Source organism: Emydura macquarii, unplaced genomic scaffold (genome assembly GCF_026122565.2).
Source record: "Emydura macquarii macquarii isolate MOO-44397 ecotype Brisbane River unplaced genomic scaffold, CSIRO-AGI_Emac_v2 contig_1043, whole genome shotgun sequence".
Taxonomy (NCBI): Eukaryota; Metazoa; Chordata; order Testudines; family Chelidae; genus Emydura; species Emydura macquarii.
Genome location: NW_027131180.1, coordinates 14,059,472 through 14,203,650, shown reverse-complemented (window position 1 = coordinate 14,203,650; position 144,179 = coordinate 14,059,472). Strand labels below are relative to the sequence as shown.

The window sequence follows — 144,179 nt, the reverse complement described above, 5'->3', positions numbered from 1 at the left end:
CTAGCCTTACATTGATCAAGCTTCAGGGCTTGTCTTCATAAAACAGAAAGGTACAACAGCCATGTCCAGTTTTGAGAATTTGCATCCTGCTGTAAGGCCAGTTAATATCCCAGAATACTGGTGCTTATAACTTTATTTGAGTAAAATAAAGTTGCTTTTTGGTGGTGGTGTTGCAGCTCAAAATTATGATTTTTGGAAAAAAGTTAAACTTTCCCTCTTTTGAATGAAGTAAAAATCATTTTGGAGCTGGTGTTGAATCTCTGTGTTTGTAATCTTGAGTTTCTTGCCACATCTGGGTAACTGGTGATGGTGCAAACATCATCTACATTCTACAAGGCTTTACTGTCCCCTGTGCAGAGTGCAGAGACTCTCTAATTGCTGGTGAAGTACTGTACTAAAAGTAATTAACCCTAACTGTTTTCAAATTGACTTAAAATGAAGAATGTGTTTGCTTATGTACAAGTCATGGGAACTATGCTTTAGATCAGCGGTTCTCAACCTTTTTTTCCCCGAGTACCACTCCGGTCAGGTAGAGTCAGGTCGAGTACCGCTTCACCTGACTGTACCTGGCCAGAGTACTACTCGGAAAATAAGCGCATTAAGCACTTTCAATCAATGCCCTCCGCTGCAACCCTACAGCCATTTGCCCATTTTCGGCGGCAGCAAGGGGGCATGATTCGGCGGGAGTAGGGAAGAACGGCTGCGGCAGCTTTTCTCAGTGGGCGGGGGAGCAACGGTGGGAGGTTTTCTCGGGGGGGGGGGGGGGGAATCGGCAGCGGGCGGGTTTCTCGGCCGTGGGGGGGGGGAATCAGCAGCGGCGTTTGTCGGCGGGGGAAGGGGGGGATCGGCGGCAGCGTTTGGCGGCGGCGGCAGGTGGGCAGGTTTCTCGGCCCTGGGGGGAGGAGGGGGAATCAGCAGCAGCGTTTCTCGGCGGCTGCGGGGGAGAATCGGCGGCAGCAGGGTTTCTCGGCGGCGGGGAGGGGGGGATTCGGCGGCGGAATCGGCGGCGCGATTTGCCTCACGTACCACCGAGCCGGCTTCCGCGTACCACTAGTGGTACGCGTACCACCGGTTGAGAACCCCTGCTTTAGATAGCATGTAATTGTCCACCTCATTCTTCGAACCAAAATAGAGACTGTCCCTCTCCAAAATGTATCTGTGCTGTGCATAGTGTTGATGTACTAAGGAGGAACTACCAGCACTCTTCTAGTATAGCTGAGGCCCATTTAGTTTTAGGAATAGTTTCTCGTTTGAGAAATTCCCTTTACCAACAGAATATTAGAAAAAATTAGTCTTTTCTGACAGGAGATGTATGGGCTGTTTTTTGCACACTTGAAACCTCATACCATGTATCTAATTTTCTGACTCTTTATCTTAAAGTCTGACTTGTGTTGTGGTGCAGAGTATCATAGCAGTGTCCACGCTGGTGCCTCTGTAGTTAAAGATCTTGGCGTCTCCAGCATAACCTATATGGAATTATACCTAGGTTACCAAATTGTTTTTATAATTTTAATTCTAGTTTGAAACTTGGTAAACAGCTGTCCAAATCAAATGCAGCTTAATCAATCTTCTTTGACAGGGTGAGGGAAGGGCCAGGGAGGAATGAAATCATGTTCCAAATGGCTTTGATTTTAAAATTGTGGACTACTGCACTATCTGAAATATCTAACGTCATTGATTTACAGAATGCCTCTATTACATCATAGTAAAGATGTAAATCACATTTATTTTGTGTACCTGGCATAACACATAGATTTTGTGTTGCTATTTATATCCAAGCATCTGTTGATATAATATGATGCTTTCCTATGGTATATGATTTACAGGATTAAAGGTTACAAAAGTGTGGATCACAAAGAAGTGACCTTGAGAGTATAATTAATTCCCTTTGTCTGAAATGAGTTTAGTGGCCTTACCCTATCGCTTACATTTTTACAATAGAAATGCACAGTGCAGCAGTTTCTGCACAAGAAAAGGCCAGTATTGGCATAAGAGCATTGCTACAAGTCAAGAATGAGGTGCATTGTTAAAGTTTGCAGAGTCCGCCTGCACTATATCTGACTCCGGCATGTGCTATGTCTGCTAAAGTAACCTGTTTTGAAAAATTAAGTCTATTAAAAATAGTAAACACCTATCTTCTCTGGTTAATCATGATAAAAATACTAAATGGCCCAGTAGATGTAATGGTTTTACACAGATCACTAAAAACTATTTTCTTTTTCAGTCAACAGAATTTATCAAACAGAATATAGTAGTATCCAGTGGATTTGTTGGAGGCTTTTTGTTAGGACTTGCATCTTAAGGACCTGTATTTTGTCTTCCTGATGGCATCAACCACAACAAAGAACAGTAGTAGTGATGCACTGTCTTAAAGCAAAGCAATGTGGGTCACTGATCGCTCCAGAGCAAGGAGAATGGACTAGCCAGACCAATTGGAAGCTTTTCATTTTAGGCTTTTGCCTTCTGACGCTTGGCAAAACTAAGATTTGCTGAAAAACTGCAGTGTGCGCATCATTGCATATCTGGACAAAACTGGTTAATTTTCATCATGACTTTTTTTTTATTCTGTGACCATTCAGAAAACAGCATTTTTAAAATGTTCTTTTTGGGAAATAGCTATGTTACAGTAATATAAGAAGGAAAGCTCCATTTTATGTCTGAATGTTTTCCAATTAAATGTTGCTTTATTATTATTTAAAAGGTATTGTCCTTCATGCTGTAGTAAATAGTGCCAATGACTAAATAATGTATACAGTATGTAGCTTCAGCCTCAGGGCTGATGATATTCCTTAGAAATCACTGCAATAATCTATAAATCTGTAACGACTTTTTACAGAAGTATTAAGTAACAAAGAATCATGAGCATATTAAAGGTGAAAATCAAACCTCGATGCTGGTCTCCTTTTTTTTGTACTTTATTCTATAAACTTCACATCCTTTAGCAGTCAGGGATAAGGCACAGGTATTTGCATACAAATTAGTGTATCATATAAACAAGTACACACATTATTTAATCAAATGCATGTCATACATAAACTTGCAGATAGTTACAATTGAAATACCCATGTATTTATTATGTAAATATGTACTCTTTAAATCTTTGACCCTTAAAATTACATTTTTATATTTTGTAATCCAGGGAGAACTGCTCATTTAATCCACCCCGTTGGAAGTCTCAAGTGCTGAGGTTTCCGATTAACATTGAAAATGCTTAATTGAACTTTAAAGCATGTCAGTACAGTGTAATTTGAGTAATCCAAAAGCTCTTCCGCAGTCAGCTTCAGTAGGTGATAGTTGTTCAGTTCACTTCCATGTTAACCCCTGGAACTAAACAAAACTTACATTGCTGGTGTGTTCTAGCTGTGGTTTTTATTAGTAGATGAGTCACTTACTTTGATTTGTAGAAATGTACTCATCCAATATGTAAGTCATCAAAAACTATACACTGGTAACAAAACGGCTTTTCCTCCATCAGCCTATTGAGAGGAAATTCCCACTCACTCTCATCTCAAAAGTCTGGGAAAGCAAATGAGTCTTACAGCATGCTCCACAAGTCAGCACACTTGGGGCTGTGTCAGACCAAGGCAGGAAGCAAGTTCTAAAAAGGGATGGAGGTCTGTCTTTGACAGTAAATTTGCAGCCTTCCACCCAAGCAGAGATTTAAAAAAAGTATTCCTTTCTCATGTTACCTCTTTATCCTTAATGGATCCCCCAACTTCAAGACATGCCCTAGTCCCCAAACTTGTGAATGTGTGTCACAAATAGGCAGATCCCTTCAATCAAAGGAGATGTTATCTTTACCAATTCTCTTAATTACTCTCTGCTTCCTACCATGCTGTTAAGGATTTCCTCACTTATGTCTGGACTGAAGTCTGTCTCATCCAAGTTCAGCTAGAGTGGCAATCAACCCTGATTTTTCCTTTACTAATATGTTAAATGGCCCAATATATTTGTAGAATACACAGTGGGGAGCCCCACATATGAGACAGCATATGTGGTATGTGAATTATGCATGAATACTTCTGAACACAAAGGGACAAGGAAGGTAGGAAGTAAACTATGATTAAATGTCAAGCTTAGAGAGGCTATCTGAGCCAAAGATACTTCAAAATGTGAGAATTTAACCATAGAGAAACCATGAAACTAGAAGCATAAATTAAAGCCAGTAATATAAAAGAGGATCAAAATAGATTTTGAAGAGCAAAGACGTGGAGAAGACCATGCAGGAATACTGTTGGTAACCTGAACTAGAAGAGGGCAGGGGTGAGGCCCCAGAGGGGGGAAAGGAGCATGTTAAAAGAAGAGGATTTTTTTGCTCTCTTGCTCTCTCTCTTGCAATCCAGCTACAGACAATATCAAGCAGCTGAAGCATTGACCACCAGAGAGAACCCAAATGGAGGCCAACCAACCAGCCTGTGGTGAGACCGTGAGGTTACTGAAAGCATTAAACTTAGTTTAGAATGCGATTTGCTTTTATTTCATCCTGATCAAATTTGATTTATATTTCTCTGATTTATAATCACTTTAGATCTTTCTCTACTTAATAAATCTATTCTTTTTATCTAAAGCAGTGCATGTAGTTTGGATGTGTGTAGAGACTTCATTTAAAGTGACAGAGCTGGTGTATATCAATTTATTTGATAAATTCACGAACATATGAATTTGCAGAGTCCAGTGGGTAGCACTGAACTCTGTAAAATGGCATTTCCTTTGGTTGCATTCGGGACTGGGCGTGTTTACTGGATCATTCTATTGCATAATCCCATGAGTGGGTGGCAGGAAGCACTCACTAAATTAAGGACTACTTGCTTGCTATACATGGGCTGACCCAGGAATGGGGGGTTCATACAGCGGGAGACAAGTGCAAGACGGGCCCCAAGAGATTGGGGTGACACAGATATACACTGGTCCAGATTGCAGAAGGGAACATCACATCTAGTATCACTAGAGGTTAAAGAGAACAATTAAGGAAGATAAGGATGTTATTGAGACCCTAAATGATGTATTTGTTTCAATCTCCATGCCAGAGGATGTTAGGAAGATTCCTGTCCTGGAACTCCTCTTTTCTGGTAATAAAGAAGATGTGCTATCTGAGTCTGAGGTGTCAGAAGACAAGATGTCGGAACAAACTGATAATTTTAAAAACCAATAAGTCAGAAGGCCCAGATGGTATACATACGAGAGTACTGTAAGAGCTTAAGAACAAAGTGGTTGAGCTACTATCACAAACATAGTCCTTTTTTTTTTAAGCGCTACATTGCAGAAAGATTTTGAGGGTAGCAAATGTATGTATATCTTTAAAAGGCTGTCGGGGTGATGCATGAAATTGCATACCAGCCAGCTTTACATTTTGTATCTGATAAGGTGGTTGAAATGATAATTAAAAATAGGACTCCTGGCAGACTGTGATATGATAGTGTCTAACCAGCACAGTTTCAATATCTGACTAGTCTATTAAAATTATTTTAACATGTCAGTAAAGCAATGTCAAAAGGAGAGATGATTGACATAAATTATTTGGGCTTCCAAATTGACTTTGACAAGGTTCCTTGCAAGAGGCTACTGCAGAAACTAATTAGCAATGGGATGAGAGGCAACATATTGTTATGGATCCAAAGTGGGATCCTACAGGGAACTGAGTAAGAATAATTTTTTTTCATAGGAAGAGGTGAACAGTGGGCTGCCTCTAGGATTTGTACTAGGAATCAGTGAGTTAGCAAAATTTGCAAATGACATAAAGTTAGAGAGAAAACTGAGGAATTTCAGAGAGACCTAACAAGTTAGGTGACTGGGCAACACGAGATCAGATTAAGTTCAGTGTTGATAAATACAAAGTAATGCACACTGAAGGGATAAAATTTAACTATTCATACATCACACAGGATTTTAAATTAACAGTAGCAGCTAAGGAAAGTACATTACTGTAGACAGCTCAATGAAGACCTCTCAATGTGCAGTTGTGGTCAGAAAAAGCAAACAAGATGTTAGGATGTTGAAGGAACAGGATGGAGAATACACTGGTATGCCCTCATTCAGAATACAATGTGCATTAATGTCACCCCATCTCAAAAAGGATATTGCAGAATTAGAGGGGCTTCCGAGAAAGGCGACCATGATTAAGGGATAGAAAAACTCATATAAAGAGAGATTGAAAAGATTTAGGATTGTTCACCTTAGAAAGGAGGCAATAATGGGACACAATAAAAATATATAAAATAACGTATGGTCTACAAAAGGTAGATCAGGAGTTTCTGTTTTTCCTATCAATAACATAACAATGAAGGGATATTCAAAGAAATTGAAAGGTAAAAAATTCACAATCAGTAAAGGGAAATACATTTTCATTAAGTGCATATTTGGGTTATGTAACTCATTGCTATAGGAAGACATTGAAGGCAAGAATTCAGTGATAATCAAGGAGGGACTGGACATTTATTTGAATAATAAATTCCCGAGTTATAATAGTTAATTTTAACACATTTTTGGGGGAAAAGTTAAAATTTCATGTTTCAAGACAAACTAATCTGTCTATTAAGAATTAGGATGACATCACAATGAAGAGCAGATTCCTCCACATTTGCCTCCTGCTGGGTTTTGTGCACATTTCTTGTAGCATCTGGTGCTGGCCACGGTTGGAAACTGGATACTGACCAAATAGACGATAGGTCTGATCCAGTATGGCAATTCCTATATGCCTGTGTTAGGTAACAAACATAATGAAGTGCTCTGCATATGGGTTTTGAGAGAGCTCTTTAATAAGTTTTCTATTTAATTTGTATATTTATTACTTGATATTCAGCACTTTAACAGTTATTTCTAGGTAGTTAAACCAACATCAAGCAATTGTTTGTTCATAATGAGCCTAGTTCTGTTCCCATAGAAGTCAATGGGAATTTTGCTATTGAATTTTAAGGGAACAGAATATGGCTCATTGTCTATGGAGGCCATTTTCATGCAAAATGGCAATGAAATTAAACATATAGCAGCTATTCAGCAGTGCAGCAGTTTTCAAGTGTATTTGTCGTAAGAATAATGGCATAAGCATGCATAGTCTTTAAAAATGGAAAAACTATCCAAATAAAACACAAGAAGAAAATATTGGTTTTTAAACAGTAGTACTTCAACATGTTTCATAAAGTCAGTAATTTCCAGTGCTGAGAAGGCAGCTTCACAAAATATATCCTAGAGATCTTTGTTCACATCTAAAGATGGGGGAAATTAAACAGAAAAGTGTTTTCACAGTTGTGTTGTTTTGTTATTTGTAGTTCTCATGTATATTTCAATGGAAGTATCTGCAGCTGTCTGATTGTGATCCAAATGTTGTGATGATAGAGGTACATTAACACTCCTTTCTCCTCAACAGAAATGAGCAGAATGCTCTTTTATACATGTGCAAGCATTTCTGCATACATGCAGTGTACATTTTTCAAATCCTTAATAGAAAATAGTATCAAGAAATCAATAAGTATTGAACCATAGATCCCATTTACAATAGATGCTTTGAGAACTTCCATTTCAAGCAGAAGTTATCTACATATGCTTGTCAATATTGAGTCACAAGACCAACAGAAGACAGAACCAGTGTGTCTTGTAATGACTGTTAACAAAATTTCATACTTTCCTAACTATAAATACATTGAAATGGGAAGGTTACTCAATTTTCTCATATAGTTAAGGAACAACAAACTTTCAACATAGTCAAAAAAGTGAAGATGGTTTTATTTTAAGATTTCAAATCCTCTGCAGTGAGTCAGTCCAAATGTCTTAGTGGTTAGACACCGAGTATTGAAGATGCTACACTTCATCTAACCAAATTTTTAAATACAAGAAAAACCTACAGCTGATAAAGCTTGTGCAGCTCAAATATTACCAGACATTTTTTCAGTTTCCTTTTGAAATAAAAATAAGAATGAATCTTAAATATTTATAATGTACTCCAACTTGTGTTCCCATAGTTGTGTGTGATTGTGAAGGATAACAAATTTCTCCAGAAATTACAACATTTTAAATTTAGGCTGTTGTCATATATATATATAGCATCAAATGTGATTATTGGTTTATAGACATACAGGTTCCCTGCCCCATAGAAGGTACTATCTAAGGTTCTGATCCTACAGATACTTATGCATGTGCTTAATTTTGAGCTCCCTGACTTCAATTTGACTGCTTAGATGAATAAAGTTAAGTACATGCTAAAGAGTCTGCATGATTGGGGTGTAAATGCATAACATAAATGAAGGATAGCAACAGTAAAACTTTTAAGTTGCTCGCTGGCTACACTTTTTTTTCTCTTTCAACAGTGAAGCTCATTGCTGCACAAACTATGATCTGTGGCCTACAAGTGGTCTGTAGAGCTTTTTCATGTAGATCACAAAACCAACAGAAATGGTACCAGGTATTGAGGAACATAGAGGAATTAAGAGGTTTGGAGTAATGAATGATCCACACTCTTACAAAGTAAAGTGTATCTGACTTTATTATTGACTAGCTGGTCTTCTATGTTTATCAAGCTGTTAAGTATTTAACATTTTCAATTGAAGTCAATATTACTAGTATATATTATCAAGTTGCAGGTGGCGGCGTTCTGGTTTTTCCCCCCACCCCCCAGTTCACTACCTCCAGTGATTTTTTAAATTAATTAACTCATCTTTCAATAGTGGGAAAGGCTGATAACATTGCAGTAATACTGTAGAAGGCTGAGGTGCATTTTGCAGTTGCCAGCATACAAAAATCTGAAAAAGTCCATATTGTTCCTTTTTATTTTACCTTACATCCTTGTGTGTTCCTTCAGAAAAAGCAGTCAAGACCATGGCTTTGTTCTCCCCACATGAAACATTCTGTACAGGTTGATGTAGTTACGTTTATTTTATGTATGTGTTTTTGGGAGCTTACCTACTCCCATGTATTTTCAGACAAAGTCTTTCCATTAACTTCAGTGAGTATAAGATCAGGCGTTAAGTGACTATATTTCTGATTATATAGAATAAAGGATCTTATGGTTAGTGTCCTCATACTCATGAGTCTCATATTGACCAAAATAAATAGGTACCGAGGGCATATCATGATGTTATGTCTAGTTTTAGGTCTTCATTTAAAAACCGGAGTTTATAGTATAAGAATTGAGAGTGTAAGAGATCTACCAAACCCTTCTGTGATATTGGTGTATTTTTGTCACTAGAAAATTAAGTTCCTTTGCTAGAGGGCATGTAGGAATATTTGCTGTGGTTTGCTTAGACTTAATGTTTAGACTTAATTTGTCAAATACCATTTCTGTAGAAGATGAAGAGCGCTAAAGAAGGAAGAGTAAAACCAGATGACTTTTTCTGTCTCCACAAAGCAGTTGCAGTTCCTGTTAAATACTGAGCAAAGAAAGGTAATCTATGTCTACAGACTTATTAAAAAAAATAGGCACAAAAAGTTGACTTAAGATTTTCATTTCTAGGTAAGATACATGTTTATAATGTGGGGCAGCAAAGCCACTTGTCTATAGTTCCAGTTTGTTTGTTTCTTAACACAGTTCCGTAAGTAGGCATTTTAGTGCCGCATACCTTTCTTTTTCTGCTCCCACAGCTTTGTGCCCTGGGCAGCTGTCCCACTCGGGTTATGGCCCTGGATTCCTAAACTAAATTTAAAAATAGTAAATTGAAGTGAGATATACGTCACAAAACCCATTATGAGGAAAGTAAGCCTATGGAAAGTACATAGATAAATTAAAAGGGTAGTATACTGACAAAGAAGATTAAAATTGCAAATAAAAAAAGAAAAAATGACATTAAATAACCAAATATACAAAGTTGCTAGGGGCCATCGGGAGACAGGAATAGAAAGTTAGTGATGGATGAGGCTGATAACGTGGAGGGCCTAAAGGAATTCTTTGCCCCAGTAATCACAGAAGCAACAGAAGGTAATATCCCAGGGACTGAGATACATTTTCCTGGGGGGAAGGAAGTGAAATATCAAAAGGTTTTGCTGTTGCACTGGAGTGGATAATAAGGCAATAAGTACTATTAAAAGTTGATGAAGCACTGGGCCCAGAATGATAAATCACATCCTAGAAGTCTAAAGAAAGCAGAAGAAATTGGAAAGCTTTTATGGAACATTTTTGATAGCTTACTAAAAACAGGGTTATTAAGTGCTGGTGAGTAGCTAATGTAGTTCATACTCAGAAATGAGCAAGGGAGGATACAAATCCAGAAATGTATATACTTGTAAGCTTGCCTTTGGTTCTACAGAAGAAGCTGGAAATGTTGATGAGTCGTGACTGTATAATTTAGTAAGTGATAGCATGGATACATAAACAGAATATATTATTCAAACATAAGTGTCACTGGAAATATAAATGATGCAAATAGGGTATAGTCTATCATTGCGTAACGAATACACACACAAAACTCCCATTAACATACATGGGAGTTATCTATGCAAATCCCTTCCTACTGATGCAAGAACAGATCTCAGTGACATTAAACTTTATCGCTACTCTTCCAATAATGTCTACAGTTTACTTGATTTCAAATGATTCTCTCTGTTTATAAATTTTATAGAAAAGTTTGAAGTAACTCTTCTTTAGTCCTTTCTAAAATTATAAGTGCACTCTGCCACAAATAATCTGTTTCAGTATAGTATCCCAGTTGTCGTTTACCAGCAACATTTTTAATTACAATTTTTGGACAAAAATATGCAATGTTCTGGAGATTATAACTCCATTCAGCTCTCTAGGCCTGGTCTACATACAGGGTTTTTGTTTTGTTTTTTATAGCTATTTCAGATAGGGGTGTGATTTTTTTTTTTTTTTTTATGAAATAATTAAATTGGTATAAATTCAAGTGTGGCTGCAGTTATACTAGTATAAAAGTGCATTATACTGGTGTAATTTATTCCTCTTCACATATGGGAATAAGCTAAACCAGTATAAGCAACTTTATATCATATAATTGCATCCAAACTAGGGGACCTGTAGCACTTTAACTACACTGGTACAGTTAAAGGAGTATAACTTTTGTGTGTAGACATGGCCAAAGCAAAAGTTCTTAACCTGGGACTCATGAATATCCTCCCTTTGCTCTAACTCATTCGTTCTAGAATATGCTTTTTTTTTTTTTTTTTTTTTTCATTTGTTTCTCTTAACTCTTCATATTTTCATCCCAACCCAATGTGTTCTCAGGTGCTTGAGCTACTTGAATAAAAGTCTGTAAGCTGCTTCCATGACACATCTGTGCATGGTCTCTCTTTACCAGATGTACTTCTGCAACAGCACTTTAATTTTTTTGCTCAGATCTAAATAGAGGAGATTTGTGTTTTGCTTGTATGGCTTAAAAAAAAATTGTAAGCAAAGCGGATTCTCCTAAGGGAGCCAGAGGGTTGATCAGAGCCAACATAGCTTAAATAGGAGATGTCCAACAGTCCCCACCCATTTCTGCCAATGCACTATAGTTCTAATCTGTGGTTAGAATAACCCAGCTCCTAATTTGTGCCTCTGCTGTGTAGAAAACACCCAGCATCTTCCAAAAGTAGATGGTGGTGTGATTTGATGAGGTAGGTCCTCATTTAAGTGAATCTGAGATGATTTCTCTGGTGAGCTAAATCAGAATTTTTATCCATTTGGAAATTAACTGCGCTAGCATTTTCTTTATCTTGTTACTCAACTTCCCAATTTCCCTGCTCATGTTGCCAGCTAATGAAGAGAAAGAAGACCTGGCTTCATGGATATGGAACCACTCCTTAGTCAGCTGTTCCACATGGAATCAGAGTGGCAAAATGAGTATCGATGCCATTCAATGTGCCATATTTCTAACCATATGGGTTTTGGTTTGTCTTGCTGCAATACGTACCAAGGACTTCTTCAGAACAACATAAGATAGTCTGCTCTGGCATAGTTTATGCATTTCTATCTGTAAGCATAATTTTTTGTAATAGTAATAGTGCTCTTACAGAGCACTTTTACTGGGTACATCTCAAACCGCTTTACAAAAGATGTACGTATTATTAGCTAGAAAGGAATTTATGAAAAGATACTGAGTAGGAAGAAAGCCAGAAACCATGGACAGCATTCTGTTTACCTTTGATACCTTTGCAAACAAAACCTAGATGGAATTGTATAGGTTACTAGGGAATCAGGGAAACAAAGGGAGGGGCTAAAAGAGTAGGTAGCTCCTCTAGCCAACGATCTCAGCATGTTATAGCTGAAGAGTCAATCCCTGGTGTGGACAGCAGGAATAAATTTATGCAAGAAGATGTGGCAATATAAAACACATGCCCATAGAATACAGTGTCCAGTACAATGGTTGTACGGCACAGAGCACAGTGGAGACCTGATCCATGACTGGGGCTCAGAGGCATTACCTTACTAAAAATGAATAAAGACAAGTTAGGGAAAGCTGGGAACTTGAGCATACAATGCATGCTCCACACATCCCACTCTTTTTTATTATGGGTAAGCACCTTTTCACTGATGTCTCGGTTATGCTGGAGGTGGCTATGTGGGTGTGACAATGCTAAGTGATCCTTGGTAGAACTTCGGTGTTCAGCAACAACAACTGGGGCAACACAAGTGTGCAATGTTTGCACTATCCAGATGAGTTCCATAAAATGTGTGGCAGATGGTATGGGCCCAGTGAACTATGTGCATGTCCAGGCTAAGACCATGTTCCCACATTTCATATGCCTGTGCTGGAAGAATGCCTATCTATACAAGTTGCCTTTCTTCCTGGTACCATAGCTAACACCCACATGTCCATACTCCCCTTCTCACACATGTCCATACTCCCCTTCTCACAACATCACCCTTCCACTGTTGTACATTACCTTCTGTGTACTGGGAATGGTTGGAATCTTAAGCATGCCTATCATTCCTGTACAGGAGGATGGTTCATGGCTGTCAGTAGGTGGTCTTGCTGACATCCTCAATCAGTGTTAACTGATGAGATCACCATGCTGCCAGGGCCGTGTCCTTGAGTAGTGTCAATTGCGCATGTAAACAATTATACATCCTGGTACACTGCCTGGGAGATAGCAAGCCATATGCACCATTGCTACTTGAGGGGAGTGAAGACTATGCATTTGTGAGGACACGTTAGTTCTGAAGTATGTTGGTAATGGATAATAGTCTCAATTCTTATTTGCTAAGATGACCTGCAAAGGACATACCAATGCCTGCTATACTCTCTTGCACCCCAAACTGCCTGTGTCACGTTGCTGAGGAATTACATACATTCATAGAGTGTAATGCCAGAGGGGACCATTAGCTCATCTAGTCTGATCTCCTGGCTATCACAGGCCATTAAATTTCAAAACAGATACCCCTGTATTGAGTGCAATAATCAAGCATAACTTGTGTTAAGCTAAAGCATAGTTTCCAGAAAGGCACCCAGTTGGATCGGAAGACAACAAAAATAGAGAATCCACCACTCCTCCTTTGGCAGCTTTCTCCAATGGTTAATCACCCTCACTGTTAAAAGCATGTGCCTTATTTTCAATTTGAGTTTGTCAGATTTCAGCTTCCAGCCATTTGATTAAAAAGCCCTTTGGTACCCTGTATCTCCTTCCCACGATGGTACATATTCACTGTAATCAAGTCATCTTTCAGTCTTCTTTTTGATAACCTAATCGTATTGAGCACTTTAAGTCTTTCACCATAAGGCATTTTCTCCAGCCTTTGAATCATTTGTGTGGCGCTTTTCACCATCTTTTTTAAAATGGACACCAGAACTGTATGCAGTATTCTAGTATCACACTTACCAGTACTGTATACAGAGGTAAAATCACCGTCTGACTTTCTACTCCTCTGTTCAGACAGTCAAGGATTGCATTAGCCCTTTTTGCCACAGCATCCCACTGGGAGCTCACTTTCAGTTGTTTGTCTATCATGACGCCTAACTCCTTTTCAGAGTTACTGCTTTTCTGGGATACAGGCCCCCTTCTGTAGGTTTGGCCTTCATTCCTTGTTCCTAGATATATAATTTTGCATAAAATGCCTTATGTTTGAATGGGCCCAGCTCAGAAGCGGCAGTACCAGTGGAACAGTGGGAGCTAACATCACCATAATGTTTCCTTTGTAGCTGGGGAGGATGTGAGATGGAGCGGCCCAAACACCACTCTTCCTCAAGCCCAGACCCCGCAGTGCCAGGGAAAGGGGGTGCCTAGAGGTGGGGGCTGTCGTCGGGCTGGGCAGGGAAGGAACGGCTGGTTGGAGCCACATCATTTGGGAACAGGGGAGGGCTGTTTCCCCTCCAGAGCGGAACCCACTGCTATTTGCATAAAAGCACCAGCCAAGGTAAGGAGCCGGGTTGCTCTGGAGGCCTGGGATAAGGAACCGGGGACACCATTTGCTGCAGACACCATGACCACTTCCTCTGCCTGCCATGTGTCTCTGAGGCCAAGATGAGTGCCTGCCTACCACTGCCGGAACCCCGGCAGTGCCTGAACTCCCTTTCCTCCTGGGCTCCTTGGCACACAAACCCAGCCCCAAACCTCAGGCCTCCCATTGCCTTTGACCCAGTTTACTAAGTGATCCAGATTTTTCTGTATGATTGAGCTGTCCTCATCATTATTTATCATTCATTATCAATCTTTCTGTCATATCTGCAAATTTCATCCACAGTGATTTTATAATTACTTCCAGATTACCGATGAAAATGTTGGGAACAGTGTTGAGCCTAGTACTGATCCCTGCAGAACCCCACTAGAACCAACCCTCTCATCATAATGATGATCAGCCATTGACATCTACTTTTTGAGATCCATCAGTTAGCCAGTTCTTAATCCATTTAATGTGTGCTCCATTGCTATTATAGAGTACTAATAAATGTCAATGCAATATATAAATTTCAAAACTGGGGGTTTTCTGAGTGAAACTTGCTCATGCACATTTCCACAAAGGGATTCGCCAAAGGCCCTGATGTGCAGTCTCTGTTATTCTAGCTCTTCACCTGGAAGATCTTGCAGGGCCCACCAGACGTGCTCCACTATGCCCTTTGCAGATACAGCATGTGCAGCGGCAGTGCCGGGGATTGGATATGTTGCATCCAATCTGGCTACTTCATTTCTTGCTCTGGAATGCCTACCTACCATTACCCTGAAGCTATGAACACAGATCCTCAGCCATGTTGTGAATGTCGGCCAACTCGATGCCATGAAATGGAGTGAAAGATAAATGGAAAATCTGAATTTTTTGTTCAGACTCAGGAGACATGCAGTCACCTTTGCTTCATATTTCTTTGCCAAACTGGTCCCTTTAAAGGTACCAGCAATGGTGTGAAGTGATCTCCCTTGTTGAATAAACAAAACACTAAAATGATAGAACTAAAAGGCTGCAGTTTTTTTGCTTCTTTTCTAAAGGTGACAAGTATCTCTCACAAATCAATGGAAATAGTGCAGACTTAATTCTGGGCTTTAGCAAATAAGACAGGTTTCAATTTCTGTGATAAATGTCTTATTTTTCAAAATAGGAAAACACACCTAAGTTTTTTGCAGACATGTTTTTGAAAAGAAGAGACAATCTGAGGCACAAAAGTGAGCATCATGATCTACAAGAATAAGAAGAGCCCAAAAAGGTATGGCAAAAGCAACAACATTGGTTCCAGGTGGGGGAGGTAATGCTGATTAATGGAGTGCCTGCTCAAGATTATATCTCAGTGTGTTTTGATCTCCCTGATCATCCATATTGCTTCTCTTAATCTCTAATTAACCTTATTGAATATGGAAAATCTATTGCCTTAATATCCAGGATTAGCTAATGTAGCCTTCTTTGATTCAGCAAGAAATCACATAGGCCGCTGCACGTTCAATAAGGAATCAGAGGCAAAAGTCAATTAAGTACTCCCAATATTTTTATTGGAGCCACACTGCAGACCTTTATCTCATTAAAAGGATTTACAGATTATACATGGCACTAATAAATGAAGTATCAATTTAACGTCTAACATGTCTCCTGTCGGGATTAAATGCTGCATTTGCAGAGGGATGGAGATGATAATCAAATAGGTCTTTCTATCTCTTCCTTTTATGAAAATAATCAAAATGATCTTGTGGCCAACTAAAACAAAAGGGAAACAATTTGGAAGAATTACCCTGAGATTAGAAAGACTGAGCAAGTGCTCTCAGAAGATCTTTATTGATACAAATCCATTAATGCATACATTTTCATTGACTACCATGTTATATTTTAAAACAAACAAAAATCTCACATTGCTTATCCAAAATCTACATAACTGTCCCAAACCGAATAATTATTTTAAATAAAATTTGTTTCAAAAAGCCCAGTGCTGTACTACAAAGCCTCCCTTTCATCCCCCTAAGAAATCACAGAAATGTAACATTAATATTTAAAATTAAAAAGAAAAATTCGTAGGTTAAACATACTTACAGAATCTATCTTTCATCACCCTCTTGAGCTGGGCCTTGCAAGGTTGTTTTTATTAAGATATGAAATTTGTGATCTGAGTCAGGTATAGTCCGTGTGTAATCTTGTTTATTTACAACAAAAATGTACACCGACACCTATTTCCCTGAATGCAGTAGAAATAAACTACAGCAGGCAGTCTTCTTGCTCAGCAGTCCCCAAGTCTGCTACTTCAATGAGGTCTGTGCTCAAGAAGCCCTGTCCCTCTGTTTCCTCTCAACGTCACCCTCACAAATCCTTCTTATGGCTTTTTTCTGTCTCCAACACACACAAACCTACCACTGTATGGTAGCCCAAGCATTTGCAACCAGGGAAACCTGTCAATCCACATAGCTTAGCTCTGTCCTGCCATGCAGCCTCTTGCCTTTGAACACAAGTGACACAATCCTGACCATGATTGACCAGGCAATGGCAAATTGTGTTGAGAAGTGGCTTTCAGTGAACTGTGCTCAGCATTACACTGTTTTTTCAGAACCAGTTGATACAATGTTAAACATGACTTATCCCTATGTTAAGACTGCAAAGTTTTTTTTAATATTATGTTAGTTAACTCCTCAAGGTCATGTTCTAACACAACCTCATTTTCTAGCAGAGATAATCTTTCACAATGCAACAAAAGAGAAACAACCTTAAAAATAAATAGGAAAATATGACTGTAGTACTACAAAAATTGGCAGAGGGCTCCGGGCCAGGGTTGGTACCTGAAATTACTTTAAATTGAAATGTTTAAACTGTCTTCATTTCAATTGACAGGGTCCCTTTAAAAACTAAGCAGGTCATGTAGCTAAACTAAGCAAGAGCTGGTCTTCTGTATGAATTGCTATGAGTCATGTTTGTACTCACAGGGAATAGTGTAATGCGTTAATTGAGTCTCTCTCACTGATTTAATTTTCAATTGACAAGTGAATAGGTTTGGTTTTTTAAAAAATTAACATAACAAAAAAAAAAAGAAGCTGTCAGTAATACTTTGATGGCAAATTTCTCTGCTGCACATTTTTCTCCTCTTTCTCAGATCAACGAAAATTGCAAGTGCTTAGAATTTGCAACATTCTCTTTTCAATGACTGTTACCACGTTTCATTGCATTAATTTGATGGCTCAGTGTTTTGGCACTTATTTCCAGAGAGATTTTCTTCACATCTTTATATAAAGCTGAGTGTTTCCAGGAAATGTTAACACTTAATAGACCTACTAATCATTTTCACACCACAAGAGGGTTAACCCTGACCCAAACCCCAATACAGAACGTACAAGTAACACAAAGCAGATAGATAAGAAGTCCAGTTTGAGAGCACCATGACTACGTCTTAGAGATGAAATGCTCCCTTCCCCCTTAACAGGAGCAGAAGGAAACCGAAACCTCTTGATCTCTATCCAGGGGCATGGAAGTGGAGTGCATGTTCTTCTAGTTCCTCAGACTACACAGGAACTCCTCTCTTCCTTCAAGGGGTTTGGGTTCCTCTGCTAAGGTGCAGGAACACCAAAGGTAAGAAGGGGTTGTGACTGTGAGCCTGCTGTACAATGACATTATTCTTCCACCCCAGTTGCATAGGGCAAACCAGCAGAAGCTCTCATTGACTGAATCAGCATTAACATGGTCAGATTCCCATTCCACATTGGAAAACCTATTGTGAGTGGGAATTCCAGCAAACAGGGATAATCTGGGGAGCCATTGGAAGCAGAGTTTCTTAAAAGCCCAACAGCCAAGGAGCCTTGGGGAGCAGGAGTCAGTACAAGCTTCTGGTGGCATCTTTGAAGTCTGCAGACTCTGTGGACTGAAACTACTGCCACTTCAAGCCTTTCCTACTCCTTGCAATAGAAGAATTATGAGGAAACGCTGCACATATCAGCTCATGGCATTGCCAGTGCTCTCCCTGAATTATTCCCAGGCAAGGAAGCATGGTGTCCAATCTGATTTTGTTTCCAACACATTATTTTATTTCAGTGGGACACTGAATCTAAAAAACCTCCCTTATTTAATCATAATCTCATTTGTATCTCTAATGTCCCTTTAGACATTTGAGCTGGAGGTCCCTGAGTCACTACTGTAGTTGAAATGCACATGGATATAGTGGTGAGTGGTGGCCACAGGGAGCCAATTGCTGCTCCTTGATCCTTTCCTGCCCAATTCTAGTGGAAATTAGAGCAGGAGGGGGCCTATTTTAACACCTGCTGCCAGTAATAGAATTACAACAGGGAAGGATCAGGCTTAACGGAGCTTCGCTCCACCACACCTTCTTCTGTCTGTGCCCCGCCCATGACCCATCCATGGAATATGCCTGACATATCACATGACTCCCCTTATAGTAGAGGGGAGGGTGTGAGGGGGGACAGAGACAGCTGACGTCAGAGTTGGCAGAGAGATCTCTGTTTTCTGTTGACAGAGAGTTCCCCTACGCAAGGGGAATTCTCCACTGACTATCTATAGCCATTTTAAAGCAGCTCTGTGCCATGTAACACTGGTTTGTTGTAGCAGGGTTGGACTAGTAGTAAGACTTTATTTTATTTTAGAAAAAAGCATAGTCAGTCATCGTCTTAGGAAAAAACACAAACGGAAAGAATGACATGGGCTTTGTAAGCTGATAAGCTGACATGGGCTTTACAAGGGGGAAAACTGGCACTACAGGCCAAATTTGGGGCCTTCCAACCTGGACAGCCTCTCTTTAACCTTCTATAATACAATGTATAACGACAATTCTGTTATAACACTATTACTGCCCCTTCTCAGATTCTGGATGCCATTGTGGATGATGCTCTCATGACTTTAATGGGGTTAAGAACATAAGAATGGCCATACCGGGTCAGACCAATGGTCCATCTAGCCCAGTAGCCTGTCTTCCGATAGTGGCCAATGCCAGGTGCGTCAGAGGGAATTAACAGAAGAGGTAATCATCAAGTGATCCATCCCCTGTTGCCCATTCCCAGCTTCTGGCAAAGGACACTTCAGAGCATGATTTTGCATCCCTGCCAATCCTGGCTAATTGCCATTGATGGACTTATTCTCCATTCATTTATAGAGTTCTTTTTTTAACCCTGTTATAGTTTTAGTCTTCACAATATCCTCTACCAAGGAGTTCCACAGACTGACTGTGCCTTGTGTGAAGAAAACTTCCTTTTGTAAGTTTTAAACTTGCTGCCTATTAATTTCATTTGGTGACCCCTAGTTCTTGTGTCATGAAAAGGAGTAAATAACACTTCTTTATGTACTTTCTCCACACCAGGCATGATTTTATAGACCTCTATCATATCCCCTCTTATTTGTCTCTTTTCTGCACCTTTTCCAATTCCAATATATCTTTTTTGAGATGGGGCGACCAGATCTGCACGCAGTATTCAAGATGTGGGTGTACCATGGATTTATAAAGAGACAATACAATATTTTCCATCTTATTATCTATCCCTTTCCTAATGATTCCTAACATTCTGTTAGCTTTTTTGACTGCTGCTACACACTGAGTGGATGTTTTCAGAGAGCTATTCACAATGACTCCAAGATCTCTTTCTTGAGTGGTAATAGCTAATTTAGACCCCATAATTTTATATGTACAGTTGGGATTATGTTTTCCACTATGCATTATTTTGCATTTATCAACACTGAATTTCATCTGTCATTTTGTTGTCCAGGCACCCACTTTTGTAAGATCCCTTTATAACTCTTCACAGTTTGCTTTGGACTTAACTATCCTGAGTAGTTTTGTATCATCTGCAAATTTTGCTACCTCACTGGTTACCACTTTTTCCAGATAATTTATCTAGAGATGACTTTCCTGGGTGTATGTAACCAAATTTCTGTCTTGTCTGATTATTTAAAAAATCCCTTTAATTAGAAACATTAATAATTTACTTCATAATAGCAATGAATGGCTTCTGTGCTGTGTTTCTCTTTATGTGGACACATAACATTAATCTCTGGAATTAGTTGTGACTGCACATCTCATTGTTTTCCTTTGAATAGTAGACTTTCAAAACAAAAAATTCATAAATGGATGATGTAATAGTTACACAATATTTTACTACACGCAGTTGATATTTTAATTTTTACTAATCTGTATACATTATGTTATTGTAAATTATACAAGACAGACAAATATAATGGTTGATTGTAATAGCTTAGCTGCTATCGTTACTAGGCACTATACATCTCTACATTTCCTAATGTATTCCTAGAACCAGGCATACACAGAGCTAAAATCACTTAAGGATGGCAGCTTCACTACTTATTTAAGGAAGAACCAGAGCAAAGGACTTATCTTGATGGCCTTTTTCCCATCCCACTTGCACAGACACAAAACTAAAGTAATCTCTTCCACAGAAAGCAGATTGGTACAAAGTACACGCTTTCATCATGTATAGAGAGGAAGGGCTAAACTGGAGTACACCTCAGGCACTCTAGGGCTGTATTCCCAAGAGAGCTTGAGCATGCATTTATTTGCAGGCACCATATGGCTTTATCAGTTATTAATAGGCATTCATATAAATAGCTTTGTATTGTTATCAAAAGAAGATAATCCCCAGATGAATGGAATGCACAAATGTCAACAATCATTGCAGCGGTTAATCATAAGCAACAGACTCGGCTGGATAAATGCACAAACGTGTCCTCTTAGATGATGACATCGAAAGGAGGTTTATTGGCTTCTAGATGCTAAACTGAGGCTCACTGAAGAGCCAATATCAAACTGTTTCTGAAAAGTGTAATTGAACAGTTGCAGTTAGATGGAATCAGCATTAACTAGTGAGGTTCCTCCTCCATACTCTGAAAATTGCCCTAGGGTGAGTTTTTGGGATACCTAGGAACATGGCTTTGTGTGCAAAGTTTAGTTCTGGATCTAAACTTCCCCAAAGATTGGTGGTATTTAGATCTGGTGTTTCAGTATGGCCCATTATAAAGATGGGTCCATAAGTAAAGTCAGACTCTGTATGTGAACTTCCGCAAAATTTAGATGGTATTTGGACCTGGAGCTTTGGCTTGAGCCCTTCATTTGTGGCAATTTTTGTTGAATTAAGAATACCTCATTGCAAATTTTACCATTATTTCAATTCAGCTCTTACGGGATGTTATCTATCACAAAGAATTTAACTTAATATGAATAAAATAGATGCAGAGGCTATGCCAGAGGAAACATCCAACAAATATTGCTTAGTTACTCTGCCTCAGTTTAGTAAGCTGTCATTGTTAAATGAAAGACTAATTGCAGAAGTCACTGTAATTTTTTCCTGTATAATGTTTTTTGTCTGATCATCACACTCATTTACAATAGGAAGAAAAAAAGGGAAAAATGTAAAGCCTTCCATTTAAAAAAAAAATTGAATTGTGACACGTGTATAGATTAAATCCTTGATGTGCCTCACCTTTAAAATCCATGCAAATTATTTAAATTCCACCACTCATTTCCTCTGTGAAGCCCAGAGACAATAACCCAATTCAATACAATTACTGTCATCTATCCATAAGACTAAATAGACATGAAATCAAAACAAATATAATGCTAAGGCAAAACTTTCTTCTAGGTCTCCCAATGCAGTTTATGTTGGCCATCTAGTTAAATAATAAGCACCTTTGGCCATGGCACGTTTCATGGATCAGAAATATCTATTCAGTGAGCACCATCTATCCAGTGCACTGTATGAGACAGGAGTCCTGTGGGAAAATAGTATGTGACCATGTAATTGAAGATTATTCATGATGCATACACACAAGAAGACACAGGTAGCCTTAATTCTGGAATTTCCTAACTTTTGAGGGTTTGACTTTGCAACCTTAACATTCTTTTAATGTTATTTTTTGGTATGTAATATGAAAATTACAATGCCATGGAGTATCATACTAGGACCGATGTTGTTTAAAATATTTATTAATTATCTGGAAAAAGAAGGGAGTGGTGAGATGGCAAAATTTGTAGATGACACAAAATCATTTAGGTTACTCAAACCCAGAGAAGACTGAGGAATTCCAGAATGTTCTAACCAACTTAGGTGAGTAGACAACACAATGGCTGAAATATGTCAGTGTTGATAAATGCAAAGTAATGCACAGTGGAGGAAATAATGAGAACTATCATAAACTTTGCTAGTTTTTAAATTACTAGAACAACTCCGGAAAATGACCTGAATATCACTATGGACAGCTCAGTGAAAACCAGTGGTCAAAAAAACCAAACAAGATGATAGGATGTATAAAACATGTGATGGAAAATAACACTGAAAACACTAGAATGCCATTGTAATTTCATGTGTGCAGTGTTGTCATAGCTGTGCTGGTCCTAGGATATTAGTGAGACAAGGTGGGTGGGGTAACATCTTTTATTGGATCAACTTCTGTTGGTGAGCGAGACAAGCTTTCAAGCTTACAGAGAGCTCTTCTTCAGGTGCAGGCCAGGTCCAGAAGTTGGTCCAATAAAATAAGTCTCACCCACTTTATAATTTCATGGAATGCATGGAACTGTGTTCAGTTCTGGTCACCCTACCTTTAAAGGGATATATTATATGAGATATAGAGGAGGTTCAGAGGAAGGTAATGAAAATGATCATAGGTATGTAAAAACATCAAGAGATGGAACAAACTGGAACTGTTTAATTAAGAGATGAATATGAGGAGTATACAAAATAATTAATGGTCTACAGAAAGTAGATCAGTCACTTATATTTATTTTTTCTCATAAAGCAAGAACACAGGGACATTAAATGAAACTGAAAGGCAACAAATTTCAAACTGACAGAAGGAAATGCTTTCCCACACAACACACAATTAGCCTGTGGAGCTCACTGCCACAAAATATCAGTGAGGCTAAGAACTCAGCATGGATTCAAAAAAGGATTGGACGTTTATATGGATGATGAGAATATCCAGATTTACATTTGTAAAGATTAAAATTTAAAAAATCCAAAAGTTTGGAAGAGCTATAAACCCTCATGTTTCAGAACATAAAGGAGTGGGTTAGGAAGAAATTTTATCTACGAGCAGTTTCCTCAGTGATTTCCCACTTCTGGTTTTCTTGCACCTGTCTTTGAAGCATCTGGTAGTGGACGCTTTTGGATACAAAATACTGGACTAGATGAACCAATTGTCTGATCTAATATGCAGTTCTTACTGTTATTTTACAAACTCATGGGGCTGAGGAATTAATAAAATCTAAAAGTTCATAAAATTGATCTCAAAATTACTGGAGGTACAGCACACAAGTTGCAGTATGGTGCACTGCATTGTTTTCTTCTTGTCCTTCACACTACTTGAAAGCAATTTCCAAAGCACTGAAGGCATCATAATATGGAGGGATGTCAAATTGTTCTTTATCAACATTACTTTTGTTATGTGATTTTTTTTCCTATCTGGAAAAATGGTTTGTGTAACTGGTTGTTTTTAAGATAGGTGTTTGTAAAATAGAGATGCTTTTGTATATGGTTGCTCTCTGTGTATGAGACAAATATAACGGAGGAAGAAAACTTAAATCACAGGCATTTCAAAGCTAACAATGAATCAAGTCCATCCCTGGTGAATCTTCACTGATTCCATTACCTTTTTAGTGACGCTCCTGCTGGGTACCAGGGGGGCTGATATACATGTCCCTCCAGCCTGCCTTCTTGCAACTCCTCCCCATGCACAGAGCCTCAGACATGGAGAATGCTTCAGAAGTTTAGTATGAGCGGAGAGAACAATGTTGTGGAAGTGATTGAACCTTCTTCACTTGGGAGACGTGACAGACATACAAGGCGGGGCCCATTTGTTTGGAAAATCTATGAAGAAGATTCCACTCCACTATCTCAAAAAAAAAAAAAAAAAACCCCAAACAGTAGTAAGTTAGCACTTTGCCTATCCCATCACCTATAATATCAATAATAGTGACCTTATTTTTTTCACTTCCTTCCCTCACATCCAAACAGTTTTAAATTCTGTATCAAGCATATCCAGCCTCCCTAAGGTTAATCTGATTTGATCTTGTTTTCAGATATATATTCAGATATCTTTATCAGGCACTACAACTTGAAACAGAGATATCCCAGATACCTTATATAACAACAAAATTACATGTCAATGTAAAAATTAACTTGTTGTAACTTGACTTATTGCTTGGGCTTGAGGATCTGCATGATCCTGGCCTCCTCATCCACATAAAAATTATTCAGCCGCAAAAGGCCCTTGAGCATAACATGACATTTACAGCATCTATGTGTATTTCTTGTTTATTTCTCATAAATTTCTTTTGGTAATAACTTGGTAACTGAGAAACATTCTACAGCATCCAAATACAGTACGTGATTATCCCATATTTTATACAACACATGTTAAAGTAATTAATTTTCCCAGGCAAATGTCATACCATTTAGTTCATAGTTATGAGCCAAATATTTGTGCAGTCATTTGTTAGAAAGATATGCATAACCACAGAACACTTTAGTTCCATTGTACTGAACAAGCGCAATTTAAAGGGACACTGTCATGGTTGTTAAATTCTAAACTTTCACATTAGTTGTTGTTCCAGTTAATTGCAATTCCCTTAAGGATTCTGCCCAGTTTTTTTTTTTTTTTTTTTTTAAATATCCTTGCTACAGTATTTAACATGAAAAAGAAAAACAGTCTGGACTTACTGTGTTGTGGAGTGCACAGCAGGCAACCTGGTATTTGTGTCCTATGGTGCCAGGAGGTCGTGTTTTATTTTAACCCTCTTTATCCTTTTTATTGACATGATTTTGAGCTTGTCCCATTTTTAGGTTTGGAATTATAGTAATTAAGAGCCTGTAGGTGACTTAAAAAAACCTGCATTTAATAAGAAGTTGAACTGAACTGCAAGTTGGAGAAAGAAACTTATTTAAACTTCCACTCCGCAACCCCCAAAACACAACAACTCTGGGGCAGTAATTCACAAGACAATACTCTCCACCAATGAAATACAAGTTAGCAGCATTACATCATCAGAACTATCTTGCATTGGTGAATCATGCTCTGAGGTCATGAAACCATTTCTGGCTGTTTCTGTTTATTTCCAAATTAATCCTTTTGCATATACTGCACCCTATGATACAAAAGACCCGCACAGCACCATTTTTAAATTGGAGCTGAGCAAACCAGTTCAGTGAACTGAAGAGTAAAAATACAGCTGAGCAACTACAAATTCTCTTCACACTTGGCAAGTTTGAATTTCCATTGAAGCTTCCAGTTCAATAACTCTAACCTACACAGCCTCTTCTACTTCCTGCATGGCTACTTGTTCTTCAGCATCCTCAATCAACAGCTTTGGAAACAGGGGGCCTGATTCTCTTTTCACTTACATTTGTTTTACACCAGTGTAAGTCTACTGAGTTCAGTGAAGTTAAGTTAGAGGAGAGTTAGGCCCAGAACCTCTTGTCTGTCACTAAAAGTCAGACAGTGCTGCTTCTGGAAGGCCTGATTCATAAATGGGAATGGATGGCTTGGCAAAAAGTACAAGGATTATCAGACATACAAGCAAAGCATGAAGTTGATGAGAAGATATGGACGGTCAATGGGAAGAAATAAAAAAGAGGCCATAACAGCAAGGAGGGTCAAGAAGAGAAAGACGTAGACAGGAAAGGGAGGATGTGGGGAAAGAAGAAGGGAACCTAACAAAACCCCGGCAGAAATACAATACAAAGTGGAAAAAGGAAAAAAAAAGACAGGAAGAAGTGCAAAAAAAAGAAAAAACAAAAAGATGAGAAAATGAAAGGCAGAGTGAAAAGAGATGGAGTTATGAAATGTCTGATTTTATTCAGATCTCTGGGGAGTTCATAGATTTTGAACCCTTTGAGGTTCTCCCAGCTCTGCTTCTAACACCAAAATGTACCAGCTGTTTTAATATCTTACACTGCACTAATGTTCTGTGTGGACAATATGCTATCCTATTCTAGGTAAAACAGATGATTCCTCAAAGCAGCTTTGATCAATACCAGATCCTCAAAGCAGTCTGCAAGAGTAGCTTGAAAGCTTTTTATTTAAAAAATAAATGGCATTTCCTCCCCATTTTCTTAATTGAAGTAGATGCTGAATCTAGGACACAGTGTACCGGTAGCATGAGGGTAGAGTACAAGTACATCCTTAGAAAAGCCTTGATCAATATTAGATTCTCAAGATTGACTGGAAAAAGGAAGCTTAAACATAGGCTTGGAAAATTTTTAAACTGTTTATGTTTTTATCCATCAGACTAAAGATTAAGCTGGGAAATGCAGAATTTGGAGGAGAGAAGGGAACTGGTAATTCCTTTATGCAGCACCAATTGATATCAAAGCTTCAAGGCAGCCTTCAAGGGGGAACTTGGAGAAATGCCTGGGGAACTTTCAAAGGCAGTAGGCAGTAGGTTAACAACCCTTGATGAGCAAAGACAGCAACTCACTGTATTTCAATTATTATATTTGATAGTGTTTACAATACAGTATTCAGGCTGCAGACATTGTGGAAACAAGAACAAATTCCTCTAGGCACTTCCTCTGGGCCAAATCTGTAATTTTGTTACCTGGGCACAGCATACTCACAAAGTAGAGATTCACAAGATGTATGTGCTGTGTGTAGTTTTGTACTATGAAATGTACTTTGAAGGGAAATGTTGCTCAGTGATTAAAGTAAAAGGCAGTGTATGTAAGTACAGCTCCCCCTCCTTCTCGGCTGGTGTAATGAAAGTTCCTTCTCCTCTTTCATTCTACTTTAAACTCTGATGTTGCCATTCTGTTTTTTAGATACTGCACTTTTAAAAATAGAGGCATCTCCCTGGCAGCTGCAGGGTTGGCTCGGGAACAGATGCCATTTTGCATTTCAGTTCAGTTGCAGAATGTCACAGAAGGAGTCACAGGGTTCTCCTCCTCCTCTTCCCCACCTCCCCTCCCCATGGTGACTTTATATTAGTTCTTTCTGTACAGTTTCTAAATCTGAAATAAATGTCACCTAGATTGAGAAATACATGTTTTCTGTATGAGAAAACATAACAGGGAGGCCTCAGTAAATGTTGAAAAATGGTTATTGCTGCTGAGAAGTGTATTCATACTTTCCTTCGTTTCTTGTGTATGTCATGTCACATGGGGCTAGAGCTCTCCTACTCTTCCCAGCAGTTCCTGTGACTTTTAGTGAAAGTGTATCTACAGTTTTACTGCAAAATCTGCATTTCCGCCCTAAGTTTAATCAGATGCTTTACTTTCACATGCGTACTGTTGCACATGCTTTCCTTTCAGATGCATCTCTAGTTGGCCCATAATATGGTGGCAAGTAGGAGTTGCACAGCTACAGTGTATCCCAGATCACACTATACAGTGGTTGCACTTTGAAAGTTTCTATCAGTTGGAAAGTTTTTGCTGCTTTTATTGGTGTTCCCCAGTATGGGTATGATTTTCAAAAGTGCTCAGTGTAGGCCTAACTCTATTTCTTTTCAAGTCATTGATGAAATTCCCACTGATTTCAATGGTAGCCATACTGACTTCTTCTGATCACCTCTTCCTGTATGTACAAGATATGTATATCAAACTGGTAAGAACTTCAAAACCTTCAGAGACACTTTAAAAGTGCCACTGTACCGGATGAACTTTACATCCCAGTCTATTTTATATTCATACTCATTATTATGAAATGGTAAATGCAATGGGGCATTTGCCCCATACTGGCCGATACAGGGTTAATAGAGCTCTAGGGAGGTTGTGCAAGAGGCAGCCAATTAGAGAGGGGCTGAGAGGAGCAGCCAATCAAGGCCAGGCAGGCCCATATAAGAAGAGCTGCAGGGCAGAGCAAGGTTAGTTACTTGCTAGAGCTCAAGAAGGAGGAGCGGGTGCCTGGCAGGCAGGAGGAAGCACCAACACCCTGCAGAGCAGTGCTTCTTGGGGGAACCCCGGGGGAGCTAGAGCAAGGTTCTAGTTGGCTGCTGGGATTGGCAGGCTGAAGCCATGGAAGTGACCCAGGGAAATGTACTGAGGTTGGAGAGGATGCAGCATGTGGCTGCCATCTACAGGGTCCCTGGACTAGGACTCAGAGTAGTGGATAGGCCTCGCTTTTGCTGACTCCCCTCCCCCAGTTGCCACTGGGGAAGTGGTGGGACAGTTGGACTGCAGCACTAGCCCCTGGAAAGGGGGGAGTACAGATCATGACATGGCCGGAGGGCTGTGTCAGGAAGAGGATGCCGCAGTCCTTGGAGTGATGTGAGTCTGGGAGTAGAAGTGACAGTGGGCGAGGCACCATCGGGAAAGGGCGTACTGACTTGCGGAGCAAATCCCCAAGACGACTAGCAGGTGACGGCAGTCCGGTGATGAGAGGTGTGCACCATCATAGTAAGCTTACTATGAAGTTTTCCACATAAGATCTCAGATTCTCCCCTGCGTTAGGGCATTTTAGCAGAGTAGAAGGTCACTTCAGTGTAGGGGGATCTTCCAGTAGTGTATGGCTGGCGTAGACAGTATGGCTGGGAGAAGGGATTCTGGTCGGTGTACCCTGGCTCTTTCTGGCTGTCATCGTGGACACTCCAACTACTTGAAGATTTTACAAACACGGATATATAGATTAAATGCATTCTTTGGATCTATTTCTCCACTCGTGTACACTGGTGTGAATCAAGTGTAGCTTCATTGAAAGGCATGGAGTTACTTCATTGTAAACCAATATAAATGAGATGAAAATCAGGCCCTTTGTTACAAAATGCCGAGTGGTGAGTAGTTTTTGTTCAAAGCAGATCAGGAGATCATAGTTTGAATATTGTTACTGATTTTAAAGTTGCTTGAAAAACACAATCCCAATACAGACTTGAATAATTGTTTCTCTTTCCATCATGGTAATAACATATTGTAATTTTTTTTACCCCTTTAGCTTCCTTTCTGCCTCATTTCTCCTTGTACTGGACAACTAATGCGATGTCTGATGTACATTTGCCATTGTAACTGTCTGTTACTGTCAGGATGTACAATTAATTTAATACTTCTATCCTTTGTAGTCATTAAAATCTTCATTTAATACAAAGATTTTATACAAAAAATTGTTTTCTTGTAACACTTTTTCAGTAATGGGACTAATGAACTTGCTGTTGTTTTATCTGTATTTCCAAATGAATATAAAAAGTGAGGAACAAAGATAGCCATGATAAATCAACCTCAAAGAAAACCTGATGGGGTAACAGGAACAATTGTTCTAGATCGGCTATGTTGCTCTTTCACTCCTGAAAACAAAATGTGACTGAAGAGTGATTGAAAAATGTTTGCAACGGTTTGCTTTTTTTTTCTTACCGAGCAATTGTCTAGAGAAACAAAGCCATATGTTCCCTTCACCTGTTACATGTCTGACAAGAGAAAAGTCCTAATTGTGCAGAGGGAGGGATGATATGGAGGGAAAACACTTCTGTATGTGTTCCCCTATACAGTTGCCTCTGGCCTCTCCAAGGCCACTATGCAGGAGCTAATTTCCATGCAGCTCAGAAAAACTTGGCCAAATTGTGGGGAAGAAGTCATGGGACTTGCTGTTCTCTGTGGATATTCTCTTGTTAGTGAACTGGACTTTACAATGATGTCATCTGATACAATATCATCCTAAGTTACTGCTGCTCTGGGGAGCTGTTGACTCCCCTCCATGTTTTTCACACAAGTAAGCTTTGCCAGTATTGTGAAATGTTGATATCATTGATAACAACAGGAGAAGTTGTAGTGTAGTAAGGGCTCAGGCATTTTTATAACCATGTTGTCTAACCTTGCTCTGTGTTGTGTTAGATGACATTACAGCAAAAAAGTCTGAGTCCTGTCTACACTACGACTTGCACTCTTACTACCTCTGATGGAGCTACACCAACGGTGAATTATGGCTCCCAGTTTTCCTAGTTAGATTCAGGAAAGAAGAAGGAAGAAGTGAGTGCCTTTTGGGATATACCTCTGTGAGTCAGACTACCACTGCTGGCTGGAAGGCAAGAGCAATACAGAGCTTGTCCTCACTTAAAATGTAGGTCAAGTTAAACCCAGCCTTGTGGATTCATGTTAACTAATGGGATGTTAAACACAATTTTACATCCCGTGTAGACTCGTACAAGTTGTTATAACACGTCAGCTGGTTGTAGTTAAACGTATCAGATGGTCATGGAACTATACAATATTAAACACAGCAGTTCCTGTCTACATTGGTTGCAAAGTCTGTTTCATATCATGTTAGCTAATATGTCACCTCCCAAGTCCTGTTCTAATATGACCTAATTTTCCAGTGAAGACAAGCCCACAAAAGCAACAAGGAAATCCATATATTGCCTGAGATCTTCCCTGCATCTCCCCATAGGTCAGTGGATGAATGAAAAAATCCTAGCTACACACATATCCTGCTCGCTCCAGAAGTCAGAGTGGTTGCAGTTTTTTGAAAGTCCTGCAACTTTGGGGGCTGTGTTCCCCTTCTGTGCATTTTTACACAGGAAGAGAAGCATATGGCCCATAGTGAATAACATGTTTTTGCAGAGTGTTAATTGTGCTAAGTATGGCTTTCAAAACCTCACTTGGAATTTATTAAAGATTTTTAACATAATGTTGATAATAGTATAAAACCATCTCTTGTTGCTCATGACAGATGAAAGAACACATTCCTCCAGTTACAGAGAGGATTTTTGTACAGTTTCAAAATATTTTTATAATCTGGTGCTTTGAGATGATCAAATTAAGGACATTACTGCAAAAATAAAGTATATGGGAGGAAAGTTTACATTTCTGCTTATTTGTCTTGGACCTGATAGGGCTTTAATAATGGCAGGAGTCCATGCTGATGGAAAAAGCCATTTTCACTTCTGTATTTTCACACCTTTCTATAATTTTCTCTAGCTAATTTAGGATAAACTCTGCAGTATTTTCTCAGTTCTTTCTGAGTTGAAAACTATGGTATTAAAGGTATTTTGATAATGTAGTAGTATCATTTCACCACCCTATTGGTCAATACAAGTGTCCACGAGCAGTTAAATGGACTAGTGCAATTTCATAATAAGATTTCCCTGTGTTTAGCTAGTGTAGTATGGGACTGAGGCCATAACTGCAAAAGAGACTAAACAGGAAACTATTTTGCATAGAAATTAAAAAAGTAGAAATAATTTCTCACCATGAATGAATAGTGAAATGTATGTGAAAGTAGAACTTTGAATTGGTATCTCTGAGCCTACTTTTGATAGTGGCCTTCTGGCTTCCAAACCAACAACAGGATTTATGATGCTGGATCCATGGAAGTGTAAAGAAGCTTCCATGCTAATTCAATAATCACAAAAAGAATATTAGCATATTGGCATGTAAGCATTCCAAGATGCTTTGTGTCAATGTCCTCCAGACCCTTTCTTTCAAATGAAAGTTACCAAAATTGAAATATTCGATGCCAGAATATGCCCAGTGTTTCCTGAAGAATATACAGATCAGTAAAAGGTAAAGACATACTGAAAGGGATAGAGAAGGTACATGCATCTCAGAGATGTTCTTAGAACTTCAATCAGTAAAGGAATGGGTTAGTTTATTTGAGTGCAATAGGTGCTACATAAACACAAAATTTGCACAGCTCTCTGCAAAACATCATTGAAATTAGAGCTGAAGTGAAAACAGGTTTTTTCCCCCCAGGGAAAATGTTGACTTTTCAGCAAAAAATCAAACACCGAAATATTTCTACCAAAAACCAAAATAATCTGATTAGAAAAGGCTGCTGTGGGCCTTGTTCGAGTTGTGGTTTGGGTGCCTCACCTTCCCATTTTTTTTTCTATAGGCAGGGCTCCCGGATCAGAGAACATCCCCTGTGATACACCAAGGTCTTCTTCCATCATGTTGAAAGAAGGCAATGCATTATAAGAGTCTCAGGGTTGTGGTGCACTATGGGAACTGAAGTCTGGCAGGGGAGCGGAGCCCATAGAGGAGAATAGGGATATGAAGCAACTGAACTACAGTGCCCATAGGGCACTGTTTTGGCACATCAGAATCAAAATATTTGTTTTTTTGGCTAAAAATTCAGTTGTTGGCCAAAAATCACAATCTTTTTCATTTTAGGCTGCCCAGTTTTTTATTAAAAATTGAAATCTGCTCTGGAAAGCAGACTTTCTGCAAATAATAAAAAAAAAAATTGTTTAGTCAAAAATCCCCTTTTCTGTAGCCTAACAGTTTTGATGAAAAAGTTATTAACCAGCCATGTAGAACTCAAGGACAGAGAGCTGCTGCTTTTCTGGACTATGTTTTGAAAGTGCACTGAGCTTCCACAATACCCCAAAGAGGGTGTCTTGTTTACAAGGAAAAATTAAACTCCATGGACAGTAAGAGCTTTGTTTGTGCTCAGAGCCCTATTGCTACTACTTCGTGTGAGCTCTTGACTAAAACTTCATTTTTTTCTTTTTAATGTCAGTGAAAACTGTTGAATTATTAAAAGTGTTTACAAATTGCCCTGTAATTTTGGAAATGCAAAGAGCTGCGCGGGGGACCAGTGCATAGGCAGCAGAAAGTGAAAGCCACCCAGCTACATGTTATGATTCGAACTGTGCAACCTGCCAGATTGAACAAAGACGTAGGACTCTAACCCCTGATGGATGGTGCATGTGTGTGGTGGGGGGTCACATTGCCAAGCTTTTCTCCAGCGCTGGACGCTGAGCTCCCTGCAGAGAAGACAGGCTGAACTGCCGCCCTGATCCGGGGAACTGGAGCTTTAAGGGCAGCCCCCACTGGGGCGCGACCTGCTACAAGCCCAAGGGAGCCCAGCTCGCGGGGCTGCGGCGGAGGCTGGGCCGCCAGATCCAGACACACGAGGCAGCAAGCCCGCCCCAGAGTCGCAGGTGCAGTGAGCGCCCCGAGCCTGCAGGGGACAGCAGAGAGCAGGGACTCCCCAAGCCAGGCCCTGCTCTGGCGTCATGACGCCTCCCCCTGTGATGTCAGACGCAGGTCTCTAGGCAACAGAATCCCAAACAGCGCGTTCACGTTCCCTCGCCGGCTGGCAGCGCGTGGTGGGGGCGCGAGCGGCTGGGGTCCGGGCAGCAACACCAGCCCCGGGGCGGCGCCGGGCTCGCGACCGGCACGAACATGGCGCTACCGCTCCTGCCCGGGAACTCCTTCAACCGCAGCGTGAGTGGCAGCGGCGCCGCCGCCCCCCTCGCCCGTAGCCCGCCTGCACCCACCGCTCCTCATCGCCCCGCCCATGCCACCGCTCCCCTTGCACAGCCCCTGCCCCTGGCCACCCCGCACAGCCCCTCTGCGCCCCTTGCACAGCCCTTCCCTCGCACCTAGCCCTTTGCAACCCCACACAGTCCCTCCCCTGCGCATACCGCTCTGCGCATACCACCCTGCACCTAGCAGCGCCTGCACCAGAGCCCCTCGTATTTATAGCAGCCCTGCAAAGCCCCTTCACCTGCACCTAGCAACCCCCTTACAGCTCCTTCTCTTGTGCCTTCTATCTCCCACAGAGTTCCTACCTCCCCCGCCAGCCCCTGGCACCTAGCAACTGCACAAGCTCCTCCATCTGCACCACTGCTCCCACCCCCCAGTTCAGCCCTTCTGCACCACACAGCCCCTTTCCTGGCACCTGCCAGTCCCCCCCAGATATCCTCTCTAATCACCCCTCACCTTCCCAAAGACTCCTAGCTCCCTCCTGCTATTCCCTTTGCAACCCCTAGGTTCCCCTCTGTATGCTCCTCCAGGTATCTTCCCAACATACTGTCTAATCTACCAGGCAAGTCTGGTGCCTTCATTTTCACATGTGTGGGGAAAATAAGGATAGTGATACTTGGCTCCTTTTGTAAAGGCTTTTGAGACCTATAGATGAAAAGTGCCATGAAAGAGCAAGTGTTGCTCCCCTTCAACATATGTCCCAACCGTTCACTAACAGACCCCAAGTTCCCCCTGATATTCCTCCACAATATACCCCTCTTCAGCATATCTGCCATTATCACTTCCCGTATGCTCTCTCAATATATACAAGTATAGCTCTTGATTGAACTCAAGATGTGATTGCTTCAGGGCTATTTTTTATCTTATATTTATCATGTTCATAGAATCCATACATTTGAAATGATTGTGCTTATCCCAGGGGAGAAGGGAGGGTAGGTCCAATTTTCAGAGGATTGTTCAAAAATGTCGATTGCTGACATCAGGCGTTGACAATAGTTGATGAACTGTTGCTATGACCATGGTCTAGCAGCAGTGTAGATGAGGACAAACACAACTTGTCTTTGTCTATACTTGCAGCTCAACCATGTTCTGTACTGTTTCAGCTGTATCTGTTGCTGACAACCATTGTCAGCAATAGGTATTTTTCTCTCGTGTATATGAGACTTTGCTTCCAATACACTTATTCTCTCTCGCCTTGTCTGCACTGGGGAATTATATAGTGTGTAATTAAAATATTACTCTTTGCCCGCATGTAAGTGGTATTTTACATTGTCCACACTATCAATATTTCACTTGCACTTATCTGTGCATCCACACAGAGCTGTAAAGTAGCACGTTGCCGTCTTGGGTCAGTGATGGGAGGACTAATTGTCTTGTGCAAACTCTTTTGTTAGTGCTTCTCGTGTTCATGCACACTGTAATATTGCAAACTAGCATTGACTAAGAACAATTTAAGACTTGCTTTCAGTAGGGCAAACAGAAAAGATATAAAGCATGCCTTTAAAGCATTTGTAGCAAATCTAAGTAGATTTTTGGAGGGGCAACTGACCTCTAGTGCACCAGAAAATCTCCAATATAGAATCATAGGACTGGAAGGGACCTCGAGAGGTCATCTAGTCCAGTCCCCTGCACTTATGGCTCACTTATAGGTAAGTCGTGAACTCGTGGGTGCTGTCTTCTGCCTCCATGGAAATAAATGGCAAGCCCCCATTGAATTATTTGGCAGCAGGATTGGGCTCTACAGTAGTTGTCACAAGCAGGCTTAACTTAAATTCTGGAGTTTGCCACCTTCTCATTACACATTTATTGAAATAAGCAAATGTAAAATATTGTTACATATATAAAATTCCTTCTTTTTGAGGGCTTAAGTTAGAAATTGACATACTTAGCAAGAAAGGAGGAAGTAAGTAATTAAACAGTAGGTTTTAGGACAGTTTGAACTCCCCTTATTTATGTATCAAAGAAAAATACACTGTTTCTAAAAAACAACAAACAAACCCCAAATCAAAACCAGGACATTTCAGGGATAAACAAAATTAAGAATAATAATACATCATTCATAGCTGACAACAGCATTATTTATATAATGTCATAAGTATTCATGGCTGTTTGTAAATGTGTAAAAGGATGAGGTTCTTACCACGAGTTGTAAAATCAAAGAAAATAGAGTTTAGGTAGCCACCATTTTTTCAAATTTGTCCATACAGGATGGAGAATTTTAAATAATAAATTTGCTGAATAGCACAAATATTATCAAATATTTTTGAATATCAGTACATAGATACTCTAAAGTGAGTGTGCCAAAATGAAGTTAAGGATCAGAGGGTAAAAGGAGAGTTAAATCCTCATGAGAATATTCCACTCAGTCATGTGGCCTCATTCACCTATTCTGTAATCATTCTTCAGATATTTTGGATGCTGGTTGTTATTGCTCAAGCTTGTGCTGTTCTCAGTGCCCTTTCCTTGGAGAAGACTAGGGGAAGTGGCCGGTTGGTGGTGGGCAGGGAGAAATCTCACTCTAAAATGTTTAAGAGCCACTTTATCTCAGCTGCTACAGTTGTGAGCCTACTGTGTTTAATTTTGTAATGATCTGGTTGGTGTATATGTGATTCCTCAGATACTCTGGTGATGGGTGCATTAGAAATACCTACATAGATGTGTATCATTGCTATCCACTGGATTGAAGCAGAACTGCTCAATTATATGCTATAAGACCTACTTTCTAATAGTAGAGCTCCTTTTGGCTTAATTGGTAGAGGTCTATGTTTTTGGGGAGAAATGTGAGGAGTTCTCTCTATTGCTGTAGTGAAGTTCTGAACAGATTTTGCGAACCATGAAGGTTCTACTTGATCACAGATTTGATACAGTATTTGGCTGTACGTACTAGAGGTCTAGATAACTGCATATATATGGGGAGTGTATGTGTGTGTATAATATATGCATATAGTTAGTAATCATATGTGTGTTTGGGTGTGTATGTACATCTATATAGTCCAGGGAGATCTAATTATATGTGTTACTTTCAAAAATCAAGTCAAAGTTAGTACAAAGTACAGGGAAACACAGCAGAGCTGGATTGTACTGTGTCACAGTGCTGAGGTGGTCTTCCATTGCTGTGCGTGCTGTAGTGTAGTAGCGACGCTCAATCTTTGTTGAGAGGCAGTTCTATGCACTGCTTCAGATGTTGGCTGTCAAGCTTAATTTTGAATTCACATCGTTTCACAAATCAGGGGTCCAGAGAGACCATATTCAGAGTAACAGAATGGTTTACCTTCTCTATCTTCACCATGAAAGCAACCGATGCAGAGCAGCAGCGCAGATGTTCTGGATGTTTGTGGAGGTTGCTGCTTTCATAAAGCATGCTGGAAAAAACACACACAAACCCAGTGTCTGTTACTACTCTACAAGCACTACCACCAGTGCCTCATCTTTTTCAAGGAAATCTAGTTGCAGCATTAGCACCTCCAAAGCAAGAAGTATTAGTGATCTGGTTATTGCTGCTCCTCTTAGCTCTTGGCTTATTTTTTTTCTGCAGTTAATTCCACCATTGCTCTTCCTGTTGCTGTTATATCACCACTAAATACAATCACCATTCTCTTCTGTTGCCACTGCTACTAATATGCCAATTACTGTGCCTATGTGAAGGGCAAGAAGAAGGGTAGATGGAGAGGTGAAGGTACCCGTTTTATTTGATATGTACATGCCTAATCAGGATATTTGCCTAACTGGGATTTCTCTCTGGGTCCTGGTTGAGCTTTGTGATAGTTTATGGCAATGGCTCTAGCTCAGTGGGGATGATGATTTAAATTGGGGCTTATAAAGTGATTTCATGATGCTGAGGCCTTTGTATATGTTTCAGTCTCATTCTAGTTCTGAATGTGTCAAAATTTATCTACCAGCAGCACTGTCTTTCCTTAGCCATGATACATGCAGAAAGGTTTCATCTCCGCTTGATATCAGCTATACACCATAGACTGCTAAGATGGACATCTCACAGCTGGCACAGGGTAGGCAGCAGGCTCTGTCCCTATCCTACTGCCAACTCGGCAGCTTCCCAGAAAACAGTATTACTTTTGAAATGGCTTATTCTGTTAGATGGCCATTCTACTTAATTGGGACCAAAGTCTAACTGCTTGGGCATCCCAATTAACTAGACTCAAGAATTCTATATCAAGATATTTGGCACCTTATAAGTACCTAAAAGGGATTTTACTGTATTCTGCCCTCATGCCCCCTTTTCACTGGATGAAACAGTAGAAATAACAGAAACAGTGCCAGTTTTGATATTCCATTTGCTGCAGAGGTGAGGATGATTTCTGGTGGAAATGCCTTCTGATCCATCAGAAGTTTGGAAAATTCACTACTTGCAAAGGGAAAAGGAAGGAACTCTTCCCTCCCCCACCCCCGCCTTTTTTTTTTCTTTTAAGGCGTTTATCATGCTCCCTTGAAAAACAGGGGAGAATATATTGTTCAGTTCCGTTTTCCTGATCCTGCCCCTGTAGCCAGGATTAAAGCACCAATGGTGTTCGTAGTAGTAGTTACAGCTACAGGACAAGCAAGCACAGCTTCAGGAGCAGTCTCAAAGGCCAACTAGCATTGCTATTGTTAGTGTGGTGGTTGATTTTTAATCCATGTAGAATGGCAGCATTTTCAGCTTCATATCATCAGTGCCCCACAAGCTGTGGGCATTCATTTTAGGGATGTTATTTGTTGGGACAAAAAATTGTGAAGCCTGACAACTATGATCCATCTGTTGAATCATCTCTGTAATGGATGTCCCAGTTTCGTGCATGAGAGCTATGCCCAAGTACAGCAAAAAGAATGCACGAGCTGTTTTGAGTCCAGAATGGGTAAGGAAAGTGGTGCGGTGGCATGCCTGGCACTGTCTCTCTCTTCCTCCCCTGCCATCCCGCTCTCCTGCTGTTAGTACTGTCTCATGTGCCTCCACTCGTAAAAGGTAACAATACCATCACTCCTATTCTCTGTTCTCTTCTTCACCGGAACTAAGGGCAAAGAAACCCCAACCTAAATCAGTGGTAGCAGCATGAGTAACTATTACTGTTCAGTCATGCAGTGCTTTAATACCATGTCCAAGCACAGTTCCTCTCGCCCCACCGTGCAGCAGATCACAAGCTGAGATGATGACCGTGGGCATGCAGCCTTTTTAAATTAATGGGTGGAGGGGAAGAATGCTGGCTTTTTGCTGACCAATGGAGTTTTGTTCCAAAAGTTTGAGAGCCCTTTGAGATGCACCTTTTTTCAAGCAGTTCTGTCTGGTACTTCTCAGAAGATCTGAAAGTGAGTTTACAGACCTTTGAAGAAGGTGGCTGTGGGGGGCAGGTCTCATCTTCTGTGCCACTAATATTTGGAACAGGTCAAATTCCATGCATGCCTTTCTGACTTCAACAGCTTATTGGAATTGCCCTCAACTATTGTTACCACAACAATTGCTGCCTCATGCATTCTCTGCTATTTCTCCCAGTATTGCCAACCTCAAGAGATCAAAAATCATGAGTCAGCCCCCGGAAAATCAGGAGATTTTAAAAAAATTACATTGTGTAGGGAGTATTTTGGGCTGTATTTTGATTTTTGAGCTCCCCCTGCCCATCCTCAGTGTTTGTGTGATAGCTAGGGTTGCCACTCTCCCAAATGTTTTGGGTAAGGTGATTTTGGCCCCTGCTGCAGGAGCTTTCACGCCCACATCTGCATGTCCCCTACCCACCAATTGATTCTGTCCCCCAGCCACCTCACCCTCCACCATTCAAGCCCCCTCCCCCCCAGCCTCACCTCTGACCCTTCTCTTCATTCCTCTTTTCCAGGCCTGCTGGGGGACTGTAGTGGGGTCTCCTCTCTCTCTTCCAGGCTGTGGGGGCAGCTCCAGAGTCTCTTCCCATCCCTCTGCCCCTTCCCAGGCCAGGTGCTGCAGGGAAAGGGGGAGGCATGGTCCTGTCCGTGTTTCTCACAAGAGGGAGGAGGGAGCAGAGCTGCACTGAGCTGCTGGACACTTTGTTCCCTCCTTCCTTTGACCCACCTTTGAGGACAAGGAGTGGAGGGGTGAGACTCTGCTGGCTTCCTGCAGGGCTGCACTTCACCACAAGGGAACTCGGGCATCTCATGTATCCCAAGACGAGCTCCAAAACCCACTGAATGAAATCCAGTCACTTGCAAAAAAAACCAAAAAAACCAAAAAAACCAACCCCAAAAACAAACTATGAGCGTTGGCAACACCCTTCTCCAGTCAGTGCCTCCAGAACTAGTGCATCATTGTTCCTTAATGTGATTCTCCTCAACAAATACCACACATCCCTAAACATATTGGATAGTCTGCAGGAAGTCTTGGCTGGTACGTGGCTAGAAAACGGTCAACTTAAATTTGGCTTCTTTGTTATAGCCATAAGCTCTAACGTGGCGAGAAAAATTACGAATAGATATTGTGGCAACTTCTGTGGCTTTGCTCACCTTTCAGTTTCCTGGTTATCCATTATTTCCAGAAAGAACCTGAAGGTCAGAGTGATGTCACTGCCAAAGTGTACAACAAAGGTATTCATTTCCAGTGTTTGGTCAAAGCAACCAAACAAACTATATGTGTATAGAGACCCTTTCTTTCTTTCTTTCTTTCTTTCTTTCTTTCTTTCTTTCTTTCTTTTAATAATTAATTAATTAATTAATTAAAGGGACTTACCTTTAACATACACACTGTTTGAAAAGTTTATTGGATGCAGAACCTTTTTAGGGTTGTTTGCTTCTAATAGTGATTCTGTGTATAATCATTTTAAGCGTTCTTCATATACAACCCTATAAGGTCTTGCAGCAGATAGTGGAAGTTTCTTGATGGAATTTAATTATTGGGCCATTTGGTTTTCATATAAAAAGTTACATTTCCAGAAGAATTCCTATGGGTGCAAGTCTTAATCACTTAAATTAACAATTTAAGACATGACTAACCAAAATAAAAAACAGAACAACAGGAAGATTGTCTCAGGACAGGCTTGAGATATACAACACCTCACTCTGGGAGTTGTTTTCCTTTACCTAGATAAAATGCTTCCCTTAATTGTTGGCCAGGCTTTTGACAATGCCCTTTTCTCCCCAGCTATTGCCTCAGTAACAGAAGGAGAAAAAATAAGAAATATTAGATATGCCAAAAATGGTGCTGCTCTGTAGAGCTTTTTGGTATAAATCAGCCATTTCTGCCTGCAAATTTCCCTTTTTAAATTAATCTTTATTGTATTTATTTCCCATTTGAACTCAAATGTAGAAAGCTTTCTCCTGCTCTGCCTCTTCCCCACCACCTTTTCCAGTTTGGCGAGGTGCTAAGGTAATAAAATGAGGAAACAGAACAAGAGAGCAGTTGATCAGTGTCAGAAAAAGATGGAGAACAAAAATAGGAACCCCCTCTCACCCCAAATCTTTTACACAGAAATTGCCGTACTGGATCAGACCTGTGGTCCACCTAGTCTAGTGTCCCTTCTCTGAAGGTAGCTGGCATCAGATGCTTCAGAAGAAGGTGCATTGTGCTATAAAGTAGTACTCCTTTAGTTGTTTTCATTATGCATCCTTGACACGCTCCTCATACTCCTAAATAACACTTCACTTCTCCCAAAACACATGGGTGTAAATTTCTATTGCCAGAGGCAGGGAAAGAACAGCAAGGAGAGCTCTATTCACCCTTCTACAGGCATAGGTACAGCTGCATGCAAAAAGATGAGGGAGAACCAGTGAAGTAATTTTTGTCCAAAAGTTGGAGGGAACCAGGATGTGGTTCCACAGATGAGCTCAATGCCCCCTCTTCCCAAATCCCCTCACTAGTACTATGTCCTACATTTACAGTATAAAAGTGCATGTGTGCGTGCTTGTGAGATCAAATGTATCAAGGATGCAAATATAACACAAACATCCTTATCTGTAAGACAGACATTGAAAATTGGCCATCTGGATTGATTCACTTGACTGGCAGCATTCTGGTTATTATATAATATATTTTTAGAATCACCATTTATGTTAAAATTAATTTGAAAGAAGTTTTTAAGCTGTTGATTTAAATGCATTGGTTTATGGTTATTTAGTAATCACTTATTCTCTTTCTTCCAATCTGTGTACAGCTAGGGAAAGAAAAGTTCCATAAGTCTCAGCACTGGGGTTACTGCAATAAAATTGCTATGTTGGTGGGAGAAGATAAACCTGGAATAGGAGGTGAACCTCTGCGTGGACAAAAGCTGAAACCTACATATAGTGTGTTTCCTAGAGGTGTGGGAAGTGATGCTCCTTCATGGGTAGCATTTGATAAACAGGTATGTAGAAGTCTGTCTCTGTTAGGAAAGTGTTTTTACAAATGGATAATTTGTGCCAAAAAAGGTATAAGACCTAGTTAAACAAAAAACCTTTCTAAACAAAAAGAAAATATTTTCTCTGCAGCAATGGGTAACATTTATTTTTCAATAGTATTAAGTATAGCTGAATTGATCAATATGTTAACTACAATTTTCTAAATAGTCCACCACAAAGCTCCTAACTGGAGGATGAGAGGGTATATTGTGATTTCTGCGGGACATAAAGTACAAGGATGGACAATGTTATATTTCTTTTTGGTGAAATATATTGGGACCAAGAAATTATCTGGTAACCTAAAAAAATATCAGTGGAGCTCATATATGAAGAGTTACAAGATGTAATTGATAACATATCCCTGTTCCGCAGTGAGCTGTGCATGGGCTCGGGCTCACTGGCACAGGATTGGGGTTCTGAGCTCTGATTCTACCAAGTAATCCACCTATCCAGACCTTTATGCCTGTGCAAGCCCCATTGATTTCCCTAGGACTCCAGATGGGTGTAAGGGTCTAGCTGGATTGATCCCTTTGTAGGATTTGGGATTTAAACTATTATTGTTTTTGTTTGGTAATGGAGTAGTGACATCCTTCAAATTAGCAAGTTATCAAAGAACTGTAATATTTGACCATGTTACAAAAATCAAGCTATCACTATATTTGATGTTTAAAGTTGTTTTAGGTTCTAGTGACAAAGGTCATTTTGCAGCATTTTGCCTCTTTTTAAAACAAACTGCACAGAAATATTGTGTGATACAATTCTTGTGGCGGTTAAGTATTAGGAGGAATTTCTAATCTCTCAATTTCTGCTTTAAAATAAGTCATACAAGTAACTGCAGTTCAAACACACATTCATCTTTTTGGTTAGCCAGCATCAGTTATAAATGCATGCTGGGCCTGATCCTGCAACCAGTACAAAAGCAACTTTACTCACATTAGCTGTTCCTTTGAAGTCAGTAGCACTGCTCACAAGTAAATGCACTAATGTGTGTAAGCACTTATTGATCCTTTGATTTGTGAAAGTACTAAGGCCTCAATCAATCCTGCAAACACTTATGCACATGCTTAACTTTGTACATGTGAGTAGTCCAAATGGTTTCACTGGTACTACAAATGTATGTACATGCATGCAGGATTGAGACCCACGTTTATGAAATAAGATTGTAAATCATATTATTGCACTGTAGCTCACATGCACGGTTAACACTACACCATTTTCAGGTTTGTGGTTCAACAAACTAGATAAACTATTTAAATTTTTACTTTTACTTTTTTGTTTTAAAATGTATTCTGCTTTTACCCATTTCTTCTCCTTTTGTAGCTTTCCTCAAGATCTAATAATAGAATTAAAATTGGAAGAAGGGAATGTATAGTACCTCATTTAACCAATTAATAGTGAAGAAATAAGTTTTTACAGTTTTGAATATTCAGGAGGAAGTATGTGAACATTTAATCTCTTAAATAGGTTAAGAGTTCACAAACGAGACATTTTGTGCTTGAAACATGACTCATAATTTGTCCATCTAACTACACTATTAGGTAGGCCAAACTAAATGCTGTTTCCAGATGCCCCACAGAGTTGGTTTAATCTCTGTTCTTGTTTGTTCTTCTTATTTTTGATTTAAAACTTGTATTAGTTTTAATTAAAGAAAGAGGACAGATATTCACATCCAAATATAGTAAACAGGAGTCAGCTGTTAGATTGCTATCAGGAATATAAAGTTCCCCAAAGTTGAGGGATTTGGAGAGACCTCAGAAGGTTTGGATTGTTATCCACAGTGTTCTCTTCCTTGCTAATTTAAAATACCTCTTGTAGATGTTTATGATCCTCCCATTTCCGTTGGTACTGTCACAGCATGGTACTGTCATGGGCAGACAGGCCTAGTAGTCGGAGCCAGACTCCACAGTCATGAGATAGGAGTCAAGAGTTAGCTGGGTCAGGATACTGGGAGGTCAGCGATAGGAGACAAACCAGAGGTCAGAATCACGACGCAGGAATTAGAGTCAGGCCAGTCCAGGATACCTCACACTGAGGCTGGGCTTCGTGGGTCTCAGGTAAGCTGTTGCCAGCAGGATGCCAAGTGGAGGGTTAGAGCATGGCCATAAACCTTGCAGGCCTGGGCTCAAGACTTGTGGGTCATGACAGATATCAGCTGTATATTTCCATCTCTCAGTTATTTGCAAAATGCTTTGCTTAAGCACAATACATTAAGTATAAACTGAAACTGCATGCCAGTTAATGGGTAGAATAGCATATGTGTCACTGAGTATGAATTTCACACTGCAACTGAAGATCTGTAGTTCACTTTTATAGCTATTGTATGTATCATTGTGATAGATTGACTACCAAAATATTTTAAGACCTTTAATATCCAATAGAAGAAATGTTATTTGATTTGTCACCCTAAATTGTGTTTATTCTTAGAGCGCTTATGCCTTATGTGATATATTTTTTTATTAAAAAATTACTTGTCATCTTTCAGTTTAAGGCAATCTTGTTCTTTTCCCCTCTGCCCCATCCTTTCTAAATGACTTTGCATTATTGAAATGAATGACTTAGCAATTGCATATATTTCAGTCTTACAAAGCATTAACATATTCATAAACAAGGGTGTGAAGAGGAACAATGTTTGTGGAGCAATAAGCTTAATTGAGCAAACTAGTCTAACAAAGTAAAGCAAGTCATGGGTATATGAGTACTCAGTAAGATAATGAATTATTATTTAGGACCTGATCTTGAACAGGGGTCCTTGCATGTGAGCTCCTCCATTTAGATGGATTCCCAAGGGAGTCAGTGAGATTCCATTTGGGCACAAGGGACCAACTGTATGGATTAGTGTGAGGGGATCAGGGCATTAATGTGTAGAGATGTGTCAGCACGTAATGCATTGCATTGTTATGGGCCCATGATCGTGCCCCAGTGGTAGGTTTGCAAATAATCTTCTCATTATAAATGCTGTACTTAGCCTACTCACATCTGTTTAATCAAGAAGCTGAAAACTTGGCATGCTTACTTTATGGCAAGAGGAGTTTATTTTGCCAAGTTTGAAGGGTATAGATAAAATTGGTTTTCAATAAGAAGCAAGTAAATATTCACCCTCCTGTCATAATATAACAAAAATATCTGGAGTGCTTATAACTGAAATATTGGCTTAATTTTAAATTCTCACTGAGGCACTGCTGCTATTTCATGCTTCTCCCTGGCACATTGATGTTCCTGAGGGATAGTGGTGGAATGTCTCCTTTGGGTACTCACAAGCTCTGAGAAGAAGGGTGCTCTGTGGAAATGTGCTGTCCAGACAGGAGGGTGATGAAATCGCTCTTCTGTTCTCCACGCTGATGTGTCTGAGGCACCAAGTCTCCTCCTTGCAGAAGCAACTTTGTCTTAACAGGATCCTTCCTCAAAAGGCAGATGATTCTTTATGTACACCAGTCCTGCAGGGTTGGGCAAGTAAAGGCAGTATCTTCCTTTGCAGTTACCAACCTTTCCCTCTTTAGTCTTAATTATGGAACATTGTATGGCTTACAGGAAAAAATAGAAAATGATGGAACCACGACTTCAAAGAGTCCCATGGCAGAAGTATTTTTCTACTAAATGTACAAGACAAGAGATTTTCTGGCACCCAGAACACACTACTGTGTAAAGAACTGAATGGAGTGGGAGGACATACCAGCCACTGGCAAGCCTCATGGTCCAGGTGCCCTGCACAATCAGCTTGTTTCCAGATTTATTTAAGTGGGAGAACAAGCACTCGTTGTCTGTGGAAATTTGGGTGGAGGTGTGAATAACTGAGGTGCAGAGGCTTGAAGGCTTGGAAAGGGAGAGGTTCCAGAGGGTGGTAGGAAATGTCAGGAATGAAGCTAGGGATGATACTTCCCCCAGGGAGAGGAAAGAGAGTGTGGGGGAATAGTATCAGCCAAAACCATTCTCTGGGTTTTACCTCCTTGGAGGAATTAATCATTTAACATGACTTCTTTGAGATGCTATCTATATGTAAGTCAAGCTGCCCAGTCACCTCCCATGGTTATCCTTGCTGCCAGATGTAAGATTTAAGCTTCTACAGAATTAAAAATAAGTCATAATCAAATGACTTTTATATAGCAGTTGCATCAAAGCTCTTTACAATGGTGGGTGAGCATTAGTGTCCCCACATGGGAAAACTGAGGCATAGAGTTTAAGAAAGTTGCCAGGCAGCCACACAGTCAGTCAGCAGCAGAGCCAGGAATGGAACATGTCTCCTTGTCCACTGAATCACAATACATCCAGTTTTTTAAAGACCTAAGTAACATCATCTGACATGGTTGATTGTTGAGGGGTGTTTGGCAAAGTTAAAATTATTTATGTTGACTTCACTGGCCACTAAAAATTTAGCCAATATTTTCATATCTGGGTGCCTAATGTCAGGCACTTAAATCCATGTTTAGAAAACTGTATTAGTGCCCAACTTAGACACCAACTGTAAAAATTTTGGCCTTATTTTTTAACTATATCAACTCTAAGTTGATCAGAAACTATATAGTACTGTTTAGATAACCTTAACTGATAACTTACAGATTTGTTGTGTTTTTTAACTGCTAATGTTGTATTGAAGTTCAAGTGTTAACTCACTTGTTAACTGATAATCAAGGTTACTAAAGTGCTTAAGGGTTTTTTGGGGCAGGAGTAGGATTGAAGTCAGATGGACATTGTCATGTACTGTTCAAGTGCTGAAAGCTGCCCAAGACGCAAAGGTTTGTTCCTTCAGGGTAAATTTTAACCCCTTTTCTGTAAAGAGAGATTCTCCACTCTTGCATTTACATCCTTCTTCAACAGAGCAGGAAGGATAGCCCGATTAAGGAACAAGACTGAGAACCAGGAGATCTGCCCCAGAATTTCCTGTGTGATATTAGACAAAGCATTGGCCCTTCTCTGTCTTAATTTCCCCATGCGTAGAAATGGAGATTTATACCTGCCCAGAGATGTGCTGAAGTCTACTTAATTAATATTTGTAAAAGTACTTTGAGAGTCTCTGATGGAAACACTAAAGAAAGGCAAAGGATTAACAACTATGTATTATGTTATGTAGATAATTTTGACAGCTATCTAGAAGTTTTAGAAATATCCAAGCCCACTTCTGTCAGACACGTCTGCTTGTCGTCCCACTTAAATAAAGTACCTATATGGCATGAAGAATGGATAACTAGACCATTAGACAATTTTATCTATGGAATTCAGATTAAAAATACATTATTTCATTAAGTAAATCTTTAAAATATAATGCTTATGAAAGACATACTAATTAGCACTGGTTTGAGCCACACATAAGGAATACTATGCAAGTTTCCTTAGTGCTTTCATGCCTGTCTCTGCTGTGCCTAGCTTCTTCTTGGTGCTATATACAAATATTTTTTTACAATTTTCCCCAAGCTTGACCTCATGAATAAAGACAATAAATAGTGCCAAATTGTTTAGTAGTTTTGCTATGTGCACAAATGAGTATTAATAGCCAAGAGCAAAATTCATCAGTACATGTAACAATATGGAAGATGTCAGTTAGGGTCTCCAGTGGTGAAATCTGCTGTCGTGAACCACTAAGCATTGCACACACAAAATGTTTTCTAGGATTACTACTCCTGTAAGTTAAAGGAAGGGAAGTTCCTAGATTTGTGTTTGGGGAGGCCTGCCCGCCTTCCCTGAGATTTGCACACTGACTGAAACACAAAACCAGGTAAGTTTTGAAGTGATTGTTTTGTACAGCCCTAGATGGCACCCAGTTTTAGGAAGCTGAAATGGGCCTTTTCTGTGACAATAGTCTGCTGAAAGCTTTATATTTGATTTATATTTTTTACTGGACTCTCCCTTCTCTACTCAGATGTAATGGTGATAAAAATGCCATCCAAAAGAATATTAAAAATGTCATTTAATGTACTTTATATTTCTTTATTTATGTTTTTTTATATAGGTATTATCTTTTGATGCCTATTTTGATGAAGAAGTTCCTGAAAAAAATCAAGAGTTATATAGAATAAGACATTGTAAAATATACTTCTATCTTGAAGATGACACAATTCAAGTGGTTGAACCCCAAGTCAAAAATAGTGGAATACCACAAGGTACCTATATTTATGGTAGACTTTCCTTTGTTTCTTCACCTCTAAGCTTTTCCTCATGTGGTTTTTGTCCATCTAAAAGGATACATAAAGCAGCTGCTTACATAGGCCTGTTCTACACTACAGAGTTTTGCCAGCATAGTTATGTCCACTAGGAGTGTGAAAAAAAATCACATCCTGTAGCTGATATAGCTCTCCTGACAAAACCCTCACTGTTGTGCTGACGGACGAGTGCTTCTGTTATCATAGTTAATGTTTGTGGAGATAGTGCAACTATGTTGGCAGAGCTTGTGCTGGCTTACGCCACATCTACACTAGGGGGCTCTGCTGGCATAGCTATGCTGGCCAAGTCTTTGTAATGTAGAAAAGTCCATAGTGTAGCGAATATTGACTACAAGTCTATGATAAAGAGTACAGATAGAATTCCTTTTCTTGCCATGGACATTAATGAGAAGTTCCTTGAGTTTAGAGGCTCCAGGCCTAGTAGATGAACCTCCTGTTTTTGATAGAACATTCTGTGACCAAGCTGCTGGACAGAGTCCTTATTTTTACAGAGCTATGATTGAAATAACATGATTATGAGCCTGTCAGCACAGTCTTGTAAATTCTTATTTTTCCAAAGGCAAGGTGTATATTATAGACTTCCACTCTTATCTCTCAGCTGCTACCTTGGAACTCATAGTAATTTCTCTATAGAATTCTAAAGTTGTTTATTGCCACTTGGATAGCATGCATCTACCTCTGGTGAGGAGGTACAGCAGCTTTTAGAGCCTCCAGCCTTCAGTTCCTTTATTACTAAAGCTGGTCTTAACATTTTATGAAGGGACCTGCTAAATAATTTGTCACTGACACCCACTGATTCTTGTGCACTGTGTTCACACCAGCATGCACAGGGCCAGCCTTTTGGGGGAGGACAAGTGAATTGTGTTTTTTTGGATAAACTTTAAATCTAATGGACTGGTTTTACATAAAAACTGTGTGATCTGCAGATCATGGCCCAGCAGCAGAAGTGTAATGCAGCTGCAATTCCTTGGTGTTTATGGGACTAGCTATATACTTACCAGCATTTGAAATGTTTGTAAAAGATAATAGTACAAATAAGCAAGAGGGCTGGGGACCACCATGTTTCCCTAATCACTGGAGCCTTTTGTGTACATTCTCATTAATTTTAGTACATACATCAATGTGCACACATTAACTACTCAATCAACACAGTCCCCATTGAGGTAGATAAGTATTATTAATTTCCCTTTCTGTTAAACAGAGATAAAGCAGAAACGTTACCTAATTGATCAGTGTTAGAAGTGGATTAAAATCCAGGAGTCCTTTTTACTTAAGACAGTGCTTTGTGTACTGGATGACACTGCCTCTCCTGGTGTTAAGTGGCCCCTCCTTGTGGTCCGAGGTCACGCTGACTGTTCAGCAGAGGAGCTGGCTCTGGTTCCAATAGGTGCTCCTAGTCCTACATGGGCAAATGCTCTTTCAGGCTTTGGATGAAGGCTTGTCAAATCTCTGATTCTCTGAACCTGGGAAAATATGAAGAATATAAAATCCCCACCTGTGAGCGTTTGGAGATGGCAGCAGGAAAAGCCGCTCTTTGGTTCATGTGGTACAGAAATGAGAGAAGCTACTTTTGGGTTAGATGTTCACAGTTATTCCTGGGTGCTAGAATGATCTTCAAAAGCTGGTGCATCTGAAGCTTGAGAGCCTGCCATAAGACATAGGATACCCCTCTGGAGAGAAGTTGGAGGCTAGTTTCAGTAAAGCAAGATAGAGCAAGACCACTCTCCATTCCTTTGGATTTGAGTGTTGGAGCAAATATTTATCACTATTGCCTGTGTGGTGGTAGGGGTTGGAGAGACGAGGCTGCTGGGCTTAGTGTCCTAGGCAGCTTGCTCAGGTTCCAGTGAGGACTGGAAGGCTCTGACTTATCTCTTACGTACTTGGTTGAAGCTAGTGCTAACTGCTATTGGAGTTTTCTCTCTCTCTCTCTCTCTCTCTCTCTTTTTTTCTTTTTTTTTTTGGTCCTAGTTACTGAAACTTACCTTGAATATTATTGTAGAGAAGCAAAAATACTTTAAATGCATTATACAAGTCTATCTGGAAGACCTTTGTGGCCTCTACAACTCTTTACTACAGAATTCTGTGATTCTTTACTACAGAATTAGCAACTGTTCTTGAGAGACAAGGTGGGTGAGGTAATATCTTTTATTGGACTAAATTCTGTTGGTGAGAGAGAGAAGCTTTCGAAAACTTCTATCTCTCACCAACAGAACTTATCCACTTTGTCTTTCTAATATTCTGGGAGTGACACGGCTACAACAACACTGCATAAAACTATTCTTGAAGCATTAATACTAACTCAAAAGAACTATTCCCAAATTTAAAAAAAACCTGTTTAACACCCTATTGCCAGTTGGGCTGGTAAAAAGACTATAATTCCAGTGTGGGTCTACAGGGAGATGATATGGATAGAAAACCTTTCAGCCAAGCCATTTGAATAAAATGATTCATAGAGACAAAATGAAGATTTTAAGTGTTCTAAATTTCATGGCAGCTGGTGAGCTTTCAGTTGCCTGATGTAGGTAAGATGTAAAATACAATGTTTCAGTAAGGAATTTATATTTTATGTTGTAATACCCAGGAAACATAAGAAGTATGTATTAACTTGGCTTTTAAAAATGGTGGGAAAGTATATTTTAAAGAAGATTTTTAACTGTCTCTCACAGTTTGGCTGAACACAGTAATTGACAGTAAACTTCTATTACTGGCATATGTGAAAACTTCTGTAACTGGTGTATTATGTATCCTGAGCACATTAAAAGTAGTCAGGCAAAGAGAACATTTAAAAGCATTGTTTTTTAAAAAAGAAATCCAAAATCACTAGTTGTTAAGAACATTCAGTTATAGATTCAACTGTCTAGTGTTATTATTTATATTGTAGTAATCCTCAGAAGCTCCATTCAGGAGTAGGGCCACATTGTATTAGGTACTGTACAGATATAGGATACAGATATACAGTTCTTACCTAGAAGAGCTTACTTTTGAAAAGGAGGAAGGTGAGAGAACAGACAAAGGGTGTGGGGGGAAAAAAACTGCAGCATATAAGCAAAGAGATAAGAATAACAACGGCATATATCATGTTAGTTTCATATCGTTATTTTTATACATTTATCTATGTTTATACCTACGTATTCTCCTTCAAGTGATTGTGCATGTATACGTTATTCTGCAGCTGTATGTGCACCCAATGTACTTGAGTCAGAGATTTTTGCCAGCAATACCACTAGGTGGTGCATGTGCCCCATCTTTCCTCATGCCTCTAGCCAAGGGCATAAAAAAGGGCAGGTCCGCTGCTGCCCTCTCAGTTCTTTCTCACAACTCATGGTGAGAGTTGGAGCTCCCCATAGCTTTAGCTTAGGTTTGCCAGCTTTCTAAATAATTTTATATAGTTATGTATAGTTAGTTCTAGTGTATAAGTTAGTGTAGTTACTTAGTTCTAGTTTAGGAAAAAACTGGTCATTTGGAATGAAGAAAAATCATCAGGATTCAAGCACATGCAGGGCCATTTAACCTGTGTCACATAGGCATAAAAGCTTCTTGATTTGGCTTTCTGAGGGACAAATGTGGTACTTGTACCCCCTTCCCTACTAGGACAAAAAGTATGAGGGATTTCCACCACATAGTGCAGCTGATGAAGTAGGTGATGTGTCCCTCTTCCTAACTGGACCACAATCACAAAACAATGAAATCAGGTCAACAAGAAGTGCTCCTCCTGCTACCTGGGATTCCCAAACACAAGTCTGTGGGAAAACATCACTCTTCACCCTCCCCCACTGCCTCCTCAAAATGCTCCCAGCATTCTGACCCTTCACCTCATAAGAAGACTTCCAGTAAGCACTCCGGTACTGGTTTGCGCATCACAAGCATCAGCACTCACTGGCGCCATTTGAGGTGACACTGTCAACTTCAGCTCCTTTAGGGTCATTGAGACCAGTGTCTTCATCCTTACTTGGTACATCATTGGTACCGCTGATTCAGACCCTGGCTCTCCAACTATCCTTGTTGAAGACTTACCTGTCTCAGTCCCATTGCCTCCGCAGGCATTCCTGTCTACAAGGGAATTTCTCTGCCTCCCTTTACCAGGCTTTCCATTATTATACTCAGTTCCAGTTGGGTCAACTCAGTGTCTTTGGCATTGTTGACATTATCAGCACCTTTGGCACAATCAGCACTGCCATCAGGGTCAGCACTGCCAGCACCTTTCATGTAGTCTGCACAGAGAGCACTGCCTGTTCATACTATTACGACATCACCGATCGCCTTGTTGGTGCTCCAGCCACCTTGTCCCTTGGTTTCTTTGGACCTGCTGGTGTCTTCTATACCCTGACCAGTGCAAACTCCAGTGGGGACTACCCCTTCCTTTTTTGAAGAAACCCTACATTTCTTCTTCAGGCTTTGAAAGGGAAGAACTTGTGTCACCTTCAAGGTCTTTTAGATCACCTTATATACCTCATAGCAGGGTTACGAGTCCTAAGGATCAGGATTAGTTTTCTTATAAAGAGGCTCCAGAATGGCATCCCCCACCATGGGCTACTCAGACATTGCAGTATCCCTCATGGCTTTACTAATCTTGGGCTGCTCTGAGGGATGCTAGACCTTCATCTCAAGTACAATCTAAGAGGAGGTTTCCTCCCACTCCAGTACAGGAAATCTCTGGTTAGGCTCCTGCTGCCACCTGTCCACTTACTGTATTCAACACAACAGAGAACGGAGAAATAATGGAAGAACCCCTAGGTATTACCTCACCCCCATTTCTCATCCTCTTCTCCTGATGAAGTTTTCACTCCAGATTCAATGTCTTCCCCCGAGGACTTCAAGGTTATAACATTAACATTTGTGAGGTGCTCAGATACTACCATGATGGGGGTGAAGTGGATTATCCCTTACATTGCTGAACACCTGCTTGTCTGACGTGATGTATTTCCAAGCACTGTGAAAGAGAGAGAGGTGTCTTCTGGTTGAGAAGATATGGTCAGTGTGCTGTCCTTGATCAAGAAGTCAAAATGAATGCTTGGAAGTTGAAGATGTCTGGTGAGAAGGGCCAGCTGTAGACAAAGCCAACTGGCCACATTTAGAGATCTTAGACCTTCTCTTCATGGAATTCTGTAACCTTCATGAATCTTATAAGTAGTGTGTGGTCAATAAATTGTTTCCTCTGTCACTGGGGTGTTAAACTCTTAGTGAAGGAAGTGCTACACGGGAGTCTTTTAGAGTGTGCATAGCACTCTCTGATTTTTGCTGGGAAATAGCTTAGACCCTACGATGGGAAACTCCTTGATTGTATTTTACAGCTCCTTTGGAATGCCAGAAGCCTGCAGCCAGGAAAAGTACCTCATGGAAATGGCAGTGGCAATAGAACACAAGGCCCCATCAGCATCATCAGCCTAGATGGATGTTGTGAGATGTCTTTCTAAAACTATAGCCAGGAACTGTTCCTTATATTCTTCTGGCAAACTGTCAGCAAATTTAGAGATTTCAGAAAAATGAATATAAGTATGTTTAGACAAGAGAGCTTGACAGTTGGCTACTCTCATTTATAGAGTAGTGGTAGAATAAGCCTTCCAGCCATATAAATCCAGTCTCTTTATTGCTTGTCTTTGGGAGTGGCTTTAGGATAGGAAGAGCAGCCATGACCACCAAATAATTGGGAACTGGTTGGGTAAAAAAGTAATTGAAGTCCTGCTGAGGGACTTGACAACATTTGTCCACCTATTTGGCTGTAGTTAGTATAGAGGTGAGGTTCTGCCAGGGGGGTTTTGCCTGCTCCAGCAAGTCTTCATTAATGGGAAAGACAACTGTTTCTGGGACAGGGGTTTGTGAAATACCAAGAAGTGCACAAGCTCAGCATGGACTCCTAGGCTAGGGAAATGGCTACTCTCCTCATCAGGTTCTCTCCCCAGAGCACTTCAAATGTTAATAGTTATAATCTCTCAATACCTCTGTTAAGGAGGGAAGTAAAATTATCCTTATTATACAGTTGGAGAATTGAGGCACAGAGATTGTGTCTTGTCCAAAGTCTCACAGGAAATTTGGCAGAACCAGGAAGTGAATCCAGATCCCCTAAATCCCAGTCCGGTGTCTTAACTACAAGAACATCCTTCTGGTGCTTTTTAAAAAAGATATTTAATTATTACTGAAAATGTATGGATTTTTTTTTTGAGGGGGATGGTGCAGCACCCAAGGTTGAATTGCAGGAGAAGGGATTGTTGGAGTAAGGGGAGTGGATTTAGTGATAGGACGGCTGAATGGGGGAAGTTGGAAGGGTGTGGGGAAAGAAAGCAGAGGGGGTGTAAGAAGCATAATAGGCATGGAGAATCAGCTTGGGCACTAAAGGGCTACAGTGATAGGAAAGGGGCAGGATGAGGGAAGAACAGCAAATAGAGGCAAGGGAGTAAATGACGGGAAAGAAGTCCACAGGCCAAGTTTTAGGGTTGATAGAATGGTGGTAGGAGGCTGAGAAGGCTCCTTCTGACTGATCCCATTTTCCATGTGGAGAGAATATAGGAGGGAAGCATGGGCTTTGTGATCCAGATGGTCTTTCTGGGAGTAGTACTGCTGCGGTGGCTGGAGGGCCTTGTCTTACCTCCTACACTTTCAGCTGCAGATGGTGTTGGTTGCTTCCGTGAAGAGGCTTGGGTTTTCCATAGTCCACTCCCTCTGAAATCTTTCCAGCTGCCGCTGTATCTGATGTAATGTCGATAGGGGGTGGTGTCCTGGGTGAGTCTCTTTGGGTGTGGTGGGGTCATGGAAGTTTGTGAGTTACCCACTGTGCTTTCAGTTGTGACTGGTATTGGCTGCTTTGGGGAAGGAGTCTTGTATAGACTCATGTACCAAGCAAAAAGTCCAAGGAAGACACATCTGAAGAAAGGAGATTTTTTGTGTGTTTATCAGTATTCAAAACCCTCTAAAAGTAAAGGATTGCCAGAAATGATTTTCAGAGACTTGAAAAAAGTTTCTATGAAATTGATGACAGTATATGGATGTGAATATGTACAAAATGTAACTAAAGGCTGCTGTGAAGGAACTAAAATTGTAAACTAGATTTAATGCTGGAAAATGAATTGCTAAAATTTGAACTTACAATACTAAAGGAGAAAAAAACTTGGGGCTTGACTTACACGGTGGGGTAATGCATTCTCAGGGGGTGTGATTTCTCTTGCTCACTAACATGTTGCATATTAATTTGTTCATGTAGACCCTGCTTGTGCTTTTTAACATAGTGCTGTTTGAAGTAGTACTACATTAAAACACATTAGGGAACATTTAGTGCACACCAGCAGGGTCTACATGGACCAATTAATTTATAGCATATTAGTGCTCTTTAGAAATCACACCCCTATGGTGTGTGTTACTCCACCACATGCACAAGCCCTTACAAGCGTTAGAAGAAAGCTATCTGAGCAGAGAAACAAATGCAAAACATGAATGAATGTAAGGCCAATTTGAAACTGACTTTGGAGAAACTGGAACCAAAGCTAAAAATACCAGGAAAATCAAAACACACAAAACTAAGTCAGGATATGGGGGCAGAGAGTGAAGGAGAGATCAATAACCTTGAAAACACTAAAAACTCTACCTAAATCTTTCCAGGGTTAGAGTGTTATTGCAGAGCAGTAAAAAGAAATCCTCCACCTGCAGAAGAGACCAAGCTAGAGTTATTCTAATATGCATTTCATAATCCCCAGCTAACTGAACTCTGAGTAGCTGACGCTTTCTGTTATGAAGGTCATTTATGTCCTATGGGGTTAACTGTAGTTTCCAGTGCAGCCCAGGCCCCACAATCTAGAGCACAGTTAAGCAGCTGGCTGGTTTCCCCAAGGTCAGCCAGCTGAAAAGGAGAATGGAGCTGCCTGCTGGCTGGCTTCCCCAAGGCCAGCTGGCTGAAGAGGAAAGTGCAGTCAGCCAAGTGAGGTTGCAGTTAGCTCCTCCAGTTTAACTGAATCACTGATTATCTGAAGGTTTCTGATGTTTCCCGAATCCTTGCGATAATCAGGATTCTGTCATGTTTGTTAAGGGTCAGATCATGGCCCTTGCTGCATGCTCATACAGGTGAGTGGTTATAAGGAGCACTCTTACTCCCCCAGGCTTGCTTTTTCTATTGTGGTGATAGCAGTGGCTCCTGGGGCACTTTTCTCCTGTTCTGTGATGGTGGGCTTAGAGAGAGTAGAGTGAAGGCTTCACGTATTTCCCTTCCTCTTCCTTTACTCAATGCATGGGCTAACACAGCTGAGCCAGCATGGAATGGGACGTAAGATGTACCAGGAAGAGTGCTGGAACACTTCCTGTTTCCCTGTGGAGTTAGGGAGGATTTTGACATGATTTGTTCCCTGCTCTGCTCTATGAGCTGCCCTGTACTCAGTAAGATTACAACCTAACCTTAAGACTTCCTTGCATTGGTATTAAAGATCTCTTGTAAGCTGTCATTGGACTTGTCCAAATTGAAAATAAAAGCACACTTTAAAGAGACACAAGCAGGGGTGCTCTATAAATATATTAATAACTACCTGTCCTCTGGACTTAATCAAGGATTGTGGAGAGTCAGTCCCCCAGTCATGCTACAAAAGATATGTTCTGTGTCTGTAGTAAACGCATAGTGAAAATAAATGCCAGCACCACAGGCTGGTACAGAAGAGAAGCTGTACTCCAGATCCCAAAACAAGAGTATAATGAAGAAGGGGGTTGGCCCTACTGACCAGATGGAGATTAAAAAAAAAAAAAAAAAGCAGTAGACTAGTCTGTTGGATGCTCCACTGTATGAAGTGACATCTACTTAAAAAGAGAGAGGAGTCAGATGTTCACCCATTCTGAGTGATCTGATTGGCTGAGCATGCATACACAGGTCCTCTTATAATGAATTCTTATGGCAAATTTCATAATGCGGAAATGTTTTTATTCCCCCTGCCGAAAGTAGGATAATAAAAGCCTAAACTGTGCTGAACAAGTTCTTTTAAATCTCAAATTCATCAGTCTACAGCAGTGTTTCTTAACCTGGGGTTTTAGAGGGGTCGCAAGTGCAGAGCTGGTATTGGGGGTGGCAAGAAAGGCAATTGCCTGGAGCCACAGGGGCGCCATGAAACTAAGTTACATGCCTCAGCCCCGTGGGGGTGGGACTCAGGCTTCAGGGGTACAGTAGTTTGGAAAGGTTAAGAACCACTGGTCTACAGTTTATCATCTACATGTGAAGAAATGAATTTGATCAGGTGTAACAATATCTAATTTTTTTAAAAAGGGTGTGTTTGACACCATCTGCACAGGACATTTTTCATTGGCAAAGAAATTCTTACTTACATAGTCCATCTTGGTGCTAGGAATCACAGCAAGACACAGTATCCATGAAAAACTAGTTGAAAGCCTATTCTGAGTCTTTGTCTACACTGGGAAGATACATCATGTCAGAAAACCATCAACTAATGTATTTTAACTAAAATGATAATGAAACATGATTTTGCCCATTGTATGGGTGAGGATAGTTGTGTTAAAAAACCCTGAGGGACACCTGTCAGAGGTGTCACTGGACCTCTTACTGAGGGAGAGATGGAGCTGGTTTGGGCAGGTGCAGGTAGATGCTGGTGCAGGGCCAGCTGGTGGGAGCAGGCTGGAAGCCAGAGGCAGGAGCTGAGCTGGTTGGAGGCCTAGGCAGTCTGTAATACCACCAGGCAGAGGGAGAGTTCCCAGCTGAGTGACGACGTTGCACATACTGGCTGACTGTCCTGGAACTAGGCAGTACTTGAACTGTTTGAATATTGTTACAATTTTATTAGCATTGTAGTTTTAAAGGCACATTGGGAACCTTTAGTGGTAAAGGAGCTATGTAGATGTAAGTAGTGATTATAACTGTTTACAATTTTTGATTGAATGAGTTGGTGATATTATTCCAGTCCTAGCCAGTAGACGTCCTCATTGCAAAATTATTACCACAAAATGGTACCTTTGTGTGGCTTCTCAAGGAGGCAAAGATTGAAAGGACATGAAGACTTATCTACCTTCTCATTCCCTAGAGGTGGTTTCTCTATACTGGGCTTAGAAACACAGGTGTGGAAAAACTTTGCCTTTTACTGTTGCCCATGCTTGTGTTCCTATGTGGATAAACCCTTGAACTAAAGTCCTCTTGTTTTTCTTTTCACCACTTTTTATAAACACCAAATTCATTCAGAAGAGAAAAATAATCATTGTAGGTCTGAATAGATACATGCCTAATTGTAGCACATTACTTAAACCATAGGCTATCAACTGCTTCTGAAATACTGTAAGTAATATGTAGTTTTAAAGCATTTATAACTACAATGCATGGGGCCCAATTCAGCAACATACTTACTTAAGCACACACCTAACTTTAAACAGGAGTTGTCCCATTAATGTCCATTTTACACCCACTTTAAGGTCCCTTTGCGCTGCCAGAGCAGTGTAACAGAGCATTAGTGTAAATGAGACTTCCTACCATAGGACACCATCTGCTGTTCATTCCACCCTTTCTGTGATGGTCTGGTTGTCCAGGCAGAAATATCAAAAAGAAAAACCAGTAAGGCTTGCAGTATGGATGTAAAGTTTGCCATTCACAGGTTTGAGGGTTTCTGCTGGGAATTACCAGCCCTACAGGACCAGTGTCCAGTCAAGATATGGAAGAAGATCTACTAATTCATCCATTCTCTTCCTAAAGTTAAATGTGCAGACATTTAAAATATATTATCTGTGAGTGCTTGGTCTGTTATCAGTTGTATCTAGTTTTGATTTCCATGATTCAGCATGGAGAGCAATTGTTTCTAAGATAAATGCTTGCAGGCACCCATGGGTATAGCAAAAGGCTGAAATATGACAGAATTTTTGGTGGGGTGGGGAAAGGTGGAGGTTAGACCTGTAAAAACAAAACTAAGGCTGCTGTGAATGGGCCAACAATGATTAGGCTGCTGGTGTACTGTGACCCCTGATTATCATGCTGTACTTAATTATCTCACTGTTACCCACTGCTTCTCCCACCTGGTGGTGGTTTGCACTTGTTATTGCTCATTTCATATTTACATTGTAAGCTCACTGAGGCAGGGGCCATTTCTTTGTTATGTATTTGTAGAGTGCCTAGCACAGTGGGGTCCTGATTCATGATTAGGCCACATATGTAGTACATAATATAAATAATAATGAGTAATTGAGCAGTCAGGTGATTATGGCTGACTCTACATAACAAAAATAGGGCAACAAGCAGTCTGAAGGTTAATAGGATTTAATAATGTTCAGAACCTCTTGAAAGAGATTACAATAGTTGGTGCCCCCAGTCTTCTTGGCATCATGTAAGTCAATGAATGACCTTGTTTCCTTGTCTTGTGGGTGCAGCACAGGGCCTGGAATCAGGAGTCCTGGGTTCTAATCACAGACTATCTGTGGTAAAACTGAAGCCTCAGGAAAGCAATTTAACCTTTGTTTCAGTTGATAGAATTAATATCCATCTACTTCATGGGTGGAGTGGTGTTTACAAATATCAGTGAATTTACCCAAAGTCTTTTGAGATGCTGGGGGTGCTATAATTGTGAATAATAGTAAAATGTAAGATGTAAACTGGTCCCCCAGTGTCTGGCTGATAAAACAATAATGGTTTCCCTTCTTATGTGTGGATATAAGCAATTCTCTTGGTCCCAGGGAGCTGGTCCTTTGCTTCAGGGATTAGAAAGAATAGAATTAAAGCAAATCCCAAATTTGTCTTGTTTCAAAATGAAGTTTCCTTTTTCTGATAGGGTTCTGGCCTTTGTCAAATTGGTGGGCCCTGAGCCTCCTCTCCAAGTCAGTGGTCTGCATTTCCTCACTGGAAGCCAACCAATCCAATATTTGCCCCTGCTTTCAACTTACTTCTGAATGACCTTAAACTGAAGGCCCCTTCCTCCATCCTTGGAAGTTCAGGCAGTTTCTCCTGAGCATGACAATTGTCTTCTCTTATCATAGTGATGGATTACTGTTCTTTCCGTGTCCGTGTCCCATCACTGCCATCCTTTGTTTCCCAGATTGTGTCATCCAGCTGTCCACCTCCATAGAGTTTTAGCCATTTGGTTTTTGTGTGATTTTTCACCTTTCTCTTTAGAAAGTAACTGGTGGCAAAACCTAGTAGAGGCTGCAATAGCTTCTCAACAGAAGTGGCAAAGACCTCCCTCCTTGTTGGATGTTCAACCAGTTTAGAATGCTAGCTAAGAGAATACCCCACCAGTCATGTTCTGAGACCTAAGAGCCCACAAGCTGGGAATCTGTTCCAATAACATACCTGTAAATCTTGTTCCCAGAAGGTAATACTTTTCTTTACCTGCATCTCAGCAGTGTGATTGACTCAGTTTTTGGAGAGAGATTTGTGAACTTCTGAAGATGATGAATGCAAAGTAGTATTATTATAATAAAGAAGAAAAATATCTCCCTTTACATATAGTTACGTGCACAGTCTTTGCTGAACAAAGAAATAGTTGTCTCACTTTCACTGATTTTTTTATTTTATGTGAGTTCTTCCATTTTTTTTTAAATCAAACCAGCCTATGAGGTTAATGTGAAATTTGATCCTTGGAGTGAAAGATACTTACTTTATCATTTTGATACAGGAACTATTGTCCGGCGTCATCGGATTCCACTTCCACCTCCTAATGAAGATCAATTTTATACTGTAGATTATTTCAACATCAATACAGAAGTAATATTTTATGCCCAAAGGTATAAAATTGTAGATTGTGATCAATTTACAAAAAATTTTTTGAGGAAGCTGGGAGTCAGATTAAATCCTCCAGCATATCATCCAGAAGACCCATACACCAGAGAACGGCAAAAGGTAAGGCAAGACAGTGATGGTAAAAATCTAATCTTACAAACAAAGCCTTTGTGAATTCATATACAATGCATATTACATAAGAACATTTCTCCAGCAGCAAATTAAAAATGTGTCCAAGTAACTATTTTAACATATGCTAATTGTTTGGAATTAGTACAAAAAGACTAAAGCAGAAAAAAAAATACCCGTTTGGTATGCTTTGACTCACTGTCAAAAGCAATAGCACATAATATAGTCCCAGACAGGTCAATTTTCCTGTTGATGTGCGTATCTACTTTGAAGCAGAGGGGAAGCGTTTGGAGAATAGCTAGCGTGAGAAATTCTTATAAAAGCAATATCAATTGTGTGTATTTGCTTGATAAAACTGTTCTTATCTGTTAGTAAAAATTGAAAGAACACAGGAGTGAAATTGTCTTCAACATTTGTGTGCATGTAACTGCACAATATTGCATTTAATATCTATATTAAATGAGTTATTTCCAGCTCTACATATGGTGAATCAGATTTATTAGAGACAAAGTATAAAGAATGAGATTGTCTCTAATAATCTGATTCACCAAGTGTAGGGCTGGAAGTAACTCATTTTATATAGATGTTAAATGTAGTACTGTGTTAGTTATTGCCCATATGCCTCCCCTTTGCTGGAAAGTAGCAAGAGTTCCCCAGTATTGTCTCCCACATAAGAGTTCAAACAGGGAGAATCCAGTAGATGATTGGGGAACTTCTCGAATAGCAAACAGAAGAGGGATCAGATGATCCCGTGATGCGGACCCTCAGCAATAAACTTCAACATTTTTTCAGGGTCTGGTTGAGTTATTCAAGTTATTGAGTTATTGAATAACTCAACCAGACCATCCATTCGTGGATGATAGACAGATGTATATAGAGTTTTATTTTAATAGATCACACACCTCCTTCAGTAGCCAAGATGTAAAGTTAGTGCCTTGATCAGTGAGGCTTTCCTTAGGTACCCCTACTCTGGCAAAGATTTTTAGCAGTTCTGTTGCAATAATCTTTGCACTGGAGGCATGCGATGGGATTGCCTCAGGATAGTGGGGGGCACCCCTTTCTAGATGTGGGAAGGAGGCCTGCATTCTTTACCAGTGGTAAAGGGGTTGACTCACTGCTGGGTGCTTCTTGTGATGAGGCATGTCGTAGCAGCTCTCTCCTTATTGGGTATCTCCTGGCGATTGCTCTCGGCCTCCGTAGTGATCTGCCTCTTCCTGTGACTTGGTCCTCCAGCCAGGCCACTTCAAAGGCTCTCGCCTTCCCAGGTAGTCCATGAACAAAAAACTCAGGGAATTAATGCAAATAAACTGAATTACTATGAGATAGAGGGGAATGACTCTGTCTTCGGGAGTGTCAGAATCTGGCCCTCCCTTCCCTGAGGGAGGGCTTCAGGCAGTGATTGTCTGGGAAGCTCCTGCCTTCAGTCAGCTCTTTCCTCAAGAGCTGGGGAGCTGATGGTCTGTTCTCTTCCTTGATCTGACAAGTGAGCTGCTCTGCTCCCCTTTTAAGCTCCTCCTCCTGTGTCTCTCTCACCAGCAGAAGTTGGTCCAGTAAAAGATACAACCTCACCCACCTTGTCTCCCTAACATTTTTAAAAGCTGATTTAATTGAGATCGTGATCCAAACACATGTGACTGTAGACTCATTCATGTGTGCACTTTCCTATGTCATCATTCATCTCTGCCCCCACTACTTATTAAAAATATAAGTTACATGAAACAAATTCTTGCATCCCCAGGGAACCAGTCTTACCCCTTCCTGGCACCCGCTCGGTCTCAAAATCTTCCAGTTTCATGTGCACATGCACACATCCCATCAAGTTTCCCTCCCTGTCAGTTCCTAAACACTATGTAGATTTTTGTTTTCTGGAGGGTTTGGGATCCTTCTCACCACAAATCAGGGAAGAGCAGTGGAAGTAGCAACAAGAGATTTTTCCCTGGTCCCATCCTTGGGGGACATGTCTCTTCTTCTCTTCTTCCTAGTCAACATGGGGGAGAGGAGGCATTGTTCTTGTTTCTGACCTGCCCCCAGTAGGAGGTGTGGCCAGAGGTTTGCAGGCAGTTGCCAGAGGTCCATCCAGCATCCATGGAAGCAGCAATTAGTACAGACCTGACGTGTGTCTCTCCCACTTTCTTCCTGTTGTTGAGGCTCCTCCGTGACAGTCACCATGAGTAACAATGGGAATTAGCACCCTTTTAAGATACATGGGGGCAGCCAGCATATCTTGGAAGTTGTGTCAGGCTGTCTGAGTCTCATACAGACATCTGTGCATTAGTTGTCCTTTGTTGACATTTTCAAGCTTTTCCCTGTAAGGGCTAGAAACTTCCTTTATTTTTTTGTCAAATGAAAAATGAAATTTTGAACTCATCATGACTCCAGGTATTGGGCCTTTGCCTTTGCCTTAATCTGACCTTGTAGATTATACACGTGTGTAAACACACACAGGATGTGTTTTCCTAATGTTGATGAGCTCTTACTTGGTAGCGGATGTCTTTGCTGGATAGCGCTCAGCTTTTGTTGTTTAAAAGTCATTTCTATTTCTTTTAAGACAATGCAAAACAAACTCAATCAAATGAGGGAGAATACCAAAGAAGAAAATTAAGCTTCTCTCTTTTGGTAATTGCAGTTCAGCTACTAGAAAATCATAGGCACAGGTGTAGTGCGAATTCAAGCTGGTTTTGTGGCTCTTATTTTTCTGTGACTAGTCTATGGAAGCCACATCTTTTATTTTACTGTGATTGGGCTGCTCAGGACCACTTTGAACAAAGGTAAAGCCTATCTTGATTAGCTAAAGCAGACTATAAATAAGCAGATGGCAAAAAGAGAAAGATATGAAAGAAGTAGGAGGAATAAGGAAAATGCTACATAAATAAGGGGTAGTAGGAACGTTAGATTCACATCTCTGCAGTTGCTCAGGACACAGCCATGGAGAAAGTAGTTACCTAGTTCTAGGGTGACTAGATTGCAGGTATGAAAAATCGGGACAGAGTGTTGGGGATAATAGGTGCCTATGTAAAAGAAAGCCCCGAATATCGGAACTCTCTCTATAAAATCGGGACATCTGGTCACCCTACCTAGTTCCCTCTTCTTGTCACAGCACCTTTGAGGTTCAAGGAAATGAATGCCCACTTGTGTGATGGTAAATCCCTGCATTCCAACATGAGGTGATGGTGGTGGCTATGATGGAAATGATGGTGCTGGTTGTTTGTGACATGGATGTGCAAAGCTTGGGACTGTGCTTCTAGAAAATTTTCAAGTTCTCCTTAAAGAGGAAAAAGAAATAAAAAATTGTCCCATATAAATGTTGTAATGTCAGAGGATATGTCCACACATTTGTTGGGGTTGGTCCTGCTTTGAGCAGGGGATTAGACTGGATGACCTCCTGAGGTCCTTTTTAATGCTAATATTCTATGATTAAAATTTTGTCTTGATTCATCAAGTTTAGTCTCTTTCTAAAACAATTATGTAAGCTCCCCCGAAGCCTTGAAAATCCCTAATCAACAGTTTTTTCATTTCAAACATCTTGGTTTACATCATCTCTTTGACTTCATCCTATGCTTTTTTTCAGCAAGAATGTTACCTCTTTCATAATAGTTAATTACTGATATAAAATATCTTCAAAAAAATCAAAGAGGGTGAAGTTTATCATGAAATGTAACCATGTGGGTACCAGAGGTAATCTGTTGAAACTTGTGTGGTACAAGTTACTAATATCTTATTAAAAACTTGACAATTTTCTGATCTGAAGGACTGTTTATAGCAGGAAAAACAAGGATTTAAAAGTCTAAAAATAATTGATCTTGTCAAAAATATACTGAGATTATCCTTTTTTTTTTTTTTTTTAAATAGTTCTTTGGTTATGTTGTACATGTTGTGTTTGATTTACTCTAGCTAAATTACATAATTTGAAACCCTTAAAACTAATCTGAGAACATGTCTTTACCCTCTCATTTCTTTCTTAGTTGAGGACATGTAATTTTAAAAAAGTTCTCTTTCATTTCTCCTTGATCTGCAGATGGCAGATAATATGAAACCCTTGCGCCCTTATGAGCGTTTTGACACTCTGAGACAGTTTCTGGAGCATGATGGACATGTTTTACGCTTTTACTGTATGTGGGATGATACAGAATCCACGTTTGGGGACCCACGAGAACTTATTCTGCACTATTTTTTGGCTGATGATACTATTGAAATAAAAGAAGTGATACCAGTAAACTCAGGCCGGGATGCTATTCCACTTTTCCTCAGTAGAAAGAAGCTACCAAAGGTGAAGAATGAAAAATACAGCATATTTTAAGTTCTTTTGCCGACTAAAATCTTGAATGCATTATTTTGAAGTTTCTGCATTAGGAATATAATGATAATTACAGTATATTATCAAAATTATTGAGAATAACCACAATTGTGGGATTTTTTTCTTGTCTACGTGTTTAATCACACAATAAATTATAAACTATAATGATAAATTATACATTATAAATATTATCAGTATTATAATTATAAATTATAAATTATTATTATAAATGATAATCACACAAAATTATAAACAAAAAAATAATTAGGTTTGGATATTCTGTACTTAAATGGAGACGAGAGAAAATTCAGATGGGAGAAGTAATAGGTTTGTATTCTACAATTTTCTTTTCTCCATTCTAGTCTACCAGTGGAGAAGTTTAAGTTTAACAGTTTATCACCCAGCATACCAGTGTAAAACCATTGAAATTAGTGGAGTTACAGCAACATAAAACTGATGTGAATTCAGAATTGGATCATGATTTCTATCCAAGTCCTTAGGAAAAGTCCAGTTTCAAGATTCAACAATGTAGATTGTTGCTAGCAGCTACAATATCACTGCTCTAACTTGAATTCTTAGAGTTAGGGCCTGATCCAAAGCCAACTGAAGTCAATGGGAGTCATTCCATTGTCTTCAACAGATATTAGTCAGGCCATTAGAGAAGATCTACTAATTAGTTCAGGTCCTCCATAACTCACTTATCATTTTAGAGTTTGAACACAATAAGCGTGAATCACCTTTGTGTCACTCCGTTTTTATATTGGTGATAGACTTACACCAGTCTGAAGTCTTATAAATCTGGAGTAATGCAGTGATAAATTATTTCCCCCTCCTTTGCTTTTAATATTCATAATAATATTTAATTCTGTAAGCCATAGTGCTTACAGGCCAATTAAAAACCAAACAGATCCCTGCCTTGAAGAGCTAACAGTCTGGGACCCTGATCTTGCAATGATCTCTGACTTAGCAGACCCAGTACCCCTGCGCTGCTCATTGAAGGATTGGGATTCAAGGGCCCACTTCTCTCTGAAGTCAATGGAAATGAGGGAAATGGCAGACAAGTATTACCAACCCAAAAATGGGGATGGTATATGGGAGAGACTGGGGTCACATTAAAAGATAATGAAATTTGTTTTAGTTATGTGCACATCTAGTTGATTCTTCATTTAAAACTGTTTTGTATTTATTTTTGTGGTTATAACTAGAATAAATGACTAGTATAAACTTAAACCCACTTTAGGAACATTAGTTATGACATTCATCACAATAGAACATGCTGACTAGCTCTTTTCTATATTTGTACAGCACCCAGCGCAAGGGGGCCCCAATCCTGATCGCAGCTTTTACATGCTACAATAATATAATAATAACTACCAACAATAAGAATAGTCCTCAGAGCAGAATTTTATAGGTATGCAGTACTTTAATTATGCTAATCTTTGCTTTCCAGTTGCTTCAGAGAAGGAGACTTTGCCCTTGGGTGCACAGTAGGACTCTGAATGTATAGTTTGAACAGCATAGTGGATTTGAAGATCAGCTGCATAAACACACCTCATTATGGCCACTAAAAATGTTTGCATGAAAACTGTCATATAAAAATTCTCATTCAACCACTGGTTGTATGGTAACTGAAGTCTCTGTTTTTTACTTTGTTAGATGCAGTTCCTAAGAGTCTATTCTCTTTCCTTGCAGTATGCTCCAGGAGGCCTTTATCAACCTGGTGCAATCACAGATCGCACAGTTCTCAATGTGTTTGGAGGCTTAGTAGGAAACAAAGGCCGTTACATTCTGGACAATCGTAAGGTCAGATATTTTTGAATACCACAGGCCATCAAATGTAATTACAGTTGTTTTATGATTTCTACAGTTCTGATTATCTAAAACAAAGAAGACATGATTTTTGTTAGAATGGTGATGTTACTGTAGAACTGCTTAAATCCACCAATGCTGAAATTTAATATACAGTGCTTGTGAAAATGTTTAGAAAAAGCTTTAGCATGGAATGGAGTAAAAAAAAATCTTAGAAGTGAAATATGGAGGCTTTTTGTTAAAAGTTCAAATATTTATGTAAAATTTCACTTTAAGAAAAAAGAAAGTTCCATTTTATTCTGGGATTCATAGAGGTGCTTTTTAAATCTTTTTTTTTTTTCTTTTATTAGACAGGAACTGTGCACCAGGAATTTTACAAAGACTCTGACCTAACAATAGGGGCAGTGATCAATGTTTGGGGAAGGAGGGTAATACTCTGTGACTGTGATGAATTTACTAAAGAATATTATAGGACAAAGTACGGAATCAGTAAGTAGTAATATTGATCCTTTTCTGTGTCCATTTTTAAACTTGGAATTTTTAAAAATTTTAAATTTTATTCTCTATTCATAGAAACTCTTTTATCTTTTTAATTAAAGTCCTTAAACTGCTTTAAGTAGCTAACAGCAAAAAAGTATTTTTGCAGGGGTCCACTGAAGTTGTTATAGAGTCTAGGGCCAGAAAGGACCACCAGTCTGACATCTTGCACATCACAGGCCATTAAACACTGTCCAACCACTTCCAGACCAAGCTCAACAATCAGAATTAGACCAAAGTATTACAGACCTCAGGAGACTGAATTATTGTGTGCCAGAGCCAGTGAACAGGACTGAGGTGCACCAATGCTCAAAGCTTCTGCAATGGCAGGGAATTGATTTAGTGATAAATACCCAGATGATCCTAGCAAGTGACCTGTGTTCCATGCTGCAGAAGAACGTCAGTGCACATCTCTCCTGTGGGAATATTGTGACAGACTGTACCCCTATATTCACCCCTTTTACAGGACTATGATGAATTTCGTACAAAGTCTGCTTTATGAGGTATCATTTGAAAACTCATAATTTGGTGACCATTATTGTCCTGATAAAATATGTCTGGCAATATTATATGTAAAGTAATAAGATTCTACTGTATGATTTTACTAAGACATGTTCCACGTCTAGAGAGCAGTCACAAACCAGTTCCCCAGACAAAAGGCTAGCCGACGCCTCAGCCAGATGTCAACAAAATCAAATGGACCATGTCCGGGTTGATTGGCCATTCTTTGGCAGGAAAGAGGATGTGGGTGAAAATTGACAAAGAAATAGCTGGGGATTCCTATCTGCACAGACTTTCTGTCTCCTGAACCGCAGCTGGAAATGATTCTTGAAGAGAAGAAAGAACTATGGGGGAGAGCAGATGCCCTAAATTCACTCTCCCTTTTTCTTACCCCATGGCATCGACAACACTTGAAGAACAAAGGAAACAACATTGGACTGGGGAAGGGATCCTGACTGAAAGAAATTCAGCCAGTAAGACTACTAAAACGTGATGAGAGAGACTTTGCTTTGAATTCTCTTAGTTTGTTAAGTTAGGCATTAGTTACGTTTTATTTTTATTTTCTTGTGACCAATTCTGACTTTTATGTCTCATTATCTATCCTTTTGTAGTTAATCAGCTTGTTTTATTTAGACCAGTGTGTTTGGATCGAAGTGTTTTGGGAATAACAGGATTTGTGCGTATCATTTTTTATTAACGAAATTATGGACTCTAATATGTATTATCCTGGGGAGAGCTGGGCAGTACAAGACACACTTTGCTGGGGAAAAATCTGGGACTGGGAATTTGCTGGTGTTGCTCTCCAATGTATTTCAAGAGTGGCTGGCCATAGCACTCATACAGTACAGCTGGGAGTAATTTACATGCTGAAGGCTGTGTGAGAGTAGGACCAAGGGTGATAGCTCTCATAGCAAAGCAGTGTACAAGGCACCCCAGGTTGGAGAGCTGAGGGGACACAGCTGTTTATTGGTCCAGATTATACCCTGGGTAATGTAACAGTGGCACAATGAGCAGGGTATATGCATAGCTTGTTATTTTAGGTGAAGTTTACACTTTAAGCAATGGTGTAATGATTTTAAGTGTGTCTCAAGTGTGGTGTCTGGAAACAGACAAACAGAGGTTACAGTTGTTGTTTTCTGTTTGCTTATTTTGGGTAAGAGAGAAATAGGAACAGTAAAGCAAAAAAATTAGCACCATTGAAACAACTGCAAAGTTAGAGCTGGCCAGATTAGAGGCAGAAGAAAGAGAGAGAGAACATGAATACCAAAAATGGCAGATAGAAATAAGAAAATAAGAAGCTGAAGCCACCCACAGGCAAACCAAGGAGCTGAGACTACAAGAAACTGAAGCCCATAAGCGAGCCATCGAACTGAAAGATGGAGAGATTGAGGAAAAGGAGAAGGAAAGGAAATAGAATCTGGAACTGATAGAAAAACATGGGAAGATCTCAAAGTCACAAACATCTCCCTTCTCTCAAGGAACTCTCAGCTGGAACAAGTACTGTCCTGCATATAAAGAGACAGACTGCACTGAAGAATTCTTCACCACTTTTGGAAAGCTATTTGAAGTTCATAAGATTCCTGATGACAGGAAAGTCCCCACACTGATTGCAACAGTGTCTGGTTAAGCTTTGAATGTAATTAATAAAATACCAGTTCAGAAAGCTTTGATATAGCCTGAATTTAAGAAAGCTGTTTTACAAAGGTTTCAAATTACTCCGGAAGTGTATAGGGTGAAATTTAGAAATCTTAAAAGGAATGCTGGCATGAGTCATAGTGAGTATATTTCCAAGATGTGTGACCTAATAAGAAAATGGATAAAAGGAAAAGGGGCTGAAGATTATGACCGACTGCTTGTTCTCATTGCTCAAGAACATTGATTGAAAAATTGTACTGATGTTGTAAAATATAGTCTGTGGGATAAATCTGTAAAATCTGTGGTGGAAATGGCTACGCTAGCTTATGCCTTTGACCTATCCCAGATGTCCATTGAGCCCAAGCCACTGAAGGAGGGGCACAAAGTGTAAAGGAGTGATCCCGCTTTACCCGTGTGGAAAAGGAGGGTGGTTGGGAGCCTATGCACTCATTCACCAGAATCATTCGTCTCCTGGAAATCTCCATCACAAACCTCCTGTGAAGGAGGAGGGCCCAAGAAGGTGTTTCCAGTGTAATGTCACTGAGCTCCTGAGAAGTTAGCGCCCTAAACTGAAAGAAACTAAGTCCCATCCAATCCATGTTAATGCAGCTGTCATTAACACAGAAGCCACAGAGATACCTACAACTGACCTGATGAATTTTGTGGGGGCTGACCCTGTGGAGACAGATATGGAATTTATCAAGATAGTCAGAATAAATAACAAGGTGTGCATAGGGTGGAGACACTCTGATGTACAGATTTCTCTGGTTAAGCAGGAGCATGGTCCAAGACATTGACATGTTACCTGGAGAAATGGTGGAGCTTAAAGTAGTGGGAGGATCTAGGATTCCTGTACCTTTAGCTACAGTGCACGTGGAGTGGGAAGATGTGGAAGGTGATTTGACTGTAGAGGTTTTGGACAATATCCCTATTGAAATGTCATTTGGAAATATTTGGCGTGTCTAAGGCTGTTAATGTGGTAACCTGTGGCAAAAGGGAATATTGTGCTGGTATCTGAGAGGGGAGTGGTAAAGTCCCAGAAACTGTTGAGGGAAATAGAGAAGATCTCTTTGACTCCTCTCCAGCAGAAGGAACCAGGGTGTCTCCAGGTATGGGAGGGGCTGAGTCTGACTCCTGCGCAGCAGCGAAAAGCAACAGGCCCTTGGGACCTGGGGTGGGGGAGGTGATCCTTGTGACTGAAGAAGCTGTCCCAAGTGTCAGCTGCCAGCATTTTGCAGTTGAACAAAGGTCAGACCCCACTCTAGAGAGCATAAGGAAATGTGTTGTAGAGGGGGCCCCAGGAAAGGAAAATGGGAGAGGTGTTTTGAAGAAGATGGGAGATTGTATAGGGAGGCTCTTTGTGGGAAAGAACAAAACCCTGAGAAACAATATAAGCAGTTGTTTGTGTCCACCCAGAACCGTGGGGAATTTATGTTGTTAGCACATGATTGTCCTTACGCTGGTCACTTGGGAGCACAGAGAGCCTATGACAAGTTAAAGGCAAATTATATTGGCCAGGGATACAGAATGATGTGAGAGGAACTCTAGATCTCATCAGAGACTCCTGAGAAGGGGACACTGAAGTAAAAGAAAAGCCAGTAATGGAGTATATGCCGAGGTTCAGAAAGGAATTAAAAGATATGATGAGTATTGTTCAAACTAACCTCAAAGACAGTCAATCCAGGCAAAAGGTGTGGTATAATCAAAATACTTGTAAATGTTCTTTTGTAATAGGAGACTTGGTGTTGGTGCTAAGCCCTGTGAAAAAGTACAAAATGCAAAATTTATGGGAGGCACCCTTTGAGGAGAGAGGAATGGTAAATGAATATACATATCAGGTTAAAAAGTCTCATGGCGATGGTGTTCTTCTGCTAGTACTTGTAAACAGACTTAAAGCCTATCACAGCAGGGAAACTATGGTAAACATGATTAGCTGCATAGAAAGGGAAACTGAGGCACACCATCACATTGATTTAATGGCTGAATGCCAAAATGACTCAACTCAGGGAAGCATTGATATCTGCCATGAGTTAACACCAGTTGAAAGGGCAGAGGTGTTGTCATTGCTGCAAAAATACAAAGTAAACTTTCCTAACAATCCAGGGAGAAGACACTTGCTAACTCATATGATCATTATAAAAGGACCACAGCTACCTTCCAACAGACCCTACGGGGCCACTGGCAAGGTACAAGAACAGAGTCATGCAGAAATACAAAACATGTTAGAACTAGGAGTTAGAATTAAAGAGTCTGACAGCTCTTGGGCATCACCAATGGTCTTGGTGCATAAGAAAGAGAACACCGGAAGGTTTTGTGCTGATTATAGAAAACTCAGTGCTGTTACAGTACCAGATGTATATCCCATGCCTCAAATTGATGATCTGCTGGACATTTTAAACGAAGCTAAATATCTCTGTTCTTTTGATTTAACTTGAGGTTATTGGTAGATTCCTTTGAATGAGGATGTTCAGAAAAAATCTACTTTCATCACTGATAGAGGACTTTGAGTTCAAAATGTTACCATTTTGTTTAATTAATGCTGGGGCCACCTTCCAGCGGATGGTCAATTGAGTGTTAAATGGCTTACTGAACTTTGCAAGAACACATGTGGATGACATTTCAGGGTTTAGCAACACTTGGGCTGATCACGAAGAACGCTTGGGAGTTGTGCTGTCAGCACTCAAAGAGGCAGGCCTAATCATAAAAGCCTCTAAGTGTACATTTGGAGCATCCAGAGTTCCTTATTTGGGACACTGGATGGGGAGGTTAAATATCCCCCAGATCCTTTGAAAGTTGAAGCCACTGTAAATTGGCCTGTACCCCAAACCAAGACACTGGTCCAACCTTTCATAGGTCTGGTTAACTATTACAGAAAGTTTGTATGTGGGTTCAATGACATTGTTTCTGCAGTCACAGATTTATATAAAAAGACTAAGCCAAACAAAGTTGTTTAGACAAAAGTGTGCCAGGAAGGATTTGATAAGGTAAAGGAGATCATGTCTGAAAGACCTGTTCTAGCTAGCCCTGATTTTGACTAGATCCTTGAACTGTGTACAGATACATCAGACATTGGCCTGGGTGCTGTGCTGATGCGAACAGGGGAGAACAACAGGTTGAGCACCTGCTTAAGTGCTTTGTTAAATTGGGACCAGAGCGCTCAGCACCTGGCAGAATCGAGCCAACTGTTCCTGTTGTGATTTCAAGTTACTCATCTGACACCTGGCTGTCTTTTGTTGAAGCCTTTACCTGACTAGATACAATGACCAGCATTTCTTTGACTATATGGCTTCAGCAGGAGTTGTATGCTGATAGAATTGCCTTTTAGGAGAATGAGAAGATTTCTCTTGAAGTGCAATGATTATGATAATATGTTTCCAATGTTTCTGCCTGTTTTTTCTGCATAACATTTATGAAAGCAAATGGGAATTTTTCAAAGGACAGCAGCTTTGTAAACAATAGATAATGGCCTTCAGCAGGAAGCCTGACATTATTATGGATGAATGCAGCACTGCTCTGAATGCAAGGGAAAGACATCTTAATGTGGGCTATAATCTGCCTATATTTTGCAGCTAGAAAGAAAACCTGTCTATATTTTGCAGCTAGAAAGAAAAGGATGTTCTGAATGCAACAATGGCCATATATACATTGTAAACAATAAAAACAACGAGAATCCTGTAGCACCTTAAAGACTAACACATTTTTGTGGACATAAGCTTTCATGGGCTGCAACCCACTTCATCAGATGCATGCATGGGTTGCAGCCCACAAAAGCTTATGCCCACAGAAATTTGTTAGTCTTTAAGGTGCTACAGGATTCTCGTTGTTTTTGCTGTATACAGACTAACAGGGCTACCCCTCTGGAAATTGTAAACAATGCATGCCCAAATTAAATGGGAAATATACTTATGAGTATGTCTCTCAGGAAAACTATGTTATGCTTTTTACTTAGTGTCTCATCACAGCACAGAAGTAGAACAAGAAGTGTCATTTCCTTAAAAAATAATAATAATAATAATAATAAAAAAAGAAAAGAATGTGGAGGGGAGAGAGGGATTTCTTGTGAGCCAAAATAAGCATTGTCACGTTTTTGGCTGGATTGCCAACCTTGTGACAAATAGCTGCTTTTGTAATCTTCCTTTTGGAAGGCAGGAGAAAAAGAGGTGCTTCCTTGTTTTACTTGGTAGGTGAAATGTGAAACAGAATCCTATTTCACTAAAATAAAGTTGGAAACTAGGAGAGGTCTCTTCTGTTCCTAGTGGTTATTGGCAAATGAATGAACCAAGTTGTCCAGCTCTAGACTATCTTCCACATTCAACTACCCACACCTAAGGAATGTGATTAGTGATGCCATGTTTCCTCTGTCTCTACTGTCCCTGACTTCAATGCTCAGAGGTGTCTACCCTGTGCATCTAATGATCAGCTCTCTCTCTTATCCACTATGCATCTAATGTTCAACACACTGTTGCCTTTCTGACCGTGACCCAGGATATATGTCATTTGGTTCTTCTTTGAAGCAATAGAAACTGCATACCCCTGTCTGAAACAGGTTAGTCTTTCCTGTGATTCTCCTTTGGGTGGGTGGGCAGAAATGTTCATTCCTTAGGAGGAACTCAGTTAATGCTATGCTGGACTAGTCATATGTTTTCAGTCCAAGGGAACTAAAAGGTACCCCTTCACTAGTACTTTTAATACCCCATTGAAACTGGAAGCAAGAGATGAAATCTGGAATTTGAAAAACGATTTCTTGCTAGCATAATGCTTTCACTATGCCACCAAACTGGTCCTTTTTTCACCATTTTTGTTACTGAAAAGACTACATAATGTTAAAGTTGTTTTTATTCTTAAAGGGGACTGGATGGCTCTGGGTATTAATAATGGGATATAATGTTTTTTGCCTTTATATTGCTGGTTCAGATCTTGTTTTCATGATTGAAAGTGGTTAGAATGTAGTCACTGCTTGGTGTGTTATGTGAAATGAATTTGATGGTGTCAGTAGATAGGTGTTCTGATCACAAAAACCACTACCACAGTTAGACTCCTTGAATTGCTCTGGAGACTGAACTGCTCTCTCATGCATAGAATGTATCTTCAATATTCAGATAACTCAGGCTCTGACCTGTGTTTTAGCCCAAGTTCCCTAATATCCAGATAGAAAAACCTCTGACTTAGATTTGAGGGAGCTTTAAGCCCAGGCTAGTTTACAAGGCTCAGCTGGAGGTATGAGTTAGATTCCACTTTCACTTGGGCTGGAATCCACCCACTTTGCAGTGAGGATGTAGACAAAATCACTCATGTTTTGATAGTCCTCCGATGTCCTGCCCACCGTCCCCCCAGACAGACAAATTCTCCCACAATTGACACAACTGACTGGGAATGAATCCTACAACAAAGGAGCATGGGATATACTTCCCACTGAGACACAGATAGCTGAGGGCAGAAACAGTGAGGACACAGTAGATAGGGTTGTAATATGCAGTGGGGACATTCACACTTGGGCACCTAACCTAAGTGCTCAGACCTGGGTATCAGTCATCCAGGTTAATTGTGCAGTGAAGACATATCCATAAAGATGATCCTTCAGTTTCAGGATTGAGGTTCATTGATGCAGCAGTGCAAGGAAAACAGCCAGTGCCTATGGTGTAACTGTCCCGTACACAAATAGGACTTCATTACCCAAGGTTTCAAAACCATAGTACATTCACATTAAAATGTTAAAATATAAAAAAGGAAAAAGTTGATTTTCTTTTTCAAAATCAGTATAGACAAACTCCTTAACAAATAATGACTTTCATGGTAGTTTTTTAAAATGTGAAGGTTGGTTGTTGTTGCTGCCCTAATGGTGCATTGCAAAGCGAAAATGAATGTTAAACTCAGTAATGTGTATTAGAGTCTAACCCACTAACCAGATCAGGTATGTCAGTTGCGCACAGAAATAAGTTTTAGCTAACTTCTTTTAAACTGTTTTTCTGTCTCTGAAATTCTTATAGAACTTCCTCATTCACTGAAGATAATTCTGAATATATAATTTTATGACATCAAGTACCATTGGTTGTAATGAGACTTGATATTTATGCTGTCACATTCTGTGTTCTTGTCAGTGAACCAGAACATGCCTGAGAGAATTTCACATTGAAGGGAGGGGGAAACCCAAACAGTTAACTTATTTCTGTGCTGAATTCACCCCCACAATTTGGTTTGTGGCGGTATTTGACACACAGTGTTGGGATTAACACAATTTTGTTTTGCAGTTCCTCTTTAGTTTACAGAGAGCATTGTCATCTATGTGTGCTGGAATAATATAAATGGTAATACAATGCCTCTTTCAACATTTCTTAAGGAGTATCTTCTGCATCCCTCGTCTTCTGAAGAAGAAATTCTGAGGAAGACGAGGGATGGGTCACTCAGCAATGGCCTCCCTTACGAAGGTGTGGAAAGGTGGTGGCATTTTGAAATGTATGAAAGTTTGACGGGTGAAAACCTTAGTTTCTCCCATAGCTTAGTTTTGTTCCATTTCTGTGAATCCTGGAATACTGGTGCTGCTGCTGAGAAGAAAACTGAAGCCTTTGAGATGTGGTGCTGGTGAAGACTCTTGTGTATTTCCTGGATGAAAAAGAAGACAAACACTTCCATTAGAAATATTATTGGAGAGAAGCAGACTCTGCTCTTGGAAATCAATAGGCACAAACTTATGTACTTTGGTCACATCATGTATGGAGATGAAAATAACCCCAAGAAAGTTATCATGGAAGGAATGGTAGCAGGTCATCATAGTAGGGGGTGACCAGAGAGGAGTTGGATATGTGTTGTGTAGGAGATCACTGGGAGGTCAACTACTGTGTGTGGAAAGTTAGCTATGGATTGAGAAGGCTTCAGAAAATACTGCTATGATGTTACTGTTATTCAGACATGAATAAATGGACTTTACTTACTTTTTCATCTGAATTGGTCCCTAATTTGCAAAATATTCTTTGTGAAGCACATATAAGAACATTCAGTTACTCTGCAGATTATTACAGCAAGAGTCATATTTACAAACGTTCAAAAAATACTTCTGCTAATCTGTTTTGTGACAGACTTTCAGGACTTTAATAGAGATAAAATATGAGTTCAGGGATAACAAATCATTAAATTGTTAGGAATTGGTTCTGAGAGCCAAAGTTAAAGACCACACAAGAATACTACATAATTACAGAGAGCCTCGCCTACACTGGCTTTATGTAATGGGACCTGGAAGTCAGAAAGTGTACACTTAAATACGACAGCAATTGAAAGCTACGGTATTTTGTTGGTATCATGACTTATTAGTGCTATATTATGCATATTATTGGTTGATTACAGGTACGAATGACACATTAAAGCAAATGTACAAGTGCTGAGTACCAAAAGAGTGAAACTGAGTAGTTCTTTGTCTTCTGTACTAGACATGCACTAGGTGGCACTGTTGGAGTGCAAGAAAGATCTTAATCAGTGTTCCATTAGTTATGTAAATTCCACAAATTAAAGATAGTGGAGTTGAGAATAATTAACATCATAAATCTGATAGTTCTTTTTCAAATAAAGAATACATGTGTGATCACCTTGTAATTCAACGTATAAACCCACATACGTTTTTTTCCCCCCTTCTCAGTATGCGAAGACTTATAGACAGTGTTCGTTTTTTAATTAGAGTCACATGTGTAACTCCTCACACACTACACTGAAATTTTCTAGAGGGTCAATATTGCTATAAATAATATTTAGAAAATAATGTTTTGCCATGTGTTTACTCATATGATGCTGATCTGTTGCAATGATGGTTTTGGTGGAAAGATTGCTTTGAAAATTTTCAAGCAGGAGACTACTTTTTTAATTTATTTCTTGATTTAGGATTTGAGCCCCCCAGACTAGCACTGTCTTAACTGCACTGTATCATGGAAAGGGCAAGGTAATTTCTGAGGGAAACACATTGGTTGCTTTGTTGTTTTTTTTAGAAACCCCTCTTAACTGGAGGAGTCATTAGCATTTCTCATTAAGAACTTGTTTTTAACAGGATATGTTGCAATAGAAGTAACTGCTGAAAGAAGGATGGCGCATGAGCTTCTTGTGTTTAGGGCTTATACTTAGGAGAAATTCTGACTTTTGAATTCTTGCTGTACTTTTCAACAACAAACTTGTATTAGATAAATCTGAATTTAAAAGAGCAGGTAGCTGTGATCTTTTATTTACATATTCTGAATAGATACGTAGATTGAAAAAGCAATTCAGGAAAAGTTTGAATTGGCCCACATTTCACTCATTCCCTATGCTGAAACCAAACCTACAGTACAATAATGTTGGGGATGCTTCAGATAAGAAATTCATTTTTCATTAAATCAGTTTTTCTTCCTATAGAAACTGTGTGTAAATTTCACCATTTTCACTGGATACTTTTATTTTTGTGATGAAAAGGGGAGAAAATTTTGAATTAAATCTCTCCAACTCCAGGTAGAAGAGCCAATGCTTGAGAGGGAAAATTTTTTGTTTGTTTGTGGCCATTGTTGTACACTGCCTTTCAGGGGCCCTCAGTTCCTTCATGGACCATGGATGCTGTGGCATCCGTCTGGTTGGTGATTTGCCTAGTGTGTTGTACTTTTGTTTCCCCACATTTATCAAAGTTGCTTCCAGTTTAATAAACTTTATTTACTGGGAAAATAGCCATCAAGACAGTATCTATCTTGGTTTTATGTTGGCTGTAAGCCTCAATGGCTGTTGCAAGTTGTAATATCGTGAAACACAGCTTCAGAGGAGTAACCATGGCATGCTAGAGCAGCAGCTGACACTGGCGCAGCAGGATTTTCTCTAGATATAGGGATCAGGGTGGGTCTCACAACAGCTTGGTGAGATGAAAGGCATATGTGAAGAGAGGACAGTCTGGTTATTGGTCATGTTTATATTGAGAAAGGGATCATAGATGTGGAGTAGTGCTGATGAGTGAGTCTGGACCTAAGGCAATATTTAAGAGTAGGGTATGGGAAGGACTAGAAAAGTAACGATTTAGCAAGTTTGGATGTAGTTGGGATAAGGACTGAATTGACTGGAAACTTACCAAGACTCATATAAACACCTGAGTTCTTCCAATACAAACATAGAAATTGACAAAAAGCAGAGAAAAATATCACAAGCAAGGAATTTAAATAGTGGAATGATCCCAAGGGATAAGAGTTGAAAAGTGTTTTTAAAATTTGGTGGTTCTGTTTAGGAATAATATTTCCCTTACTATTGACTGATTTCTGCCAAACATGGGACATGGGTGAAATTCTGGCCCCATTAAAATTATGATAGCCGTTTTGCCATTGATTTCAATGAGGCCTGCATTTCACCCTATAAATAGTGAAGCAGGCATGATTTAAAGAGAGAGGTTTTGCTTTGTTACACAAATATATTTATAATAGACATCTATACTAAAAATGCAATATCTTTGATAGATAGCATGATCTGAAAAAAAAATCTTTCTGTCTGATTTTCTTATAGAGGATTTTCCCCCAATTCCATTCAAGGCTCCTCCTCCTCCAAAAATAGAAAAGACGTTTCCACCATACACTGGATTTGGCTCTGAAGAAGATTCTCTTTGCTCATGCTTGAGCCTTCTTCCCCAACCTCCCCAGAAAGATTTCAAGAAATTCATGGAGAAAGACAGGTATTTTAGTGAAAGATAATTCCAGTCAGTTTTTTTCATCCCTGGTTGCAGGGGAGAGGAGTGTTAAGTGATTACCTGACATAAGTGTCAGTTGTATTAGGAGTCCTAATACTTGGTTAGCAACGTTAAATTCAGCATTTCTGTGAAGTAGGCAATTACTGTTTTCTGTGAAGTTGGGGTCTGATCCGATTCTCATTAAGATAAATACAAAGACTCCATTGACTTAATTTGAAGTTAGATCAGACTCTTAGGGTACGTCTACACTTGGAGATAGGGGTGTGAGTCCCAGCTTAAGTAGACCTACTTGCGCTAGCTCTCCTTGAGCTATCATAGTAAAAAAGGTAGTTTGTGGTAGCACATGCAGTGGTGGGTGAGGCTAACTGCCCCAAGTACGACCCAACCAGACCCTGTGGGTACATACTTGGGGCGACTAGCCTGTGCTGCTGCAGCCACTCCCTGTGCTACCATGGCTATACTACTATTTTCAGCATGCTAGCTCAATGAGAGCTAGTGTGAGTGTGTCCATTTGAGCAGGCAATCACACACCCCAGCTCCAAGTGTAGACAAAGGAATTTCAGAAGATCCACAAATATGATGTAATTCCCGTTTGTTTCTCTTGAGATTTCCTGACAGTTCCTTTCTTTATTTCATGTACAGTTGTGATATAGGAATATGAAAGCATTAGCATCTTTCATTTTCATTGCGGGTTACGTGGATTGTGCCGTGATTTCTGAGTCTTGAATGAAAAGCAAAGCTGCGTCCCAGATCTGAGGTCCATGAACCCACTTGTAGAGCCTTCAGAAAAGGAGAATACTATTAGAAGACTTAGTGATATTTTATATAACTACTGTATATGTTTTAAACAGTAACTTCTAAATCAATAGATTTGCTATTGTTGAATTAATGTGGTTTTTGCATTTTAAAAATATAGCCACCTGGAAAAGGAATCTGATTGGCTAAATTTCCTGGAGAGGGTCCTGACATGTATTTTGATTTGTATTTAGGTCTGAAAGTGAATACATCTGTAAGTGTTTTTTTCCACCCAATTAAATTTCTGGAAATAAATTTTGATCCTGATTTGAAATTGAGATTGTATACAAATTCAGTCAAAATCTGTAATCAGAGAACCAGTTGTGCCCTGAAAATAATTCATTTCTATCTGGCTGACCCGGCCTGCCTTTATAAACCTAAACTGAAAATTATCTTTGAAAAAATAGGGAACTTCATTCCATTTCCCTTCCAGACCAGGAATAACAGAAACTGTTTCACAAAATGCATCTTCAAGTGATGAAGTTTCGTCATACTACATACTGAATTTCTTACCTCTTCTTTTGCCCTCTTAGAAAAGGCCTCGAAAGTCACCTCCTGCGCTTTCTTGCAAAATATATTACCGATAATCCCATTGACAAGGATCGGCAATTCATTATTTCCTATTTTCTGAGTGATGATACAATTTCAGTGTTTGAGACACCACAGCGAAATACAGGTAAGAGATGGTAATTTTCTGCAAGCAATTCCAAGAGTTCTCCTGCTCTGATTAATATGTATTGATCATTAAGCTCTACGGCTGAACTCAGTCAGTCCTAATGGAAGCCTGTGCAAATCCTTTTTAATTCAATCTTCATCTGCTTCTCTCAGTCTTGACGGAGGTCTAGTGCTTTACCTTAGTAGTAGTTTGCTATGCTAATTTATAATCTATGACACTTGGAATAAAGCCATTTGTTGCAGGACAGCACTTCACACCATTTAAAGTTATTGGCGCCTTAAAATGGTGGCACATATTCTGTTTGCAAATCTTACCCAGAGGAACTCGCTTTTGTTGTAGATAACATATAGGAACTGTATTGTTGTAATTGATGGTAAATAGGGATAAGCCCATAAAAAACTTAACACATTGGAAATCAAACAGTAAGTTCTGTATGTCTTGCAGGATCAATATTATGCTAGCTATATGTTTTCCATTGTATTATAGAGGCATAGAATGAAAACAAAACCATTATAATATACATAACAATATCTTAAATAATACCCAGTTTATTGGCATTTGAAGGGTAAATTTGGTCTTGTGTCAGTAGAAATCCTACTGACTTGTCTAGAGTGACATTGATTTGAATTCAAGGACACAGCTTATCCAGCCTTTTTAGTTATGAATGGTCTGTTCTTCAAGTTCTTGTCCGTATATATTTCACTCTTGGTGAGCATGCATCCAGTACAATCAAGTCCAAATTCTTTTGGCCAGCAGTGTTTTTTGAGGCCATGCCTGTACTCCAAGTATACCTGTGCCTCTTACTGAGGGCCAAAAGGACATTTCCTTCTCACTTCCCCTGGGTATGAGTTGGAACTTGCAGTGTCCAAGTTTCTCTGCTCACTATTTGGCCTATTCTTTGTTATGTAAATAGATGTGGATAGTTAGGTACTTAGTAGCTAGTTAGTTTAATAGTGTTACTGTTAGAGATTTTTAGTAGCAATTCCTTTCTTCCTTTTAGAAGGAAATTCACTTCTTTGTTTTTCTGTGAGTTAGCTCTGGTAGAGAGTTCAGTCATTATGACTAAGCAAAAATCTCCAGGTTTTAAAAATTCTTCTTCCTGCAGGGCTGTAATGCCTCTCAATGATGGGCACGCCAGACACTTGCTGTGTCTGAGTGAGGTGCACATAACAGACTCACGTGCCATCTATAAATCATTTTCTGTGGAACCCAAAGAGTTAGGGAGTCTCCTCTGAAAATATTTTTCCTGGAGAGGTCAGTGCATCCCTTTTCAAACCTCGAGACACCTGGAACAGCAGTTTCTTAACACTCATCTAAAAATGCTCGGCTGCTTTCTTAAGTCATGGAGTCAAAGTGGGAGCAGAAGCAGTCAAAGTAGGGAATGCTGCACTGGCGGTGGGAGAAAATGGGGCCCCATAGGGCCATATCTCATCCCAGCATCTTCTTGATCCCTGAACTGTGCAGGGGAAACTCCCCCTACTCTGAAGGCACTAGGAGCCAGGTGGTGCCTCCCCTTGCCATGTGGCCTTGCAGGAAATTGCTGAGAGGAGCAGGCCAGAGTCTCCAGCTGGTAGGAGCAGAAACAGCCAAAGCTGGGACCTCTGGACATTTGGAGAATTTTCCACAGTTTTAACTGTACTTTCTCTGCCCTGTGTTTGATTGGCAAACACACAGGGCAGAGAAACACCTCCCTCTCCCTCCCTCCCTCACATTCTTTCCACCTCAGCTTTGCTCCACACCTGTCCCTCTTAACCTGTCTCCCTCATGCCCTTCCCTTCAATGTCCCCTCTCCCTTCCCTTTTCCTTCCATTTAACCGATCCCTTCTAATACACCTCTAACAATCAACCTCCAAAAATTAAAAACTTGTGGAATTGACATAACATTTGCTGTCAACGACTATTCACTCTGCTGCCGTGTGCGACTCCATCCCCACCCTGTCTCTGTCTTGTCTATTTAGACTGTAAGCTCTTTGGGTCAAGGACCACCTACTACTCTGGGTTTGTACCGTGCCTAGCACAATGGGGTCCATTCTTTGTCATCCCTTAGACACCACCATGTTGTTGTTGTTGTTGTTGTTATTATTATTTTATTACTATTACCATAGCACCTAGGAACCTCAGTCACAGACCAGGACCTCATTGTGGTAGACACTGTTCAAAGTAAACATGTTTAATAATGATTAATAATAGCTGCTCCTAAAAATCTATTCTTCTTGTCTGGTAAAATCTCAGGGTACAGAGGAAGGAAAGAGAACTGGGCCCACAAAGGGAAAATAGTTCTGTCCTCTACCTCAAGGAGCCATGAATCCTCTCAAACTTCAGAGGAAAAGGCACCAAAATCCTGATGTCTCCGATACTAATATTCCTGGTACCATGACCGTCTACCATCTACTCACCTGTCTTTGGTACCCACATATTTGGTGTGGGAATCCTATATAGCATTCAAAGACCTACTGGTCTCTTCAGTGCTGGACTCCCAACTATTAGCAGTGATGAAACGGCCTCCTCCGGCACCGACTGCTGCTCTGTCACCGGTACCAGGTACATGAGCGGTACCAATCAGCGCACAGACTAGAGTTGCTCCCAGCACAACAGCTGGTCCAGCTCGTCCTCTCCAGGACGACTATTCATTCTCCTCCTCAGGCTCTAAAGGCAGTAGGGAGGTTGGACCAGTTTGTTTCCTGGGGTCAAGATATTCAGGCAGCACACATGTGAGAGGGGTCAAGGGTTGATTTTTGTTCCCTAGAAGTTGAAAGTGGGATAGTATTCTCTGGTATCCTCTCCTTTGGCCACCTGTGTCCGAGGCTTAACAGTACCTTTGGCTGTATTGGGCTCCGGGAGGAAAGCATCGTGCTAGAAGTCCAGTGTCTGCCTCCCAATCCAGGATTAGACCCCTGTCTCTGCCTCCACCGACCCACTCTGCTCCACTGCCAGCTGCATAGAGAGTTCATGGTTCTGGTCAGAATCTCAAGCAGAGGATCATGCTAGCCCAGTTCACATGTCCTCCTCATCCCTGCATGAGATTGTAGTCCCTGAGTCATCTACCTCAACCCCAGATGGCTATGAGATATTCCAGGACTTGTTACACCGAATAATTAACACACTGGAGCTTCCAACTGAGGCAGTACAGAAAAAATCACACAAGCTTTTGGCCATGCTACACGGGTCAATACTTGGATGTCTTGCAATGCCCATTGCAGGTGGACTTTTAGAGTCTGCTAAATTGGTCTGGCAGACACCTGCCTGTTAGGTATCAGCATCAAAGAGCTCAGATCATCACTATCAAGTGCCTTCCCAGAGCACTGAGCAATTTTATACACACTGGCTGGGATCATTGGTCATTTTTGTGCTGAATGAGAGATCACATGGAAGGCAACACAAAGCAAATCAAAAGACAAGGAACCCCCCAAAATTAAATTTATTTGGATGAGGAAAATTACTTCACATGAGAATTGTCAACTACCAAGCCTTGTTGCCGAAATATAATAATCTGAAGTGGAATTACATGACTAAATTTGCAGACAGGCTTCTTTAAGACAATAGGGAAGAATTTAAGTTGCTTGTTACTGAAGGTCAGGTCGTATTATACATATCGCTACAAGCAGCCCTTGATGCTGCAGGTATAGCTTCTAGATCTATGGTGACCTCAATTGTTCTATGGGATCCTCATATCTCCACTCTTCAGGAATCCCTAAAGAAACTCAAATAGCAATTGAGGATCTCCCATCCAAGGGATGTGAACTCCTCAGTGCTAAAGCAGATGAGGCTGTACGCTCTCTGAAGGATTTCCATACCACACTGAGGTCCTTCAGGGTTTTATACTCCTGCACCATTTCAGTTATCGTGAGCATTCTCAGGAAGCTCAGGCAAGATTCGACCAGGATGATTGTAGCTTCAGCATGACTGAGACCATTCTGATAGTTAGACCTAAAGAATCTCTCCATCCAACCTCCAATACAATTGCCTCTCCCGCCAGATGTAATATCTCAGACCCAGTCAGACCCTCCATCTGGATCCTCGTTCCCTGCACCTTATGGCATGGGTGCTGACTGGCTGACCTGAGTGGAAAGATCCAATTAATTTGAAGTATAAAACATCCTAATCCGCATAGAAAATATTCTATGAGGCATACTTATGCTGCTAAATGGAAGAGATTCATAATCTGGGTGCAGCATCAATTATCCCCATCCCTGGAACAGATTCCAGACATACTGGGCTACCTTCTATCTTTAAAGAGCTCTGGACTGTCAGTAAATTCCCGGAGGGTTCACCTAGCAGCCATCTCAGTTTTCCACCTTCCACTTCACTGATATTTTACATTTTCATACCCTACGATAGCTAGGTTTTTACATCATCCAGTCAGAGAACCTCCCCTTCCTCTGGATCTAAATACTGTACTGATTGGGGTTAATGGTCCCACTTTTTGAGCCAATTACCACATGTTCTCCCTTTCACCTTTTTATTAAAATACCTTTTCTGGTGGCAGTAACACTGGCCCGAAGGGTTTGGGAGATACAAGCACTTGATAGCAAGGCCCCCATAAAGACAGGGTGTCAGTAAAACCTCACCCTAAATTTTTACTGGAGTGGTCTCTGTTTTTCACTTAACTCAGGTCATCCCTCTACCTCCCTCTACCTGTTTTTTCATATGTGTGGTGTTCATATATTTTTTCATATGATGTGTTGTTCCTATATATTCCATGACCTGGCCCCACACACCATGTTGTGGAGGCAAAAATTCAGTTTAGAAAGGAGCTCCACCTGTGTTCCATAGCTTCTAGCTTTCACACTTCTGACTGTGTGTTAGTGTTCCATCCTACACATTAGATCCATAACTAATTTCAGTCAAACTTTCTATAGTAACAGTTACCTATGCTTCCATATATGTTATATCCATAGAGAGGATGCTGGTACAAATCCCATTGCCTTGGATTTTGTTTATTTTAGGTGGTATTTTAAATGCGAATGCATGCACAAATCTTTTATCCATACTGGTGCTTAAAGTTCCTGCTGTTATTGTTTAATCCTGATTTTATTATGAAACATTAGTGTATAGTGTTATAGGCAACATGGCAATTCACATAGCAAATAAAGACATGATGTCCAGCTCAGTCAGCTAAATTGACAGCAGAAGACACTGGAAAGAGAACAACAAACAAGGGAAAGGGAGGGAGACAGGGAAGAAGAAATACACAGAATAAGGTTATGGGTTTGCTTGGGTGCTGCACTACCTATTGTATTAGTTCATAGGTGGTCTTTTTTTGTTTTGATAATTACCTTTAAAATTGTTTAAAGGGAATTTGAGGATTGTTGTTCGAGGGATTGTGAAAAGCAGTGTGTTTTGGAGAAGGTATGTAGTAAGGAAGGTTGCATGGCTTACCAGAGCAGTGAGACCATTCCAGGCTCAGAGACCAGCACTCAGGAGAGGACAGGCTCTTGTGAGAGAAGGGAAAAATAGGGGGATCAGTCATTGGCAGAGAGAGAGAGAGAGAGTGAGCTGTGAGTCATTAGCATAAAGATTGAGTGGATCAGGTTACCCAGGCATAAAGGGCAAAGGAAGAAGAGGATGGTGGGGTGGGGGGCAAAGACAGAATTCGGACATTGAGAGGGGATAAAGAGGAGGTGGAGCCTCCAAAGGAGACACTGGAGGGAGCACTCCCAATCAAGTATCTGAAATGACTATCTGTACATGAGTTCAGAAATCCCAAGTAGAAGAGAGTTGAGAAGGATGATCTGGTCAACAGTGTTGAACATAGTAGAAAGGACAAGCAGGATGGAGAGGTCAAGGAGGATGAGACTGGGGAAGAGATATTTGGACTTGGCCAAAAAAAAGCTAATTGGAGACTGACTTAGTGAGAGTAGTCTCTGTGGAACAGAGGAGGAAATGGAAGTAGAAGCAACAGGAGGAGCTGGGATATGAAGGGGATTAGGGAGACAGGGTAAGCTGTAAACTGGAAAGGTGGGAGAAGTGGAGGAAGATTTAGTTTTCAAGATGCAGAGACATAAGTATGTTTGAAGGCCAAGAAAAAGAAGCTAGCTGAGAGAATCAAGATATTAAGAATGAGAGAGGAGGAGTGGCGGAGGTCACAGATGGAAGAGGATAAGGGCAAAGGGCCAGGGATTGGAGGAAGAGAGTGGGAGGGACACGTAGGCATTGGGAGGGAGGCGGGGCTAGAATGGGTCTAAGTAGGGGAAAATAATGACTTTAGACCAGATGGGAGTCAGGCAATAACAGTCAATTATTTTTTTTTTAAATGAAAGCCTGATCATCCCTCTTCTACTCAGATTCAAAATGCTTATTTTTTCCTATTTTAATTTTAGAAATTGATGTTAATAGGCAAGTTAAACTATTTGGAGTTGCAAAACTAAAACTAAAACCTTAAAGTTGTTCTAATTTTTCTCAGCATCCTGAAAATCACAGGAGGAGAAGCAACCCATTATTAATATATTGCAAATTAAATTTGAAATGGAAAATTTTGGACATTTTGAAGCTTCTGTTGAAAAGGGGGGCAAAATCTGAGACCTTTGGCTCCCATGCAGGAGACTATAACCCAAGGACTGGTCTGATTTCCGTGAAAGACTTTTTTGTTGGTGTTTATTTTGAGTCTGCTTCTTGTAGATTTCCACTGAAATTGCTCATCTGATCTCAACCTAAAGTCCTTAACCTGATCCTGTCCTTGTTATTTTCATTTTTGTTTACACTACTAGAAAAGGACTACTTTTAAAAATTAAAACAAAATCAGACAAATCCATTTAGGTAAATTTCTAATTTAAACACACACACTGAGGGAAATGCACTCAGGGCTGAAATTGCAGACTCATAGACTTGAAGGTCAGAAGGGACCAATATGATCATCTAGTCTGACCTCCTGCACAACGCAGGCCACAGAAGCTCACCCACCCACTCCTGTAATAGACCCCTAACCTATGACTGAGTTATTGAAGTCCTCAAATCTTGGTTTAAAGACTTCAAAGTACAGAGAATCTACCATTAAGTGACTCAAATCCCATGCTACAGAAGAAGGCGAAAAATCCCCAGCGCCTCTGCCAATCTGCACTGGGGGAAAATTCCTTCCTGACCCCAAATATGGCAATCAGCTAAACCCTGAGCATGTGGGCAAGACTCACCAGCCAGACACCAAGAAAAACCAATTGTGCTTAAGTATTGAATACATCTTCTAAAACCCTATGATTCTAAAGTATCCTATGTGCTGCAATGTTTAGGTGAAAAGGAATGTATTAAGTTCAGAGTTCCATCCTTAACTTTGAATTTGTATGCTTTTTTTCGGTTTAAGCTAGACCCTGATCATTACCTAAATGTATTTTTTCTTTCACTTTTATGATGTTAGTAAAGCAATTAAGTAAGACATCTGATCCAAACTCTTGTTTAATAAGTAGTTGGGTTTCACATTCACTTACAATTTTGACTGTAAATGGCATTTTATTACACTGTCCATCAGCCTTTTATTGGACTTACATCACTACAGAATATGTAAGACATCATAAAATGTTACAAAAGTATGCTTTTTGGCTTTTGGTTTGAAAGGTCAGATATAAACAGGAAATGAGGCCCAGGCACTACAGAATTAGCGTAGTGCACATTTAATATGGTAACATATCTTGACAAAACATAACACTTGACAAACTGTTTTCTAGAACTTGGGAAATGTGATGCAGATTTTCTGTGCATTGCAGAACTATAGTAAATCAGTTCAAAAGAAAGCCCTATTCCGTCTAGTATTTTACATGCTAGTCACTTTGGCTTTGCAAACAATGGTACCCATTCTGCCCTGCTTGCACTTGTACTTGGCACTTTAATTTACATTTTAAAATCCCATTCCATATAGTACAAGTCACACAGTGCTCTTCAACCACACACTCAGTTCCCATTGATGTGAATAAAATCATTATATATGAAAACAAAATTACCATGAGCACATCAAGTTTACAAAGGAAAACAGATCAGAATTAAGTTGCGTTGGAAGAGCTGTATGGGAAAGCTAGTGCTACCTCAGTCCTCTGTTTTTCACATTCATGAGCTCTTAAAAAGAAGTTGGAATAACGGTAAACCAAAAATTCAGTATATATTAATAGAACTTTCTCCTTATCCAAAGTTGTATTTGGCTTGGGCAGTTCAAGGGCAATTGCTTGCATTGTACACTTCCCAAAGTTCCCAGTACAGGTTCTGGGTTGCTGAAACCATTAGAAAAGGCACATTTCTGTTACAATTTCATGAAAAGGAAGGTGTTTGGCAGACATTAAAAGGAACACGTGTCATGGAATGTGCACAGTTTTATTATTGCTGTGGGCACTCGTATTGATGGCCCTTTTAGGAATGAGAGAGAGAGAGAGAGAATATGTTATGGGAGATGAAGATGAAAATGAATCTTTAAAAACAAAAGAACAAAGTACAGCTAGTTATTTACAATTCTATTCCTCCAGGAATACTTGGTGGGAAGTTCCTGGAAAGAAGTCGTATTAAGAAGCCTGGGCAGGAGCTGTTTAAGAGTGAGATGTCTGAGTACTTCAAAGCTCAGGATCTGTTTGTTGGAGCCAAAGTTTGTTTCCATGGTCACAACTTTCTTTTGGTGGATGCTGACGAGTATGCTTTCAACTATATGGAGAAGCATGCAGATGAGGTGAATCAGGCTTTTGCTACTTTATTTTGTGTTTCAGGACTATGCATTCAGTATCTTATCTATACAATATTTTTCTCAGAACCAAGTTTACCCTGTTTCTTCACACCCAAATGCATACTGAACTATAATTAATTATTTATTTTAACAGTCTGATCGTTTCACTGCCTGTCTATTTCTATATACTGTATACCTCTATCTGATCATTTGCTTTGTCACAAATATCACAAATTCACTTCACAGCTTCAGTGTCAGTGATCTGCTGACAGTGGTGTTGTTTTCAGAAAGGGAAGCAATAATTAGCAGAGGCAGGGGAAAAGCTGATGATACATACTTTACTGTACCAGTTAATTTATATATGGTCCTGATAACAGAGTCAACATTAACCAAAATCACAAGGGTATCTCATAGTTGTTTTGGCTGCCTCTTCCCACAGCAGTTGTCATATGAGGCAATGGCAGAAACAATAACTCAGGGGAGAAGATAAAAACAAGCTGCTACTAAGAGTGTTTTGGGTGTGCTTTTAGACTACTGGGCTGGGTGTGTTGTGCAGAATCAGACACTTGATATGGAGATTCTGATGACATAACTGTCTAATTGTAGTTGTACATATTTGGGAAGTCTTTTCTCTAAAGTGTTGAAAACATTATTCTGAAATTATTTTAAAACACATGTTAAGAATGTGTGAAATCAGGAACTCCTGAGTTCTAATCCCTGCTCTGCCATACTCACACTGCTGTGTGACTTTGAGCACTTGCTTATGGCCAGATTGTGCCATTAGGCACTGTTCTGGAGCTCCACCACAAGCAATGCAACTTATACGTTGCACAGAAGGAAATGTGTCTCAGACTCATTGTGTCTTGAGTCACTATTTCTCCAAAGCTGCCCTTTCCCACAAGGGCAGATGGCGGAGGGTAAGCAATACACTGCATCAGTCCTTAACAGGAAACAGGATTGCCCTCCAGCCTTGTGTCCAGCCATCTTGTGTGGGGGTGGAGGGAGTCAGTCTAGTCAGGTCTTTATCTATTGCCTACCCACCTGCTCATTGAAAGGGAAGGGAGGGGAGAAGCAGCCATTCAAGGACTCTGCTGTGCTGAAGATCCAGATCCAAGAGGTGGGTAGGTCTAACACTGTTTTATGTGGGAGGGTAGAAATCCTTATTCCACTACACAGTCATGGTAAAGGTAGATCCAGTCTAGCCCTTAATGCCTTTGAGCCCCATGCACTACTCATCTGAGTGAGACAAACAGATTTTCAGCCTCTGTTTCTTTGTAAAATAAGGATACTAACATAACCCTGACTTGGTGAATAAGGGTTATTTGTTTGTAGATTGCTTATTGATATAAAGTGTTTTAACTGTTACATATTAATAAAAAATAAAAGCTGTATACGCCTCTTATTCCCTGCAATTTGTTTGTACTCCTAGTATCATAACTAAACTATGTTCCAAAATATACAGTGCACCATTAAACTACAAATGTTCTTTGGAGCTGCTGTTTGCATTTGATTAATCCCTAAGCAAATAAATGAGATCCTAGTTTTTCAGACTAAGTGAATGCATATATCAGCATTACAATCTGCAGAATGTGAATAAGAAACAATGAGAAAACAATCCTTTTAAAATGAGTTTTGAAAACTATTATTCTTGCAGATAAGATTTTAAAACAGATGATGAGACTTTTTTTTTTTTATTGCTGCCTAAGTGATTTATTCATGGCATTTGAATACTGAGTAGTAGGATTAGGTGTACTCATTTGTCACAATGATCCAGTCAGAGTACTTCATGCCAGGTGCTTCACTTACCTGAGCAAATGTAAGGGACTCCAATAAACATTGGAGATAAACAGATGAAAAATATATGCACTCTAGATGAAGAGAGTTTTAAGATTATTCTGAATCCCTTTATTTTTAAATTCAGTATTCCTTTAACCTTTAGTTCTGTTTCCTTCCTTTGCTGTGATTGCTTTCCTCATCAGTATCTGTTTTTAGAACAAAAACATTCCGACTGACCATTTCTCCATTACAAAATGCCATTGTGCCAAAACAGAAACTCTCTGCAGAAATATGTTGATTGTGATGAAATTTTGTTGTGAATTAAAAAACAAACAAAACATTTGAATAACGTTCAAATGTTCCATTTCTACATTTTTGGAACAGAGCATTTTGATTTTCATTTATTTTATTTTTATACGATAAAATATAAAAAAGTAAAAAGTCATAATCTAAGGAATCATTTTGATTGATGCAAAATTATTTTATTTTTCATTTTGTAGGAAATTTTGAAATTGTTTGGTTTTGTTCCAATTCGGAATGAAAACAAAGTTAGAAATTGTAGAATTTCCCACCAATTAGAAATTCCAGTTCCCACATAGCTCCACATATTTTAGCCAAGTTGAAGAGATTAAATCAAAGCACATGAATGAACTGTTAATGCGCATCAGCAGGGTACAGACAGACTGATAGTGCATGACAGGCTAGTGCAGGGTAGATTCACACCCCACCTTCTGCAAAGTAAGTGTTTATGTAGAAAAACCCTAAGTGACAAGCTGTGGAGGTCCTGTCTAGCAGGTAGGTTAATTCAAACTGGTGATTATTAATTACACTAAGGCCCCTTTGCACTGCTCAGGGAATAAGGTTCTTAAGATACACTCACTTTTAGAGCCCTTGACACAACCAGAGTGATGTAAAGAGTCCTAAGAGACACTGGGCCTGACTCTCAGTTATACTAAATGTAACTGGGAGTCAGGCCCAATGTCTCTCATAGTTAGATCCTTAACTGCCAGCCTTATCTAATTTCAATATTTGCTACACAAAAAACATTGTGTATTAAATGGGAGAAAACAATTTTCAACTTGTTTCTTTATACTTTATGTTCTGCAGCACAGCACGTCTGGCTTTCTGCAACTTGATTGCATCTGTTAAATGATTAATTGTCTATTCCAAAAAATAAAAATCAAACTTCTTGTTGACTACACACTTTTAAGAGTAGCAAGCAAATTAGGTACAGGGTTTTGACATAGTAAAGCTGAATACTGGATTTGAAGCTTAACTGCTCAAGTCTAATTGGAATGGCCTAGTTGGGAAGAAAGTCACTTGTTGAAATAAATGTTCATCTTACATTCTGGGAAAAATTGGTTCCTAATAATACAATCAGTGTTGAACTCAGTGTGAGTGACAAGTTTATATTACTGAGCATATACACTGGAACGGCAGTGAGCTGTTCACCAAAACAAAGGATGAAAAGATTTATTTTACCTTGATCATATGTATTAAGCAAGAATTAAGTGGGATGCAGCAGCGGGCGGTGAGGGCAAAGGTAATTTTTAGACTTGTGCTTTAAAATGTACCTTTACCTGCTTTGACATTGCATTGAAGCAAAGCAGGGTGTCATTTCCAGTAACTAAAATTTAAGCCTTTTGAAGATATAACAGATAAGTACATTTATTGAACGTTTTAAATTTTCAGTAAAAAGCACATTTTCTCAGCGGTTGGCTTTTCCCCAAACTCACATAGAAAATGCTTTGATATGTATTGTATATTTGAGATGAAACAAGAAGGATAATAATGATTAGCAATGATACAGCGTGTATAACACTGAGCATACATTAACTAAGTAATGCCTTTCAGTATGTAATATATGTTTTCTGTCACCCCCCCCCCGCCACCCCATTAAGTTCCCAGTGGCCAATATCAACCTCATCCTGAACAAACTGAAGGCTATAGGGCAACCTAGTTCCAGAGAGATCAAGCAGATTTTTGCAGCCACTGATCCTGAACACACCAAGGTGATTGAATATGACCCTTTCAGGTAAGAATGAGGGAGTCTCAGTTTTAACCTTTACTTAGGATGATTTCCAAGAAATGTACAGAGCATTGCTGTTTCTTGAAGCTCTTTGCACAGTTGTGTAATAATTGCTAAGTGATAGATGACTAGTGTTTGATTCCCACTGATTTTAGGATTTTGTGTGAAATGCAATACAAATGAAGGTTTTCAGATGAAATTTAAAGAAAAGGCTTAGAACTCTGGCTTAGAACAAGAGAGTTTTTTTTTTAATTGCGTGGACAGCACAAATGAATGTGACTGTTCTCTGTGGAGACTGGAACTGCATAGGCAAGAGAGTAGGTGAATGCATGGGCAGACAGACAGGGTCAGCCAAGTCATTTGGAAGTTCTGAAAATCAGGAAGGCCATTTTGAGTTGAATTCAGAGATCGATAGGAAACAATAACAGAGAATGGGGTTTATTGAGTTCTGATTCTTTGAGCAAGATGATAGCCTGGTTACTGAATCCAGGCCCCTGGAAGTATAGGAAACAAACTAGGAAGACCTTAAAAAAGGGGAATGTAGTAGTTCACTCAGAGGGTGATTAAAGTGTGAATAAGTATTTGAACAGAGGCTGGGTTAATGGAAGTCTGGACTCAGGCAAAGATCCATAGGTGGTAATGAGCAAATTTATAGGCAAGTTATATGTGGAAGGGGAAATTAAATTCAGGATGAAGTCTGGCTTCAAGACTTCTGGCTTTGGGGTAAAGAAGGAGTCTGAGCTAAGGAGAGTGGTGGTAGTAAAGTCAAAGATGTGGGACAGAGAAGATTGTTTTATTTAGGACTTCAATTTTTCAAACTATGAGTAGTGTTATATGATGATATAATCAGGAGCTTTAGAAATAAGGGGTGGATAAATGGAAGATAAAGAAATGTCGCATGGGATGTCATCCACTCAGAAATGTTAACTCAGATAGAAATTTCTGATGAAATATACTAGAAGATATATAGATGAGAAGAAAAGGGCCAAAGACAGGTCTTTGTAACACTTCATAGTAGAAGCATCAAGGAAAGAAAGAAAACTCATCTTCAGTAATGAAAATTGAGCATCTAGAGAGGTAAGATTCATACCAGGAGAAGTCAGTGACATCTTCTTTTTGCTCAAGATACTCAAGGTTCAATGTTAGAAATTTTATTGAGATCGAATAGGTGTTGGTCCATGACCAAAATCAAGATATTAGACCATAAAATGCATTGAAATGTGTAGTCTTACTACTACAGTAAGGGCAAGAAACCAAGTTGATGTATATGTTGAAAAACCTTACTATTTCAGTAAACAGTTTATTGCACATAACCAGTAATGATCAAATAACTTGATCATTAAATATTTGTTTCAGTCCAAATTATGAGCTAATCATCTGAAATACTTGGTTGTTTTCTGCCATGCACTGTTAATGTGTCAAAGTCTCTAGCACTTATATTACCAAATTGGAGGGGCAGGCTTTAGAAGGACTGACTGCACTTACGTATAATGGGGAAAAGTTTTGATTGTAGCAGGTGTAGCCTCTATTACATGTAAGCTTATTCTGTATTCTTTAAGGCCTGAATTCTAGGCAGCGGTGAACAGCCTGAGCGTGTGTGGTGTTATGTGCAGGGGGTGTGGAATGAGATGCATTCTCTCCCCAATGCTGTGGGGCCACTCTGTGGTCCACTCTTTAAGCAGCGAGGCTTCAATAGCCTCCTCTGTGAGTGTGACAGGAGAGGAAGATTCAGAAATCAGTGGCTCTTCTAGCCTCACCTCTCACATGGACCACCACAGGCCTGCCTTCCTCTACCTCCTGAGTGCTGAGGCACAGAGAGTTCCTGTGGGGATGAGTTGTACCTCACAAGGTGTGCCCATCACCTGCAACTGCTGGCTTTCTGCACCCCCTTGTGCAGTGGAACCCCACCAGTTCTGACAGGGAAGCATGCACAGCTGCAGGGGTACCTAAGAAAACATTTGACTTTTATGCTTTCCTGGTCCTAGTACACAGAACACAGCAAATTATTTGAAATATTTTAACCATGTCTTCTTGTTCCATTTTGCGATATATACATTGCTATAGAATTGCACAGAAATATTTCTGCCATTAGGGGAAAAATGTTTTTGTGCCAAAGCAAATAGAAAACTTCTCTGCTTCTATAAAAAGTCAAAGAATTTTTTTGAGGGAACATATGTTTTTTATTTTCTTATTTTCTTTCATATATTACCATTGCTTTTACTCTTTCACAGCATTTCACAATTATAGGCCTTTACGAAATGCATATTTTTAGTCCATGCAAACTCTTTCATGGCAGCCTGAAGCTGTAAGGGACTCTAAAGTTTATGCCCCAGTACTACAGTCTCCCTTGCTTGTCTTAAAATGAGACAAGAATTTCACTATGTTATGAAGTTTACAGTTCTAATATCTGCCTAGCTAATGAGTCAAAATAGCTTCTCCATAATGCATAGGTCCTCTCTTGTATTTTACTCAAGTTACTCTGAGATACACCCTCAGCTACGATGCAGTGAAGCAGAATGATAATTACAGCATGTCTTTATTCTGTTTACTAACCCCAAATCATACAGCATAGAAAACAGGAAATAAATAAATGGAATGTACAGAAAGTATCTGCTGGGTATTGTTCATGCTATTGAAAAGCTTTATTAAAGAGAAAAAAGATCAATCTGAAAAGTTAAACACCCATGTCTTAGTCCTATACTGACCTCTGGTTTTTAGAAAGTGACATGCAGGGCCAGTCACTGTGAGAGACAAAGCAGAATCACATGGGTTTACTAAAGTTGTTACTCTTTCATCCATCTTTTGGAACAGTTTTCTTGTGTGATTAATTACAACTTATTCCCTGACCCTCCCAATCTCAGATTACAATCTGCTTCATTTTTATGGAATAAAAAAATTAAAAGGCAGTAAAATTAAGTTACAGGGAAAATTCATTAGACAAGGTGGGCGAAGTAACATCTTTTATTGGACCAACTTCTGTTGGTGGGAGATACAAGCTTTCGAGCCACACAGAGCTCATCAGCAGAAGTTGATCCAATAAAAGATGTAACCTCACCTACCTTGTCTCTCTAATATCCTGGGAACGATACGGCTACAGCTACACTGCATGGGGAAGATTCATGTCACTTGACATTGTTTCCTGGCAGGAGAAGTCAATACAGTTCTAAGTTGGAATTTTGAGTCTTCAGCACTCTCATAGCAACCCTAGGAAGTTCCTTAAAACCCAAAAGAGAAAATAATTTTAGTTGAGGAAATCTTTGACGTCTTGAGTGTCATTGTCTGAGTTGAGAAAACAAATGGAAGGACTATTTAGATCTTGATTCTGCAAAGACTTAAACATGGATGTAAAGTTGCGCATATGAATAGGCCCACTGAAGTCAATGTGACTACTCAGATATGTAAGGTTATGCATGTGCTTAAATCACTGAAGGATCGGGGTCTTAACTGTAAGCCCTTTGGGGTGCAAATAGTCTTCTACATTGTGTTTGTATAGTGCCTAGCACAAGGGGCTTCAATTTTGTTACTGTAAAACACATAATAAGGGAGGAACGAAGCTTTGGTATAGTGTTGTATTTCATGGTGGCACTCAATTCAAATGCAAATGCTGAGTTTGTCTGTGTCTGGAAATAAGATTTATCTGGAGCTGTGTACACCTTGTCCTCTCCTCATGTCCGTCTCCAGTCATTGTAAATAAAGGGTCTTTCTCTGTTACTTAGTATCAGTCCAATTCAGGTTGAATCAACTGAGTCGAAGTAGAGAGTACATTGTGTTCAGTATCCTCCATTGAATAGATCTGAGAATTTAGACTTTATAGGCTACGGGTTAACAGTTTTATTTGGGCAGGGCTGCACAAAAAGCAAATCATTTAAAAGAAACAGATAAACCATTACATTTGCTGGTAGAGGGGTGTGTGTGTCTGGGGAGGGGCATTTGTGCTATGAATTGATTGTTGAATGTTAAGGGCTACATTATCAGAGAATTGTGCAAGGTTTTAGCACTGCAGCAGCCATCTACTTTTTAATGAGAGTCTTGTGGCTAAACCCTATGGATCACTGATAATTTACCCCACAGCTGTTTTCAGTGGACAATGTACCAAATCAAGGACATTCCAACATTACTGCCAGTACCTCACGGGTGCTATGAGCTAGAACTTTAATTGCACCAAAAGATTATGAGTTACATTAGCAGTGTAATCTATTTTTTTAAAAAGACAGACGAACATAAGAACAGCCATACTGGGTCAGACCAATGGTCCATGTAGCCCAGTATCCTGTTTTCTCACAGTGGCCAATGCCAGGTGCTTCAGAGGGAATAGAACAGGTAATCATCAAGTGATCCATCGCATTGGCCATTCCCAGCCTCTGGCAAACAGCAATCCCTGCCTATCCTGGCTAATAGCCATTGATGGATCTGTCCTCCATGAATTTATCTAGTTCTTTTTTGAACCCCGGTATAGTCTTGGCCTTCACAACATCCCCTGGCAAGAAGTTCCACAGGTTGACTGTGCATTGTGTGAAAAAATACTTCCTTTTGTTCTTTTTAAACCTACTGCCTATTAATTTCATTTGGTGTCCCCTAGTTCTTGTGATATGAGAAGGAGTAAATAACACTACCTTATTTACTTTCTCCACACCACTCATGATTTTATAGATCTCTATCATATCCCCCATTAGTTGTCCCTTTTCCAAGCTGAAAAGTCCCAGGCTTATTAATCTCTCCTCATATGGAAGTTTTTCCTTACCCCTAATGATTTTAGTTGCCCTTTTCTGTACCTTTTCCAATTCCAATATATCTTTTTTGAGATGGGGTTCCCAGATCTGCATGTAGTATTCAAGATGCAGGCGTACCAGGAATTTATAAAAAAGTGTCATGGACTAACCAATATAAACCTATTTAAATATCTGATTCTTGCTATTTAAAAAAAATTAAGTGTGGTTAAGTGTGATTTCAACTCGTGCTCATTTGGAAGTGTAGTGCCATGATCTAGTTAGATTACACCAGATTTAAGAAGAGATTTTATAAAAGTCCATGTTATAGTTATGAGCCTCAGGTTGCTTCTGCCTCTGGGGATGGGGAAAGCCACCTTCTGAAGTTCCTTGCATACCTCACTGATGCCATAGCAGTCTTATTTTTATATTGTAGTAGCACACAGAACATGCCAGAGCTCTCTAAACACAGAAGAAAATACAATCCCTTTCCCAAGGATGATGCAGTTTTAAAAGAAGTAAATAAATGAATTTGTTGTGATAGAGATTCTGAAATAAATTTGCCTGTATTACAAGTCCTATTTCCTCTGTGGTGGGAATACCCTTTGCTAGTAGTGAGTTCCAAGCAGTGTCGCCTCTCCCAGTGTCTTTGGAGAGGGATTCATTCATAAATCATTCCAACACTGTTATCAGTAATACTCTGTTTTATTAACAACGTTTACCTTGATCAGCAACAGTGCCTGTACCAACATCAGTCTATCAGGCATGGATCAGGGGCATCTCCTTTGGGGCCTGGCTAATTCTTAGATGCAGTGTGACAGGCCCATGGAACCATACACTCAGTCTGCCCTGGGGCTTGTGCTCCAGCCTGGAGCTGATTTTCCACCAGCTGTGTCCCTGTAACAGCCACCCAGCACTTTTGCCACTGCCCATCCTGTCCCTCCTTCTTCCCAAGGAATCTTGCAGCTGGAAGAGGGTGGAATTTCCTGACATCTTTCTGCCCAGCTCCTTATTTTTTTGTCCCTCTGACAATCAGAGCTTCTAGGGTGGGGACAGTTTTCACAGCACTTCCGCTGTGCTGGGGAGTGGAACTTCACACCTCCACCAAGTTTGAGTACCTAGCTTTATCACTCTGCCCTTCTGTGAGTATCCTTGCCAGTTTCCCTATTTTATATATTTTTCTGTGTACGTCACATAAATGTAGTTATATTAATAGCACATATTTTTACAAATATCTGATCAAGTACGGTAGAAGGTAGTTTATAATTGATGAGATGAAATAAGATCTTGTACAGTAGCTTGACATAGGCAGTGATACGATAAATACTATCTTCAGTTCAACTCCAATAGGACATTACTGGGGAAAGGTACCTCAAGGATTACGATTATTTGTATAGTACCAGCATTGTGCTAGGTGTTCTATGGACAGGTAGGAAGAAATGGTCCATTCCCCAAAGAGTTTAAAATGTAGGTAATTTCTAAAACAGTTTATTGAGTAGTGTTGAATTCATGTTAAAACTATATGGACTTAATATCAGCATCATAAATTGAGTATAGTACCTCACTTAATTTCACAGTAGTCTTAATTACATTGAATACTCTGCTTTAAACTGACTATTTTGCTTTGGTTATTTATTTATTTGTTTCTTGCTAACAGAAATTTGATGGTGAATATCACTGGTGGAAAATTGTCAGAACATGAAATTATGACTGTGGGACGTTATTATAGTGAGCGAGATGAGATTGAAATGGACATCAACTTCCTTCTTGCGGTGGCCCAAGAACAGCTAAAGAAAAATAGCTTTGAGAATTTCGGACAACTGTCTGCTACCTTTGTATACACTGACCGTGAAAAGTAAGGTTTCTGTTTTTGATTCAAGCTAATAATTATCTCTTTTTTTTTTTTTTTTAAGCTGGTTCGTGATTTGATAAAACTTAGCTTGGAGACCCAAGTTCTGTCTGTCTCTTGCCTAGCATATCATATGGATGCATTAAAGGATCTGGTTTCTGGTAGGAGCCATTTGAGGATGGATGAGAACAAGACTGCTTCTCTGTCCTTTTTTTTTCTTTCCTTTTTGATTTGCTGATGGATTCTCCATTATTTCAAATGTATTGAGAAGCCTGTGCTTCTGTTCCTGGTTCTGTAACCGAAGAAAAACATTTTTTTAATCTAGGAGGAAAAGTAGAAAATTACTAAAATAAAATATCTGGGATTTTTAGTTAATTCAAAATCATCACTTACATATACTATTTGTCCTTCTGATTTTGTGGGATTAGGGATTTAGAATTAAAAATCTGTAAATATATACCTGAAGTCTGTAGTAAACAAGTGTTTTAAATACTTGAGGGGAAGAGGTCTACATGGGTAAAGTGTTGATGTTTTTCCTGTTATGCAAAAGTGAAGTTTTGTGAAATATGATTTTCATTTTTACCCATAGATTTTCAACAAGTTTTATATTATTTCTTTATTCACAAATACATGCATTTGGAATATACATTTTCTTTCCTTGTTGTTAAATCTGTGAAGTTAGAAGACATGAAGGATATTTTTTCACTTCATTTTCTATTTGTGCAGATGTGGGTTGCTGCCCCATGAGAAATGCAGGACTATTTGCAAATCCTTCAGATTGCCATTGGCTGATGATCTTCTGCAAGCTTTACTGACCATGTAAGTCATAGCCAGATAAAATGCTGTATGTGAGTATAAATCACTTGCACTATAATGTAGTACATGTTTAATGGTAGGTGAGTATTTAATATACATTGTAGAAATATTTTTCTAAGAATTTCAGCAGTTCCCACAATTGTGTATGTGCTATGGTGCTGATTCTTTCCATGCACACCTTTGAGACTTCATACTGTTAAACATTTGGAATTAACAAGGAAGAGAATTGCTGCATTTTTCATTGGCCGAAAAGATCACCTAGACTATGTATGTATTCTATATAATGAATAATCTTACAGGAATTAACTACTAATGTTTATCATCTGGGATAAATGGGTGGGAAATTCACATTTTGCATTCACTTTCTCCTTGTATTGGTTTGGAAAACAACCTAATATCTCAAGTAAGTACACTATATATGATCTGAGAAAGATGCCAGGATAAATAATGTGGAAAAATTCATGAATCATATAGATTGTATTACTAGTAGATACAAAGTCCTTCTTTGTTACTCCTATATTACTTTTTTTTGTTATTCTTATCTGAAATATATATTTTAAGTTTTTTAAAAAAGGGAGAGAAATTATTGGCAGATGCAGAATTTACATAATAGTTTCAGTATTTTTTCTTGGAGTGTGTAATTTGGTTGTACATGTATGCTTTGAGGCAAAATCCCTGACCAGCTACATTGATGAGGACAAGAACAGAAAAGCACTAAGGTTCAGTGCCCTTGTATCAAGAGGGCAGAGGTCACAGTAAAAACAGATTTACCAGTTGGTGATCTGAACACCCATCACAGATTGTTGATAGAAATGTAGGGCTGAAAGGGACCCTGAGAAGTCATCAGGCCTTGCTCCCTGGTCTGAGGCAGAACGAAGCCAACTGTCTAGTTTTATGAGTTTTAGAATGTGGTCTTTCGTCTCTTTTCCCCTGCTAGAAATCATTAAGAAAAAGCCAGTTTCACTTCTGGAGAGTCCATAGTTCAACCTAAGGCAGTATTTCTTATCACTGAGGTCCTTTCATCTGTTTTTATGGATGAGGAAGAATTTGACTTTTGTTTCCATGGGTATTTCTAGTGAAAATTTCTGAATTTATAAAATGTATCAAGGAGGAAAATGATGCAACTCCCACAACACCGACAGCTTTAGCTAATGCATTATCTGGATGGTCTTCAGCTATGAAATGGACCACATGAATGAATATTACCTGAATAGTTGAAGAAGCTGTTTATGTATCTTACAGCTTACAGTTTTTTCTGAAGTTAAACAATAAATAACTTTTAATTTTCTATTTAAAAAAGTAGTACCCATAAATATCTGTTATTGAACATTTGTATATAATGCTGCAGGTGTCCATGGCACTTATCAAACAGAGTAAGGCCACAGTGAAGTAAATAGGAGTTTTGCTATTGGCTTCACTGAGCCTAAGAAATTTGTACCCAGGGTTTCTTTCCCAAGGAGCATCTAACATAAGCAAGTGGAGAGAGAATCCTGGCCAGTAATGTGAAGTTGCAGTGCATTCATTGAAAGTGCTGAGGCAATTCTTTACGTCCAGCTGGTATACATTTATTTTCAAAATTACAGAGCAGGTGCAGATTTTTTACCATGATGAATTAAACTATGCGGAGGTTTCCCATTTGTTTCTACCAGTAAAATACAGCATTTATTGTAGCATTTATTTAAATTTATGCAAACATACAAGGAACAAATAGCTTGTTTAATACATAGATGCAATTAAAATGCTTGAAAAATAAAAAATTTGCATTTTGAAAAGTTGTTTTCTTTTGATCCTATTTGTATTATTTATTCACTGTGCACCTAAAAGTGCACTAACAGACAATTAAAAAGGCACAATCCCTGTCCAAAAAGGCTTACAAACTAAACAGAGACGGGAAATGAGGAAAGATAAAATGGAGGGAAGGAAGCAGTTAGAGGAAATGGAAGACAAAGGTTACAAATATAAGATGATGAACTCATCTGTATTGCATACATCACATGGCTTTTAAAAATATTGTTGGTTTTATGCTAAATAATTGCTATGCACACTTCTTGGTGATTTTTCTCAGCCCTGCTGCTGTGAGGTGGTTGTGGAGGGCTCCTAGGGGAGCTGGAAGCTGGGCAGCTGTGACTCAGGAAAGCCTGTGGGGACAGCTGCCAGTCGGGGAGGGCAGAACTGGGGTGCCTCTGGAACCTAATGACCCATGAGGCCTACTCACCCTTGTGTCCGTTCTGCTGCTGCTCTCCTGCTGTTCAGTTAGACTAATTCAGATGTATGATAGAAATGCAGGGCTCAAAGGATCCCCAAGAAGTCACCAAGTCCAGCTGCCTGTGGTGTATTATGTATATAGTCAAAACTCATTAAGGCTGTTTGGACAATTGAGGCATTCTCTGCCCATAGAAATGTGCCTGTTTTTCCAAAATTTACTGTAATTCCGACATGCAATGTGGTGAGGATCAAAACAGTTGATGAGTGCATACATCTAAGAAGATAAAGCTGAACTTTATGCAAGCTACATGCACTTTGAATAGAGCTGTGTTCAGCAACTTCAGTTTGCAGCTGTTTGCCGGATGTTTTTTAGTTCCACTGTGGTCTTAGGGAACTCCAGGTACTAATATTTAGAACGTAACCTTTTATAAACATTTTCTTGGTTTTTCAGTACACTATGACAGACTGGTAGTGCAGTTTACATTTATTAGGTGCATGCTAATCAATATATTTACCACAGGGTAGCCACCAACATTACTTAGCTTATGCTGACCAGTTGTACAAACCAGCTTGTGTTAATCTTTTTAATCTTTTCCTGTAACCAGTTTAAACACTTATTCATACCCAGAATACACAGCAGCTATTAAACAAACTGAAGTAGCAGCACAGCGTACTCAAGAAATTTTCAGTTAAGTCAAAGTGATACAGTACTTTCTGCGGCTCTCAGATTAACGTTTTCATAGTGTTTTTCAAAACAAAGGAACTCCAGCTCTGTAAATATTGCTATCTAGAAAAAGAGCACTTGGGTTGCAACTTTCCTGGAGGGAAAGAAAAAAAAAAGTTTGTAAACAGATTGAGTCACTTAGAACTACAGTCTCATGAATTGGTGAAGCAGGCTTCCATATGTTGGGGTAATCCAAGGTGAACACATTTTTCAGAGGCACCAGCAAGAGCTATCTGTCTTCTGCCAAAGAAAATAAAATTGTTCTCCAAATGTTGTGGAGAGGAATGATTCTTATACTATATCCTAACCTCAAATGCTGTGAAGACATTCTAGAGCTAAACTAAAGGGGGACAAGTTTCAAGTGATCTTAATTGTCTCCTTTTGGATTTGGCAAATCTAACTTCCTTTGTTATTGAAAAGCATTATCGTTTCTACTCATGTTCACTCTGATCATTCAAATATAGGGCATCTTTTTCCAGTCCATCTAGACTCCCAAATCATAACTCAGAAATGAGACATCTCCTTATTCAAATTGACCTGTCCAAATTCACCTGTGTAAGCAGGAACACTATATGGGAATCAAGGGATTTGTATCCACCTACTATATGCCAGTATGAATTTGGAATATTTTCAAGCCCTTTTGCATAGCTGCCTAAATATGAATTTAGGAACCTAATTATTAGCTATCAGGTTTGAAAATTTTTAGCTCTAGTTAAGGGTCTGACTTCAGAGACAGTGTTCCTAGCTGTTCAAGCTGCTTTCAAAGTCAGATCAAAGGACTTAGGCCCCAATCCAATGCTTGTTTAAGTCAGTGGGAGTCACTGGATTGCACCTATACAGTCTTAGATAAAAGCTGTCCAGCATAAGTTTAAGTAATTACATTTTTTCACTTTTCCCATATAAAAACTGCTTGGTTAACTTGTACAACTCTGAGTCTGTGCTGTGGATTATATTAAATGGCCAACCTATATACTGTGAACATACACTGTGAACATTATTCTGGGTGACAGTTTTAGGATGTCAACATAATAAATGTTGTACTCTAACTTTTTCTTCAGTGGGTGTGAAAGTAATATTACAAAATACTACTATGAAAACAAAAACAAACCACATGTCAGAAGGTTTATGAAATTCAAACAATGTGTGTGCACCATAGATCATACCAAAATCTATGTGCAATCAAAGGTTAATGCCAGTCAACTTTTATGGTGCATGCTAGATTCTTAATCAAAAAGTAGGAAGTATTTGTCCTGCTCTACTCAGCACTTGTGAGGCCTGGAGTACTGGTCCCCATTCTGAGCACCACACTGTAGGAAAGATAGGGACAAATTGGAGAGTGTCTAAAGGTGAGCAACAAAAATGGTAAAAAGTTTAGAAAACCAGACCTATGAGGAAAGGTTTAAAAAAGAACTTGGCGTGTTTAGTCTTGAGAAAAGAAGACTGAGGTGAGACCTGATAACAGCCTTCAAATATGTGAAGGGCTGTTTATAAAGAGGGCAGTGATCAATAGTCCACTGAAGATAGAATAAAAAGTAATGGGTTTAATCTGCAGCAAGGGAGATTTAGGTTAGATATTAGGGAAAACTTTCTAACTATAAGGGTAGTTAAACTCTGGAATAGGTTTTTAAGGGAAGTGATGGAATCCCTATCCCTGGAGATTTTTCAGAACGGGACAAACATCGGTGAGGGATGGTCTAGGTGTACTTGATTCTGGCCTCAGCACATGGGGCTGGACTTGATGACTTCTTGAGGTCCCTTTCAGCTCTACATTGCTATGATTCTGTATTTTTCAAAAGTAGGCCACTGACTAAAATGATGTTAATGATTCTGTGTGTGCCAAAACTAAAAATAAATAGTTATTATATGAGGCATTTTCATGATAGTACCCCAGATTCCCTATCAACTTTGGTCAGGTAGGGTATAGATAGTTATAGTGGTGTTCTTGATCTCATTTCTTTCTAATCACTAGCCTACTTTATATTGCTACTTATTACTAACATCTCTTTTTATTTCTCTCAGTATGTTTTATTCTCTCTCTTTGTACTTATTAAACAAAAGGGGTTACTGGGATTTGTTATATTTTGCTTTTATGTCACCAAGTTTATTTTCTGCATTTGTTCAGTTTTCTTTATGAACCCTCCCTTAAGGTAATGGGGTTGTTATTTTTACTAGAAACACCCCACTGACAAGACGAGGGTTTTATACCATATTAATTTATTTTTGAGTGAGCACAAACTATAATTGTTTATGAACAGAAATTGTTAATAAACTGCAATAATTGTTCTGTGAAGATGACATCCTACATTCATCTTCTCTCTTACATTTCTGATATGGTGCCGGCAGCAGAATGTTTAGGCCTGAAATTCAAGAACCAATTGCTAGTTGGCAGTTGGAAAGCATTGAGGCCTCAGTTTATAAAAGCAGTTAAGCATATGGTATCCAAGTAGTCCCACTGAAGTTATTTAAATCAATATGATTACTTGGGTGCCTAAAGTTCAGCATGTGCTTAAGTGCTTTGCTGAACTGGGGCCTTCAGGTCTGATGTTGTACCACCCAAGTCAATGGAAGTGGAAATAGCCTCTAACTATCTGCTCCCCTGAGACATGTCAGTTCAAGCCAAAGACTTCTGAAAGTCTTTTGAGTACATTCTTCATGCCTTGGGCCAATGACTTGTTAGAGTAATAATTGGTCTTAGCCAGGCCTTAGTTCCTGTGACACTTGTGATCATGGAGCATCCCATTTAGGAAAAGATCCTTATGAATAAAGAAAACAAATATTTAACCTATGAAATCAAGAACAACGCTATAAAATAGCTACCAAATGATAAGGATGATTTTTTAAAGCCCAATTATAATTTATTAGCGAAAAGCCTGGAAGATGTCAGAGTGTACGTGTCGATTGTAAAAGTGATCACAAAAGGGGTGCACAGAGCATTTTGGATGGGTGCTTATTTTTATGAAATGATTACTGATCAAAGTAACAAAATAAACCAGATCAACTGTATTTGCTATTGTTTATAGCCGCAGCAGATTCTCTCTGAAACTAAGACAGGATTTTACGGGATGCCTCTGAGGACATTTTCACTCCTTATCCCAAAACTATAAGGCTGCCACTGATCATAACATTCATGTATTGAAGAAAAATGGATTAATAGGAATGTTTTTTAAAAAATGAAATGAGTTGAACTCTAGCAAACTTTAAAGACAATGAAAAATCCTATATGGCAGACAGTTATAAAGAGTAAAGTGTTCTATAGATCTGGTACAGTAGAAATACATATTCTGCAGAGTCTTCTCCTTAGGCTGTTGTCCATTTTCTATATTTTTCAAATTAATTATCCAAAAATGTAATTTGTTGTGTGATGTAAAAAATGGCAAAGTATATTAAAATATGTAATAACTGAATCAACGTATGTATAAATATTCTGCTTTTAGGTTCGAAGATGGTGAGGAACAAGTAGATTATAAGAAGTTTGTCAATGGGCTGAATTGGAGAGAGAATCCAATTCCTACTTTCCAGACAATAAAGGTTCCTATAAAGGTAAAGTTAATGCATTTAAAACAAAACAAAACAAAAAAAAGCAGTGCACAGAAACCTGAGAGCCCCTTTCATACTGATGCTGATGTCATTCAGTCAAAACAGATTAACATAATTGATTTATCCAACAAAGAATATCTGGGACTTGATCTTTATGGATCTTCTCTGAGTTTTTCAGTTTGTTTCTGCTGTGAGGGATTGGGCAAAGCAGAGAACCAGTGTAAGGCAGGGGAACTCTGTCAGTCTTTTGTGCACAGTGGATGACACATCTCTAATGGATTTCTAGGGAAATATAAGAAGGGAAAATGGCTGTGCTCCCCGATGAACAAGGGCATGACTAGCCGGTCCTCACACTTTCTGTTACACAAACCTTATGTTCGGAAATCACAATTATCAGGAAATTCTACAAACTCTACTGACATTGCAAAACGTAACTACAATTTTCTATAACTCTGTGGAAACTTGCACAGAATACACCACTTCCTTGGTAGGTAGTGGGAGTATCATGGAGAAATCAACCAATATATCTCTGTCAGCTTAGTTCTTAGGGTAAGTAAAAATGTTATTTTGACAAACCACCAAGATTGATTTGACTTGGCTGTTTCGCGCTGGTATTAGAATAGAATGGTTTAAAATAGAATTGTGCATAATCCAATCAAATCGATTTTTTAAAAATGTCATAGCAAAGAAATCCAAAGTGTCTTAGTGCAAATATAACATTGCTCTTCTGACCTAGCCCTTGACTGCTGATATTGAATATGTTTCATTTAGTCTCCTCTCTTTTAGAAGCATAGGGGGTCACTGCATTTTAAATTTGGCAGCTGCATGTTTTCACCAGTGTTATGCAAGTGCTGTGATGTCATCCTGACAACATAGTGGCTTCCCTACTTGCTCTTCTGGAGCCTATAAAACTGTCTGTGGGAGCTAGTTAGGGCACAGTGCTCCTGAGCTGCTAAGCTGCCCTTGGTGTCATTTTCCTTGGACTCCTTAATTGGGAAGAATTTTCTTTCTTGTATGCATCTAAGCAAGACCCGGTACATATTTTTTTACAACATCTGCATTATACTGGATATGTTACAGATTAGAAAAGTGTGTGTTCTGTGTTTTGATGAGGGCACTTTTCAAACACAGTCAACAGGGGGTTAGGAATTCTACTCAAGATTGTGATAGCGCCCAGTGACGCTTGTTAGGATTAAGACACTGTTGTACTAGGTGCTGTGCAAACAGAGAGGTAGATGCAGTCTCTGGTCCAAAGCACTGACAAACTAAGAGGATGAGCACCGTATGAAGGGTGGAGGTGAAAGAGGCAGAAAAATATACAAAAATGTATGCTTGTTATTTATTTCATATTTTTCTCTAGCTGTATTGGCTGCCTGCTCAACTGCCTCAGACCAGCCATTAAACACTGTCTGATTTCTTGTAGGTGGTGTGCTTGAAGTGGAACTTCAGTGCGGGGAGGGAGCTGGGTGTTAGTGAGGAGAGGCAATGTGCTCAATTTGTAGTCATAATAAGCCAATCAGTGGTAGTGATAATAGCTTGTCATTTGCCTTGCAGTTATCATATGACAGTGTTTTATAGGCATCATGGCAGAGATGATTTGAGGGAGGACTGATTTTATGGATTTTGGCAGGGAATTTTTGCAGTATATATGGGACACTTGTGAACACCAAGCAGGAGGTCAAGGTGGCATCTTTAGTGGAACAAAGGCTGTGATAAGTATAATGAAATATCAGGGATAATTTGGGTAGGGTTACACTGTAAAGGTCAGGAAAAGAAATGTGTCTTTGCGGTTGCGCCAATGGAGGGGCTTCCAGAAAGTGAACTGACATAGAGCCTCAGGCCAGAACGACAATCTTACCAGCAGCTCAGGGAATGGACTTGAGGGGAGCAAGGTTGTAGTCAAGGTAAAAAAAAAAAATGGAAGTTGTTGGTAATATTCTTATTTATTATTTGCATTACTGTAGTGCAATAGAGCCTCAGTCATGGACCAGGAGCCCATTGTGCTAGGCACTGTGCAAACACAGAACAAAAAGATAGCCCCTTCCCCAAGCCATAGAGGTGAATTAAGTTATCTGCTCGATAGGAGAATTACTTCTGCACTAATTGTCTAAAAAGCTGTAAATTACATAGCATACTGAGATGTCCTGAAATACAGTATGTTAACAAACATATTAGTAAACTATGTTCAGATTGGTTGTGGCAGCATTATTTATTCAGTTTATTATTTTGTTCATTAGCTGTAATATATAATACTGGATTTATTTTAGACGAGTACATTTTAATGAAAAAGATGAGTAACAAAAGAAGAAAGAGAGAGGGAAGATATCAAAGGGAATTTAAATCCTTCTATTGATTCTTTGAATTTTCCAGCTGAATCTTTATCCCAGCAGTGATTTAACATGCATTACATTAATATTTCTAAGTGTAAGATGATTATGTTTGTCAAACAAAAACTTCAGTTTGTGTTCTTACTCTGACTCAGTCCTCAAGTTTTGATCTTCTAACTTACATTTCCTCTTCTTTCTGTCTACTAGTTTGGAAGCTGACAAGTCCTACAAAATATGTCTTGTTCTCTTAGCTAACCTACTAGTCTTTGAAGCATAGGTGTCTAGCTGAACAAAACAGTACAGTAGTCTTTAATTTTTTTTAAAAAAATTGCGCAGAAGAGGAGCTGATGGGATATTTTTAATTAAAACTTCAGCAGCATTGATCAAAATCTATAATATCATATTCTTTAGGAGGATATTCTTGATACATTTGTTTTTTTCACCCATGATTCGCATGCAGAAATGTAGTAACTCGCTTAACATTATTTTGTGACATTTCTTGTTATTTTGGTTTTCAAAATGCAGTTCTAAGTTTGTCCTTTTGTTTATCATTTTCAGTATGAAGATGACTGGAGTGGGCAGCCACCATCCCTTCCAGTGAAAAGGATAAAATATTTACCCCTAATAGAGGATGTTTTTGGCATTGAAGAATAATTTGGTCTGTGCAGGTCACTTCTTTTGAATTACTGTTGCAACTTCACCAAGCATATCTGGACAGATACTGTAAACTTTCCTTAAAAAAATAAAAGAATCAAAGATATAGATTTTATTGAATTTAAATTTCTTACACCAGTGTAGAAATATAGTTCATATATTTTTGTAATTCTTTCAAAATACAAAGTACTGTACTGTGGGTACATGAGCACAATTAAAAATATCCTTTAAACTCATCTTCATGTTTGGTTATATGTAGAATGCACAAATATTCAGAATCTTACTGTGAGAATCAAATGTAGCAAAGCATGACTGAACCTAAATCATTCTCATCTGCAAACAAACAAAAAATGATCACTGACAACATTGTCAGACTATACAAGCTCAATAATTAAATATTCTGTTCACTTTTTTTCTTCATGCTGTTTAGTTTTATATCAGTGTTTCCCTGTGCTGAATCTTAAGTGTTGTTTATGTCAAAGCCATTTAGTTTGTGGAGGAAATAATAGTGGGGTTCTAGTACAGCATAACATTTCCTGGTATCAGAGATAATTACAGCCTACTAATATAGAAGTAGATATCTTGCAAGCATGGCACGGAAGCTCAGAGCTCTTGATTTTTTGCTTTACATACATCCTAAATTGAAAGACCTCAAAACTTATTGGGGGATCTGGGTGAAATGAATTGGTGATTTTAGTCCAGTCTTAGTGAATGGGTGTCCTCAGTGTAAAACAGCACTTTTCCAACTGAAACTAATTGATACCCTACCCATTGTTCAAGACTGTGATGATTAAGTGGAGTTCTTGTCAGTACTTTGCACGTATATAGCACTGTACAAGTTCAAAGCCATGTTTAGACATGACTTCATTCATTGTCACTACACTCTTGTGAGTTGGTAAGTATTATTATCCCAGTTTAAGAAGGGTGGGGAAGCTGAGGCAGAGATGTGAAGGGACTTGCCTGAGGCAACAGGAGAAGTCACTAGAAGAGCCAGGATTAGAACTCAGAAGGTCCTGACTCCCAGGTCTCTGCTAATATTTTCTGGTTACTTTTGTGAAATTATCAAATTCTTTGACTGAGGTTCACAGATTTTTATCTCAAATTGCAATTCAAGGAGAAAGACAAGTGCTTTATTTAGAAAGACAAATACTTACCTTATTTAAATTGCCAAAATTAATCTAACTATAATTTTCTCAAAGAACAGTTTCATTCCGCAAATCAGTTTGTTGTTAATTGGAAAGTCACGTCTGTATTTTATGATTTGGTATTAGAAACAGTAAGTTTTTAGATAGATTATTTAAATCAGGTTTGTTTTGTAGTCTTAAATTTTAAACATAGACTGGACTCTATGAAATTATGGATTCCAAGGCCAAAAGTGGCCATTGTGATCATCTAGTCTGACATCTTGCTTAACACAGGCCATAGGAGTCCCCGGATTTAATTCTTGTTTGAACTAGAGCATCTCTTACAGAAAAAAATCCAATTTTGATTTAAAAATTGCCAGTGATGGAAAATCCACCGCAACCCTTAGTAAGTTGTTCCAAAGCTTAATTACCCTCATCATTAAAAATGTGTGCTTATTTCCAGTCTGAATTTGTCTAGCTTCAGCTTCCAGCGATTGGATCTTGTTATCCCTTTATTTGATAATGCGAAGGGCCCTATAGTACCAAATTTTTGTTCCCTATGTAGGTACTTACAAACTGTGATCAAGACATTCCTTAAGCTATTTTAGACTTGAAAATGCCTTCTCACATCTGACAAGATCTCTGTGTGGATAAGTAACAAGGCTTGTTTTTGTTGGAAAGAAAGGTAGAGAACTATCAGCTTTCTGTCTTTTCACTGTTTTGTAATGCTATTCTGTGTATTTTTAGTAATACTCTCATTGAATTTTCTCCCCATTTCTGTCTGTGCCTTCTTTTTCTCTCGTGCCCTAGGCAACATTGATAACCATGGAAAAATCTACTAGGAATGGTGCATAGCAGGTTCTTGTCAGGTTTTTCATTCCTTGCCACCATGTTCATAATGCGCCTGGCAAAGTTGTGTGAAATTACATGTTACAAGTAATTTTCACCAGATCTTCTGTTCACAAGTGGCAATGAAAAGGCCCCAGCCAGTCATCAGCCAGTCTTATTGTTTGTATAATGTAACATAAAGCATACACCCCCTAATTATTTCAACCCCTTCTCTAATCCTGCCACCAGCTTCCTCTCTCTCTTCACATTACTAATGAGATGCCTGAATGAAGACCATATCATAAGATTATGTTTCCAGATGGCATAAGGCCACAACTTTAAAGCACTTATCACATAAAGTGGGAGGCAATCCTTGCCATTGAGCTTAACTAACCGTCTCTGGAGAGGAGCCTCCCTCATATCCTAAATATATCTCCTGTCCACAAATATCCCAGTTCTGCATGGCAGAAGGTAAGAGATGCACATTGAGGCACTGCCCCTCCCCACTCTGCTGACTGGAACTTGTAGAGTACCCAATATTAACTTACTAGCTCAACCCAGGTCCTGAGAATGTGGCAGGGGCCACAGTGGGGTGGCATCAGAAGCCACGCCAAGCCCAGAGTCGGAGCCAGGAGCCACACCAAAGGTCAGTTCCAGGGTGGATTCAGTAGTCACGCCAAGGATTAAGCCAGAATCAGAGTCAGAATTCATGCCGAGGGTCAGGCCAGAGCCAGTCACTGGAATTAGGGCGAGGAAACCTTAGAGTGGAAAACAGCTGAAGAGGCAGGAACAAGGATCAAGGTATGATAACAGGGACAAGGGGCAGGAGCTTGGTCTCTGGCATTTGATCAGCAGCAGACCTAGCAATAGTTGCTCACACAAAGGGTGGGACAGGAAGAGGAAGTTTTATGCCTGGTGGTGTCCAGTCCGAAGTCTGCTTCTAGTCTCCTGACCCAGCTGAGTCAGTGGGAGTAGTCTCTGGTGGTGAGGTATTAGCTGCACTTCCCTCATGTAAGCTGTTGGGCACAGAAAGTAAGACTCTTGTTTGGCACACCTCTCCCCCACCCCCACCCCGCCTGCCTGGGTTTGAGAGTTGTGATACCTGACAGAATGGGAATTCTACATATTCCTCAATAACAGCTGCTTCAGCCACACAACTTGTCATAACACAGCAAGGACGGCCTGCCACCGGGTGCAACTAATGCATTGCTAAGCTGCCATCCCCCACAACATCTTCAACCTGCAAATGAACTCCAGCATGCATAACGGATGCGGGCATCCAGAAACAGTCTCATCATGAATCAGCATCAGCTTACCATGAACATGAGTGAAGTTTCTCATCTGACAATGTTTTTCCATGCCCTGCTCAGAACACCAGCTCTCCCAACTGTACCGCCCTCATGTACATCCCGGTCAGTTCCACTTACTCCCTGTGCAATTCACTCTCCTTCAGGCCACCAAGTCATTTTTGCCCAGATAAGTGAAGATGATGATGAGGTCACGCTTCCTCATTATTACATCAGGTGTCAAGAGAAAGTGCTGATCCCATCTCATGCTAGGGAGGCCCCCCTCCCAAAACAAACTGCTAGACCCTCTCTTTGGTCTGTCTCTTAGCTCAAAAGGCAATTCAGTATCCCCGGGTACAAACTTCCCATGTAAGATCTGCAAAGATCTTAATACCATGATGTCTGAACCTTCAGAAGGTTTTTGTCACTCAACAATAAGAGGAGTGCAACGTCCCTCATTCACCAATAGCAACTCGCTGGCTTATTTCTGGTTAAACACCATCAGATGCTCCCATGGTTCCTCATAAGGAATTACAGAGCCATGCATAACATCTTGCAATCTCATCTAGGTGATGCAGCACTAGGGAGAAAAAAACTAGTATCTTGATGGGGGTAGGGCCCCATATCCTTCGTCCTAAGTCTGCTGAATGTCCCCTCGCTCCTAGAGAACGTCTTCCTGTCTCAGATGCCTCGCCCCTCCCATTGAGGTAGGGTACAGAGCCACACTTTGAACATTTGGGGGTAAATAGTGTCATTTATCATTAGGATCATTAATACAGAACATCAAAATACAAGAAAGAAGAACAGCAACTTAAGCTAAATCAGGTTTACCAAGGATTTAAAAAATGACTGGCTATATTTAGTACCACAACTTTTGAGAAGTAAAAATTGCACTTTAGTGAAGGGCATCTGAAAGTTATTGAAGGGAGATTATTTTCTTCTTGCTTATTATGGTAGTGCCCCACAGGCCCTAACTAGGATCTGGGCTTCATTGTGCGAGGCGCTGTACAACACATAGGAAGAAATTCTCTTCACCTCCAAAAAGACTGCAGTGTAAAGCAAAACAAGACAATGAGGGAGTTTAACAAGCAATTGGAAGGAAGAGAGAAGAAGAAAGGCCAGCCAGGTATCAAATTATGTATGCTGTTACTTTGCATAGCTGGATGGTCTGAATCCTCTGGAAGCAAAACTCCAATTGACTTCATTGGAGCCAGGATTTCTCCTTATCTGTGTTGCTCTTCTAGGCGCCAGTTCATCAAAGCATTTGAGCATGACTTTAAGGCCATCTCTATTTAGCAAAGCAACTTAAGCATGTGTTTGAATCTCACTGAACTCAATGTGGCTGACACATGCTTAAATGCTTTGCTGAACTGCTGAATTGATGCCCTAATGAATTTAGTCACTATAATAGAAATATATTATATTAGAAAGTAGGAGAGAAAGGAGGTATGGAGCAGTGTGCGTGTCAGTGTGTGTGTTTGCATTCATGTGCATATGCGATATGTCATAAGTTATTACTGTAGTTTTTTCATAGAATAAGCCAACAGTTAGCAATTAAATTCCCATTATGGGATCATATTGGTAATTGTGATAAATTGAAACTATGTAACTGCTTTAAACCTTTCTCTTCACTAACCCAAATACTGTAATACTTATCTAATTTAGAGATAATATCCCCATTAGTACTGTTTATGAGTCAATAAACAGCTCCCACAAGTTAATAAATGCCAAAGCTGTAAACACCAAGACTATTAATGCCCTAGAATTTCTCTTTTGTTGGTGGTCTAGATACAAAATGGGAAATGCTATCTCAGGAAAAACATTTATTCTGGCTATATAAATATAAATGAATTGTCTTAAAACCCATCTGGAAATCTCTCATCCTCCTTATGTCCCAGGTGGTCTGGCAACAGTGATGATGCATTCTGAATTTGCTGCAGGCAATAGAAAAAACTTCCTTTTTAAATTTAAAAAAAAAAAAAAAGGTTTCATTTGAAAAGCTCTGGTGGTGTCTTCACCTTGCCTTTTTCCTCTGTGGAAAGTGGGTACAAAAATCCCCTCCACTGGGATTATTCAAGTATATTTATTTAAAAAACACCACCACAAGTGTCTGGATTTTTACCTCTCTTTAACCTTTTTGCTGCCAGCACTTTTCCATTTTGATAGATAAACGAATTAGTGGAAGAGAGTTTGTGGGCATTAATGGCAGCCTGAAGGTTAATATAGGCAAAGCTTTTGTAGTAGGAACTCCTTTTGATTCAGAACTGAAGGAGTGATTAATGAAGTCATTTGCAAACAACACCAACCCCTTGCTTTATCTAAAAAATACAAATGCATTGAAATACATTTTGTAAGATGCCAAGACTCCATTTAATTAAGTAATCAGTTGTTCGGTGAGCCTGGGGAGTTTTTTGCTGAAGTACATTCATTTTGTGTATATGTTTGAATTAATCAAAATAGCTGAATGTTTTGGCCTCCATGGTTGAGTTAATCCATTATTGCATGAAAAGTCAGAGCGAATGTAATGGATCAATTCCTCTCCATCCCCCTCTCCCACATATAACGTGTCCCTCTTATGGAACTCCTGTTTTTATTTAGTTTTTTTCATCATGATATCGTTTCTATTTGTCATTTTTTGTGAGAGTTTGTCTCAGAGTGCGATCGTATCTCAAATGGCTATTGAGATTCATGCTTTTGACCTTTGTGCTATTGCATTTGTGACCTTTATGCTGATGGGGTGGGGTTGACATTTAAGGCTTCCAAAGACCTAGTTATTATGCAAACAGAACCTCCAGAAATATCGCCATCAAACATTTTTTCTGTGCAAGTGCAATTAGCAGGAAGCACATGTATTCTCTGTTGGATTTAGATCTGTTTTAATTTAACTATCCTTTTTATTTTGCTCTTGGGTTATGTTTCAGGAATAAATGTATCTAACGGTGGTGTAATTCCTAGACAAACATGCAAATGCATTTCAACACTTTCTGCATGGAACACTCACTAACATTTCATGGCCACTCAGCAGATTCAGAGATGTACCCACTGATTCCCAGTAGGAAAACACAAAATGAAGAAAAGAAAACTCACTGAGACAAAATCAGTGTTTCTGATTAGATAAACAAGAGACAGCATTCTATTGGAGCAGAGGGCTTTGTTAGAAAAGACAATCCTAATGGTCAAGCTGATCCTGCATCATTAAAGTCAATGGCAGTTTTATTATTAATTTCAGTGGGAACAGGATCTGACCTTAATTCAGCATAAATGGATATTATTTTGCTGTCTTCCCTCTCCCCACATCCTCACACACAACATGATGTAAAAATTGATTGTGACTTCAATGAAATCCAGAGCTCACAATTGAGAGAGGGTTTTTAAGTAACTTTAGCAAAACTATATCAGGATACGAAAAGCAATAATTCCTATCCACCAGAGAACATTCTTAAAATGCTCTGCATATCTATTTATATTGGTGAGTGGTACAGTGCATCACACACCCTCTCCTAAGAAAAGTCTGTAAATTGGCCTATAAAGCCTATTATACCTGTAGGTCTATGATAACAGCGCTGACATTTAGGGAATTGGTAAAGTGACAGACAAATGTTTATATATAAAAACCTCTGGTGGGAACTGAACTGAGGACTGGAATCAGTTCATTACTTCAAAATATTCCTTAATTGAAGCAGCCAAGTATGATGTTACATGAGTTACAGAGAAGAAGAATACTGAACTCCTCAGATTTATATTTTTTAACCAAATATATACATTTAGGCATTACTGCAAGGTCCATTGAAATCAGTGGAAAGATTCCTGTTGACTTAGCCAGCTTTGGATCAGGCCCTTAACTTACAGCGGTAATTGTTCAGTTGAGGTTTAACATTAGGATTGTGGTGACCTCAGGGCTCTATTCTTTAAGTCATTGAGTGCCCTCAACTGCCACTGATTTCTTGGTGGGAAAGGTTCTCACTTTTCTGTATTTCTTTTCCTTCCTTTATCAGTAAGCACTTTTGCATGAAAGTACATGTGTGAGAAGTGCATCCTCTGTTGTGAAGCAGGGTTACAAATCAAAGGCAATTGTGTCTATTACCTTCTGGATTATCAGAAAAATGGTATTATGATATTTTTTGGAATATTTGCCCTCCTCTGGAAAGCCTCCTGGGTAAGTGTTTCCCTGCTAGAGGGGTAGAGCTATACATAGATTTATAGTGTTGATGTTAATGCAACACAAGTTGAAAGACAGAGTCAAACCTTGAGCATGCAACTGTCAAGTGAATGATACCCTCCTCTCAAGGGTCTGTTTATGAATTTCATTTTGTTTTTATGTAAATGTTTCTATCATGGGATGACTGGCCCCTTTAAGGGAAACAGGTTCAGCTCCCTGGAGTAGGTGGCCCTGAGGAAGTACAACTGATGCCAATAATATCAGGAAGGATAATTAAGGGGCAAGGAGAGGGAGCCCAAAGGGGCTAGAGAATGAAGATGTTGCAGTGATGGAAAGCTCTTCAGGTCCTCCCTCTGAACAAGGAGGAGGTGATGTCCCTGTGGGTGTTCCATTTCAGGTGATTGTGTGCCTCTAGTTGGAGAATTTCAACAGCAGTACCTGGTTGGGCGCACATGGAGTCTCCCCGTCTCGCGCTGTAGTGTTCATTAACTAGCGCTGCGCGGCCAACCCCCCTCTCAGTTCCTTCTCAACCGCCCTTGCTGAGTTGGAGCTCCAGCAGTGCTTCTACACAACTTATCTTAGATTTAGGATCAGCTGTATACTGTAGTAGACAGAATAGTTAGTCAGAATCTGTTTTTCTATCCCTTTTCCTTTCTTTTTCTCCCAGTTTAAAAAATATCATTAATTTTATTTTAGGTTTTTGTTAACCCCTCTCAGGGACAATCTCACCTGGGAATGTCCAGATCTCCGGGATTTAAATGTTGCCTCTCTTGCCGAGAGGCAATTCTAGTATTAGATGAACATTCCCAGAGTGTCTGCTGCTTGGGGGAGACACACGTACCTCAGAAGTGCTCCCATTGCCACAACCTTAAGGCCCGTGCCAGGAAAGCGAGGGACCTTAAACTTAAATCTATCCTTATGGAGAAATCTCTCTGCCTGGCCTCTGAACCGGGATTGCAAATTCCTCAAGATCACTAGTTGCCTACCATGGCTTCTGACAGACTTCCCTCACTTACTCTGCCCAGGAGGGACCTGTCGTCTAAAAAAGGGTGAAGAAGAGAGCTACCTCTTCTCTTACAAAGGGAGCCTTAAAAAATAAGTGTTCCCCAATTTTCTCCACATCTTCGGTACCAACTGCACGACAGCTAAGTACCTGCGAGTCAGTAGGATTTTCCGGTACCACTGATACTGCCAAAGCCAATGACCCTAAGCAGGCAGGCTCTCAGTGGGAGAAGGAGGATGAGCAGGGAGATGTTTATTTATTACAACACTTTTCACCCATCCACGGAAGCATCAGAACAGATCTGCAGGACCAGCCAAGACACTGTTCTAGAGCTGGCAGCTAGGGGTGGTATGGACATCCATGGATGTCACTACCAATGCCATTCCCGCCACAGTGGCCATACTGGGACCCGTGGATACCATATAGGTAGCATTACTCCAAGTCTCCTAGTACCTTCAGGGAAAGACCAGAGGTGCTCCCCATCAGCATCAGAGGTGGGATCCCACGAGTTCCCTGAGGAGACATTTGAGGAAACAGAGGAGGCTCTAGATCAGGAGACCACTCCTGCAACTAACATCTCCTTCTACCCAGATGAGACCATCATGCCTCCGCCACCTACAACAGGAGACAATTTAAAGCAATTTCAGGAGCTGTTCAGAAGAATTGCAGACATGCTTCAAATCCCCCTCGAAGAGATTGTTGAGTCCCAGCATGAGCTGCTGGACATATTACATGTGTCAGCCTCCTCCAAAATTGCTCTTCTCATAAATGAGGCACTCACGGAGCTACTAAGACCATATGTCTGACCCCCACAGCAATCCCCCCTATTTGTAAAAGGGTGGATTGAAAGTATTATGCCCCATTAAAGGCCTAGAATTTCTATTTTCACACTCCCAGCCAAATGCATTGGTGGAAGAGGCATCAACGAACAGGACAGGAAACACCATTCAAGGACCACCCCATATGATAAGGAGTGGAAGAGGTTGGATCTTTTTGGTCAGAAGGTCTATTTGTCATTGACTTTACAGTTCAGAATAGCTGACTCTGAGGTCTTGATGGTGAAATACAATCATGTATATTGCTCTGAATTGTCTTAACGTATTGACTTTATTCTGGAAGACAAAAAGGAGCAATTTAAGTCAGTCATCTCTGAAGGCCATCTCCTGGCAAGAACAGCTCTTCAGGCATCCTTAGACTCAGCAGACACAGTGGTGAGATTAACTGCAACCCCCATAGTAGTGCGACGGGCCCCTTGGCTCCACCTGTCTGGATTCCCAAGGGAGGTGCCATCCACCATAGAGGATGTCCCCTTTGAAGGTACAAAATTATTTGTGGGTAAGACTGACGATTCCCTCCACATATTGAAAAACTCTAGGGTGACTCTTTAGGCTTTGGGCATCTACACACCTGCACAAAAATGAAAATAAGGCAGATATTACTCATCACAACACTCAAGACTAGCGTCTTACACACAGCCACAGAGGCAGTATGATACCCAGAGACCCACAAGACATAGGCCACTCCCATCTCAATCTCCCACATCACAACAACATGGATTGAAGCATCGAATTTGAGAGTTTGGTCAAGGGCCCGAGAGACCTCCCCCAATTCCAGTTGCTGAAACCACTTTCTACCAACCATCCATTTACAGACTGTTTGACACCATTTTACCCAGCATGGCGAATTATTACTTTGGACAAATGGGTACTGGAAATTATCACCACGAGTTATTCTATCCAGTTCATCTCCATTCCTGCTCCCCACCTCCCACCCAGTATCTCTTCAGGGACCCCTCTCATGAGCACTTTTTGAGACAGAAAGTAGACCATCTCCTGTAATTGGGTGCAGTAGAACCAGTACCGGTACAACACAGAGGGAAGGGCTTTTATTCCCATTATTTCTTAACCCAGAAAAAGACCGGGGGTTGGAGGCCCATTCTTGATCTGAGAAACCTAAACAAATTAGTCAAAACACAATGGTTCAGGATGGTTACTTTACAGGCAATAATCCCAACACCGGAATGAGGGGACTGGTTTTCAGCCCTCAACCTGCAAGATGCATATTTTCATGTCACCATACATCCATCACACAGGCGGTTCCTCTGTTGTGTTTTGGGACAAAGCCAGTATCAGTACAAGGTGCTGCCTTTTGACCTTTCCATGACCCCTGAGTTTTTTCCAAAGTTCTAGCCAGGGCAGAGGCCCACCTATGCAAGCAAGGGGTCATGATATACCCATATTTAGACAACTGTCTACCCAACGCCCCCACTCAGGAGAAGCCGTCGAAGCCACACAAAAGAATGTCATTCTTTACAAAATTCAGTCTTCAAATAAACATTCAAAAGTCAACAGTGACACCAGTGCAAGAACTAGAATTCACTGGGGCTCACCTAAACTCACTGGAGGCGAAAACCACTACACAGATTTGCCACCCTAGTGAATCTGATCAACACTATGGTGAACAGTCCACAAACATCTGCCAAGACTTGCCTCCAACTATTAGGCCACATGGCAACAACCACCTTCATCATAAAACATTCTAGGTTATGCATGCAATATCTACAAGGGTGGCTCAGGACAGCGTACATCCCATACAAACACAGTCTGAGCAAGCCTCTCAACATAGCACAAAAGACCAAGGACTTGCTACAGTAGTGAAGCACTCGCACAATGTGTGTGCAGGGTTCCCATTTCTACAGATTCCTCCCACAATGATAATCACAACAGAGGCCTCCCTAGCAGGCTGGGGCACCCATCTAAACAACCTATCTGTGATGGTCTCTTCTGGAATCAACACTGCACATAAAGATTCTGGAACTATGAGCAGTTCACAACGCATGTGCACACTGCCCACCACCAAAAACAAGACCATTCAGATCCCGATGGACTATACTGCTTGCATGTTCTATATAAACAAACAGGGAGGAGCTAGATCACACTCCGTCTGCACCAAGGCCTTAAGACTGTGGAACTGGTGCATCCATCACAAAATCACTATATCAGCCGCCTACCTATCAGGACATCAGAATACCACAGTGGAGAGGTTAAGCAGAAAGTTCTCCCACGATCACGAATGGGAAATAAATATCTCGGCGATACAGAACATATTCCGACATTAGGGATTCCCCACAATAAATCTAGTTGCCAGGAGAGAGAGCATTTTGCTCCAGAGCAGACTTGGATCCTTGGGTGACACCTTCCTCCTTAGCTGGGACGCACCTCTTATTTATGCTTTCCCTCCGACCCCATTGTTATCCAGAGTCATACAAAAGATCAAGACTACCCTATCCAGAGTCATCTTATAGCCCCCCATGGCCCAGGCAAACTTGGTTTCCATATCTGCAACAGATGTCGGCATATCTACCGCATGTTCTCCCACTTCTTCCACATCTCCTTTCACAAGATGCAGGTCAGATCTTGCATCTGAATCTGGAGATACTCCACCTGAGCACGTGGCTCCTCCATGGTTCCAAGGTGAGGAGATGATCTGCTCAGAAGAGGTGAAGGATATCTTGCTAAATAACAGACAGCTGACTACACGTTCAACCTACCTTCACAAATGGAGGAGATTCCACACATGGTACCAGAACAAACAAATCAGAGCCACCACCTCCACTCTACCACTAGTCCTGGATCATATACTTCAACTAAAAAAATAGGATCTTTCACTGAGCTTACCTTGCAGCTATCACAACTTCCCACCATAAAATGGATAGATTCTCAGTCGTTGCCCATCCAATTACAAAACAATTCCTACAAGGTATCTGGAACCTCTGTCCTGAACTCAGAGTTCCAATGCCTCCATGGAATCTTAATTTAGTATTTCATTCCCTTACCGGACCTCCGTTCAAACCCTTGGTTACATGTTCACTATTACACCTTTCAATGAAAATAGGCTTCCTTGTTGCCAGCACATCTGCAAGACGTGTAGGAGAACTTGCCCTCATGGAATGTCACCCATAGGTGATCTTTTCAAGAACAAGGTCACTTTAAGACCACATCCTAAATTTCTACCCAAAGTACTCTGTTTGTTTCACTTCAACCAGCCCATCCATCTTCCTGCATGCTTCCCATAAGAACAGGCAAGAAGTGGCACTCCATACTCTAGATGTCAAAAGGGTACTAGCCTTTTATCTTGAACGGACTAATCCATTTAGGAAGGTACCAAAAATTTTTCTTTCCACTACAGAGAGAGCTAAAAGAGAAGCTATATCTAAGCAAAAACTCTCCAAATGGTTTTCAGAGTTCATTCATCTCTGCTACTGCCAACACAAACTGCAATCCCTACCAGGGGTTAGAACACTTTCTACCAGGTCATTCTCCACATCAGTAGCCTTCCTTAATAATGTACCTATTAAAGATATATGTAAAGCAGCCACTTGGGCATCAGCCCACACATTCATACAGCACTACACAATTGAGCAAGACTCGACATCCGACACTTTATTAGGACTCATAGTCCTATCATCAATCACAGATCTAACTCTGAAGCCTCTACTTTCCACTGCTCTACAATCACCTCAGGGATATCACTCAAAGAAGAAGAAGAAGAGAAGGTTACTCACCTTGTCCAGTAATTGAGGTTCTTTAAGATGTATATTCCTGTGTGTGCTCCACTATCCACTCTATTCCCCTCTACTTTGGAGTTCTCACAAGGTTTTTTGAGGTAGAGAAGGAACTTGGAGGGGGAGGGGTTAGCTGCACAGTGCTAGTTAACTGCTGCTACAGGCGCGAGACAGGGAAAGGGCATGTGTGGTCCAACCGGGTACTGCTATTGGAATTCTCTGACTAGAAGCTCAGGCGCACACAATCACCTGAAGTGGAGGCCCCACAGGAACACAATCGCAAAGAACCTCAGTTACTGCACAAGGTGAGTAACCTTCTCTTGTCTAGAGTAAAGTGGTTTGGGTAGGGATCCCAGCATGTGCTGGTGAAAGGAGACTGCAGGAAGCCCATAGGCTCTGGCAGGGATCCCTGGCCCTAGGCATAGAATGTGAAAGGAAGGAACTCTAAACATTCAGCAGAAAGCTATGGTGTGTGGACTAAGAAAAGTAACCTATGGACCAATGGGGTCCTGGCTAAATGCCTTGAACAAAAGGGGAATGATTCAAAAAGGTCTGGATCTCGAGAAGACCTATTGAATAACTGTCTATCCTACAAGCCCTGGGAGAAGACCATGTAAAGGCCTATATGAGGCAGTGGAGCTTTGTTTATTTATCTTTTTTGTTTTGTTTTGTTCCGTTCCGAGAAACAGTGACAGCGTGAGGAAAAAGCATCATGCTGGGCCTTGAGTCTTGGTGTCGGTTCTTCCATTTGGTGTGACAGCACAAACTCATGGTGAGAGGAGAACCTAAGTCAGGATTCACTTGCATCATTGTGACTGGCTTAAAGGGGGTGCTCCAGAGTGGTGAGCTGGTGACGGTTGTATTGGTTAAACATTTAGGAACACACTGTCATCTGCTGTCAAAAGGCATTCACATGTTCTGTTGTAGCAGGCACAACATAACTTAGGGTACGATATAGAGTTTCTTTTTATTTACTATTACTGTTGCTCACACCAACTCTTTAACTGGTTCCATTTGCTGCACTGAGTTGATATTACTTAAGGATAGCAAGCAGTCTGTCATATTCTGGAAGCAGACTGTGTATTTTCATAACCAAAGCATGAAAACCAAGCTTAAACAGTATATACAATTTACAGCACAATGTACAATGTGAGTCATTCTTGGACCTACTTTTTGTAACGTTTCATTTATTTCTGTAGCACTGATAAGGAGTTAAATACTACACCAACTCAAACTGATTTACATTTAAACACTGTAGCATCCAATCCCTCTGCATTGCAGAACATTCTGTACAGTATAGTTGTTTAAAAGTGTCATAGTGTTGCAACAGTGTGATTTCCAAAATGGAAAGTTGCCAGACATTAACTAAGTGAAATATAGGGGCTTAAAATATGTTACAGTCCAACACTGAAGACAGGATCCCACTTGTTCACAATGAGTTTCATTAGACAATGGGCCTGATTTCACTAAGGACTTCACCTGACTTCACAGCAAGGACTTCACCACTTGAAACGGTAGTTAATGCAAGCCAGGCATTGACTGAACTTTCTTAAATGAAACTAAGAGGGAGTCCATGGTCCAATAAAAGGTATTTCTGCAGGTGCTGGAGCTAGGGAGTTAGAATTGCATTGCACTGAAGCTGAACAGTGTGCTGTAAAAGTGTAAAGAAATACCCTCCAGCCCTGCCCAGATACTAGCTGTGTGAATCACCAACACTGATACAAGTCAGGCTTGCATGCTTCAGAAGTGTTGGCAGAGCTACTGTGACCCTTCCGTGCCTAGGGTAGCCACCTGAAAATGCCAAGGTCAGGGTGGGCTGCAAAAGGAGAGCAGATTCTCCCAGCACTGGTGGGTGATACTGAAGTCAGACTTCCCAACCAGTCACAAACAGTGCTTCTGATTCCCCACACTAGTTACCAAGAAGCCAAAATAAAAATATACACAGCCCCCTTTACTGCATTTCAGTCTCCGGCTCCCAGTCAGCCACTAGGTCCAGTAAAGAGACCAGTTATTTAAACTCTATGCTCTTTACCAAAAATGTTTCTCCTGACCCCAAAGGGTCAGCCACAGTACCAGATCAATATAAATTTGGATCTTACCCAAAATACCACGCTGCCAGCCAATTCTTTAGTAAATAAAACTAAAGGTTTATTATAAAAAGAAAGAAACAAGCTATAAGAGAAATGTTAAAGGATTAAAGCAATCAGATACATACAAATGATTTGAAAGTCTATATACATCAGGTTTCTAGAAGAACTGGGGAGTTTGCAGGCTTGTATAGTCCCTCTGGTATACATCCAGTACCTGGATGGGTCTCAGTCCTTTGTTTACAGCTTCAGTAGATGAGTTGATCCAGAGGTAGGTGATGAGTGAAAGACTGAAAGACAGACTAAAGACTGGTGCCTGAAGACAAGATGGATCCTGGGCAGCTGCCTTTTATGTCCTTTGGTCTGTGCCATGCTGCTTGTGGAATTTTACAGGAACCGAAATGGAGTCGAGAGTCACATGAGCAAGTCCTGGTGACTCATCAGGTATACCCCTGGCTTCTCACCCTGGGACCCTTGTGCCTGTGAATTTCTTAATGGGCCATTAAGCAGGCTATTGCTGCAGCCATCCTGTCTGGGGAGTTGCCTAGACACAGGACAATTTGAAATACAGATATATCAACCATATCCATAACACATATAACACATGAACATAAACATCATAATCTTACGTAGCATATTACAGCCTTTCTAACGGTACCTGAAATGGCATATCTCTCATGAATTACTATGATTTTGACATATTGATGTTAAATAATATAATAAATGCTGCCCCCCCCCCCCCAATCTAGCCAGCGTGACAGCTAGTATTAATATTCTGGTGACCTTTATAGCCAGCAGTGAAGTCCCTTGTTTTGTGAATGAGGCCAAGCACAGTGTATTGGTGGTGTCAGTAGTGAAAGAAAATGTGACAGGAGTTATTGACACATTATTCAGCCTTGACCCCTCCCAAAAAAGAAAGTTCCTTTACAGAGAAACTCAAGTGATGCAGTCTTTTATTATCGTTTGACCTTGAAGAGCATTGTATTCATCCTTTTTCAGCTACGCAGCAGAAAGAATTGTTCAAGTTGCAGACACAAAACTTGTGAAAGAAAGAATGTCTAGAGATGTGCAGATCTCTCAAACACTTGTACATGTGAACATTCCTCTGGAGAAATAACATTATTATATTGAAAAATCAGGAATGTGAAGAGGTTCACCCCTCTCTGAGCTGAGCCTTCTTGTTCTGACAACCAAATCTGAGAACATACTTTGCCCAAAGACAAAAGTTGTGGTTTTGTTATTATTTACTGCTTGTATTCCAATAGTACTAGAGGCCCCAGAGAGCTTCTAGGTGCCCTATAGACACATAGTGATAGACAGCACGTGCCCCAAAGATCTCACAGTCTAAATAGACAAGGCAAAGGGTGGAAGGGGAACCAGAGAGGTAAAGTGACTTGTACAAGATTACACTGGTAGGGCCAGGAACAGAACCCAGCTCTCCTGAGTCCCAGGCCAGTGCCCGAGCCACTTGGTCACACTGCATCTGAGTATACAGTTAATATGTCATCTTCAGAAACCATGCAACTGCATTGTGCGAGAGGCCATTTTCTCTCTGAACCCATGTTGTGTCAGGCATCATGAGGTTCTTTGGTTTTTGTTTTAAGGTCAGCTCACTCTGTGTCCTTGATGCATGGAGAGTCTGCCACTTCTTGCAAAAGACGGTTGGGTTGGGATCATGGTTTGTCTCCATTACAGAGCGGGCAGTAAGCATGGCTCTCCCAATACACAGAGGGCTTAAGTGCCCCAGTGGAATCCCCACAAATTTCATGGCCTCAGTGGTACTCACTGGGTCTCGTAGAACCAGTCTGCCATGCAGTAGCCTAACTGCCACAGGCTTCCCTGTTGCACCGGAGCCAATAGTGAGGGCTAACAGCATGGAGAAGATACGTGCATAGGATAATACTGACCTATGTGGGCTGATCCTTATAGGTTTGAGGAATGATGCCACAGCGAGCAGCTGTAATCAGGCTTGACTCCCCCTCCCCCACACCTCCCTTTGAAGCCACAGATTGCCAAATACATGGCACTTTTATGGGGTGAAGTGGGGTTCTGGGAGATTGGAGAGAAGAAGGCTGATGCCACAATGGCTCTACCCCGTCCTCTGACAGAACATTGGCCAATGGGTTACTGTTATTTTACTCCTGTTCCTTTTTTTCCTTTCAAAGAAAATTAATGGGCCTAACTCATCATCATATGCTCTACACTCAGCAGTGCTTCCATGATCAGGCCTTTAAAAAAACAAGTTATGCTTAAGACTTCAAGCAAGCCAAATATGTATTTTAAATCACATCTATATTCATATGCTGAGGAGACATGAGTTTTCGTATCTTCATTCAAAATGAACCATGTCCTTCTTGGGGAAAGCAACACACCCTTCCTACAGATGTTTAATCCAAAGGGACTCCTCTTAATTAAAATGAGAAGTAAATAAGGGTACAAGATAAATATGTGCGCCTTACACAATCTAATTTATCACAGCCTTAGAAGGGTCCTTAAGGCTTGTTTTTTCTTTGCTGAAATGTGATATATGTAGATATAGTTCTCATTTATAAATTAATTTATCGCATCTGGGCAGTGGCACATATGGTGGGTGGTAAATGTCCCCCCATCCCCAAGATTTTTGCACTTATTCTAAGTTCCATAGGCCACAGAGCTGGGGTGTCAGGGAGGGGCATGGCCCGACCACATTTAAGCAGTGGTCTCATAGTAAATCGGTATGACTGCTGCTGGAGTGGTCAGAAGCATCAATCTGGCTGTGTGGTTGCAAAGCCATCTATATGGAGGGGTGGCTGGGTCAAATTTCAGTGAGTGGTATTGAGATCTGGCACATCGGGTCACAACACCACTCAAATTTGGCCTGTCTGCCCCTCCCTTTAGGTGGTGTGGCCTGGTGCAGGGGGAGGCTGTTCCTGTACAGTGGAGTGCAGGGGGGGGTCTGTAAGAACTCAACTCCCTGGTGGCACCAGTTCATGCACTGTGTGTCTAAGAGAGGGGAAGGCTCCCTGTCTGAGGGAGATCCAGGATCCCTATGGGAGGACAGGGATATTGGGGACCAGAACGGGGTCCCTGCTGTGGGGTCTGGAATGGAATTTGCCCCCAAATATGAATTGGCACCGCTGCACCTGGGATTCCCCACTTACAGGGTAAGAGTATTTTCTATTGAGTGATATGCAGCAGCTGAGGGAACTGCAAAGCAATGATGAGCAGTCCTGAAAACAAAACCACAGATGAAACTTTGCCTCAGCAGTATCTGTGGTGATTGCTGCTAAACTCCCAGTTCTGCAAGGCATGTAAGGAGGTGCCTAACTTTAAGCACAATCCTGGTTGCATTGATTTCAATGGTACTGCTCTGGTGCTTAAAGTTAGGCAAATGCTTAAGCACCTTGAGGGAATGGAGCCTTTATTGTTATCACTAATTCCTATTTTAGCATTTCATATTCTTTGAAATAAAAACAATTTTTTACATGTTTGCTGACTCTATCTATCTATCTGCATGAGTGTACATGTGTGTGGGTGTGTGTCTTTCTCTCTCTCTCTCTCTCTCTCTCTCTCAGGCTACATTTTTAAAAGGGTCTGAATCAAGATATCAATTTGTGTCTGCAGATAAATAAAATTGTAAACAATTATATTCAAGCAATATAAGCTAAGCCGAAGGAAGGCCACTGTCATTCAAATAAGTAAGTCCACTCAAGGAGTTATAACCACGTAATTATAGCATTACAATTGTATCAGTATAGTAATGCCAGTAAATTTCCCTGTGTAGCCAAGTTCTTAATTGTGGGCTCAAACCACAGCATTTACTGCAGATCTCTGACTACATGAGAATGTTTGCAGATTTAGTCCAAACACTGTCAATTGCACCCACTAAGTTTTGCCCACAAGAGATTGCAAGAGCAAAATTCTGAGTGCAAAATTAGAGACTGTTTAAATAGCCAATTAAAAATGCAAAGACCTAAATTAATGGAAACATTAAGGGAGCAAAGGAAATTTAGGAAATGCAACTTCTGAATGTTTTAAGTGAATTGAATTTACTTATATAGTATAGTATATAGGAGTATATTCTTACTTTATATAGAAAATTATGCTTTCAACAGCAGAGTTAGCAATCGAAACTTTAACCAGTTCGCAATGCATACTTGTAGTAATTTTGATTACTAATTAAATCTCAGATTTAAACCATATTTTTCTCAAACATAGCAAACTGAGTATTTTTCATTGTGAACTGTGGATGTACCATACTGACAACTAAATAAAATAAAACAGTCTAACTCTAAATAAACAAAATATTCTCCTTGAACTAAAACAAAAAACAAAAACAAAACCGAGATAATGTTGATACTAGGAAATGTGCATTTTTTTCCTCCTGGATCATTCAAAAACAGCTGTAGGGGTTTTGTTCAAACTTCCCCCCAAAAGTTCATATTTAGGCTGAGATAAAAGTTTTGTTTCAAGAAAGACATGTTTACAGAAAGCTGTCAGTGGGAGAAGACAGGTTTATAATGGAAATTACATTTTGCTGCTACCTTACCTAGCAATCTTGCAATTTACAGTAATTGTTCTAACATTTGTTAGAATCTCTTTAAGGAGAGCAGCATTGGTTTAGTGGAATCTGTGTTCTGCTAGAAGGATAAACAAAATTCTTTTGGACGAATCAGGATTTCCCAGTGTCCTGAAATCTTCTTGAGGCAACAGTTTGGGTATGTCTACACGGCTGCTGTGTTTCCCAATGTGGTTAGATAGATATGTGCTAGTGCTGCATGAGCTATTGTGGTAAAAATAGCAGTGTAGCCAGGGATAACATAGGGGGCAGCTCGGGCTAGCTGCCTGATTGTAAACTCACCCAGACTCCTGGGTACATACTCTGGTGGTTAGCTCAACATGCTACCCCTGGCTACATTGCTATCTTTAGCATGATATTTCAAGCAGAGCTAGCACATATCTGTCTATCCATGTTGGGAACCATGGTCCCAGCTGCACTGTAGATGTACCCAGACATAACCACAGAGTTAAAAGTTGCCTAACACTCTCCATTTTAAGAATTGCTCTTAGTTTCTGGATGTATTTGGGGGTCAAGCTTCCCCCACAACACAGTTAAAGTAACTTTTTTTCTCAACACGGGATTAAGGTGCTGCTTACAGTGTCTTATAACTTTGTCATTTGTAACTGTTGGGTCTGACATTCTTCGTGCTGGATGTCTGCTTCTGGCTGACTATGCTGGGGAAAATGTCAATGAAAATGGTTCAGCCATTTTTGAGAATGCAGTAAGGAAAACATGGATGGTTAAAATCTCCCTTCTCCACCTCCAATCATATCTTCAAAGAACTCTAATATTTCTGGGGGTTAAAGTAGAGACTTGAAATGAAGCAGGGGGAGTAGCCCTGGCTCAGAGAGATACGTTTTGCTGTCACTATAAGAAAAAAGCCACTCGCATTTGGCCAAGTTACGAGCCTCTGACAATTGCCATTTGTGAATGTCTAGAGCTTGTTGGAGGCATGATGCTAAATTACGAGAACATTCCATTAGGATTAACCATGCTCCTGCTCACAGAGCTTCTTACATGCCATCAGCACTGAGCATGCTCCTAGCCCCCACTCAAATTCCTACATGGCTGGCACAAAGCTAGAGTGCTAAATAAAGTGAATTATGGTGAATGAGTGCTGCTGGTCCCACCACTACTTTCCTCCTCTGGGTGAAGGAAATGGGTACTGGCTTAGGAGCCAGAGGCAATCGTGAGTTCTAAGTTCAGCTCTTCCTAGGGTGGCCAACTTTCTAATATGTGAAAACTGGACACTGAGCACTGGAACTTTCCTGCCTCCTGCTCCGCCTCTTCCCTCCTAAGGCCCCAGCCTGCTCCGCCTCATCCCTCAAGCACCACCCCCTGCTCCTCTTCCCCACCCCCCCGCCACTGACTGCTCTCCACCTCCCTCTCCTCACCAGCTGAGCAGGGCTCTAGGGATGGAGGGGTGATGGGGGAGGGAGAGCCGTGCTCTGGGGGTGGCGGGTTACCGGGGCAGGACAGGGGAGGGAGAGCTGTGCTTGGGTGGTAAGGGGTGACTGGGGCAGGACAGGAAGGAAAGCCATGTTCTCAGGGTGGGAGGTTACTGGGGCAGGATGAGGAGGGAGAGCCGTGCTCCGGGGGTGGGAGGTTTACGGGGGGAGGGAGAGCTGCATTCTGAGTGTGGGAGGGGTGGCTGGGGCTGAGAGGGTGACTGGGGCAGGACAGTGGAGGGAGAGCCATGCTTTGGAGGTGGGTGGTGACTGGGAAAGCATGGGGGGGCAGCACAAAGGAGGATGAGACGGGGGTTCGGGCGGTGATCCTTGGCCACTGGTCCCGCTCCTCAAATGCTGTATGCTTCAAGATCCCTCTCCTGGGTGCTGGCCTGCGGTACCTCTCTCTGCCAGAGCCACGCCATTCCTGAGAGCTCCTTCAGCTCCAGCAGCAGCTGCTCTTCCCACCCTCCCTGTGGCGGAACGGAAGCCGATTGCAGATGGTGCCTCAGGTAACTGGACTTTTGGTCAATATTACTGACCAGACACTGTGAGGTTCTCTTTTCGACCGGACTCTCTGATCGAAATTGGACACCTGGCAACCTTAGCTCTTCCACTTGTTGTCAATAGGAAGGAAATTATAACAAGAACATCAAGAATGCAAAGTTAAGCATTCTAGTGTTAGAAAATACAAGAATTAAGGTTGTCCATACAATGTTAATTTGGCTAGTCTTTAACTACATGATCATGTAGTATTTGTTCTATATGACCCCTGCCTCATTCAGGACTTGACCCTACACTCCTCACTTAAAGTCGGTGGCAAAACTCTCGTTCACTTTAATGGCGCAGCTCCAGAGGCTCAGTGGACAAGATGGACAGTGAATGAGGCAGAGAGTTGCAAGAAGAAAAAGGCTGTAACATGTTAAAGACTCTGGACTGGAATCTAAGACAGCTGAAGTCTTCTAGTCCTGGTACTGTGACAGACTCCCATATGATGTTGGGCATAATGCATGTTCCATAATGAATAAGCATGCACAAGGGGGTCAAATTACATTTTTAATATGTAATTAGTGACATAATAAAATGACTATTCCAAAAGCACCGAGGAAAACAAGAACAAGAAAACTCTGCTATACTTGAGAGGATTTGTGTGGTCTCTGACAAGAGTAGATCTTCATGTTAGCCCTAGCACTTTCTTGAAGGGCACTTAGGAGAGACCTAGGGCCTTTTGTACTTTGTTGATCTGCATCTTACAACTTGCTTTGCATTGGCTTGACATTTTTTATTATATAATACAACCCTGAAGAAAGAAAAGCAAGCCAGAATCCTATGATTTATAGCTTGATATTTAGATATTCTATCCGGGAGCAAGACCTAGTCCAAGAAACAAAACGATACTGTGTGCCCAGAACAAAAGACACACTTAAGTACTAAATGTGTTTTTCTTGGAGTTCTCTCACCTCTGGCTTTAATTGGAAAACTGACCGCTTGCTCACCCCGTGGGTGTTTCCAAGCTCGCGTGCTTTTACTTTTAAATTTCTCTCTCAGAAAATTATTCCCACTTTTATTCAGTGGAGCTAAATCACTGTCCCTGCTGCTCTGTGCCTAGTGAGAAGCACACAGCTTCCATTTATATTGAATAAAAAAATACCACTTCAATAAATTAAGACAGAACTGTGTGATGCAGGAGCATCTGGTGTTCCCTGTTCTGATTTATTTCTGCAGCAACACACACAACACCAAATGATAAATGATTCAAGGTAGATGGGCCCTTGGAGAGTAGGGCCATGATGAATAGTCAGCAGTTGGCATCCTACATAACACTATATTGCTATGGGCTCCCTAGGGAGGATGTAGGGGAAAAGAAGGGCTAAAGCCTTTGAAGGAAACAGCTGTTTGGAATGTCTTCCTTTGAGTAAAAGATTACTTTGATTTTTAACACTTTATTTCAGTAATGAGAAATTGGATGAGTAATCTGTTTGTGATAAACAGTGACTACTAAACTCACTTTCACCTGCAGGCTAGTCTGACATGGATTGGCAACAAAGCCTGAGAAAACGGACACATTTTTCACTAAAAAGGCTGGTGGCTTCCTTATGGGATACCTCTGTTATCAGTCCAATGTATTGTGGCTTCCAGGATATAGAAATTTACATGTCCTTCCCCATAACATAAAATATAGAACACGATTTGATATTTTCCTTAAGAAAGTCAGAAGTCCTTCTGAGGTATTTTAAGAACTGATGTTTGATGACATTTGGTGCAGAACTCAGAAAGTGCAAATGTGAACACTGCCCCTCAACTATTCTGGTACTTAGGATTTTCACTGCTCATTTTTTGATGCCCAGTAAATGAATGGCAAAATGTCATGGTGGACCAGCCACTCAAATGTAAGCTCTTTAATTGATTCTGGAGCTTGTAGTGATGGTGAAGATCTTGTATTTAGTGAATCCAATTGTCGTAATCATTACTTTTGGTGTCCCAGTTCTGGGTATTGAATTGTTAGTGCAATCAGGACATATAATTTTGCATTGAACATCTTCAAGTATGGAACAACTTGAGTGGTGGGTGGAAAGTGAAATGATGTAAGATGTAGAATATGTGATGGATGTATGATATGAAATGGTTTTCACTGAAGAACTTAGAATGTCACGAAGTTTGCTGTAGTGGTGGTAGGCATCCTTCAGTCTTGAAAGACCATGGGTATGCGCCCCTGAGAGGTAATAGATTTGTTCAGTTGGTTTTATGGCAGCTGCGGCTGTGGCTGAAGAGACTCACTTGAGAGAGACAATCTCTGCAGCATGTGTCACATTTAAAGGTGGTGTTTCGACCCTTTGGGCTCAGCCTGCTGTGAGCTCTTTTCTCCTCTGCTGAGCTGGACTGCTTCCTCTCATAGCTTTGGAGACATTTATTGAGTTCTTGTTTCCAAAGGCTGAGGTCCTGAGTATGATCTTCCCAGTTATCCATACCCATGTCCATTTTGTTGAGGTCTTGCTTGCACACATCCTTGAAATGCAATTTTGGGCATCCTTTAGGTCTTTTTCCAGATGTCAATTCACTGTAGAGGATGCCCTTTGGATGTGCCCATCATTCATTTGGCACACATGCCCAAGCCAGTGGAGGCGTTTCTGTTTAAGGAGTGTTTGCATGCTGGGTATGCTGGCCCCCCTTGAGCACCTTTATGTCAGTGACTCTGTCCCTCCAGGAGATTCCAAAAATGTGATGAAGACAATGCATATGAAAGTTGTTGGGCCTTTTTTCCTGTTGAGAGTATAATGTCCATGTCTCGCGCCTGTACCAAATGTGTACTGATAACACATGTACGATACACGCAAATCTTTGTGTGTTCTGTCAGTTTATTGTTTGCCCTCTTGCTCAGTCTAGGTATAGTTGTGGCTGCTTTTCCGATGAGGATGTTGAGTTCTGCTTCAGGTGAAAGGTTGTCTGCGATTGTGGACCCCAGGTATGTGAATTCGTTCACCACTTCAAGTTTATGATTATTTGTGTTGAATGGAGGGTGTTGCTTCAACTCTTTGGCATATTATGTTGGTCTTCTTTAAGCTTATAGTAAACCTGAAGTCTTTGGCAGGCTTTAGAAAAACTATGAGATTTTGGAGATGGGCTTCTGTGTGGATTGTCACTGCTGCGTCATCAGCGAAGAGGAGGTGTTGGATAAGGATCTCCTGAGTCTTGGTTTTAGATCTAAGTCAAACAAATTATTATAGTGGTTTCTTCTAAGTCTGCATCTACAATGGAATTTTCAACAGCAGCCTGTGAGGCAATGTTTTCCTATATATTGCAGGCAGCAATATGGGAGCTAAAACGAGACCTACCTCTCCAGACGTGACAAACTAGGCCCAAAATGATTGTACAAAGTTAGGCTCCTGAGTCTGTTCTTCGGCACCTAAATATAAGCCACTTGATTTTAAAAAGTACTCCCAACAGCAGCTGCTGGCTGCTCAGCTCTTTGGAAAATCAAGCCACTTACTTAGTTGTCCAAAGATGCACTTGGGAGCCTAACTCTGTGTATCTGATTTTCAAAATCTTGGCCTAGTATGTTACTGTTCTGTGTCACATGATTTATTTATTTAATTTATTGTTTGTATTACAGTAGCGCCTACAGGTCAGGACCCTACTGTGCTAAGCACTTTATATAAATCTCATAATATATACAGTTGGGGTGCACTTTATTTTTCATGGCGTGTACCTAATGGGTAGAGTAACTTCATTTTCTTTGGATCTGAAATAACTATTCAGAATCCCATAAATCCCTTAAATGCTGCATCTTATCTGCCATGGAGACCCTAGTTTCAAATATTTTGAAAGTTTATGGTTATCGTTCTTATAGCTATTTAGTTGAATCAGAAAAATTATTACAGGATTCCAGTAACTTTACTTTCTGTTGAGCCTCCCACCTTAACTGTGATCACTGTTCTTCTAATGTTAGTTGTAATTATTGTATTTTTTCTAAAATCCAGGTGTTTTAGATTGTTTGTTTCCCATTTGAATTATAGTGATACATTTTTTTTGAGTTACCCTAAAATATCTGGTCAGATGATATCGTTAAACTGGTCAAGATTGCTCTTGCGATTTCCAAACAGGAAGTTGGAAACATGAATAAAATTTGTAGTTGGCTGTTGGAAATCTTCATTCCTCCACTTACAGGTTTTTTAAATTTTTATTATAAATTGCTTAGGAAGCCATTATGGGCCACTTGAGTTTGTTTGGAAAATAATGTTGGAGATAGCAAACTCCATGTGTGAAATGGGACAGGCTGACTGCAGGGACTGGGACTATCATATAGTGCCTATCACCTCTACATCATTGTTTCAGGCCAAGCCAGATCAGTAATACTTAAAGTTGTCATGAGGTGATGACTGTTCAATTGTTTATATTAAATGGTCTTAACTTAGTTCTTGGTGTGACCCTTCCGTGCCTAGGGCAGCCACCTGAAAATGCCAAGGTCAGGGCAGGCTGTAAAAAGGGAGCAGATTCTCCCAGCACTGGGGGATGGCACTGAAGCCAGACTTCCCAAACAGCCACAAACTGTGCTTCTGATTCCCACAAACCAGTTATTAAGAAGCCAGCACACTAATACACACAGCCCCCTTTACTGCATTCCAGTTTCCGGCTCCCAATCAGCCACTAGGTCCAGTAAAGAGACCAGTTGTTTAAACTCTATGCTCTTTACTAACAAGGTTCCCTCTGACCCCAAAGGGTCAGCCACAGTACCAGATCAATATAAGCGTGGATCTTACCCAAAATACCACGCTGCCAGCCAATCCTTTAGTAACTAAAACTAAAGGTTTATTATAAAAGAAACAAACAAACCATAAGAGAAATGTTAAAGGGTTAAAACAAATCAGATACATACAAATGATTGAAAGTCCATATACATCAAGTTTCTGGGAGAATTGTGGAGTTGCAGGCTTGTACAGTTCCTTTGGCATACATCCAGTATCTGGATGGGTGTTAGTCCTTCGGTTCAGTTGCAAGTGAATTGATCCAGAGGCAGGTATGTGTCTGTAGCTGAACAGGAACAAAAGACAAAATGGTTTCCCAGGCCACCGCCTTATATACCCGCTGGCCCTGGCCATGCTGTCTTGAGGAATTTTACAGGAATCAAAATGGAGTCCAGAGTCACGTGGGCAAGTAGTCCAGAGTCACATGGGCAAGTCCTGATGACTCATTAGGTGATGCTGCCTTCTTCCCCTGGGCCCCCTTGCACCTGGGAATGTCTTGATGGGCCATTAAGAAGGCTATAGTTTTGCAGCCATCTTGTCTGGGGTGTTACCCAGCCAGCACAATTTGAAATACAGATATATCAACCATATCCATAACTTCCATCTTACATAACATAAACATCATCATCTTACTTAGCACATTATAGCCTTTCTAACCGTACCTGACATGGCATATCCCACATGGATTATTATGATTTTGACATATTGATGTCAAACCATATAACAAATGACCGCCCCCGCCCCCTTCAAGCCAGCCAGCGTGACACTTGGGATATTCTCAGCTGTGAGGCGAAGAATTGGATGAACCATCAAAACTGAACTATCTTCTCTGCCTTACAGGTAATTCTTCCAAAACTGCTTAATGGTATATTCATAGATTTTAAGGTACCATTATGATCATCTAGTCTGACCTCCTGCATAACATAGGCCATAGAACATAAGCCAGCAATATGAGGACTTGGCCTGATGGTTATTATGGCAGCCAGTGGGAAGAAGATGGCACTGCAGCTGTCCATGCTCTGCTGAAAGAGAACTTTGGTTTTAAGGGTGTCAAGCTAACATTTTCACTGATGCATTACATTTTAATCCATGCCACTCTCCTACATGTGATTGACAAATATCTAATTTAAAATAAATTTCATGCCGAGTGATATAAATATCAGCTTTGTTATATCTTGTGAATCAAACATTTGGTCTTTTTAATTGCTTTATTTCTCCTCTTTATAGCTTATTATTGCTATATCCACTCCTGACTTGCTTCATGTTCTATACATGATTGCCAGTCAGACCTTTAGTTTATTTAATCTCCTGCCCTGCTGGGTCAGTTTAATGTATCAAAATCAAGCTGACTTACATCTGCTTTGCAGATCATCAGCGGCATGCTTCTAAAATTTTTATGTCTATAGCAACTTCTTCCTTACCTCCCCCCAATAATGTCAAGATTTATTGAATCTGAAAGTCCAATAGTGACCCTGGATCTCACTCACTAGATCTGAATCTCTTGGGTCTACAAATCTTTGTGCATGATTCAATTCATAGAAGCAAACATCTGCTTATCATACAATATTTAGGTTGCAGGTGTATTCTGCTAGTAAAATAAACACATGAATTCACAATGACTTAGACTGCAGAACATTAGACAGATCTTCGAGAGAACACAATGGTATCATCTGTGAGAAAACATTTAAGATGTCTAGATGAGCACACACCATCGACAAAGCTGATGTGCAGTGATGGGAGGGGGGAATTGTGGGATGCATGTTACAAAGAAACAAAACCAGCACAGTATTATCCCAGTGCCTCAGACTAATCATCTCACTGCGTGGAGATTGACTGGTGATTGAATGATACACAAACAATTTAAATGAAAAATGCCATGCCTTCCTCCTCATACATCCTGCATTTGGTTTAGAAAACTTTTGCATGTATGATGAATATTTGCTATCTCCATATGAAGGCCAGTAAGAAGCACAAGCTTAAAACGACTCTAGTTATTTATTTACATGCTAAAAAACATGTGAGATAACTCTGTGATCACTCAGACTCAGAAAAGAGTTACAACTCAGCAGAATGTGTAAGAGGCAAAAAGGAAGAAATCAGCCAGTGAAGGAGCTTGAGAGGGAAGCATTCCTGGGTAACTGACAGATGCAACTACAGAATCTCTACTGCGCTGGTGAATGACTGAAAATGAAAGCTGGTTGGTGAGCTGTGTGTTTCTAGAGCTATATATTTCCTGTTTGTGGGGTGAGAGCGCAACCAGAGGCTCTAAATGAGGAAGTCAGAATGATATGAATTTTTTATATCAGTGACCCATGTGCCATTTGAACTCCATATAGTAAAGAATGGGTTCACAGGACAGAGTAGTAGAAAGACAACACTTCAAGAGAACAAGTACCAGCAAATTTAAGAAATTCAATGTGATGAATGTGGTGCAGTGGGGAAAAAGAGGGCATTTAAATATCATGGTGATAGGCACAACATAAGAATCTAAATGGACAGAAAGAGAAATATTACAATCCATGCCCGAGGAAGAAGGCTGGAGAATCCTACCCCAGAGCATAATTAATGTGCTATAGCCTACAGTTCCACTGAAAAAGAAAAATGGAAGGACTGAGAAGCAGCCAGTATCTTTCCTGGGAAGCAAAAAGAGGGACATGACCGAGCAAGAATATCCAGAGTTAGTTAGGACTCATCAGGAAATAAAAAGGCAGCACAAAAGCAGCACGAATTAAAAAGCCAGAGGAGTTAACAAGAGCAAGAGAGCACTTACAATAAAATAGGGAAGAAAAATCCAAGAGACATAGCAATTTCATGACTAAATGAGACAAGAGATTAAAAGAATGGCTCCAAAATGGCAGAGATTTTGAAATACTTTTGAAAACCCATATTTTAGCAGAAAAATAAAGAAAGCTGTTTGGCTAATTAGGCCCCAATTCAGCCTGGTGTTTAAGAACATGCCTAACTTCACATGTGTGAGTAGTCCCACTGAGGTCAAGTGCTGAATTGGGGCCTTAGACCAGGGGTGGGCAAGCTACAGCTGGCGGGCCACATACGGTCTGTCTGAGTATTTCATCAGGCCTGCTCTCCCCTCCTGGCCTTGCCCTTTCCCTCTCCCTGCTCTTCTCCCACCACATGGGCCCAGTGGCACCCTGACTAGAACCGCTCCTGGCCCCAACCAGGGCCGTGTGTGGCCGCTCCCCCTGCACAGCCCTGCCCCTTCCTCCGTGCCCCAAATGTGGCTCTCAGGCCAAAAAGTTTGCCTTAGACAGTAAAAAAAAGACATACATGAGTGGAAGGATAGTTTTATGGACTGGGATTTGAGAAAGCTGCTTTCAGTTCCTGGCTTTGCTACATACATACTTTGTGACCTTGGGCAAATCCCTTAATTTCTCTGTTTCTTGGTTCTCTAGCTATAAAATGGAGATAATACTTCCTGTCTTCCACCCTTACTCTCTTTCGTCTATTTAGACTGTAAGCCCTTAGTGCATGGACTATCTCTTATTATGTACAATGCATAGCACAATGGGGCATTGTTCTCAGCTAGGACCTCTAATCATTACCAGAATACATAAAACAATTGTAAAAATAGCTGTTGATAAAAAGCAGGCGAAGGAATACTTGGAAAATGTGAACATATGCTGATGAGTGTATCTAGGTACTTTGAATCTTTTGATGCTGAGGGAACGAGCCAATTATTGTTCTAAGCCAATGACCATTGTTTTTTAAGAAGCCTAGAGAACTGTGGAGCTGTTAGAGGCGTAAGGAAAAACAGCGATGGTACTGATGTTCCAAAAAAGAAAGTAGTGGGATACTGACAAATACTTTCAAACTGTAATCTCTAATGACATAATGAAACATATTTAAAAATGCTAGACCTCTACATGTATATCTACAGACAATCACAGAATCATGGACAATTAACAGCCTGGGTTATTAACGACAGGCCAGATGTCTGCTGCTTCTAGCTTCTACTGTAGTAAATATTGCCAAACTTAATTGATTTGTCAATGAGAATAACAAAATTATGCCCTATTCCTGCATGCGTTCATGTACATGAGTGTATGCAGGGTTGGGTTAGAGTTGATGAAAGGAAGGAAGTAGATGTCTTTATAGCTGTACCTCAGACAAGGATTTGTCACTGTTTGAGCTGGGTGAAATTTTTTGGCTGAAACTTTTTTGGTGAAAAATGCAGATTTAGTGTCACCAAAATGTTTTCTGAATTCATTTGTTTCACCAAATTTTTCATTTTGAAAACAAAGAAACAAACAAAATTCTGGAAAAGTCAAAATATTTCATTCTGATATTTTTAAAACAAAATGTTTTAATTTTTTTATTCAAAATAATTTTTTGTTTCAAAATTTCCTGAATTTTAAAAAAAATTAAACAACATTAAATGTTCTAAACTGAAACAAAATATTTTGTTTCGATTGAACTAAATGAAACATTGGACCCAAAACAATTTTTTTTTATTTTTCAAATTTACCAAAAATTTCAAAAAATTTCATTTTCAGTTTTACCAAAAACAATTTTTTCCTCAGTTTTTCCGAATTGCCCCAGAACCAAAAGAAAAAAGAAAAAAGAAAAAGAAAGTCTTGTTATTCATAAAGCTCTAGTTATGGAGCCCCATGAAAATGTATTCAAATACCTCATTCAAGTTGGTTTAGAAATGAATATTCTCACATGGACGGAAAACTGAGTGCGGGGCAATAAGCAAAAGGTATCAATAAATGAAAGTAGACAGAGGCTGTGAGAGGTCTCTAGTGGGAGCTATAGGGTTTGTTATTAATTTTATATTAATGTCTTCATTAGTGTTGCTGTACAAGTGTTGTATAGGCAAACAAGAAAATGAAACTCTCTTTGGAAAAATAATGCCATACATAAGCATGTTAGCTTGCAGTTTTCTAGTGTGAGTCTCATTTTGTTGTTTACCAATAATAATCATCAGATATGAAGGATGTAAACTCCAAGAAGGGAGAAGAATTACTTAGGGTGGTACAACAGGGTATAATTGGGGAGAATGGGAAAATGTCACCTGAGTATTAGAACTACATTCCTGACAGTGAGACCTGTTAGACTGTGTGCCACATCTCTCGAGATATTTAAAACCAGACTGGACAAAGCACTAGCTGATCTACGTTGGCAGTGGTACGGTCAAAATCAGTGGCTCTCAGACTGTCGTCTGAAGTGGTCTGCCCTGCCCATTGCTGCACATGTTGCTGGTTCCCTTTCCTACTTCCAGCAGTTTCTCTAGGTCCCTTGTTACAAAGGAGAGCCCTTGGGAAAAGGAGAAGCAGCCATCCTAGCTGTCTTTTCAGAGAAGGAGGAGGAGAGGGACTCAAGTGAGAGAGAAATTTCCAGGGGAGCAGGCCAGCTGGTCAGCACGTGCAGGGAAGTAAGGAGAAAAGGTGACCCAAGTAGCTGTGCATAATTGCTATGGGGGAGGAAATGGCATCAGTGCTGTGTGGGTGTTGGGAGAAGGATAAGCAAACAGTAGGGAAGCATGTTGTGGGGAGCAGAAGAAGAGAGAGAGGAATGGGGGCAAGTAGAGTGGAAACCAAGAGAAAAATGAGGCAATATATTAAATTTCTTGAAACAGACAAAACAGTTGTTGCTTTAACATTGGTAGAAATACAGAACCTCTCCTCTGTTGTTCATGGTAGCAAGGTGGAAGCAACTGCTGGAGTTGTGACAGAAATACTGCATAATTGCAAATAGGACTGTGACTGGGAGTCAGGGAAGGGAGATTGTTCATGAGACAAACTTTCTGTGTAAGATGAGGAACTAGGAAAATGTTTGCTGGCTTCTGCGTTGGATGACCTCGTTCACTTTGGCTATCATTAATTTATTTGATCTCGTGGTTCACAAAAGCAATTAACAAGACCAATTCTCCTTCTCTTCTTTATTCTCCTCATACTTATTTCCTGTGTAATAAATTCATTTATTTATCTTAATACGGAAAACCGTGTCTTTCAATTTGGTCCTGCACTGTGACTTCAGAATAACTCAGGATATGGAGTTATACAGGTTTAAAAATATGTTTCTGATGCATGTTTTGCAGATTACATAAAATAAGGGTTATTAAACACACTTTACAGAAGTAAATTGAGGCACTGAGAGCAAAATTGATTTGCCAAAGGTAACACAATATAGCAACAGAGCTGGGAACAAATCCCAGGAATTTTTATTTCCAATATCCCACTCTACTCAACAGAAATTGCTTCCTGATTTATCAGATGGAATACATATATTAGAAGCTGTTACTGTGTCACTTTCAGTGCCATTGCATTCAATAGTTTGCACTTCTGATGTGTAGAAAATTGGTATCAGCCTATTTAATCACATCATAAAAGACTGCCTCTCTGATAGAAAGCCTTCATGAGAGTTGTTATCAACAGGGGAATTTTTGCAACAGTGTCCAGATTTTAATGTCTGGGGATTGGTGATAATTGGTGACAAGGCCTTCTACATTGGACAGTTGCATCACTTTAACTATTCCAGTATAGTTAAAGCAGTACACCTCCCCCCAGTGTGGACGCAGTTATACCATTGTAAAGGTGCTTTATACCTTAGAGCTATTTCTGTATAGGAAGGATAATAAATAATACCAGTATAAGTCACCTTTACATTGGCATAACTATGTCCACATTAGAATTGTACCAGTATAACTCTCTTGGTAAAACCCCCACTCTCCTAATTGAAAGTTATACTGGTACAACTTTCAAGTGTAGACCAGGCCTTAGTGATGGGGTTTTGGCGCTGGAATTTGCTTCCCTGTTGGTCTGATAGATACCTTGTTTGTTGACATCCATGTTGTGGTTTAATGTCCATTGCCTGTGGGTGTGTTGTGTGGTTTCCACTGAAGGAGGGAAAGGTATTTGAGGTTGATGGTCAGTAAGCTGTGTATCTTGGTTTTAAACGAATGCCTATCTGCTTAGAGAATGTCCAATAGGATAATTATCTCAATGTAAAATTAAATTCTGAACAAATAAAAAATGTCTTTTAAAAAGTTAATGATGCAATGCCAATGCCAATGCCAGTGCACTACTGGTGAGAGAGGGATACACAGGGACTTGCTGGAGATCGTGCTCCTGGAGACTGGTGACCCAATTCAGGTGGAGCACGTCTCATTAGCAGTAAGTGATGCAGCAGGCAGAGCTGTAGGAAACAAAACTTTATTAAACATGCTGAGAGGCCTGTGTCACATGCTTAGGCTCTAGGGTTTCTGAGGTAGCTCACCTAGGTCAGGCAAGTATTCCAGAGCCCTCTGGTGCCTCACCAAGGTATGTCTTTCAGAAACTGACTCTCTTTCCCCAGTTCCATTCATCATACTGCAGGGTTCTTTAATTTGCCTTAGCGCTACCCATGCTGATTAAATAAGTGGAAGTGCCTCTGCGTGCTTCCCAGTGCTTGAGAGACTGTTCAGTAAAGATCTACTGCTCCAGCTGCTGTGAAGCCCCCTACAGAATGTGCCCATTTCTTAAGGATGCCCCTCAGTGCTCTGCTGGAGCTGTTAGGACTGCCCAATCAGATCCAACTGCTCTTGGTTTAAAACCCATTCCACTGGTGTGTGCACGTATTCACTGGGTAGTTGGTGACACCAGCATAGCTGCCCCCACATCCTTCATTTGGAAGGGCACTTCTGGTCAGTGGAAGAGCTGTGCATGGCGCAAAGATTCTGGATGTGTAACAGGACGTAGCTTCGCTCCTGTCTTCTTCCCCTGCAGAAACGGCACAGAAGCTGCTCGCTGTTCATTCACAGGGCCGTTTATTTTGAGTTCCCTCCACCAATACCACTACAGTGTTCATGCAACAGTCTATTTACAATATCCTCTGTGGTTTTGGTCCTCTCATCAGGACTTGAGGACAAGAGAGGTCTCCCTTCCCTGAGGCCTCTGTGTGAGTGGGCTCAGCTAACCCTTTCCCTTCCTTTTTTTTCTCTTTCCCCCCACCAGCACTTCTTTGTTGTGACTCATTACCAGACATGGGCTGATGGGCT

At 40.2% G+C, this 144,179-nt stretch overlaps 2 protein-coding genes across 4 annotated transcripts in view; both read left to right on the top strand.

Moving 5' to 3' along the window:
* The window catches only part of FUNDC1 (FUN14 domain containing 1), a 12,953-nt gene extending 10,227 nt beyond the window's left edge, over positions 1-2,726 (top strand). For both annotated transcript variants that reach the window (XM_067545155.1, XM_067545156.1), the window contains exon 5: positions 2,225-2,726. In XM_067545155.1, the coding sequence (XP_067401256.1) occupies positions 2,225-2,302 (78 nt within the window). In that variant the 3' untranslated portion in view covers positions 2,303-2,726. The remainder of the gene's footprint in view (positions 1-2,224) is intronic.
* Positions 2,727-33,262: 30,536 nt separating this feature from the next.
* EFHC2 (EF-hand domain containing 2) lies at positions 33,263-110,131 on the top strand. Of its 2 annotated transcripts, none has more exons than XM_067545315.1 (15): positions 33,263-33,411; positions 41,556-41,744; positions 47,720-47,870; positions 60,497-60,720; positions 64,745-64,996; positions 66,716-66,826; positions 67,183-67,321; positions 78,995-79,160; positions 80,504-80,646; positions 89,088-89,284; positions 92,956-93,089; positions 99,447-99,644; positions 100,365-100,457; positions 106,818-106,923; positions 109,806-110,131. In XM_067545315.1, exons 1-15 carry the CDS (start codon positions 33,370-33,372, stop codon positions 109,899-109,901), a joined length of 2,241 nt encoding a protein of 746 aa, XP_067401416.1. In that variant the 5' UTR covers positions 33,263-33,369; the 3' UTR covers positions 109,902-110,131. The 2 variants fall into 2 exon arrangements, with proteins under 2 accessions (XP_067401416.1, XP_067401415.1); XM_067545314.1 differs by having other exon boundaries at positions 66,680-66,826.
* Positions 110,132-144,179: the final 34,048 nt, after the last annotated feature.

Bases quoted from the DNA above. Each gene is read 5' to 3' on its own strand.
- EFHC2 (XM_067545314.1), top strand. From the start codon at position 33,370: ATGGCGCTACCGCTCCTGCCCGGGAACTCCTTCAACCGCAGC. The intron at 99,645-100,364 runs GTAAGGTTTCTG...CTATTTGTGCAG, and splicing joins GTATACACTGACCGTGAAAA to ATGTGGGTTGCTGCCCCATG. The intron at 106,924-109,805 runs GTAAAGTTAATG...TATCATTTTCAG, and splicing joins CAATAAAGGTTCCTATAAAG to TATGAAGATGACTGGAGTGG.